The sequence below is a fragment of the Ovis aries genome, chromosome X, assembly GCF_016772045.2.
Source record: "Ovis aries strain OAR_USU_Benz2616 breed Rambouillet chromosome X, ARS-UI_Ramb_v3.0, whole genome shotgun sequence".
In the NCBI taxonomy this organism is placed as follows: Eukaryota; Metazoa; Chordata; class Mammalia; order Artiodactyla; family Bovidae; genus Ovis; species Ovis aries.
In genome coordinates, this window is record NC_056080.1 from 81,135,820 (window position 1) to 81,259,820 (window position 124,001).

Consider the following 124,001-nt stretch of genomic DNA (forward strand, 5'->3'; position numbering starts at 1 on the left):
GCCTCCTTTGTCAAAGATAAGGTGTCCATAAGTGCATAGATTTATCTCTGGGCTTTCTATTTTGTTCCATTGATCTATGCTTCTGTCTTTGTGCAAATACCACATTGTCTTGATTACGGTTTCTTTGTAATAGACCCTGAAGTCAGGCAGGTTGATTCCTCCAGTTCCAGTCTTCTTTCTCAAGATTGTTTGCTTATTCGTTTTCTTGTAATTCCATACGAATTGTGAAATTATTTGTTCTAGTTCTGTGAAAACTACCGTTGGTAGTTTGATAGGGGTTGCATTGAATCTATAGATTGTTTTGGGTAGAATGCTCATTTTCACTATTTGATTCTTCTGATCCATGTACAAAGTATATTTCTCCATCTATTAGTGTCATCTTTGATTTCTTTCATCAGCTTTTTATAATTTTCTATATATAAGTCTTTTGTTTCTTTAGGTAGATATATTCCTAAGTATTTTATTCTTTTCGTTGCAATGTTGAATGGAATTGTTTCCTTAATTTCTCTTTCTATTTTTTCATTGTTAGTGTATAGGAATGCAAGGGATTTCTGTGTGTTCATTTTATATCCTGCAACTTTACTATATTCATTGATTAGCTCTAGTAATTTTCTGGTGGAGTCTTTAGGGTTTTCTATGTAGAGGATCATGTCATCTGCAAACAGTGAGAGTTTTACTTCTTCTTTTCCAATTTGGATTCATTTTCTTTCTTTTTCTGCCCTGAATGCTGTGGCCAAAACTTCCAAAATGATGTTGAATAGCAGTGGTGAGAGTGAGAATCCTTATCTTGTTCCTGACTTCAGGGGAAATGCTTTCAATTTTTCTCCATTGAGGATAATGTTTGCTGTGGGTTTATCATATATGGCCTTTATTATGTTGAGGTATGTTCCTTCTATTCCTGCTTTCCGGCGAATTTTTATCATAAATGGATGTTGAATTTTGTCAAAGGCTTTCTCTGCATCTATTGAGATAATCATGTGGTTTTTATCTTTTAATTTGTCAATGTGGTGTATCACATTAAGTGATTTCCAAATATTGAAGAATCCTTGCATTCCTGGGATAAAGCCCACTTAGTCATGATGTCTGATCTTTTTAATATGTTGTTGGATTCTGTTTGCTAAAATTTTGTTAAAGACTTTTGCATCTATGTTCATCAGTGATATTGGTCTGTAGTTTTCTTTATTGTGGCAACCTTTCCTGGTTTTGATGTTAGGGTAATTGTGGCCTCATAGACTGAGTTTCGAAGTTTACCTTCCTCTGCAAATTTCTGGGAGAGTTTGAGTAGGAGAGGTGTTAGCTCTTCTCTAAGTTTTTGGTAGAATTCAGCTGTGAAGCCGTCTGGTCCTGGGCTTTTGTTTGTTGGAAGATTTCTAATAACAGTTTCAATTTCTGTGCTTGTGATGGGTCTGTTAAGATTTTCTATTTCTTCCTGGTTCAGTTTTGGAATGTTATACTTTTCTAAGAATTTGTCCATTTCTTCCAAGTTTTCCATTCTATTGGCATATAGATGCTGATAGTAGTCTCTTATGATCCTTTGTATTTCTGTATTGTTTGTTGTGATTTCTCCATTTTCATTTCTCATTTTGTTGATTTGATTTTTCTCCCTTTGTTTCTTGAAGAGTCTGAGTGATGGTTTGTCGATTTTATTTATCTTCTTGAAGAGCCAGCTTTTAGCTTTGTTTTTTGCTATCATCTCTTTTGTTTCTTTTGCATTTATTTCTGCCTTACATATATATAAATATATATTTATTTATTTTAATTGGAGGCTAATTACTTTACAATATTATATTGGTTTTGCCATATATTGACATGAATCCACCATGGGTGTAAATGTGTTCCCCATCCTGAACCCCCTTCCCACCTCTCTCTCCATACCATCGCTCTGGGTCATCCCAGTGCACCAGCCCCGAGCATCCTGTATCATGCATCAAACCTGGACTGGTGATTCATTTCACATATGATATTATACATGTTTCAATGCCATGCTCCCAAATCATCCCACCTTCGCTCTCTCCCACAGAGTCCAAAAGACTGTTCTATACATCTGTGTCTCTTTTGCTGCCTCGCATACAGGGTTATCATTACCATCTTTCTAAATTACATATATATACGTTAGTATACTGTATTGGTGTTTTTCTTTCTGGCTTATTTCACTCTGTATAATAGGCTCCAGTTTCATCCACCTCATTAGGACTGATTCAAATGTATTCTTTTTAATGGCTGAGTGATATTCCATTGTGTATATGTACCACAGCTTTCTTATGCATTCATCTACTGATGGACATCTAGGTTGCTTCCATGTCCTGGCTATTATAAACAGTGCTGGGTGAACATTGGGGTACACATGTCTCTCAATTCTGGTTTCCTTGGTGTTTGTGCCCAGCTGTGGGATTGCTGGGTCACATGGCACTTCTATTCCCAGTTTTTTAAGGAATCTCCACACTGTTCTCCAAAGTGGCTCTACTAGTTTGCATTCCCACAAACAGTGTAAGCAGGTTCCCTTTTCTCTACACCCTCTCCAGCATTTATTGCTTGTAGACTTTTGGCCTGAAATGGGACCTCATTGTGGTTTTCATTTGCATTTCTCTGATGATGAGTGATGTTGAGCATATTTTCATGTGTTTGTTAGCCATCTGTATGTCTTCTTTGGAGAAATGTCTCTTTAGTTCTTTGGCCCATTTTTTGATTGGGTCGTTTATTTTTCTGGAATTGAGCTGCAAGTGTTGCTTGTATATTTTTGAGATTCTTTGTCAGTTGCTTTGTTTGCTATTATTTTCTCCTACTCTGAAGTCTGTCTTTTCACCTTGCTTATAGTTTCCTTTGTGTGCAGAAGCTTTTAATTTTAATTAGGTCCCATTTGTTTATTTTTGCTTTTATTTCAAATATTCTGGGAGGTGGGTCATAGAAGACCCTGCTGTGATTTATGTCGGAGAGAGTTTTGCCTATGTTCTCTTCTAGGAGTTTTATAGTTTCTAGTCTTATGTTTAGATCTTTAATCCATTTTGAGTTTATTTTTGTGTATGATGTTAGAAAGTGTTCTAGTTTCATTCTTTTACAAGTGGTTGACCAGTTTTCCCAGCACCACTTGTTAAAGAGATTGTCTTTTCGCCATACTTGTATATTCTTGCCTACTTTCTCAAAGATAAGGTGTCCATAGGTGCGTGGATTTATCTCTGGGTTTTCTACTTTTTTCCATTGATCTATACTTCTGTCTTTGTGCCAGTACTATGCTCTCTTGACTGTGGCTTTGCAGTAGAGCCTGAAGTCAGGCAGGTTGATTCCTCCAGTTCCAGTCTTCTTTCTCAAGATTGCTTTGGCTATTGGAGCTGTTTTGTATTTCCATACAAATTTTGAAATTATTTGTTCTAGCTCTGTGAAAAATACCATTGGCAGCTCGATAGGGGTTTCATTGAATCTATAGATTGCTTTGTATAATATACTCATTTTCACTACATTGATTCTTCTGATCCATGAACACGGTTTATTTCTCCATCTGTTACTGTCCTCTTTGATTTCTTTCACCAATGTTTTATAGTTTTCTATATATAGGTCTTTAGTATTTTATTATTTTCATTGCAATGGTGAATGGAATTATTTCCTTAATTTCTCTTTCTATTTTCTCATTATTAGTGTATAGGAATGCAAAGGATTTGTGTATGTTGATTTTATATCCTGCAACTTTACTATATTCATTGATTAGCTATAGTAATTTTCTGGTGGAGTCTTTAGGGTTTTCTATGTAGAGGAGCATGTCATCTGCAAACAGTGAGAGTTTTACTTCTTCTTTTCCAATTTGGATTTCTTTCATTTCTTTTTCTGCTCTGACTGCTATGGTCAAAACTTTCAAAGCTATGCTAAATAATAGTGATGAGAGTTGGCACCCTTGTCTTGTTCCTGACTTTAGGGGAAATGCTTTCAAATTTTCACCACTGAGGATAATATTTGCTGAGCGTTTGTCATATATAGCTTTTATTATGTAGAGATATGTTCCTTCTATTTCTGCTTTCTGGAGGTTTTTATCATAGATGGATGTTGAATTTTGTCAAAGGCTTTCTCTGCCTCTACTGAGATAAATATGTGGCTTTTATTTTTCAATTTGTTAATGTGGTGTATTACATTGATTGATTTGTGGATATTGAAGAATTCTTGCACCCCTGGGGTAAAGCCCACTTGGTCATGGTGTATGATCTTTTTAATGTGTTGTTGGATTCTGATTGCTAGAATTTTGTTAAGGATTTTTGCATCTATGTTCATCAGTGATATTGGCCTGTGGTTTTCTTTTTTTGTGGCATCTTTGTCAGGTTTTGGTAGTAGGGTGATGGTGGCCTCATAGAATGAGTTTGGGAGTTTACCTTCCTCTGCAAATCTGGAAGAGTTTGAGTAGGATAGGTGTTAGCTCTTGTCTAAATTTTTGGTAGAATTCAGCTGAGAAGCCATCTCATCCTGGGCTTTTGTTTACTGGAAGATTTCTGACTACACTTTCAATTTCCGTGCTTGTGATAAGTCTGTTAAGATTTTCTATTTCTTCCTGGTTCAGTTTTGGAAAGTTGTACTTTTCTACGAATTTGTCCATTTCTTCCAAGTTGTCCATTCTATTGGCATATAGGTGCTGATAGTAGTCTTTAATGATGCTTTGTATCTGTGTGTTGTCTTTTGTGATCTCTCCATTTTCATTTCTAATTTTATTGATTTGATTTCTCTCCCTTTGTTTCTGGATGAGTCTGTCTAATGTTTTCTCAATTTTATTTATTTTCGCAACTAACCAGCCTTTGGCTTTATTGATTATTGCTATCATCTCTTTTGTTTCTTTTGCATTTATTTCTGCCCTAATTTTTAAGATTTCTTTCCTTCTACTGACCCTGGGGTTCTTCATTTCTTCCTTTTCTAGTTGCTTTAGGTGTACAGTTAGGTTATTTATTTGACATTTTTCTTGTTTCTCGAGGTATGCCTGTATTGCTATGAACCTTCCCCTTAGCACTGCTTTTACCCATAGGTTTTGGGTTGTGTTTTCATTTTCATGTGTTTCTATGCATATTTTGATTTCTTTTTAGATTTCTTCTGTGATTTGTTGGTTATTCAGCAGCATGTTGTTCAGCCTCCATATGTTTGGATTTTTAATAGTTTTTCTCCTGTAATTGAGATATAATCTTACTGCATTGTGGTCAGAAAAGATGCTTGGAATGATTTCAGTTTTTTTGAATTTACCAAAGCTAAATTTATGGCCCAGGATGTGATCTATCCTGGAGAAGGTTCTCTGTGCACTTGAGAAAAAGTTGAAATTCATTGTTTTGGGGTGAAATGTCCTATAGATATCAATTAGGTCTAACTGGTCTATTGTATCATTTAAAGTTTGTGCTTCCTTGATAATATTCCGTGTAGTTGATCTGTCCATAGGTGTGAGTGGGCTGTTGAAGTCTCCCACTATTATTGTGTTATTGCTAATTTCCCCTTTCATACTTGTTAGCATTTGTCTTACATATTGTGGTGCTCCTATGTTGGGTGCATATATATTTATAATTGTTATATATTCTTCTTGGATTGATCCTTTGATCATGATGTAGTGTCCTTCTTTGTCTCTTTTCACAATCTTTGTTTTAAAGTCTATTTTATCTGATAGGAGTATTGCTACTCCTGCTTTCTTTTGGTCTCTATTTGCATGGAATATCTATTTCCAGCCCTTCACTTTTAGTCTGTATGTGTCCCTTGTTTCAAGGTGGGTCTCGTAGACAATATATATAGGAGTCTTCTTTTTGTATCCGTTCAGCCAGTTTTTGTCTTTTCGTCGGGACATTCAACCCATTTAAGTTTAAGGGAATTATTGATAAGTATGATTCCGTTGCCATTTACTTTGTTGTTTTGGGTTCGAGTTTATAAACCCTTTCTGTGTTTTCTGTCTAGAGAAGATCCTTTAGCATTTGTTGGAGAGTTGGTTTGGTGGTGCTGAATTCTCTCAGCTTTTGCTTATCTGTAAAGCTTTTGATTTCTCCTTCTTATTTGAATGATATCCTTGTTGGGTACAGTAATCTCAGCTGTGTTATTTTCTTTCATCACTGTAAGTATGTCCTGCCATTCCTTCCTGGCCTACAGAGTTTTTATTGAATGATCAGCTGTTATCCTTATGGGAATCCCCTTGTGTGTTATTTGTTGTTTTTCCCTTGCTGCTTTTAATATTTGTTCTTTCTGTTTGATCTTCATTAATTTGATTAATATGTTTTTGGGGGGGTGTTTCCCCTTGGCTTTATCCTGTTTGGGACTCTCTGGATTTCTTGGACTTGGGTGATTATTTCCTTCCCCATTTTATGGAAGTTTTCAACTATTATCTCCTCAAGTATTTTCTCATGGCCTTTCTTTTTGTCTTCTTCTGGGAGTCCTATGATTCGAATGTTGGGGCCTTTAACATTGTCCCAGATGTTTCTGAGTTTGTCCTAATTTCTTTTAATTCATTTTTCTTTTTCCTCCTGTTTCATTTATTTCTACCATTCTATATTCTACCTCGCTTATCCTATTTTCTTCCTCCATTATTCTACTGTTGGTTCCCTCCAGAATGTTTTTTTATCTCATTTATTGCAGTATTCATTATATATTCACTCTTTTTTATTTCTTCTAGATCCTTGTTAAACCTTTCTTGCATTTTCTCAATCCTTGTCTCCAGACTATTTATCTGTAACTCCATTTTGTTTTCAAAATTTTGGATCATTTTTACTATCATTATTTGGAATTCTTTATCAGGTAGATTCCCTATCTCTTCCTCTTTGGCTTGGTTTGTTGGGCATTTATCCTGTTCCTTTACCTGCTGGGTATTTCTCTGCCTTTTCATCTTGTTTAGATTGCTGTCTTTGGGGTGGCCTTTCCATATTCTGGCACTTTGTGGTTCCTCTTTATTGTGGAGTTTCCTCACTCTGGTTGGATGGCTGGTTTGTCAAGGTTTCCTGGTTAGGGAAGCTTGTGTCGGCGTTCTGGTGGGTGGAGGTGGGTTTCTTCTTTTCGTAGTGCAATGAAGTGTCCAGTAATGAGTTATGAGATGTCAGTGGGTTTGGAGTGACTTTGGGCAGCCTGTATATTGAAGCTCATGGCTATGTTCCTGTGGTGCTGGAGAATTTGCATGGAAATTATTAGCCCTTGTGTGGTACTTGGTTTCAGTGTAGGTATGATGAGCTCCTATCAATTAATGTTCCCTGGAGTCAGGAGTTCTCTGGTGTTTTCAGAATTTGGACTTAAGCCTCCTACCTTTGGTTTTCAGTCTTAATTTTACAGTAGCCTCAGGACTTCTCCATCTATACAGCACTGATGATAAAACATCTAGGTTAAACTTGAAAAGTTACTCCACAGTGAGGGACACCCAGAAAGGTTCACAGAGTTACACAGAGATGAGAAGAGAGAGGAGGTAGATAGAGGTGACCAGGAGAAGAAGAGGAAGAATCAAAAGAGGAGAGAGAAAGCTAGCCAGTAATCACTTCCTTATGTGCTCTCCACAGTCTGGACTGCTCAGTGATGTTCATGGAGTTATACAGAGAAGAAAAGAGAAAGGAAGGAGACAGAGGTGGCCAGGAGGATAAAGGCGGGGTATCAAAAGGAGAGACACAGATCCAGCCAGTAATCAGTTCCCTAAGTGTTCCCCACAGTCTGGAACACACAAAGAGATTTACAGAGTTGGGTAGAGAAGAGAAGGGGGAGGGAGGAGATAGAGGCCACCTGGTGGAGAAAAAGGAGAGTCCAAAGGGGGAGAAAAAAAGTCAAGCCAGTAATCTCTCTCCCAAGTAACAATGGGCACTGAAGATTGAGTTCTTAAAGGTACAAAACTGGTCACAAATACAAAAAGCAAATGTTAATAATCTAGAGTAGAGGTTGGATTCTCAAAAATACAATATTAAAGAAGTCAAAAAAGTATTTTATATATATATATATATATATATATATATATATATGAAGTTTGCTTTTAAAACTAGGGTCTTTTGTTTTGCAAAGTAATAGTAGGTTATAAAAATGAAAATTAAAAGAGTAATAGAGGACTTAAAATATTTTTTTAATTTAAAAAATGAAAATAGTAAAAATATATCAGAAGTTGTTTTGTGGAATTTACTCAGCATTCAAATGTTCTTTCAATGAATTTGTGGGGGAGAAAATGGTCTCTCTGACCTATTCCTCCGCCATCTTAGGACTGCCTCCTCTGCCCTACATTTTGTGATTTCCTTCCTTCTGCTAATCCAGGGTTTCTTCATTTTTTTTTTCTTTTTCTAGTTGCTTTAGGTGTAGAGTTAGGTTATTTATTTGATTTCTCTTCTGTTTCTTGAGGTAGGCTTGTATTGCTATGAACCTTCCCGTTAGCACTGCTTTTACTGAATCCCATAGGTTTTGGGTTGTTGTGTTTTCATTTTCGTCCATTTCTAGGCATTATTAAATTTCTTTTCTGATTTCCTCTGTGATTTTTTGGTTATTCAAAAGTGTGTTGTTTATCCTCCATATGTTTGCATTTTTAATAGTTTTTTCCCCTGAAGTTGACCTCTAACCTTACCTCATTGTGATCAGAAAAGATTCTTGAGATGATTTCAATCTTTTTGAATTTACAAAGGTTAGATTTATGACCCAGGATGTGATCTATCCTGGAGAAGGTTCTGTGTGCACTTGAGAAAAAGGTGCAATTCCTTGTTTTAGGGTGAAATGACCTATGGATATCAATTAAGTCTACCTGGCCCGTTGTATCATTTAAAGTTTGTGTTTCCTTGTTAATTTTCTGTTTAGTTGATCTATCCATAGGTGTGAGTGGGGTATTAAAGTCTCCACTATTATTGTGTTAATTTCCCCTTTCATACTTGTTAGCACTTGCCTCACATATTGCGGTGCTCCTATGTTGGGTGCATATATATTTATATATATGTTATATCTTCTTCTTGGATTGATCCTTTGATCATTATGCAGTGTCCTTCTTTGTCTCTTTTCACAGCCTTTATTCAAAGTCTATTTTATCTGATAGGAGTATTGCTACTCCTACTTTCTTTTGGTCTCCATTTGCATGAAATATCTTTTTTGAGCCCTTCACTTTCAGTCTGTATGTGTCCCTAAGTTTGAGGTGGGTCTCTTGTAGACAACATATATAGGGGTCTTGTTTTTGTATCCATTCAGCCAGTCTTTGTCTTTTGGTTGGGGCATTCAACCCATTTACGTTTAAGGGAATTATTGATAAGTATGATTCCGTTGCCATTTACTTTGTTGTTTTGGGTTTGAGTTTATACACCTTTTCTGTGTTCCCTGTCTAGAGAAGATCCTTTAGCATTTGTTGGAGAGCTGGTTTGGTGGTGCTGAATTCTCTCAGCTTTTGCTTGTCTGTAAAGCTTTTGATTTCTCCTTCTTATTTGAATGATATCCTTGTTGGGTACAGTAATCTCAGCTGTAGCTTATTTTCTTTCATCACTTTAAGTATGTCCTGCCATTCCCTCCTGGCCTGAAGAGTTTCTATTGAAAGATCAGCTGTTATCCTTACGTGAATCCCCTTGTGTGTTATTTGTTGTTTTTCCCTTGCTGCTTTTAATATTTGTTCTTTCTGTTTGATCTTTGTTAATTTGATTAATATGTTTTTTTGGGTGTTTCCCCTTGGCTTTGTCCTGTTTGGGACTCTGGATTTCTTGGACTTGGGTGATTATTTCCTTCCCCATTTTATGGAAGTTTTCAACTATTATCTCCTCAAGTATCTTCTCATGGTCTCTTTTTGTCTTCTTCTTCTGGGACTCCTATGATTCGAATGGTGGGACACTTAACATTGTCTCAGAGGTCTCTGAGGTTTTCTTCATTTCTTTTCATTCTTTTTCCATTTTTCCTCTCTGCTTTGTTTATTTCCACCATTCTATCTTCCACCTCACTTATCCTATCTTGCATCAGTTATTCTACCATTGGTTCCCTTCAGAGTGCTTTTGATCTCAGTTATTGCATTATTCATTATATACTGACTCTTTTTTATTTCTTCTAGGTCCTTGTTAAACTTTTCTTGCATCTTCTCAACCCTTGTCTCCAGACTATCTGTAACTCCATTTTGTTTTCAAAATTTTGGATCATTTTTGCTATCATTGTTCTCAATTCTTTGTCAGTTAGACTCCCTATGTCTTCCTCTTTTGTTTGGATTGGTGGGCATTTATCATGTTCCTTTCCCTGCTGAATATTTCTCTGCCTTTTCATCTTGTTTAGGTTGCTGTGTTTTGCGTGGCCTTTCTGTATGCTGGAAGCTTGTGGTTCCTCTTTACTGTGGAGGATCCTCCCTGTGGATGGGATTGGAACAGTGCTTGTCAAGGTTTCCTGGTTAGGGAAACTTGCGTCGGTGTTCTGGTGGGTGGAGCTGGATCGCTTCTCTCTGGAGGGCAATGAAGTGTCCAGTAGTGAGTTTTGAGGTGTCTATGGGTTTGGTGTGACTTTTGGCCACCTGTATTTTTGTGCTCGGGTTATGTTCCTGCTTTGTTGGAGAATTAGCTTGAAATGTCTTGCTCTGAAACTTGTTGGCTCTTGGGTGGAGCTTGGTTTCAGTGTAGGTACAGAGGCTTTTGTATGAGCTTTGGTTGATTAATGGTCCCTGGAGTCAGGAGTTTTCTGGTGTTCTCGAGATTTGGATTTAGGACGCCTGCCCCTGGATTTCAGTCTTATTCTTATAGTAGACTCAAGACTTCTTCATCCATACAACTCTGGTGATAAAACATCTAGGTTAATGGCAAGATTCTCCACAGTGAGGACACCCAGGAGGTTCACAGAGTTACATGAAGAAGAGAAGAGTGAGGAGGGAGATAGAGGTGATCAGTAGGAGAAGAGAGGGAATCAAAAGGGGAGAGAGCAGTCTAGTCAGTAATCAATTCCCTATTGAGCAGTCGTCTTTTAATTTCATGGTTGCAGTCACCATCTGCAGTGATTTTGGAGCCCCCCAAAAACTAAAGTCTCTCACTGTTTCCATTGTTTCCCCATTTATTTGCCATGGAGTGATGGGAACAGATGCCACAATCTTAGTTTTCTGAATGTTGATTTTTAAGCAAAGTTTTTCACCCTCCTCTTTCACTTTCATCAAGAGGCTCTTTATTTCCACTTCACTTTCTGCCATAAGAGTGGTGTTATCTATATATCTGAGGTTATTGATACTTCTCATGGCAATCTTGATTCCAGCTTGTGTTTCACCCAGCCCAGCATTTCACATGATGTACTCTGCATATAAGTTAAACAAGCAGGGTGACAATATACAGCCTTGATGCATTCCTTTCCCCATTTGGAACCAGTCTGTTGTTCCATGTGCACTTCTAACTGTTGCTTCTTGACCGGGATACAGATTTCTCAGGAAGCAGGTCAGGTGGTCTGGTATTCCCATCTCTTGAAGAATTTTCCACAGTTTGTTGTAATCCACAGAGTCAAAAGGCTTTAGTGTGGTTAATAACGCAGAAGTAGATATTTTTCTGGAACTCTCTTGCTTTTTGGATGATCCAATGGATGTTAGCAATTTGATCTCTGGTTCCTCTGCCTTTTCTAAATGTATCTTGAACATCTGGAAGTTCCATTTCACATACTGTTGAAGCCTCGGTTGGAGAATTTGGAGCATTACTTTGCTAGCATGTGAGACAAGTGCAATTGTGGAGTAGTTTGAACATTCTTTGGCATTGCCTTTCTTTGAGATTGGAATGAAAACTGATCTTTTCCAGTCCAGTGCTCATGGCACAGTTTTCCACATTTTTGGAAAACATTTTTCTCCAAAATTTTTTGGAGATTTCCAAATTTGCTGCCATTTTGAGTGCAGCACTTTTACAGCATCACCTCTTAGGATTAGAAATAGCTCAACAGGAATTCCATCACTTCCACTAACTTTGTTCTTCGTGATGCTTCCTAAGGCCCATTTGATTTCACATTCCAGGATATCTGGCTCTAGGTGAGTGATCACACCCTCATGTTTATCTGAGTCATGATGATCTTTTCTGAATATTGCTTCTGTATATTCTTGCCACCTCTTCTTAATATCTTTTCCTTCTCTTAGAACCATACCACTTCTGTGTTTTATTGTGCCCATCTTTGCATGAAATATTGCCTTGGTATCTCTAATTTTCTTGAATAGATCTCTAGTCTTTCCCATTCTATTGTTTTCTTCTATTTCTTAGCATTGATCAGAGAGGATGGGTTTCCTTATCTCTTTTATTCTTTGGAACTCTGCATTCAAATAGGTTTATCTTTCCTTTTCACCTTTGTCTTTAGCTTCTCTTCTTTTCTTAATTATTTATAAGGCCTCCTCAGACAACCATTTTGCCTTTTAGCATTTCTTTTTCTTAGGGACGGCCTTGATCACTGCATCCTGTACAATGTCACAGTGTCTTCTGTGGAGGCAGGAGTCAGAGCCACCGGGATGTTCCACTGACTCTCCTGCTGCCCTAATGTTAGACCCTCAGGTGGGTCTGGTTAATTCATGAGTTTCCACTTGTGGGATGGACGACAGCAGAAGTCAAAATGCTAGACCCTTTGCACAGCACGTTCTTTGGGCTTTCCTCCCACATGTCTGACCAGAGTGTCCACACCAACTCTACGCACCCATGTGAATCTGGATCTGCCCTGACGCAGTTTCTCTCCAGGAATGATGGTGAAAACATATCAATATCTGCTAAACTTACAAATGAAACTGTAACAACATCTGCTTACAGCTCCTCCTTTGTAGCACCTGCAGAAAGACTGGGACAGAGAGCTCATTTAGTCATCTGTAAGCAACTGCAAGGCTTTATTTCCCACTTGATTTTCACACAGGACCCCTGGCCCAGCTCCGTACTGCCCATTACTGAGAGAAGCTGGCCTACTCTCCTCCCATCCTGTTGATTTTATTGATTTATTTTTGCATGTGTTGGGTCTTCCTTTCTGTGCCCAGGCTTTCTCTAGTTGTAGGGAGTGGGGGCTAAATTCTCGTTGCTGTGCACAGGCTTCTCATCATGGTCACTTCCCTTATTGCAGAACATGGGATCTAGAGCACAGGCTCAGTAGGTGTGGGGCATGGGATCAGTTGCTCTGTGGCATGTTGGATCTTCCCGGACCAGGCATCAAAGCAATGTCCCTTGCATTGGCAGGTGATTTCTCATCCACTGAACCCCCAGGGAAGTCCTACACATGTTTTATCTTGCTTTGTCCTGAACTGTAACCACTACTCCAACCTCTGCTTTCTCCTGGATTAAAAATATATGTACATCTGTGTGTCTGGGCTCAATCATGTCTGACTGTTTGTGACCCATGTACGGGAACTCTCCAGGCTCCCTGTCCATTGGATTTTCCAGGCAAGAATACTGGAGCGAGTTCCCATTTCCATCTCCAGGGGATCTTTCCCACCAAGGGATTGAACCTGTGTCTGTTGTGTCTCCTGCCTTGGCAGTCTGATCCTTTACCACTAGCAGCACCTTTCTTTTGAAAGTCTGAAAGAAAGTGTGTGGCTTTATAAGCTGGACCACTTGAATCATTTCCCCTACAAGGAGTTCACTGACACCACCCACTCATGCCTGCATCGTGTTCCTTACGACTCCTTTCACACAGGTCCAGCTTAGCATCTGCAGCCTTTGACACATCCCCCTTGCATGTATTTCAACCTGAATACCAGCTTTATTACTGATGAAACTGATTGGGAAGAACGTGGCTCGGTGTTCAGTCTCCCAGTCATGTCTGACTCTTTGCAACCCCATGGACTGCAGTTTGCCAGGCCTCTCTTTCCCTCACCATCCCCCAGAGTTTGCCCAAGTTCATGTTCATTGCATCTCTGATGCCATCCAGCCATCTCTTCCTCTGACATCCTCTTCTCCTTCTGCCCTCAGTCTTTCTCAGCACCAGGGACTCTGCCAATTGTTAATAATTTTTCATTACTTTGGTTAATGATTCAGTGGAATTCATGTATATAATTCTTTCATTAATGGTTATTTCCTTAGAGTATTAATATGTTCCAAAAGTTAGAAAGATTTACCTAAATATCTATTTCTCTATTTCTTTTTAAAGACTCTGGAACACAGGGAATTCCCTGTTGGTCCAGTGGTCAGGACTCCAGGCTTTCACTGCAGGAGGCATGGCTTTGGTCCCATGTTGGGGAACTAAGATCCTACAAGCCATGAGATGCAGCAAAACAAAACAAAAGACAGAAAGGAAACAGATTCTCTAAAAACAACACAAAAAAGACTCTTGATCACAGTTTCTCTCAGAAAATATGCCTGCTACCCAATTTCTGGTTTCCCAACATCATTGCCACAATTGGCTTGGTTTCCTACTAAAATTAAAACCTTAGTTTGCATGAGGAGAGAAAAAAAAAAACAAGGCACACTAAAATAAGAATTTTGTGGCTGACGACATGTATCAAGTCAGTAAAGAAAAGTGCTGGGACAATTAGTTGAGTGATTTGGGCATGGCTAGTTATTTCTCTCTTAATATATCTTTTATCCTACAATCTTGCTAATTCAATGATTAGTTCTTGTCAATATTTTGTAGATTCCATTTGATTTTCTGCATAGGCAATCATGTCTGCAGATAGTTTTACCTTTTCCTTTCCATTCGAGATGCCTTTTATCAATTGATTTCTCTCCTTGTAATGGTTTGGATGTTTCTCATTCTTGGCATACTCTTTTCCTTGGGTGCTGGGTGTATTTTTCCCTAGGTATATTCCATAACTTTTTAAAATGTAATGTTGTTTACTTAACTTAGAAACACTTTTATCCTGTTGAGTCTTGCCTTAAGGGTTGATCAGTGGGAGTTTGAGACAAGATCCCTCTAAGTACTGTATATGATGTCACCTGAATGAAGAGTTTCTGCTATAGATCCAGCGGACTCTCTGCCCACATGCAGGGTTCTGTCCTCCCTCTGCTGCCCTCTCCTCTCTGGTGCACTGCCTGCCAGTTCCAACAGCCTCTGCTCTGCAATTCCCCCTCAACACCCAGGGAGCCAGCTGGGCATGGCCTGGGCAGTCTGTTATAGACAGAAAGCTTGGGCAGCTGCACAGCTCGTCGCTTCTGTGTCTCAGCTCCCAGAGATCACTGCTGATCCTCTCTGGCCTGATGCCCAGTTTTTTCACAGCCTGAGCTTCATATATTTTGGCCACTTTTCAGAGGATCTTTGAAGTCAGTGGCAGGGAAGAGCTTTTCCTGTTCCTCCCTATGCATTAACAGTCTGCCGTGATAGAACCTGGAGAGCTCTGCCCCCGTGGGCTGGAGGGAGGCAGGTGCTGCTCCTGGGGATGGTGGCAATGGTTCTGGGGGTGACGGTATTGGAGTCTTTCACCCGCTAGCACCCAGCAGCTCTAGTGGCTACAGTGATCCTTCTTTCCAAAATATAAGTCAGAGGCGGTCCTAAGATGGCAGAGGAATAGGACGGGGAGACCACTTTCTACCCCAATGTTCATCGCAGCACTGTTTGTAATAGCCAGGACATGGAAGCAACCTAGATGTCCATCAGCAGATGAATGGATAAGAAAGCTGTGGTACATATACACAATGGAGTATCACTCAGCCATTAAAAAGAATACATTTGAATCAGTCCTAATGAGGTGGATGAAACTGGAGCCTATTATACAGAGTGAAGTAAGCCAGAAAGAAAAACACCAGTACAGTATACTAACACATATATATGGAATTTAGAAAGATGGTAATGATAACCCTGTATGCGAGGCAGCAAAAGAGACACAGATGTATAGACCAGTCTTTTGGACTCTGTGGGAGAGGGAGAGGGTGGGATGATTTGGGAGAATGGCATTGAAACATGTATAATATCATATAAGAAAGGAATGGCCAGTCTAAGTTCAATGCATGATACAGGATGCTTGGGGCTGGTGCACTGGAATGACCCAGAGGGATGGTATGGGTAGGGAGGTGGGAGGGGGGTTCAGGATTGGGAACACGTGTACACCCATGGCGGATTCATGTTGATGTATGGCAAAACTAATACAATATTGTAAAGTAAAAAATAATAATAAATAATAATAAAAATTCTAAAAAAACATTTAAATGCTGAGTAAATTCCACAAAACAATTTCTGATGCCAGCAGAGGATATCAGGCACCCAGAAAAGCAGCCCATTGTCTTCGAAAGGAGGTAGGAAAAAATATAAAAGACAAAAAGAGAGACAAAAGAGGTAGGGACAGAGCTCCATCCTGGGAAGGGAGTCTTAAAAAGAGAGGTTTCCAAACACCAGGAAACACTCTCACTGCCGAGTCTGTGGTGGAGCCTTGGAACCACAGAGGGTCACATAACTGGGAGGAAAAATAAATAAATAATTAAATCCCACAGATTATGTGCCCAACGGTAACGTCCCTAGTGGAGAAGCAGCGCAGACACCTGCACCCGCCACTAGCAAGCAGGGACTGGGCAGGGAAGTGAGGGCTGCTTTGCTTAGAGCAAAGACAAGGCCTGAATGCCCTGAGGGAAATCTGAGGGAACTAACTTGGGCTAGCAAACCAGACTGTGGGATAGCTACCATGAGAAAAGCCCTAACCTAAGACACTGCCAGGCCCACTCACAGAACAAAGGACTGACTAGAGCTACGTGAAAAGCCCTAACCTAAGACATCATCAGGCCCACTCACAGAACAAAGGACTGAACAGAGCTAGAAGGCTGCAGACCATCCCCCTCTGGTGACAAGCAGCCAGAGCCAGAAGGGGGCAATCACGGCCCCAGAGAGGCATTATCTACCAAACTGCAAGCAGGCTTTTTTGCTAACTAAGACTTCTTGGGATTCTGGATGATCAACATCTGCCTGAGAAGGTGCACCAGTTGTACACCCAGAAAACCGAGGGGCAGGGGCAAGGGAGGCGATAAGTTGCAGCGACCGCACTCACCAAACACCACATCACCTGAGCTGCTCAGACCTGGGAAGGGCACAAAACACAGACCCAACTGAGTCTGTGCCTCTGAGGACTACCCAAGTACCTGAACCTGAGCGGCTTAGACCTGGGAAGTTCATGCAGCCCAGGGCCGGCCTCAGACAGTTCCTGGTGGAGCAACCTAGAGCCTGAGCAGTGTGGGCAGGGAAAGCACATGTGCCGTGAGCAGGGGCAGGCCCAGTGTGGCTGAGACACTGCGAGCACACACCATTGTTATTTGTTTGCAGTGTTCCTCCCTCCCCACAGCACGACTGAACAAGTGAGCCTAAAAATGTGTCCACCACCTCACCCTTGTGTCAGGGCGGAAATTAGACACTGACGAGACCAGCAAACAGAAGAAGCTAAAACAGGGAACCTCCTTGGAAGTGACAGGTGCAATAGATTAAGACCCTGTAGTTAGTACCGACTACATAGGAAGGGGACTACAGATCTTGAGAAATGTAAGCCGGAACAAGGAACTATCCGAAAATGAACTGACCCCACACTGCCCACAACACCAGAGAAAGTCCTAGATATATTTTACTATCATTCTTTATTTTTAAAAATTTCTAAGTCTTCTATTAGTCCTTTAATTTTCATTTCTATAACCTACTATTACTTTGCAAAAAAAAAGGAGAGACCCTAAAGCAAAATTCATATATAAATATTTTTTATAATTTTTGCGACTTTGTTTTTTTTTCTTCTTTGCTTTAATTTTGTATTTTTGAAAATCCAATCTCTACTCTAGATTTTTAATCTTTGCTTTTTGGTATTTGTTGTCAGTTTTGTACCTTTAAGAACCCAATCTTCAGTACTCATTGTTACTTGTGAGTGAGGTTACTGGCTTGACTGCTCTCTCCCCTTTGGACTCTCCTTTTTCTCCAGCAGGTCACCTCTATCTCCTCCCTCCCCCTTCTCTTCTCTACCCAACTCTGTGAATCTCTTTGTGTGTTCCAGATGGTGGAGAACACCTAGGAACTGATTACTGGCTGGATCTGTGTCTCTCCTTTTGATTTCCACCCCTTTATCCTCCTGGCCACCTCTGTCTCCTTCCTCCCTCTTCTGTTCTTAATGTAACTCCGTGAACATCTCTGAGCAGTCCAGACTGTGGAGCACACATAAGGAAGTGATTACTGGCTAGCTTGCTCTCTCCACTTTTGATTCCACCTCATCTCATTCGAGTCACTTCTAACTCCCTTCTCCCTCTTCTCTTCTCCATGTAACTCTGTGAACCTCTCTGGGTGTCCCTCATTGTGGAGAAACTTTTCATCTTTAACCTAGATGTTTTATCAATGTTGCTGTTTAGATGGAGAAGTCTTGAGGCTACTGTAAAAATAAGACTGAAAACCAGGGCAGGAAGCTTAAGTCCAAATCCTGAGGACAGCAGAGAACTCTGACTCCAGGGAACATTAATTGACAGGAGCTCATTAAATGCCTCCATACCTACACTGAAAACAAGCACCATCTAAGGGTCAAAAACTTCCAGAGCAAGACATACCACACAAATTCTCCAGCAACACAGGAACACAGACCTGAGCTTCAATATAGAGGCTGCCCAAAGCCACTCCAAACCCACTGACATCTCATAACCCATTACTGGACACTTTATTGCACTCCAGAGAGAAGAAATCCAGCTCCACCCACCAGAACACAGACACAAACTTCCCTAACCAGGAAACCTTGACAAGCCACCCGTACAACCCCACCCACAGTGAGGAAACTATAAAGAGAACTCCACAAACTGTCAGAATACAGAAAGGCCACCCCAAACACAGCAATATAAACAAAATGGAGAGAGGAATACCGAGCAGGTGAAGGAACAGGATAAATACCCACCAAACCAAATAAAAGAGGAAGAGATAGAGAATCTATCCAAATAATGATAGTGAAAATTATCAAAAATCTTGAAATCAAATGGAATCACAAATAGCCTGGAGAAAAGGATTTAGGAGAGGCAAGAAAGGACCTAGAAGAAATGAAAAAGAGTCAATATATAATGAATAATGCAATAAATGAGATCAAAAACACTCTGAAGGGAACAAACAGTAGAATAATGGAGGCAGAAGATAGGATTAGTGAAGTAGAAGATAGAATTCTAAAAATAAATGAATCAGTGAGGAAAAAAGAATGAATTAAAAGAAATGAGGACAATCTCAGAGACATCTGGGACAATATTCACTGCTGCATCACTCGAATCATAGGAGTCCCAGAAGAAGACAAAAAGAAAGACATGAGACAATACTTGAGGAGATAATAGTTGAAAACTTCCCTAAAATGAGGAAGGAAATAATCACCCAAGTCCAAGAAATCCAGAGAGTCCCAAACAGGATAAAGCCAAGGGGAAACACCCAAAAAAAACACATTAATCAAATAAACAAAGATCAAACAGAAAGAACAAATATTAAAAGCAGCAAGGGAAAAATAACACACAAGGGGATTCACGTAAGGATAACAGCTGATCTTTCAATAGAAACTCTTCAGGCCAGGAGGGAATGGCAGGACATACTTAAAGTGATGAAAGAAAATAAGCTACAGCTGAGATTACTGTACCCAACAAGGATATCATTCAAATAAGAAGGAGAAATCAAAAGCTTTACAGACAAGCAAAAGCTGAGAGAATTCAGCACCACCAAACCAGCTCTCCAACAAATGCTAAAGGATCTTCTCTAGACAGGGAACACAGAAAAGGTGTATAAACTCAAACCCAAAACAACAAAGTAAATGGCAACGGAATCATACTTATCAATAATTCCCTTAAACTTAAATGGGTTGAATGCCCCAACCAAAAGACAAAGACTGGCTGAATGGATACAAAAACAAGACCCCTATACATTTTGCCTACAAGAGACCCACCTCAAAACAAGGGACACATACAGACTAAAAGTGAAGGGCTGGAAATAGATACTCCATGCAAATAGAGACCAAAAGAAAGCAGGAGTCGCAATACTCCTATCAGATAAAATAGACTTTAAAACAAAGGCTGTGAAAAGAGACAAAGAAGGACACTACATAATGATCAAAGGATCAATCCAAGAAGAAGATATAACATATATATAAATATATATGCACCCAACATAGGAGCACCACAATATGTAAGACAAATGCTAACAAGTATGAAAGGGGAAATTAGCAATAACACAATAATAGTGGGAAGCTTAAATATCCCCCTCACACCTATGGATAGATCAACTAAACAGAAAATTAACAAGGAAACACGAACTTTAAATGATACAATAGACCAGTTAGACCTAATTGATATCTATAGGACATTTCACCCCAAAACAATGAATTGCACCTTTTTCTCAAGTGCACACAGAACATTCACCAGGATAGATTACATCCTGGGCCATAAATTTAGCTTTGGTAAATTCAAAAAAATTGAAATAATTCCAAGCATCTTTTCTGACTACAATGCAGTAAGATTAGATCTGAATTACAGGAGAAAAACTATTAAAACTTCAAACATATGGAGGCTGAATAACATGCTGATGAATAACCAGTAAATCAGAGAAGAAATCAAAATATGCATAGAAATGAATGAAAATGAAAACACAACCACCCTAAACCTACATAACACTATAAAAGCAGTGCTAAGGGGAAGGTTCATAGCAATTCAGGCATACCTCAAGAAACAAGAAAAAAGTCAAATAAATAACTTAACTCTATACCTACAGCAACTAGAAAAGGAAGAAATGAAGAACCCCTGGGTTAGTAGAAGGAAAGAAATCTTAAAAATTAGAGCAGAAATAAATGCAAAAGAAACCAAAGAGACCATAGGAAAAATAAACAAAGTCAAAAGTTGGTTCTTTGAGAAGATAAATAAAATTGAAAAATTGACAAAACATTAGCCAGACGCATCAAGAAACAAAGGAGGAAAAATCAAATCAATAAAATTAGAAATGAAAACGGAGAGATCACAACAGACAACACAGAACTACAAAGGATCATAAGAGACTACTAGTAGCAGTTCAGTTCAGTTCAGTTCAGTCGCTTAGTCGTGTCCGACTCTTTGCGACCCAATGAATCACAGCACGCCAGACCTCCATGTCCATCACCAACTCCCGGAGTTCACTCAGACTCATGTCCATTGAGTCAGTGATGCCATCCAGCCATCTCATCCTCTGTCGTCCCCTTCTCCTCCTGTCCCCAATCCCTCCCAGCATCAAAGTATTTTCCAATGAGTCAACACTTCGCATGAGGTGGCCAAAGTACTGGAGTTTCAGCTTTAGCATCATTCCTTCCAAAGAAATCCCAGGGGTGATCTCCTTCAGAATGGACAGGTTGGATCTCCTTGCAGTCCAAGGGACTCTCAAGAGTCTTCTCCAACACCACAGTTCAAACACATCAATTCTTTGGCGCTCAGCCTTCTTCACAGTCCAACTCTCACATCCGTACATGACTACTGGAAAAACCATAGCCTTGACTAGACGGACCTTAGTCGGCAAAGTAATGTCTCTGCTTTTGAATATACTATCTAGGTTGGTAATAACTTTTCTTCCAAGGAGAAAGCATCTTTTAATTTCATGGCTGCACTCACCATCTGCAGTGATTTTGGAGCCCCCAAAAATAAAGTCTGACGCTGTTTCCACTGTTTCCCCATCTATTTCCCATGAAGTGATGGGACTGGATGCCATGATCTTCGTTTTCTGAATGTTGAGCTTTAGGCCAACTTTTTCACTCTCCACTTTCACTTTCATCAAGAGGCTTTTGAGTTCCTCTTCACTTTCTGCCATAAGGGTGGTGTCATCTGCATATCTGAGGTTATTGATATTTCTCCTGGCAATCTTGATTCCAGCTTGTGTTTCTTCCAGTCCAGCGTTTCTCATGATGTACTCTGCATATAAGTTAAATAAGCAGGGTGACAATATACAGCCTTGATGTACTCCTTTTCCTATTTGGAGCCAGTCTGTTGTTCCATGTCCAGTTCTAACTGTTGCTTCCTGACCTGCATACAGACTTCTCAGGAGGCAGGTCAGGTGGCCTGGTATTCCCATCTCTCTCAGAATTTTCCACAGTTTATTGTGATCCACACAGTCAAAGGCTTTGGCATAGTCAATAAAGCAGAAATAGATGTTTTTCTGGAACTCTCTTGGTTTCTCCATGATTCAGCAGGATGTTGGAAATTTGATCTCTGGTTCCTCTGCCTTTTCTAAAACCAGCTTGAACATGGGCCAAAGAACTAAACAGACATTTCTCCAAAGAAGACATACAGATGGCTAACAAACCCATGAAAAGAGGCTCAACATCACTCATCATCAGAGAAATGCAAATCAAAGCCACAATGAGGTACCATTTCACACCAGTCAGAATGGCTGCTATCCAAGTCTACAAGCAATAAATGCTGGAGAGGGTGTGGAGAAAAAAAGAACCCTCTTACACTGTTGGTGGGAATGAAAACTAGTATAGCCACTATGGAGAACAATGAGAAGATTCCTTAAAAAACTGGGCTTCCCTTGTAGCTCAGTTGGTAAAGAATCTGCCTGCAGGGCAGGAGACCCAGGTTCAATTTCTGGGTTGGGAAGATCCCCTGGAGAAGGAAATGGCAACCCACTCCAGTATCCTTGCCTGGAAAATCTCATGGACAGAGGGCAGCAGTCCATGGGGTTGCAAAGAGTCGGGCATGACTGAGCGACTAACACTTAGCACTTATGACCCAGCAATCCCACTGCTGAGCATACACACCAAGGAAATCAGAATTGAAAGAGACACGTGTACCCCAATGTTCACTTCAGCACTGTTTATAATAGCCAGGGCATGGAAGCAACCTAGATGTCCATCAGCAGACGAATGCATAAGAAGGCAGTGGAACATATATACAATGGAGTATTACTCAGCCATTAAAAAGAATACATTTGAATCAGTCCTAATGAGGTGGATGAAACTGGAGCCTATTATACAGAGTGAAGTAAGTCAGAAAGAAAAACACCAATACAGTATACTAACACATATATATGGAATTTAGAAAGATGGTAATGATAACCCTGTATGCGAGGCAGCAAAAGAGACACAGATGTATAGAACAGTCTTTGGACTCTGTGGGAGAGGGAGAGGGTAGGATGATATGGGAGAATGGCATTGAAACATGTATAATATCATATATGAAACGAATCACCAATCCAGGTTCGATGCAAGGTACAGGATGTTTGGGGCTGGTGCACTGGGATGACCCAGAGGGATGGTATGGGTAGGGAGGTGGGAGAGGTGTGCAGGATGGGGAACATGTGTACACCCATGGCAGATTCATGTTGATATATGTCAAAACCAATACAATATTGTAAAGTAATTAGCCTCCAATTGAAATAAATTTATATTTTAAAAATTAAAATTAAAAAAATATATATATATGTAAGCCAGATATGTCTCCCCTGTTCAGTTCCCTTCACTGATTTATTCTCACTCAGAGTATAAGCCAGAGGTCCTTATAATGCCCAGAAAGGCCCCACATGCTCATCTGTGAACCCCCATTGCCTCTGTGCCTCCTCTGCTGTGCTCACTCTTGCTCACTCCATGCCGACCACACTGGCCTCTTGGCTGCACCCTCAACATTCCAGGTTTTCTGAGGAATTAGTGCTTTTACATAGTCCGTTCTCCCTGCCTTGACTACGTTCTCAAACATAGCTCCTGGCCACCTCCATCATCTCCGAGTCTGCCCAGGTCTCATCTTCTCACCTGAAATCCTCCTGCGTCCACCCTCCCCACAGTCCGGTGGGCAGTCAATCCTCTTCACCTTGTTTTTTCCGACACTGCTCATCACCTTCTATAATACACTACAATTTACAAACAGCTTCGATCAAGCAGAAGGGATATATCCCATGGATTGGCCTGCCTTCCCCACGGAGGTCTCTCAGGAAGTGATGTCTGAGTGTGGTGCCAGAGCGGGGTCAGGTTCACAATCACAATTGTGGGGTTCCAGTGACTGGCAGCCTTGGAAAGCCCACCCTGTCCCTTAGGCCCTCCAGCGCCCCATCTGTCATCAGTGAGGTGCCCATGCAGGAGGGGTCTGTGTCCCAGCTCTGCTCTCTTCCATCAGACCCCCTGCTCCAGCCTGCACAGTGCCACTCTGTCTCAGAAAATAAAACTAAATTTATAAAACAATGGCACAATTAAAATAAAGAAATAATAATTAATGCAATTTCAGATCAAAGAAAATAAAGTAGAAAGTGAAAACTTAGGGAGATGCCTGGTGGAGTAAAGGGGCCAGAACTCAATGGGCCTGGGGCTCAGAGACCTTCAGGTTTGGTTTCCTGGCCCTTTCATCTCAGGTTAGCTGTTCACAGAATCCACCTGGTCCTTGACCAGGGAGGGTGAGGAAGTTCACATGGCTTCTCCTTTCTCTCACCACCAGGATTCCCAATGGCTGTAGGGTCTGTGCCTTTGGCCTGGTTTCCCAAACCCAAGCCCTGGCTACTCTGGTTGTCTCTGCCTTACATCATGGCCTAGAGACTCTGCTGACCCAGCACGCAGGGCACTGGGAGCATCAGCCATGGGGAAAGAGAGGTGAGGACACAAGAGACCCCTGCTGTGGGGAAGCAGGCTGGGTGCTCTTGCCTTTTAATGTCAGTACCAAAGGTCACCTTATTTGTGGTATCTGGCAGGGCCATTGATTTTACTGTCAACTACGGAAGCTAGTTTCTGACCCAGAAAAAAGACGTGGTTTGGCTGATCAGATGCAGTGCTTGTTCCAGCCACCTGCTGAACGGCTTGTAGTGAAGTAACATGGATGCGGGGCATTCCATGTGAGTCAAGTTAGGCCTGTTGTACTTGAAAACAGCAGGGAAGTCTGTTTTCAACACTCAGCCTTCAAAATGTGTTCTGAGATTTTATCAGAGGTCACTACTTAAAACAAATAAGAGGACGCTTAGGTCATGATTCTTCCTTATAACTTTTATTAATGCCAGAAATGAAATAGTAAAAATTCAGTGAATTTTTAAAAATCAGCATGACTGCAGATACAAACATGGTTTGAGGTCTTGAGAGGGAAAAGCCAGGCCTGAAGGGTACCTTCAGTCTCCCGTGGCACCGAAAGGCCATAATTCAGCTGCTGTTTACTTCATGAAGTGGCCTGGACAGTCAGTCCCCCGGATTACATGATGCCCTTGGAGTGGGCTCTGTGCTGGGAATCAAGTTCCTCCTCCCCACAGAAAGTTTAACTCCCAACATCCTGGGCTTGTGGTCTTAGGGAGTTGCAGGCATGAAAACCTTTAGTCCCCCTTTTGGCATGCCACAACCCCTGACCTGGAGGTATTTCCTAATGAAATGAGACAGAAGGAAATGAAGCAAAAGGGAACTACAGAAAACAATGGAGGATTAATTGATGCCTTTTCCCCTTTCTGTTCATGCCTAAAATTTCTAGAAAGGTGTACTATGCACAGTGCATAGACATGCCATGTGCACTTGAGTTGGTGTTGGAGATTATCTCTTAAAAAAAATCCCTCAGAGCCCATCAGAATCATAGTTCTTTATTACATGTGGATTATCTCTGCCAGAAAACAAGATCTGGCTAGCATCCATCATTGTGATTTACAGTGTCTTTCTCAGGAGCATATGCTGCAGTCAGCTCAAAAACTACCTGTATTTTGGGTCCGTGAATCATTATGTTTTTGTGTATGTTAGCATCCATTAGCAGTTTTATCAAAGCAAGACATAAACGCATACACTCTGAAAATGAGGGTGAAGTGATATTTGAAAAACCCCAAATCACTTCCAAAAAAGTCACACCACTCAAGTGTCTATTGCTTAGTGCAGTAAACATGTCCCTGGAAACGTTCTGTAGAAAAATATTTTTTGGTCAATTGGATGACATTTCACTGCTGACATCATTTCAGCTGCATTTACTTTTCCAATCTATCTTCAACGTGGTGAGGTTCTTGACTCTTGGACGTACAATTTTTTCTGCACTGGCCTTTGTCAGGCAGTGATATAAACACAGGTGGCCCACATATGAGGAAGTCACCATCTATGGGAACTGGCTGTCTGTACCCCTTAATTCTTGCCTGAGGCCCTGTGACTGTTTGCAAGTCACACACGAAGAAGGCAGCTCCTTAACAGGCTCTGGCCGAGGAGCAGGCCATGGGGTCCAGCAGCCCTCTTGTGGCTCCATCCAGACTCACTAAGGACTCAACTTAGTTAAAGAACTTGGCAATTTCCCCCATCTTGCTCTGGGAAGAAAATGATGTCACAAGATCCTGTCATTTTGAACATCTAAATTACTTCTTTTATGGTCTGAAAAACCAAGATTTTCACACTTACCTTTGGAGCAGTTTGAAACCCTGTAGCAAAGCCTACAATTGCCCTGACTAATGCTGATTGTCATAGACCTGCCTGCCTACTTCCTCTGCCCCCATGTGTAAGACACAGTGGCAGGGCAGGACACCAGTCTCTATTTATTACCCAGTTGTTCAGATTTGTCCTCCAGCTTCAGGTGCTCAGAACGATCAGGAATGGAATTAAGTAAAACCCTGTGCTCAATTGAGCCTTTTTCTGGACCTCTCCCTGGAACCCCAGTGTCTCATAAAGGAAGGGGTGACAAGGTGCCCTCGTTGCACAGTGGGAATGTTTGCCCTCTCAGGACCTAGTCACCACTAAAGCAGAAGGGGAAAGTTAGGCAAGACCCCTGATACTAGAGCTGGCTGGGTTTGGTTTTTTCAGATCATAGCCACTACGTGAAAGCTTGAGTCCAGGACAGGATGGCCAGAGATAGCCTTCCCCAGGGTGGTTCATGGGAAATGCACTGCCAAGGGGACCACGTGAACCAAGAACAGACTTCATACTGATTTTCAGGAGGTATCTCTGATGGTAACTGCTGATTATGTTCTAGTGTCCTGTTTGAACACCACACGAAGAAACCCTGGTTTGACATGCATACCTTTCCATTATAAAAAGCACCTGCTCAAAATCCTATGAAAAGGAGAGGGGACGATGAGCCATCCCGTGTTTGCATGTATTTCCCACTGGTCACCAAAATTACCCTAACTGATTGAGGCAGTGAGAGACAGCAGAAGCCTGATTGACTCTCTCAGCATGACTCATCTTGGGCAAAGTGTTCCCTCCTCCAGCTCTTAGCATCTTTTCACTCAAAGCTGGCGCAATGATCTCTGCCAAGCCTAACTTCTGAGATCTTTTAGGGGAAGAGATGAGATGATGAATGTGAAAGAACACTGGGAAAAGGCCAACATCAACGGGACAACCAGCCATGGGTGGCTGCTTAAGCACAATGTTCTTAGAGCCACCAGTGTCATGTGATCTGCTCATTGTGGAGCCCAGGACTCGATGCCTCTGTCACTTGTGTTGTCTTTCTTTGGAGGACAGAAATACTTGTCTGCCGGATTCTTTGGAGTAAGGAGTACAGATTCTATCACCATCCCTAGGCTTGGTCTCTTACACTGTGTTTTCCAGTGGGGCAAGGTGTCCAGGTGCGTGTCTCCTAGGATAATTTATGATTCCAGTGGAAGCACAGGAGAGAGATCAAAAGTTCAAGCGTTGAAGGCAAATGATGTCATCTTGTGGGCAGGATACCGGCTCTAATGTGCACTTCAAATGCTCCACTGAAGATGTTTAACCTAACTTCCGTTTTGATTGTTCCCACCCTGTCCAAATGGAGTTTTCTACATCCCAGTCCATGGCTGTGAAATCCTCTCTCTCTGCTTCTCATGACTGTGGAGGCAACACAACACTGGTCTGAGGCTCAGCAGAGGCACGTTGTGGCTGTGACCAGAAATGCTTTGATCAGTGGGGGTCGGGGCAGGGGCTGGCCCCTCTGAGAGCCCCTCTGGGAGGAGACCACTTCTGCTCTTCCTTGGTAAATATGTACAAATGTCCTCTCTCCCAAAAGGTCTCAAGACTCTCTGTGTCTTGACCTGTGTTGAGCATCAGTGGGCTTCTAGCAGAAAAACTCAAAGTGAGCCTGGCCTCCCACCTGCAGCCCGACCCTGTCACACTTTGGACTGCCTCTCATCCGTCCACTCCTGCTTTGTGCTCTGAAGAGCTTGTGTCTTCTGCTCATCCACTTGGACATAGTCCACTCTTTGCTCCTCTGATAGGAGAATTTTCTGAAGGGGGAAAACAAAAAGGTTTTCATTACACTTAATCAAAAAAATTCAGCACATCCCTGGTGGATTACAGGTTCACATGTTTGCTGCCCCTTCCTCCTGGGCCATCACCTGCAGAAGTGTTACACTCTATGTGTGTGTGTGTGTGTGTGTGTGTGTGTGTGAATCTCTCCTCAACTCTACTCCCTTCAATTTGGCTCTCGCCATCTAACTCGCCTTGACCAGTGAGCAGAGGTGACACTCTGCAATTCTGCTGTCTCTCTTTTTCCTCTGCCAGGTCAGTGGACCCTGAATTGACAATGACCTGAGACACCAAGGCCCTGGCTGTGATGGACTGTCCTGGAGGCAACAACTGAGAAGCCTTCATGGTCAAAAGCCATGGAGGTCTGGGGACTCTCTTCACAGTTTGAATTTACTGATCTCATCCTGCTCACCAGCTTTTCTGAAGTGTCATTGTAGGTTTGGGGAATGAAATGAAAGGTAAAGAAGAAAGGTAAAGCAAAAGGAAAGGGAAGTCTCCCAAACATCTTTCTCCACAAACACAAAATGAAATCATATTGTATATCCTGTTCAGTAAGTTGATTTTCTCATCAAATAAAACATTGTTAGTACAGTTTAGACTATGACCATCCTTTGCTCAAAAATATTTAGCTCTTGTCCACTGTTTGCCAGTCATTCCTGCCACATACAGTGACTGACAACAGTCAATGGCTAGGGTCTGTTACATGTATTAACTCATTTAATCCTCACAACAGGCTTCAACATAGTTGCTATTTCTGATCCCCACTTTACAGATGAGAATACTATGCAAAGGCGTCAAAACTGCCCAACCTGCCACTTGAGGCCCTTTATGGAGGGGTTCCAATTGCAACTGAGAGTTTCTGTCCCCAGTGCCTAGAGTTGAGCCAAACAAAGCTATCCCTTCTTCCTTCAGCAGACCCTTCCTGTGCCTAGTCTACCATTTACCCCACCCTCATCTCTGCCAGACATTTCCCAACAAACTCTATGGTCCAAGTTTTGAAGAGCATGAACACTACATACATTTATACATAGACATTCAAGAACACACCCCAGAGGGAAATACATCAGGATTTCTGGGAGACAGAATTAGAGCTGATTTTAAGATTCTTCACAGTATGTCTGTATGTTTAAGACTCTGCAAAGAGAACACGCATGGTGGAATCATCAAAACAAAACCAAACAGAAATGAAATATCCTGGAAATTGTGATACAGACTACTTCCTACCTGCTGTACAGGGGCTGGTGATGCTGAGTTGAAGTCCAGGGCTAAATAATCCAGGCTGAATTTCCTCGTCCATGTCACAGCTCCACTGCTCAAGGAGTTGGTAGCTCTGCGCTTCTCCTAGAAACCAATGTCCCAGGATTCGGGTTAACAGTTTCTGGCTGGGCTGCCCAAGGGAAGGTGGCTGAGCGTGTCTCCACTTGAGCAGCTGCCCGCAGAAAGTGTATGAGTCCTGTGCAGCTCAGCCTGCACATCACAAGGAGATCTTTCAAATGTGATATGGCCAATTTGGCCTTCACACGAAGCCCTGCCTTTATTCACCATGGAAACGGCTGGCCAAAATCTCCCCCAAGAAGAACTTATTTGATGTATCTGACAGGCTCATGATACCTGAGAGATTAAATCTTAAAAAGATCAGCCATACTTATGAAAGCTCTAGTAAAGGCATCCCAAGTGCTTTTGAAGATACTTTACACAATACAGTGATAACATGTGTGCAACACACACCTATGCCAGCTTCAAAGGTAGAATATACCACTGTTACAAGACACACGACACACATGAAGGAGGACCTGCCCCCTTCTACTACAGCCTTCTTGTCCACAAGGGGATGAGCACAATCTTGAATTTAGTGTTCATCACTTCTTTTCTTTTTTAATATGATTTTATGAGTGTGTGAGTGTCCTTAAGTGACATACTATTTTGTTCTGCGTGTTTTGAACTGTCATCAACAGAACCATATTGAGTGTATTTTTGGTGAGTTCTAGTTTCACTCCATTTATACATACTTCACATCCATCTGTCAATGCACTAGCCCTATTTCATTTGTTTTCATTACCATAGATGATTCCACTACATGATTTATTTAACTGTGCCACCAACAATGGTCATTTGAATTGCTTCCAGTTTGGAGGCTCTGACTAGCATGTACCCAGGGATGTGGGCACTTTCAACTTGACTATCACTCACCTGATCTGGGGGAAAACATATCCTCTTTTGGTTTGATTATCCATGCCCCTGATAATGTAATCATCTGACCATCTTTTCATCTACTTAAAACTCATTTATTTTTCTCTTCTATGAATTATCTGTTTAGATTTGGTTTGGTTTTGCTAATCTTTATACTGAATCTTTATACTTTGTATTTCTGACTTTTCTCAGTACTTCCTCACATACCTAGGAGAGTGATAATTTGTTGGTAATGTGTGTTGCTAATAGTCCATCACAGTTTATAGCTGGTTTTTCTTTCTTTTTATGGCATTTCTTAAATGAAGAATTGTTCTTACTTTTAATGTAATATATCAGTATTTTTCTGAGTAGCTTGTTCTTATATTTTATTTAAAGAATTTTTCCTATGCTGAGGTTTGTTTTCCCACACTTTCTCCTAAGTTACTAAGTTTTGTCCTGGGCTCCCATGGTGGCTCCTTTACATTTAAGTAATAACCTAGCCTGAACTAATTGTAACATATGCTGGTGAAATAAGGATACAATTAATTCTCTTCTCTTTTGTGTGTATACCATCTGGGAACCAGCCTTTCTCAGTAGTGCAGCCTCTATTCATATACCACTTCCATCTGGATGCTTATCTGTATCCTTTATTGTCTCTTTTTATAATAAACTAGTAAATGTCCATGCTTTCCTGAGTTCTGTGAGCTGCCCTAGCAAAGTAGTTAAACTGACAGAGGGGGATGTGGGAACCTCCAACTCGTATCCTGTCAGGCAGAAGCACAGATAACAACCTGGGCTTGTGACTGACATCTGAAGTTGAAGGGGGTGGGCAGTCTTGTTAAGACTGAACCCATAACTTGTGGAATCTGATGCTGTCTCTGGGTAGAAAGGGTCAGAATTGAGTTGAGGGTGTCTGAGAAATGCTTGGTGTTAGCGTGAAACCACTTCAATCAACACTCACACGTTGGAATTAGCTCCAGAAACCCAAAAGAGTGGTCTTCGTGGCTGGTTTCTTTCATTCAGCATATTGTTTTCAAGGTTCATCCTTGTCATTTCATGGATCTGATTTCATTGTATGGCTGCTTATATAACATTACACCTTGTATCCATGCTACATTTTATTTACCCATTCATCATTTGGTGAATATCTGGGTTGCTTTCATTTCTTGGCTGTTATGAAAAATGCTGCTATGAAAGTTCATGTACAAGATGTGGTTGGACTTACTCTTGATTAGGATTTTTTAACCAGCATGAATGAGTGAGGTTGGCATATAATTTCCTATTCATGTCAGTGCTATTTGTTTTGGTGTCAAGTTATTTCAGATTTACAAATAAACTTCTACTTATTTTAGACAGTTTAATTTACACAGGATAATATGTCTTCTTTTTGCCATTCCTGAAGCAGTTTATATAGTTCAGTTCAGTTCAGTTCAGTCGCTCAGTTGTGTCCGACTCTTTGCAACCCCATGAATCGCAGCACGCCAGGCCTCCCTGTCCATCACCATCTCCCAGAGTTCACTCAGACTCACGTTCATTGAGTCCGTGATGCCATCCAGCCATCTCATCCTGGGTCATCCCCTTCTCCTGCCCCCAATCGCTCCCAGCATCAGAGTCTTTTCCAATGAGTCAACTCTTCACATGAGGTGGCCAAAGTACCGGAGCTTCAGCTTTAGCATCATTCCTTCCAAAGAAATCCCAGGAGTGATCTCCTCCAGAATGGACAGGTTGGATCTCCTTGCAGTCCAAGGGACTCTCAAGAGTCTTCTCCAACACCACAGTTCAAAGGCATCAATTCTTTGGCGCTCAGCCTTCTTCACAGTCCAACTCTCACATCCATACATGATCACAGGAAAAACCATAGCCTTGACTAGACGGACCTTAGTCGGCAAAGTAATGTCTCTGCTTTTGAATATGCTATCTAGGTTGGTCATAACTTTTCTTCCAAGGAGTAAGCGTCTTTTCATTTCATGGCTGCAGTCACCATCTGCAGTGATTTTGGAGCCCCCCCAAAATAAAGTCTGACACTGTTTCCACTGTTTCCCCATCTATTTCCCATGAAGTGATGGGACTGGATGCCATGATCTTCGTTTTCTGAATGTTGAGCTTTAAGCCAACTTTTTCACTCTCCTCTTTCACTTTCATCAAGAGGCTTTTGAGTTCCTCTTCACTTTCTGCCATAAGGGTGGTGTCATCTGCATATCTGAGGTTATTGATATTTCTCCTGGCAATCTTGATTCCAGCTTGTGTTTCTTCCAGTCCAGCATTTCTCATGATGTACTCTGCACCCTTAAATAAGCAGGGTGACAATATACAGCCTTGACGTACTCCTTTTCCTATTTGGAACCAGTCTGTTGTTCCATGTCCAGTTCTAACTGTTGATTCCTGACCTGCATCTGCCTGACCTGCCTCTCAGGAGGCAGGTCAGGTGGTCTGTATTCCCATCTCTTTCAGAATTTTCCACACTTTATTGTGATCCACGCAGTCAAAGGCTGGGCGGCAGCTGGGAGGAGCCACCCACACCCGAGGCCAGGGCCGGTGGCCGGGAGGAGCAACCCGAGGAGTGGTGGCTGCATAGCACAGAAGGGCCTAGCAGAGCTATCCCACGTTGAAGGTCAGGAACAGTGGCGGTAAGGACATACCCCTCATCCAAGGTAAGGAGCAGTGGCTGTGCTTTGCTGGAGCAGCCGTGAAGAGATACCCCACACCAAGGTAAGAGAAACCCAAGTAAGATGGTAAGTGTTGCAAAAGGGCATCAGAGGGCAGATACACTGAAACCATACTCACAGAAAACTAGTCAATCTTATCACACTAGGACCACAGCCTTATCTAACTCAATGAAACCAAGTCACGCCTATGGGGCAACCCAAGACAGGTGGGTCATAGTGGAGAGGCCTGACAGAATGTGGTCCACTGGAGAAGGGAATGGCAAGCCACTTCAGTATTCTTGCCTTGAGAACCCCATGAAAAGTAGGAAAAGGCAAAATGATAGGATACCAAAAGAGGAACTCCCCAGGTCATTAGGTGCTCAATTAGCTACTGGAGATCAGTGGAGAAATAACTCCAGAAAGAATGAAGGGATGGAGCCAAAGCAAAAACAACACCCAGCTGTGGATGTGACTGGTGATAGAAGCAAGGTCCGATGCTGTAAAGAGCAATATTGCATAGGAACCTGGAATGTTAGGTCCGTGAATCAAGGCAAATTGGAAGTGGTCAAACAAGAGATGGCAAGGGTGAAAGTCGACATTCTAGGAATCACTGAACTAAAATGGACTGGAATGGGTGGATTTAACTCAGATGACGATTACATCTACTACTGCAGGCAGGAATCTCTCAGAAGAAATGGAGTAGCCATCATGGTCAACAATAGAGTCTGAAATGCAGTACTTGGATGCAATCTCAAAAATGACAGAATGATCTCTGTTCGTCTCCAAGGCAAACCATTCAATATCACAGTTATCCAAGTCTATGCCCCAACCAATAACGCTAAAGAAACTGAGGTTGAACGGTTTTATGAAGACCTACAGATCTTTTAGAACTAACACCCAAAAAAGATGTCCTTTCCATTATAGGGGACTGGAATGCAAAAGTAGGAAGTCAAGAAACACCTGGAGTAACAGGCAAATTTGGCCTTGGAATGTGGAATGAAGCAGGGCAAAGAGTTTTGCCAAGAAAATGCACTGATCATAGCAAACATCCTCTTCCAACAACACAAGAGAAGACTCTACACATGGACATCACCAGATGGTCAACACCAAAATCAGATTGATTATATTCTTTGCAGCCAAAGATGGAGAAGCTCTATACAGTCAACAAAAAACAAGACCAGGAGCTGACTGTGGTTCAGATCATGAACTCCTTATTGCCAAATTCAGACTTAAATTGAAGAAAGTAGGGAAAACCGCTAGACCATTCAGGTATGACCTAAATCAAATCCCTTATGATTCTACAGTGGAAGTGAGAAATAGATTTAAGGGTCTAGATCTGATAGATAAAGTGCCTGATGAACTATGGAATGAGGTTCATGACATTGTATAGGAGACAGGGATCAAGACCATCCCCATGGAAAAGAAATGGAAAAAAGCAAAATGGCTGTCTGGGGAGGCCTTAGAAATAACTGTGAAAAGAAGAGAAGTGAAAAGCAAAGGAGAAAAGGAAAGATATAAGCATCTGAATGCAGAGTTCCAAATAGCAAGAAGAGATAAGAAAGCCTTCTTCAGAGATCAATGTAAAGAAATAGAGGAAAACAACAGAATGGGAAAGACTAGAGATCTCTTCAAGAAAATTAGAGATACCAAGGGAACATTTCATGCAAAGATGGGCTCAGTAAAGGACAGAAATGGTCTGGACCTAACAGAAGCAGAAGATATTAAGGAGAGCTGGCAAGAATACACAACAGAAGTGTACAAAAAGATCTTCATGACCCAGATAATCATGATGATGTGATCACTAATCTAGAGCCAGACATCTTGGAATGTGAAGTCAAGTGGGCCTTAGAAAGCATCATTACGAACTAAGCTAGTGGAGGTGATGGAATTACAGTTGAGCTATTTCAAATCCTGGAAGATGATGCTGTGAAAGTGCTGCACTCAATATGCCAGCAAATTTGGAAAACTCAGCCATAGCCACAGGACTGGAAAAGGTCAGTTTTCATTCCAATTCCAAAGAAAGGCAATGCCAAAGAATGCTCAAACTACCGCACAGTTGCACTCATCTCACATGCTAGTAAAGTAATGCTCAAAATTCTCCAAGCCAGGCTTCAGCAATATGTGAACCGTGAACTCCCTGATGTTCAAGCTGGTTTTAGAAAAGGCAGAGGAACCAGAGATCAAATTGCCAACATCCGCTGGATCATGGAAAAAGCTAGAGAGTTCTAGAAAAATATCTATTTCTGCTTTATTGACTATGCCAAAGCCTTTGACTATGTGGATCACAGTTTATATAAGTCTGCAATGATCTCTTCCTTTTGATAGAAAGTGTAAAGTTTTGAGGGCCTTGTGACCTTTTGTAGTAAAAATCTCCCTACATATTCAGTTTCTCTAATGGCTATATAACCATTTGTGTTTTCTATTTCTACTTGAGTCAGTTTGTACTAATATTTTTCTGAGACCTTGCCTATTTTCACTAAAGTTTTCATATTCACTACTTTGACATTGTTCATAATATTCTCACATCTTTATCTCTGATGTATTTGCAGCTATTGCATCCTTTGCATTCTTAATATGTTTATATCCACTGCTTTTTCTTGATTGATTATGTTCAAGTTTAATCTTTCAAAAGAACAAATCAGGTTTGTGCTTATTCTCTCTAATTTTGTTCATTTTATTAATTTCTGTTCTGACTTTTATTCATTTTCCTTTAATGGGTTTTATTTATTTATTATTATGAAAATTTTCTAATAATCAGTCAAACTGAAGAAAATATGCTATGAATGCCAATATACCTGCCATCACAATTACCACTAACATTTGATGCAATAAACTGCCTGTGAGATTTTGGACTGATGACTGTGAGAAACTGCAATTATGCCTTTCCATATTGATTCTCTTGTTTTTTCCCTATCATGTCCTTCTGCAACTCTGGCTGTTTTGGTGTCTTTAACCTGACTTATTAGTGAATTCACAACTATATTCCAGTTCACTAAACTACTCTTTGGGTTCAGCCTGTTTACCTTCACCCACTGAACTTATAATTTCATCCTTATTTTTATGTCTAGCAGTTCTAAATGGTCTTTTTAATCCAACTGGTCATTTTAAAACAGTATCTTGTAACTCAGTCTAACTTTCAACCCTTCATCTTATTTTTTAAGTATGTAAAACTTATTTTATACTTAGGATCTAATATTTTCAATAATGACTTACTTCTAGACTTGATTTTATTGTTTGTAGTTCCTATTGATTCTCAGGGTTTGCAATTTCTCAGTATTTTTAGCTTAAGAGATACCCTTTCTTTTCTTGGCAGTTGAGTTTTGGATTTAAAGAATACATTTAGCGGGACTTCCCTGGTGGTCCAGTGGCTAAGACTCTGTGCTCCCAATGCAGGAAAGGCCTGGGTTCGATCCGTGGTCAAGGAACGCAATCCCACATGTTGCATCTAGGAGTTTACATGTAGCAACTAAAGATCATGTATGTTGTAACTAAGACCCAGTGCAGCCAAATAAATAGAAATAAATATTTTAAAATATATTCTCTACTATTTTAAGATTATCTTATATGGTGGTGATGTGTACCTTGGTATTTTCATGGTACCTTGCCTACTGAAGTGCTTCATCAAATTTTTAAAAAGTAAAAAAAAAAAAAGTTCCACTTCTAGCAATGTTAGATTAAATAATTTTGACTATCTTCCTGAAGAGAACAGCATTTCTTTTTTTTTTTCCATTTTTGGTAGACTTTGACTAATTTTTCTAAAATTTTTATAGGAATAGAAAGGACCATAAAATAGCCAAAGAAGTCTTGAGGAGGATAAACAAAGCAGGAGGACTTCCTTTCCTAGATATTGAGATCTGTCAAGCTACCATAACTAGCAAAGTGTGGTACTGCCCAATGATAGACATGTAGACCAACAAAACAGAATCAGGAGTCCATAAAAATGAACATACACATATGGATAATTGACTTATGGCAAAGAAGGTACTGCAGAATGGTTGTAAATGATAGTAACTTTAAATAATCAAACTTATTAGATTAGAGAAACATAGAGGAGAAATAAATCTTGACTTTTACCTCAAATCACACACAAAAGTTAATTCCAGGTAAATGTGACCTAAATGTGAAAGGTAAAATTATAAAACTTCTAGCAAATAACCAAAATTCACCCAAGATTACATAACTCATATCAATGGTCCTCCAAGTATTACAGAAATTGAATTCACCCAGATGGTTTCACTGGTGAATTATACCAAAAAAGTTAAAGAATAACGCTAATTCTATTCAATCTGTTCCAGAAAGTAGAACACTTCCAGAGGAGCCCAGCATTACTTTGATTACAAAATCACAGATCAACATCTAACATCAACATAGACACAAAATCCTCAACAAAATGTTAGTGAATCAAATCCAGCAATACATAAAAATAACAATGTACCATGACCAAATGATGTTTCTTCAGTGAATAAGAGGATGGTTCAATAAAGATAAATCAGTCTAATCTATACTATAATAGTCTGAAGAAGAAAACTAAGTGATCAGATAAATGAATGTGGAAAAGTACAAAACTCAACATCCATTCATAGTTTAAAAAAAAAAAAAACTATCAGCAAACTAGGAATTTTTGTTGTTGTTTAGTTGCTAAGTCGTGTCCAACTCTTTGCAACCCAATATGCTATAGCCTGCCAGGCTTCTCTGTCCATAGTATTTCCCAGGCAAGAATACTGGAATGGGTTGCCATTTCCTTCTCCAGGAGATCTTCCAGACGCAGGGATACAACCCACAGTTCCTGCATTCCAGGCAGATTCTTTGCCATCAGAGCCACTAGGGAAGGCCTTAAAACTAGGAATAGAAGAGAGTTTACTTAATGTGATAAAGAATGTCTGTAAAATACCTTCAGCTAACATCAGACTTAATAGTGAAAGACTGAATGCTTTCCCCCTAAGATGGAAACAGAGAGATTCATCTCATCACATATGTTCAACATTGCACTGAAGTGTTAGCCTGGTGGTAAGGCAAGCAAAAGAATATAAGAACACACATATGGGAAAGAAAGAAATAGAGCACTGTATTCACAGATGAGATGATCATGTACATTGAAAGCCCCAAGGAATCTTAAGAAAGTTCAAAATGCCTATAATTAATAAGTGAATTTAGCAAGGTTGCAGGATACAACACTAATACACACACAAAAATCAATCATATTTCTATATAACACCAATGGAAGCTGAAATTACAAAAATGCCATCTAGGACTTTCCTGGTAGTACAGTGGATAACAATCCACCTGCCAATGCAGGAGACACTGTCAAGCTACCAAGACACAAGTTACTATTTAATCCCTGAGCCAGGAAGATTCCACATGTCACAGGGCAACTAAAGCCCATGTGCCAAAACTTGCCAGGGTCCAGCCCCGGTGGATCCAGGGAATTCGAAGGGTGGACGGCGTTGGCGTGGAAAGACTTGTTTATTGATTGATATGGAAAGACTTGTTTATTGATTGATATAAGATTAGATTAAGAAACTATAGCGTAGTAGGAAGATTAAGTGGAAGAAGAGGGCTGAATAGCTTGGTTTACGCGGAAGACCAATAAAATTCCAGACAAGGAATTTGCACCATCTACGTTGGGCCACTGGCGCCCGCTTGAATATCTAAGGGTGCCTCGCCTTAAGCTCCCTTTCGCGCGGGTCTTAACAGCCAGGGCAAGTAAGTAGACCTGGCGAGCCTCCGCGCCCCAGGTGGAGATTCAGCCTGAAATTAAAGTAAAGAGCAGAGGAAGGAAAAGGGAGAGAAGAAGAGAGAGAGAGACACGGGGGGGAGCCAGATTCCCAAGAAACCAGGCCGAGAGACTAGTCTGAGAAGCTGGTCCAAGAAACTGGTCCAATCCTTTATTGTTCAGAAGGCCTTTTATACTTTTGATAAAATATGGAGATCAATGGGTAACACAGAATTATGTACCGTTTGCAGCCCAGACTCTTTCTATACATCATTTTGTATACAAAAGGTCTCAGGTGATTTACATTATCTTCTGGCCAAGAGGCTTGTTAACAGTTTTTGGCTCTCTTCCTTAATGAATGTTAATTTTGTTTCCCCTGAAGTGTTTTTCTTTAATCTACATCTCCTTAAAGCACTAAAGTTACATCTCTATAGAACAAAGGTGCAATGGGTTATAACAAAGAAGGTACTTAACTCAAAGATCTAATGTTGCTAATACAAGGTCTACTACTTGTTTTTCTGTATACCAACTATATCTACAAATAAATGATATGAAAATTTAGCAGCAAGCATTGACTCAACAAATGAAACTTTTAATCAGTCCTATTCTAAAGATTTTGACTCCTCGGAAGCTCCTACATTCCTAGGATGTTTTAAACTTCCTGTGCCTCCTGCGGTCAGGAGGCCTCAAACAATCACATGCGCAGCTGTACGAGTCCTGCAGGCAGGCTAGAAAGCCATCAGAGGGTTTTTTGGATGGAAACACTCTTTCAAATGCAGAAGACTAAAGCCCTGAATTGACTTTTTCCAGAAAATGTCAGAAGAGTGGAAAAGCAGAGCACAAAAGCCGGCAGATTTTTGTTGGGGTACATGCTTAGGAATTTCCAGAGGGGTCCCTGAAGTCTGAGCATGCCTTGCGTATGTCAGCTTCCTTCCTCATGACCTTGTCACGGGCAGGATTCCTCACACTGGCTCCCGGCAAAAACTATTGAAAACCTGTGCTCTAGAGACCATAAGCCACAACTACTGAGCCCACGTACTGCAACTACTGAAGCCCATGCACCTAGAGCCTGTGCTCCACAACAAGAGAAGCCACTGGAACAAGCAGCCCACACATTGCAACTAGAGAAAGCCCACATGCAGCAACAAAGACCCAGCACAGCCAAAATATAAATAAATTAATTAATTTTAAAAACACACAAAAAAAGCCGTTTACAATAGCTCCAAAAATAAAACACTTAGGTAAAGGTATAATAAAATACACATAAGATCTATATGTTATAAATCATAAAATTCTGAGGAAAAAAAATAAGACATCAAAATAAACAGAGTGATGTATTACATTCAAACTGAAAGATTCAGCATAATAAAGATGTTGATTCTCCTCAAATTTACTCATAGATTTAGCACAATTTCAATCAAAAATTTCATCTGGATATTTTTGTAGGTAAAGAAAAGCTCATTCAAATTTTTATGTATGGATAGATGAAGTTAAATAACAAAATTTAAAAAAACAAGAATGAGGTTGGAGGAAATATACTTCCCATTAGCAAACTGAATTCAACAATACATTACAAAGACCATACATCATGATCAAGTGGGATTTATCCCAGGAATGTAAGGATGGCTCGATATCTGATATAACACATTAACTAACTGAGGAATAAAAACTATATGATCATCTTAATAGATGAAGAAAAAGCATTTGAAAAAATTCAACACTAATTTATGATACAAACTCTTACGAAAGTGAGTACAGAATGAATATATCTTAACATAATAGAAGCCATGTATAACAAGCCTGTAGCTAACATCATACTCAACACTGAAAATCTGAAAACTTTTCCACTAAGATCAGGAACAAGGCAAGGATGTCTACTCTTGTCACTTTTACTCAAGGTAGTTGAGGTCCTAGTCTTAGCAATCAGATACAAATATATATAAACAAAAGAAATTAAAACTGGAAAGGAAAAACCGTCACTGTTTGCAAATGACATATTACTATATATAGAAAATCTTAAACACACTACCAAAAAAACCATTAGAACTCATCAATGAATTCAGTCAAGCTGTAAGATACAAAATTAACATGCAGATGTGTTGTAGTTTTATACACTAACAAGAAACTGTCTTAGAAGAAATTAAGAAAGCAATGCCATTTACAATTTCATCAAAAATAATAAGATATCTAGGAATAAAACTAATTAAAGAGGTTAAAAAACTGTACTCAGAAAACTATAAGACTCTGATGAAAGAAATTGAAGATGAGACAAACCGATGGAAAGATATCCTGTGCTCATGGATTGGAAGAATTAATATTGCAAAAATGTCCACACTCCTCAAGGCATTCTATATATTCAATGCTGCTGCTGCTGCTGCTGCTAAGTCACCTTAGTCGTGTCCAATTCTGTGCGACCCCATAGACGGCAGCCCACCAGGCTCCCCCGTCCTGGGATTCTCCAGGCAAGAACACTGGAGTGGGTTGCCATTTCCTTCTCCAATGCATGAAAGTAAAAAGTGAAAGTGGAGTGGCTCAGTTGTGTCCAACTCTTAGCAACCCCATGGACTATAGCCTACCAGGCTCCTCCATCCATGGGATTTCCCAGGCAAGAGTACTGGAGTGGGGTGCCATTGCCTTCTCCGATATATTCAATGCAATTCCTATCAAAATACCAACAGCATTTTTCACAGAACTGAAACAAAAACACTAAAATTTGTATGGAACCCATAAAGGACCCAGAATACACAAAAACATCTTGTGAAAGAGAAACAAAAACAAAGCTGGAAGAATCACACTCTCTGATTTCAAACTATAATACAGTTATAATAATCAAAGTAGCATGGTATCAGCACAAAAACAGACACATAGATAAATGAAACAGAATAAAGCGAAATAAACCCATACTTATACGGTCGATTAATCTATGTAAAAGGAGGCAAGAATATACTACAGGGGGGAAAACAGCTTCTTCAATAAATGATGTTGTGAAAACAGGACAGTTCCATTCAGCTCAGTTGCTCTGCTGTGTTCGACTCTTTGCGACCCCATGGACTGAAGCATGCCAGGCTTCCCTGTCCATCACCAACTCCCAGAGCTTGCTCAAACACATGTCCATCGAATCAGTGATGCCATCCAACCATCTGGGCAGCTACATGCAAAAGAATCAAACTGGAATATTTTCTCACACCATATATAAAAATGAAACCAAAATGGTTGAAAGACAAATGTAAGATCTGAAACCATAAAACTCCCAGAAGAAAACACACAGACTAACTCTTTGACATGGGTCTTAAAAATATTTTTTGGTTATGCTTCCTCAGGCAAGGGAAACAAACAAATATACACACACAAAAAGGAACCATATCGAACTAAAAAGCTTTTGTATAGCAAAGGAAACTATGAATAAAACAAAAAGGCAGCCCACTGAATGGGAGAAGATATTTTCAAGTCATACATCTAATAAGAGGTTCATATCCAAAATATACAAAAAACACATACAACTCAGCAACAACAACAATAAAAAAAAATAAGCTGATTAAAAAATAGAGGACATGAATAGACATTTTTCCAAAGACATACAGGTTTCTAACAGACAGATGAAATGATGCTCAACCTCACTAATCATCAAGGAAATGTAAATCAAAACCAAAATAAAATATCACCTCACACATGTTAGAATGAAAGTGAAAGTCAGTCATGTCTAACTCTTTGCAACCCCATGGAATTCTCTAGGCCAGAATACTGGAGTGGGCAGCCTTTCCTTCTCCAGTGGATCTTCCCAATCCAGGGACTGAACCCAGGTCTCCTGCACTGCAGGCAGATTCTTTACCAGCTGAGCCAGCAGGGAAGCCCAAAAACACTGGAGTGGGTAGCCTATCCCTTCTCCGGTGGATCTTCCTGACCCAGGAATCAAACCAGAGTCTCCTGCATTGAAGGTGGATTCTTTACCAACTGAGCTATCAGCAAAGCTCTGATAGAATGGCTATGTTAGAATGTCAGAATGACTAACATGATAGAATGGCTATCATCAAAAAGAACACAAATAACAAATATTGGTGAGGGTGTGGAGAAAAGACAACCCTTGTACACTGTTCGTGGGAATGTAAATTGGTACATCCACCGTGGAAAACAATATGGAAGTTCCTCAAAAATTAAAAATATGATTTACCAATTTTACTTCTGAGTATTTGCCCCCAATACAAAAACACTAATTCAAAAAGATATATACAGTCCCATTATCATTGAAGTACTATTTACAATAGCCCAGATATGGAAGCAACTTCAGTGTTCATCAATAGATGAATGGATAAAGATGTTTTATATATATATTTATATATATATATATATATATATATATATATGAGAAGGAAATGGCAACCCATTCCATTACTCTTGCCTGGACAATTCCATGGATGGAGGAGCCTGGTAGGCTACAGTCCATGGGGTCACAAAGAGCTGGACACGACTGAGCGACTTCACTTCACAGCTGATAAAAAGTTTGGGTTGTCTCAGTGGGGTGGATTTGCTCCTGGATGGATGGATGGATGGATATATATATATATAACATATACACATGCACAATGGAATATTACCGAGCAAAAGGAAGAAATGTTGCCATTATGACACCATGGGTAGATCTAGAGGGCATTATGCTAAGTGAAATAAGTCAGACAGAGAAAGACAAATACCATATGATCTTACTTAGATGTGAAATCAAAAAATAAATGCAAACAGACTCATAGACCTGGAGGACAAATGGGTGGTTGCCAGAAGGGAGGCAGATGAGGGGTAGGTGGAATAAGTGAAGGAGATTTAAAGGTATACGCCTCAATTATATAGTAAGTAATCCATGGGAATGTAATCTACAGCACAAGGAACAGGATCAACAATATTGTAGTAACTTGTAGAGGTCCATATGGTTACTAGACTTTTCATGGGGGTCACTTCATTCATGTATGCAAATGTCAGTCATTATGTAGTACATCCAAGACTAATATAATGCTGTGTATCAACTATATTTCATTAAAAAATAAAGTCACTAAAGAGGAATACAGGACTTTTATGAAACAAAACTTCTTTTTCAGACTCTAGCCTAAATTTTTAGTCAGGTAAGAACTTGTCCTTAAAAGGAAGAAATTATGCATATGATTATATACAAAATTAAAATTGAATTATATTAGTTCAGTCTACCAAATGGGTTGTTTTGTTGAACAAGTGAAATATTGTAAGTAAATGACATTTGAAAATATTGTATTACTGCAGTTAAAACACACAGGTGAAAAAGATGGGATAGTCTTCAAACACATTTCTGTGATGAGTTCCTCAGAGCTACCTTCCTTCAGCCAGCTTTCTGGGCTCTTAAGCTACTGAGTAATATTGCTTAATAATATACAGAGACAGTCATCAACCAATGATTATAAATAGGCAAGAAACCAGTCCTGAACGATCTTGTTAATGAGACACTGGGCTTTCTCACAACCTGAAAGATCAGAAATAACTGCTAGCATCTGGAATGACTCGGCATTTGCTTCTGTGAGGTTATAGATTCACTTCCTTTTTCTGTTCTCTGGAGACAAAGCACAGCTGGTCAGTATCTTTTATAAGAGTGTTTTCTTCTAGAAATTTCCCAAGGGCCATTACTAAGTGTGAAAAATATTGGGAATACCACAGCAGACTGGATATGAGTCACTTTCCACCTGCATATGATTAAGGGGACTCACAGCACAGTCCATTAAATAGAGGCAAAATGCAGCACTTAATTGCTGCTTCACTGGACATGACTGTTTTGAGAACTTTAAATGCCTGTTACTGTCATGCATATGAAGGCAGAGTTGTTTCTGCTCAAAAGCATATAGTAACAGTGCCTTGAACATTGTCTAAATTTCACAGTTCAAAAAGAAATTCTCTCAATAGTTCCCTAGATTTTAAATTCACAGAATGTGGAGAGTTCTGGCTAAAGGGCCTGATACTTGCCAGAGGTACTAAAAGGCCCTCTTTGTCCTCAGTAACCCACTGGCAATAGAATCCAAGGAAAGAGAATGTAAGAGAACAGGGCAAGAAGGAGACACCAGGACTCTAGAACCATAGATGGTTAATCAGAGGATAGACATGCTGGGTCTTTGTGAACTCAGGTTTACAGAAAGGCTCCACAAGAAATCTCCAGAAACTAATACCCACCCATGAGTTGGGAAACAAGGCTACCCTCCCAACAGGACTCTAAGTGATGCATCTTTGGTAAAGGTGCAGAGGAAGTCAGAGCAGGGCTACCAGGGGGTTTGGTGGAAGGGAGCATCCAGTGTCAGAGTTTTCCCAGCTAAATGGTACAAGGAGCTGAATGCTGCAGGAAAGAAAACCAACTTCATGTCAATCTGTTCCTAGTATGGAAAACACGGTAACCTGGCATTACAATTAAGTAATAGTTTTAAGATTTCATGGCATGTTCTGAGCAATATGTTTCCTTTACAGTGAACCCATAAGAATATAGACTGGGGTGAATAAGAAAAATGAAAAAAAGAGGATTACCATTTGAATGTAGCTTTTTTCCTCTTCTCTGGAAACAGAATTGGCAAAAAATCTTGCAGAATTAATACCATTTCTTTCTGGAGATAGAAAGCTGGTTCGATTGCTAGGAACAAAAATATAGATGAGGTCAAAGCAATGTCTTACAGCTGGTCTGAAAGCCAGCCAAGAACTGACATGGCCCTTGTGGGGTTTCACCCTCCCCTTCCAGATGCAACTTCCTTCCGGCCAAAGCAATTCCTGAAGTGACAGAGACTACCCTGCAACTCCTGTCCCACTATGGGGCAAATGGCTCCCACTTCTCAAAGCTTATTCTTTTTCCAGGCCCCCCATATGCCACAGCTCATGAGCTTTCTAGAAAGAGACCAAGGCATCATATCACTGAGAGAAAAACAAAACAGAAATGCTCCTTTGAGGCTCCATTTCATTCCTCTGAGAAGATGAAACCAAGACCACGAATCCACTTTCATCCTACTCCCATGTCAGAAGTGCAAGCTGAGGCTCTGCATTCCTGTCTGGAATGTGGCCCATTACAGATTCATCATGTGCTGTGGTATTTAGGGTGAACCAGCAGTAATCTGCCTATAGTGCGGGAGGCCTGGGTTCAATCCTTGAGTCAGGAAGATCCCCTGGAGGAGGGCACAGAACCCACTTCAGTATTCTTGCCTAGAGAACCCCATGGACAGAGGAACCTGGTGGGCCACCATTGCAAACAGTTGGACATGACTGAGTGATTAAAACAGCAGTAAAGAACCCGCAGGAGCTGCAAGAGACATGGGTTCCATCTCTGGGTCGGGAAGATCCTCTGGAGAAGGAAATGGCAATGCAATCCAGTATTCTTGCCTGGAGAATCCCATAGACAGAGGAACCGGGTGGGCTACAGTCCCATGGGGTCACAAAGAGTTGGACACAAATGAGTGACTAAACCAGCAAGAAACTACCAGGACAAGCTCAGGACTCTGAAACTCAAGCTTTTACAAGGTGAGATGAGAGAGTGCAGACACATTTGAGGGTTTGTTTACGGAGAGAACTCCATTCACAAAGTTGAGCTTCTAGAAGCCATACCAGAAGTGCCAGCCCTGCTCAGCAGGCCAGAGCTGCATCCACTGTAGCTGGGGCAAAACAATTCCCTCTCCCAACAAATGTGAATTGGAGATTGAGAAAGAACCCCTCTCTGTTGGTACTAGAATTGTAGCAGGTAAATACAGATCTACAGGATGGCTAATATAGGATGTGAGGATTGTGCAACAGAAAAAAAGAGTTCTTGAAAGAAAGAGGAATGAGTAAATGTGAAGAGAGAAGCACACATTAGAGACAGTTCCTAGCAGCACTCTCATTCTTGATTCCATTGTGCTGGGAGATTCAGTTACCGTTATACCTTGGTGACCTAAAAAACACTTCTGGTTCAAGATAATAAATCTTATTCCTCCCTTGTGTTAAGCTCTCTTTCACCACAGAGGTCTAACTAAGGCTGAAAGGGCCCCAGATGAGGCCCCTGGGAGCAGTCAGACTCACCAAGGCGCAGTGTGGGTCCTGGTTAGACATGTGTGTTCCCGGATTGTGGAGAGGTTTTTCAGGTCCAGGGTGGGTGGCCGTGCTACAAGATAACATAGAACATCCAACATAAGTTCTCAGGAGTTCAAGGCCAGAATCTGCAGACTGTAAAACTATGACAATTCCACTTACTAAGCACATCAAGCCCACATTTACTCACAAGCACTGCTAATGATGAGTGCCCGTTTTGCTATCCTATTGTTTCCTGCCTCAGCAGAAGCAGAGGGCACAAGCACTGAGCCAGTGGTCACATCAGCAGCTGGGGTTACATCCCGTCACTACACATTTATTGAGAACTCATCATAAGTCAGGCCTGGTGCTGGGTGTCAGATGAAGGTCTCTGATCTCATGCCATTCTGTTGCCTGTCTCACCCTTGACCCCTCTCATCACAGACAGAGGTGGTCACCCAAGTCCTAATCATCCCCCTCTCCAGGCCAGTCTACTTGGTCCTTCTGTGTAGAACAATCTTCCCCATCTCTCTGCCTGGTTATAGTCATCTTCAGATCTCAGCTCAACACCCCCTGCTCAGGAAGGCCTTCATGGGCTCTCACAAGTTCATGTGCTTACTGTTCATGGCACCCACTTATCTGTGATGATCCAACATTCCTGAGTTGGGTCTAGACTGACTGCACTCTGGGAAGACAGGGTTTTTTTTCCTGGTTTGTTCACTGCAGTAGCCTTTGCTAAAGAAGGACCTGGTGCCTGACCCTCACTCCACCTCAGCAACCCAACTTGCTGAGTTGGTCATGCATATATTCCCCTATCACTGCCCTGACCAGCTTGTTTTTCTAGCTCTTTCCTCCACACCGGTAGATAGTGTTTAACTCCTTCCATATCACCAGTGGCGTTCCTGTTGTTCAGTCAGCTGTGCAGCAACGTGTGTCAGAATCACCCCCTCCCAGGAGTTCACCTTCCCAGCCACCCAGTGAATCCCCAACCCTGTGTCCGTCCAAAATCTCTGCACCTTTCTCCATCACCAGGTCTTTCAGACTGGTGATGTCCAAAACGGTAGCCACTAGCTACATGTGACTCTTGATATTTAAGTGCATTGAAATTAAATCAAATCTTAAAATTCACTTCTTCAGTTGCACTAGCCACATTTCACACGTTTAACAGCCCCATTTTCTTCATTACAGAAACTTCTGTTGCACAGGATTGCTACAGAAAAGTAATCAAGCAAAACAATAATATATACCTCAAAGTTACAGGTGCCTGTGAAATGGTTTCTCACCAGAATGAATGGTTATTTCCTCCAAACCTGAGACAGGGCTTGTTCTCCTATTTAGTACCTATTGCATAATTATTCTTCCAGGTGGTTTTGACATATCTTTTCTCTCCCTCAACCTGGGGAACCCTGCTTGTTTCATCATCTCTGTCTCTCCCTAGTGTTAGGCAAACACAGGGGAAATGGGATTTGACTCAAAGCGAAGAGGGCGGGGCTGGAGCAGAGCAGGCATAAGCAAGCTGCTTAGTTATAGCTCTGAGAGTGGCTAAGTGAAGTAGTAGTTTTTCCAAAGAGCAAAGATGGGTGGTGGTGGAGCTGATGGAGTTTCAGGAGTCATGGTTGTGGTACCAAGTATTTCCTCAGAATCACCCAGCCCTACTGGGCAGGGGACGGCAAGCAAGAATGAAGTTATCAAGTTACTCTGACCTACTTTTGCTTGAACTCTCTTCGCCTTCCTCCCTGCCTGTTCCTGTCACTCAGCAGATGGGAAGAACTTCCTGGAGCCCTGTGCCCACAGGAGCCACACTTCTCACCTCCACATCCTCCATGTTCCCCCTCCCCCCAAAGACACGTCTTCGGGCTGGGTACACATAGGGCACTGAACCATGGGGCCTGTGACCGGGTCTGCATTCAGGAATCAGTGTCAAAGGGCATTCTTGGCTGCCTTACATAACGGGGAAGGTATGACTACATTTAAGTGCTGTTTAAACAAAGAGAGACCAAGGGGCTTCCATTTACACCCAACTCACTCGTTTCTGGGACTTTGTTAGGGAAGCAGCCAAAGATGAGCCAGCTGGAGTGGATTTGACTTTGGAGACCACGTTTGCCACGACTGCAAGTCTCCAGGTTCCTGTTACCCTGACGATCTGGAGCAACAGTGCTCCTCAGCCCTTCCCACTGGATCCCAGCCACTTCTTTCTCCCAGGCCCCTAGGGTGGAGGGTTTCTGTAGTGCTTCCTTCGCAGAGAGGCTTAGGAGGGAAGCTTTTCCACACGGTTATCACACCTTGTCCCTCCCCCATCCCACACAGGAGTGGCTTACTCTTCCTCTGAGGCTTGAGATCTCTATTCACCGGGGGAGGCTCCAGGTCTACGGGGAGCTCGGGCAAGGGGCTGGAGATGCTCCCTGAGTTCATTGGAATGTAATCATCAGAGCTGTCATGGGGTCCGAGAGCAAAGGCGGCAGTCTGGGGACTCATGGGCACATAGCCGTCCTCAGTGCTGGTGGAACTTGGCGGGGACATTGGGAAGAACCTGCATGGCTGCAAGGGAATGAAAACCAGTTGGAAAGCACAGAATAGCATGGAAACTGCTTCCGGTGGGCAAACTTGGCTGCATGTGGGATTTCAGTTGCAAATTATCTAGGAATAACTCTGAACTTCCTTAGTAAAGTTAAACAAGCCTCTAACTCAAGCTCTGCCTCTGGACTTATCATGGGAGGTAGGAGATGACTCGCCTAGGACTCATGCTGGAAGACAGAAGTCAATGAAATTTATGCAAATACTTTAAGAATAATGGGATGACCTCAATAGCTACCTCAGGTCTGAGATGTGTCCAGACCATTAGAACCAGTAAGGTCCTTACAGAGCATGAAGTCCAATAGTTCCCAGACAATTTCAAGCTTTAATGGGAGACTGGAAGGGTCCTTGGAGATTCAGAGTGGTGAATCTCAAAAGATATCAAGGGAACATATATAGGGTAGACTATATTTTTTAAAAATTAAGGCTTAAAGAAACTCAAGTACTAAACTTACCAAATTTAAACTTAGCCGTTTGTCTCGGTGTCTTAAAGATTGGCCTTCGACATCTGCTGCAAGAAACAAGCCAGGGTGGTGAAAAATGCAGGACACCAGTTGAAACTAAGCTCAGGGCCCTGTGCTCAGCTCCAGAGGGAGAGAGGCTTGCTACTCAGCCTAGCTGGACAGCCAGAACATTCCCCCACAGGTGGAAAGCAGACCAGATTTTGAAGAGGTTTCTGTATGATGCTTCAGTTCTGTGAATTGGGGGGAGTCATGGGAAGCAATTAAGAAATGCTTGCTGCATTTGTCACATGAATTTTCTGCACTTAGAAATGGCAGAAACAGAGCTGGAGGTTTGAGAAGAGGAGAGGAGGCATGAAATAGCCCCTGCAAAGAACAGAGGAATGGGGTGAACAAAGGAGCAATAGCCTTGCAGAGCATCAACACGAATTGGTGACCATGAATTTCTGCAGCCAGAGTCAGCGCTTCAGTACAGATCCAGAGAGAGAGAAGAGCTGGATGAATCTAAGATTAGACATTTCTGAGATGGATTTGACCCATATAGAGTGTGATGTAAAAATTCAGAATAACTGTTGAATTAAAATAGATATCCAGAAGGTAGCAAGATATATGTGTGCAGAGTCAAATGAGACTTACTTAGAGATGGAGTCAAAACCTAAGAGTAGAGGAGATAATCTAGAGGTTTTAAATGTTGAGAAAAGTTTAAGTATAAAATCTTGGAAACTTTGGGCTTCCCTGGTGGCTCAGAGGTAAAGAATCCAACTGCCAATGCAAGAAATATGGGTTCAATCCCTGATCCAGGAAGATCCCACATGCTGTGGGCAGCTAGAGTCTGTGTGCCAGTACTAGTGAGCCTGTGCTTTAGATCCTGGGAGCCACAACTGCCAAAGTTCAAGCATCTTAGAACCTGTGCTTCGCAACAATAGAAGCCACTACAATGATAAGCCAGCACACCCCAACTACAGAGTAGCCCCTGCTCAGTTCAACTAGAGAAGGTGCACAAAGCAACAAAGGCTCAGCACAGCCATAAATAAATAAATTAATAAAAGTATGTTTAAAAAATCCTAGAGATTCTCACTATTCAAAGAGCAGGAAGATGAGGACTGGCTCATGTTGAGAGAGAGAGCAGTTGAAGAGTAAGGAGGAAAGCCAGGGGCTAGAACCACAAGAGCCCACAGGAGGAGATGGAGGCTGGTGGCAGTGAGCATCGCTGGGAAGGGCCCTCAGCATGCGAGACTGGAGCAAACTGTCTCCCTAGAACCTGGAGATGTGAAAAGCCAAGCTTCCTCTGAGAAATTAACTTTAGTCAACATCATCTTCAAGCAAGAGAATAACTCCCAACTTAGAAAGATGTGATGGAGACTGGAAATTGATTAAGAATGTCTTTTACATATACACAGATATGTGTGTCTCTCTATGTTTATATTTCTTGAAGGGGGAAGTTAAAAGATGCTCTGGAATCACACTGGTTTTAAATCCCTAATCTGCCACATATTAGCTCTGTGACACTAGACAAGTTACTTTCTCTGTGTCTTAGTTTCCTAATCTGTAAAGTGAGACCAATAATAGAACCTATTTCACAGGACTTCTGGAAAGATTAGATGTGTTAGGGCATCCAGGGGACTTAGAACAGTGCTTGGAACACAAAGTATTTAATAAATCCTACCAATTATTATGGACATTGTAAACAAAGAATGTGGTGATCCAGTGGTTAAGATTCTGTGCTCCTGCTACAGGGGGTACAGGTTCTACCCCTGATCAGGGAACTAGATCCCACATGCCACAAAGAGTGGTCAAAAAAAAAATTAAGAATGTGGGACTTGCATATGTGTACACAGTCCCTAACTTCCTCTCTATTACAAAATTCCTATTGAAATCATTAAATAACACAATTACAGAGAAACCTCTGCATCAACATCAGCTAGTTTAAGGAATTTGTGATAGAGGAAAGATAAGATTCAAGAGTGGATGCACATTCCTATGAAACAGATATCTGTCACATTCACCCTTTTTCATATTATTCCATTGCCCCCACCTGCTCTACTAATCTCCTTGACCCTGTTCTACTTTTTCTCTTTCCAAAGTACTATCACCTTCTAATGAATCAAATAGTTTTTGTTTTACCCAGCCTTACTGAGAATGTGACTACATGTGTGTAAAAACACTGTGTCAATTAAAGGTGTACAATATGCTGATTTTTCATACATATATGGCAAAATGATTACCACCATAGCATTAGCTAACACCTCCATACCATTACACAACTACCATTTCTTTTTTTCTGCCAGTTTCATTGAGATGTAATTGACACATAGCACTGTGTAAGTTTGGGGCTTCCCTGCTGGCTCAGTGGTAATGTAGAGGATGTGTGTTCAATCCCTAGGTCAGGAAGATCCCCTGGAAAAGGAAGTGGCAACTCACTCCAGTATTTTTCCTTGGAAATCCCATGGACAGAGGAGCCTGGCAGTCTACAGTCCATGGGGTTGCAAAGTGTCAGCCATGACTGAAGTGACAAGGCATAGCATTAATATTAGATATCAAAAGTTTATTTCCAACATTTTGCTTTAAAGTAAAGGGGAGAAATGGGTGGAAATGGGGGAAAATGAAATAACAATTGATTAATAATACTCAAGAAAGAAATTAAAGAAAAAGAGAAAACCATCTCAGAAATGAAGTCTAAGTTACAAAATCCCAAGGGAAGAAGATATTCAACTGAAAATGCAATAAATGGAATTGAAGAAAGGCCACAACAACTAACAGAATAAAAAATAAAGTAAAAAAGAATCACAGAAGAAAGAGATTGAAATAGAAGATAGGCAATGAAGATACAATATATGTATTATTAGATTTCCCCCAAAGAAAAACAAAAGAATAGTATGTTACTAATATTGAAATCATAATCCAAGAAAAGTTTCACAAATAAAGTAACACTTGAATCTACATATTGAAAGACCCATCAAGTAACTGGAATAAATAGTCAATTCTACCCAGAATGTAAAATTTATTAAAACAGCTGTATCAATCACAATGACAAAATGAAAACAAGTGAATTAAATACCGAGTTCAAAGCTAGAAAAGGAACAATAGAAAAAACCAAAAGAAATCATAAAGTAAAGATAAAAGCAAAAACTAATAAAGTCCAGAGGGAGTGGATTTACTTTTTTAAAAGTCAAAATCTTGGTTTCCTGGGGAAAAAATTTAACCTGAGGGAAACCCACTAGCCAATCTAATCAATAGAGGTGGCACAAATATACAAAATAAGAACTGATAAGGAGAAAGCAATCAGTGAAACAGAGGAGTTTTTTTAAAGAGATACTTCTGCATGCCTCTACACAAATAAACTTTAAAATCTAGATGAAATGGATGATTTCTAGAGAAATATACTACACCAAAATTGACACAAAAAGGAATAGAAATCTTACACATTTAAGTTTCCATATAATAAAATAGACAAAGTTACCTCCCAAAGCTACCTCCCAAGACCACCCCCCAAAAGTGAAGTCATTCAGTCATGTCCAACTCTTTGTGACCCCATGAACCGTATAGCCTGCCAGGCTCCTCTATCCATGGGATTCTCCAGGCAAGAATACTGGAGTGGATTGCCATTTCCTTCTCCAGGGGATCTTCCCAACCCAGAGACTGAACCTGGGTCTCCTGCATTGCAGGCAGACTCTTTACCATATGAGCCAGGGTACCTTCCCAAAATCACCTCCCAAAGCTACCACCCAAAGTCACCTCCCAAAACTACCTCTCAAAACCACTGAGATCAGATGGTTCCAACAGACAATTTTACCAAACCTTCAAATACCAGGCAGTCTCAATGCTTCAAAAATTTGTTAGTTTAGAAAACTAAGGACTATTTCTAATTCTTTTTATGAAGCAAGTATAACTTTGGAAGCTAAACCTGATAAAGGTAAAATATATCAGAAAAGTATAAACTAATATCATTTATGATTATTAACACAAAAATTCTAACTAAAATATTAGCAAGCATCATGCCCTCTTTGAACCATTACTATTAAACCTCTCACTATCCTCGCCAAGTTGGGACACATTGTTTTGAGGGCATTAGCCCGCTCTGGACTCAGCCTAGCAAAGCAACAAAGCTACTTTTTTTTTACTTCACCACTACCCCCAAATATTAGAAAACAGAAGAAAGTGGTATTACTAGAATGGCTGAATGAGGAGCTCAGAGAAGCTATTCCCCCAAAAGCAATGATAAAACTGTACAAAATTATTTTTGTATGCAACTATTAAGGGACTTTGAAAATTTACCAAAAGCATACAACAAAACTATGGCATATTGTATTTGAAAGCTTTTATTGAAGAAAAAAAAAAAAACTACTGAACATCACATAAGAACAGTGAGAATTTGTGGCATTTTAGCTTGGGGTGCTCCCATACCCCTCAGCAGTTCACTCAGCAGTAGTTCTACCAGGGCAAGGCAAGTCATAAAAACTGGTAGCTTTTTTGCCAAAGGGGTCTCATTTGATTAGGATCAAAGCATATAAAAAACTCCATTCCTCTATGTACTATCAAAAGCATACCAACATTCACTTTATAGGGGTTCCAGAAGGAGAAAAGAGAGAGAAAAGAATAAAAAATTGTATTTACAGAACTTATGGTTGAAAACTTTCTACATGGAAACATACATCCAAGGACAGGAAGCACAGAGGGTCCCTAAAAAAAAAAATGAACCCAAACAGACTTATAAGACATGCCATAATTAAAATGGCAAAAATTAAAGATAAAGAGAGAATTCTGAAGAGTCATTTACAAGGAAATCCCCATAAGGCTATCAGCTGATTTCTCTGAAGAAACTTTTCAGGCCAGAAGAGAGGGGCATGATAGATTCAAAGGCTCAAAAGGGAAAAACCTGTGACCTAGGATAACCTACACAGCAAGATTACCATTTAGAATCAAAAGAGATATAAAGAGATTCTCAGACAAGCAAAAATGAAGAGTTCATCAATACTAAACCTACCCTAAAAGAAATGTTAGAAGATCTTCTCTAAGTAGAAAAGAAGGAAAAAGTATTTAAGAAAAGGAAAATCCCACTAGGAAAGCCAAATATATAGCAATAACTGAGGAAAACCACTTAAATAGCCAATACAAAGATTAAAATATAATAAATTATAAAACCAACTATAACTACAATAAAGAATTAAGGGACAGACATGAAGATGTAAAATATGACATCAAAAACAAAAAATGTGAGGGAGGAGAGTAAAAATATAGATTTTTTAAGAGTTTGTTTGAACTTAAATGACTATCAGTTTCAAACAAGTAGATATAAGTAGATATAGGTCAACATATATGAAAACGATGGTAACCACAAACGAAAAAGCTACAATAGATACACAAAGACTAAAAAGAAAGGAACACAAACATGATACTGAAGAAAATAATCAAACCACAAGGGAAAACACGGAAAGAAGAAATTAACAGAGAATAATAATAACTATTATTAAAATAAAAATAAGGACATATCTATCAATAATTACTTTAAATGTCAATGGGTTAAATGCTAAAATCAAAAGACGTAGTCTGGCTGATCAGATCAAAAACAAAATTCTTCAATATGTTGCCTACAAGAGACTCACATCAGGGCTAATGACAAATAGAAGCTGAATGTGAAGGGATCGAAAAAATATTTCATGCAAACAGAAATGACAAAAAACTGGAAGTAGCAATACTCATATCAGACAAAACAGACTTTATAACAAAAGACAAAGAAGGACACTATATAATGATAAAGAGATCAATAAGAAGAGGATATTATACTTATTAACAAATATGCACTCAATACAGGAGCATCTAAATACATAAAGCAAATACTAACAAACTTAAAGGAAGAAATTGACAATAACAAAATAATATTAGGGGACTTATACACGCCACTGACATCAATGGACAGACCATCCAGACAGAAAATCAGTAGGGCAACAGTAATCTTAAATGACACAATAGACTGGTTGAACTTAATAGATATCTACAGGACATTCAATCAAAAAAACAGAATACATATTCTGTTCAAGTTCACAAGGCAAGAATATACAATGCAGAAAAGACAGTCCGTTCAACAGGTGATGCTCAGAAACCTGGACAGCTACATGTAAAATAATGAAACTAGAATACTTCCTAACACCATATACAAAAATAAACTCAAAATGGATTAAAGATCTAACTATAAGACCTGAAATCATAAAAGTCCTAGAAGAGAACATAGGTAGAACACTCTTTGACATGATTGTAGCAATATTTTTTGAATCTATCTCCACTTTATGGAAAATAGAAGGGGAAAAAAGTGGAAACAGTGACAGATTTTATTTTATTGGGCTCCAAAATCACCATGGATGATGACTGCAGCCATGATGTTAAAAGACACTTGCTCCTTGGAAGGAAAGTTATGACAAACCTAGACAGTGTGTTAAAAAGCAGACACATCACTTAGCCAAAAATGATCTGTATAGTCAAATCTATGGTTTTTCCAGTAGTCATGTATGGATGTGAGAGTTGGACCTTAAATAAGGCTGAGTGCCAAAGGATTGATGCTTTCAAGTTGTGGTGCTGCAGAAGACTCTTGAGAGTCCTTTGGATAGCAAGGAGATCAAACCAGTCAATCCTAAAGAAAATCAACCCTGAATATTCATTGGAAGGACTGAGGCTGAAGCTGAAGTTCCAATACTCTGGCCACCTGATGTGAAGAACTGACTCACTGGAAGAGACCCTGATGCTGGGAAAGATTGAAGGCAAAAGGAGAAGCAGTGGCAGAGGATGATATGGTTATATAGTGTCACTGACTCAATGAACATGACTTTGAACAAACCCCAGGAGATAGTGGAGGGCAGGGGAGCCTGGCATGCTTCAGTTCATAGGGTCACATAGTCAAACACGATTTAGCAACTGAACAACAACAATAAGCAAACAAAAGAAATAAAGCAAAACAAACAACTGGGACCTGATTACACTTGAAAGCTTTTGGACAGCAAAGGACACCACCAACAAAACAAAAAACCAACCTATGTAATGAGAGAAAATATTTGCAAATGATATGACCAATAAGATTTTAATATTCAAAATACATAAACAGCTCATAAAACTCAATATCAAAACAAACAAACAAACAAAGTACATGATTTGAAAATGGGCAAGAGAGAGGAACTGTGACTCCTGAGGCATGCTGGATTCAGAGAAACTGAAGATGTAGTGGACCAGATTTTGGAAATAACTACAACAGGAGGTCTGAAAAGCAAAGAGGTCGTTTTCATCTCATCAGGCCTAGATGAAGAGATCAAGCCCTGAGCCTTTGGAGTGGGAGTAATGACTCCAAGACCCTAGACTACCAGAGAATTAACCCAAGGAAGTATCAAATAGTGAGAACTCACACAAAGGAAACCACTTCAATACAAGACCTGGCATCACCCAACCACCAGTAGCACCCTGTGCAGGATGCCTCATCTAAACAATAAACAAAACAAACACAAACTCAATCATCAGCAGACAAGATTACCATCTCACTCAGCCTTGCCCATCAGAGGAAAAAAAAAAGACTCAGCACAAATCTCACCCTATATGAAGCTTACACAAACCACTGGACCAACCTTAGGAGGGCAGAAACCAAAAGGAAGAAAGAATTCAACCTTTAAGCCGGGAAAAGGAGACCTCAAACATAATAAGTTAAAAAAAAAATGAATAAGGCAGAGAAATACTACATAAATGAAGAAACAAACTAGAAATAGAGAAGTCCAAATAAATGAAGAGGAAATAGGCAAACTACCTGAAAAAAATTCAGAATAATGATAGTAAAGATGATCAAAAACCTTGAAAACAAAATGGAGAGAATGCAAGAATCAACTAACAAAGACCTAGAAGAATTAAAGAATAAACATACAAAAACAACACAATTACTGAAATTAAAAATACTCTAGAAGGAATCAATAGCAGAATATCTGAAACAGAAGTGAGCTGGAAGTTAAAATGGTGGAAATAATTTCTGAAGAGTAGAATAAAGTAAAAAGAATGAAAAGAACTGAGGCTACTCTGGGACAGTATCAAATGCATGAACATTTGAATTAGAGGGATTCCAGAAGAAGAAGAGAAAAAGAAAGGATATGAGAAAATTTTTGAAGAGATTATAGTTGAAAATTTCCCCAACATGGAAAAGGAAATAGTCAACCAAATCTAAGAGGTGCAAAGATTCCCATACAGGATAAACCCAAGGAGAAACACACCAAGACACATACTAATAAAACTAACAAAGACTACACACAAAGAAAGAATATTAAAAGCAGCAAGGGAAAAGCAACAAGTAACATACAAGGGAACCCCATACATTTAACAGCTTATCTTTCAGCAGGAACTCTGCAGGTCAGAAGGGAATGGCAGGATATATTTAGAGTACTGAAAGGGAAAAATCTACAACCAAGATTACTGTACCCAGCAAGGATCTCATTCAGAATTGATGTAGAAATAAAAAGCTTTTCAGACAAGCAAAAGTTAAGAGAATTCAGTACCACCAAAACAGCTTTACAACAAATGCTAAGAAATACAAGAAAAAGATCTAAAAAATCCACCCCAAACAATTAAAAAAATGGCAATAGGAACATATATATCAATAATTACTTTAAATGTAAATGGATTAAATGCTCCAACCAGAAAGACACAGACTGGCTGAACAGATACAAAAACAAGACCCATATATATATATATATATATATATATATATATATATTGTCTACAAGAAACCCACTTCAGACCAAAAGGCACATATAGACTGAAAGTGAGAGGATGGAAAAATACATTCCATGCAAATGGGAACCAAAAGAAAGCAGGAGTAGCAATCCCCATATCAGACAAAATAGACCTTAAAATAAAGAAGATTACAAGAAATAAGGAAGGACACTACATAATGATGAAGGGATCAATGCAAGAGGAAGACATAACAATTGTAAATATCTATGCACCCAACATAGGAGCACCTCAATACATAAGACAAACACTAACAGACATAAAATGAGAAATTGACAGTAACACAATAATAGGAAACCTTAACACCCCACTCACACCAATGGACAGTTCATCAAAACAAAAAATTAAGAAGGAAACACATCTTAAATCATTAGATGAGATGGACCTCATTGGTGTCTTCAGGACATTCCATCCAAATGCAGAAAACACTTTCTTCTCAAATGCATATGGAACATTCTCCAGGATAGATCACATCTTGGGTCACAAATCAAACTTCAGTAAATTTAAGAAAATTGAAATCATATCAAGCCTCTTCTCAGACCACAATGCTATGGGACTACATATCAATTACAAGAAGAAAAAAAAAAAACTGTACGAAATGCAAGCATATGGAGGTTAAACAATATGTTTCTAAATAACAAAGAGGTTACAGAAGAAATCAAAAGGGAAATCAAAGAATTTCTAGAAACAAATGACAAGGAAAACATGACAACTCAAAACCTATGGGATGCAGCAAAAGTTCTGAGAGGGAAGTTTATAGCAACACAATCCTACCTCGAGAAAAAGAAAAACATCAAATAGACATCCCAAATTTATACCTAAAACAACTGGAAAAAAAGAAAAAAAAGCCTCAAAATCAGTAGAAGGAAAGAAATCATAAAGATCCAAGCAGAAATAAATGAAAAAGAAACGAAACAAACAATAGTAACAATTAATACAACTAAAAGCTGTCTTCAAGAAGATGTTTATCTTTGTTTAAATTGACAAACCTTTAGCCATACTCATCAAGAAAAAAGGAGAGAAGAATCAAATCAACAAAATTAGAAATGCAAAAGGAGAGGTTACAACAGACAATGCAGAAATACAGGGGATTATAAGAGACTATCATGAACAATAAAATGCAATACTATGGCAACAAAATGAATAACCTGGAAGAAATGGACAGATTCTTAGAAAAGTTCAATCTAACAAGACTGAACCAGGAAGATATAGAAATTATGAACAACCCAAATACAAGCACTGGAAGTGAAGCTGTGATCAAAATCTACAAAAAACAAAATCCCAGGATCAGATGGTTTCATAGGAGAACTCTATCAAACATTTAGAGAAGAGCTAATACCTATCCTCAAAACCTTTCAAAAACTTCCAGAGGAAGGAACACTTCCAAACTCATTCTACAAGGCCACCATCACCCTGATACCAAAACTAGACAAAGATAACACAAAAAAAGAAAGCTACAGCTTTCTTATCCATTCATCTGCTGATGGACATCTAGGTTGTTTCCATGTCCTGGCTATTATAAACAGTGCTGCGATGAACATTGGGGTACATGTGTCTCTTTCAATTCTGGTTTCCTCAGTGTGTATGCCCAGAAGTGGGATTGCTGGGTCATAAGGTAATTCTATTTGCAATTTTTTAAGGAATCTCCACACTGTTCTCCATAGTGGCTGTACTAGTTTGCATTCCCACCAACAGTGTAGGAGGGTTCCCTTTTCTCCACACCCTCTCCAGCATTTATTGCTTGCAGATTTTTGGATCGCAGCCATTCTGACTGGTGTGAAGTGGTACCTCATTGTGGTTTTGATTTGCATTTCTCTAATAATGAGTGATGTTGAGCATCTTTTCATGTGTTTGTTAGCCATCCGTATGTCTTCTTTGGAGAAATTTCTGTTTAGTTCTTTGGCCCATTTTTTGATTGGGTCGTTTATTTTTTTGGAATTGAGCTGCATAAGTTGCTTGTATATTTTTGAGATTCGTTGGATAAGAAAGCTGTGGTACATATACACAATGGAGTATTACTCAGCCGTTAAAAAGAATTCATTTGAATCAGTTCTGATGAGATGGATGAAACTGGAGCCGATTATACAGAGTGAAGTAAGCCAGAAAGAAAAACACCAATACAGTATACTAACACATATATATGGAATTTAGGAAGATGGCAATGATGACCCTGTATGCAAGACAGGGAAAGAGACACAGATGTGTATAACGGACTTTTGGATTCAGAGGGAGAGGGAGGGGGTGGGATGATTTGGGAGAATGACATTCTAACATGCATACTATCATGTGAATTGAATCGCCAGTCTATGTCTGACGCAGGATGCAGCATGCTTGGGGATGGTGCATGGGGATGACCCAGAGAGATGTTTTGGGGAGGGAGGTGGGAGGGGGGTTCATGTTTGGGAATGCATGTAAGAATTAAAGATTTTAAAATTTAAAAATAATAATAAAAAAAAGATGAAAAAAAAATAACTGTTATGTATCATAACTATTCACAGTATGTCAAGAACAGTTTGGCACAAAGAGCTGTGAAATAAACAACTTAATCTGCTGGTTAAAAAAAAAAAAAAAAGAAAGCTACAGGCCAAAATCACTGATGAACATAAATGCAAAAATCCTCAACAAAATTTCAGCAAACAGAATTCAGCAACACATTGAAAAGGTCGTACACCATGATCAAGTTGGATTTATTCCAGGGATGCAAGGATTCTTCAATATATGCAAATCAAACAATGTGATATACCACATTAACGAATTGAAAGATAAAAACTATACGATAATTTCATTAGATGCACAAAAAGCCTTTGACAAGATTCAGCACACATTTATGATTCAGTTCAGTTCAGTTCAGTTCAATCACTCAGTCGTGTCTGACTCTGTGTGACCCCATGAATCGCAGCATGCCAGGCCTCCCTCTACCAACGCCCGGAATTCACCCAAACACATGTCCATCAAGTCAGTGATGCCACCCAGCCATCTCATCCTCTGTTGTCCCCTTCTCCTCTTGCCCCCAATCCCTCCCAGCATCAGGGTCTTTTCCAATGAGTCAACTCTTCACATCAGGTGGCCAAAGTACTGGAGCTTCAGCTTTAGCATCAGTCCTTCCAAAGAACACCCACGGCTGATCTCCTTTAGAATGGACTGGTTGGATCTCCTTGCAGTCCAAGGGACTCTCAAGAGTCTTCTCCAACACCACACTTCAAAAACATCAATTCTTCAGAGCTCAGCTTTCTTTACAGTCTAACTCTCATATCCATACATGACCACTGGGAAAACCATAGCCTTCACTAGACAGACATTTGTTGGCAAAGTAATGTCTCTGCATTTCAATATGCTATCTAGGTTGGTCATAACTTTTCTTCCAAGGAGTAAGCGTCTTTTAATTTCATGGCTGCAATCACCATCTGCAGTGATTTTGGAGCCCCCAAAAATAAAGTCTGACACTGTTTCTACTGTTTCCCCATCTATTTCCCATGAAGTGATGGGACCAGATGCCATGATCTTCGTTTTCTGAATGTTGAGCTTTAGGCCAACGTTTTCACTCTCCTCTTTCACTCTCATCAAGAGGCTTTTAGTTCCTCTTCACTTTCTGCCATAAGGGTGGTATCATCTGCATATCTCAGGTTATTGATATTTCTCCTAGCAATCTTGTTTCCAGCTTGTGCTTCTTCTAGCCCAGCGTTTCTCATGATGTAGTCTGCATATAAGTTAAATAAGCAAGGTGACAGTATACAGCCTTGACATACTCCTTTTCCTATTTGGAACAAGTCTGTTGGCCCACGTCCAGTTCTAACTGTTGCTTCCTGACGTGCATATACGTTTTTCAAGAGGCAGGTCAAGTGGTCTGGTATTCCCATCTCTTCCAGAATCTTCCATAGTTTATTGTGATCCACAGAGTCAAAGGCTTCAGCATAGTCAATAAAGCAGAAATAGATGTTTTCCTAGAACTCTCTTGATTTTTCGATGATCCAGCAGGTGTTGGCAATTTGATCTCTGGTTCCTCTGCCTTTTCTAAAACCAGCTTGAACATCTGGATGTTCACGGTTCACGTATTGCTGAAGCCTGGCTTGGAGAATTTTGAGCACTACTTTACTAGTGTGTGAGATGAGTGCAATTGTGCAGTAGTTTGAGCATTCTTTTTTAGGACTTCCCTGGTGGCTCAGATGGTAAAGCGTCTGCCTACAATGTGGGAGACCCAGATTCAATTCCTGGGTTGGGAAGATGTACTGGAGAAGGAAATGGCAACCTACTCCAGTATTCTTGCCTAGAGAATCCCATGGATGGTGGAACCTGGTAGGCTACAGTCCATGGGTCGCAAAGAGTCAGACATGACTGAGCAACTTCACTTGAGAATTCTTTGGCATTGCCTTCTTTGAGATGGGAACGAAAACTGACATTTTCTGGTCCTGTGGCCACTGCTGAGTCTTCCAAATTTGCTGGCATATTGAGTGCAGCACTTTCACAGTATATCTTTCAGGATTTGAAATAGCTAAACTGGAATGCCATCACCTCCATTAGCTTTGTTTGTAGTGATTGCTTTCCATGGCCCACTTGACTTCATATTCCAGGATGTCTGGCTCTAGGTGAGTGATCACACCATCGTGATTATCTGGGTCGTGAAGCTCTTTTTTGTACAGTTCTCCTGTGTATTCTTGCCACCTCTTCTTAATATCTTCTATTTCTGTTAGGTCCATACCATTTCTGTCCTTTATTGATCCCATCTTTGCATGAAATGTTCCCTTGGTATCTCTAATTTTCCTGAAGAGATCTCTAGTCTTTCCCATTCTGGGTTTGTTGTTTTTTTTTTCCGCCTCTATTTCTTTGCATTGATCTCTGAGGAAGGCTTAATCTCTCCTTGCTATTCTTTGAAACTCTGCATTCAGATGCTTATATCTTTCCTTTTCTCCTTTGTTTTTTGCTTCTGTTCTTTTCATAGCTATTTGTAAGGCCTCCCCAGACAGCCATTTTGCTTTTTGCCATTTCTTTTCCATGGGGATGGTCTTGATCCCTGTCTCCTGTACAATGTCACGAACCTCCGTCCATAGTTCATCAGATACTCTGTCCATCAGATCTAGGCCCTTAAATCTATTTCTCACTTCCACTGTAGAATCATAAGGGATTTGATTTATGTCGTACCTGAATGGTCTAGTGGTTTTCCTTACTTTCAATTTAAGTCTGAATTTGGCAATAAGGAGTTCATGATCTGAGCCACAGCCAGCTCCTGGTCTTGTTTTTGTTGACTGTATAGCACTTCTCTATCTTTGGCTGAAAAGAATATAATCAATCTGATTTTGGTGTTGACCATCTGGTGATGTCCATGTGTAGAGTCTTCTCTTGTGTTGTTGGAAGAGGGTGTTTGCTATGACCAGTGTGTTCTCTTGGCAAAACTCTAGTAGCCTTTGCCCTGCTTCATTCTGCATTCCAAGGCTAAATTTGCCTGTTACTCCAGGTGTTTCTTGACTTCCTACTTTTGCATTCCAGTCCCCTATAATGAAAAGTACATCTTTTTGGGGTGTTAGTTCTAAAAGGTCTTGGAGGTCTTCATAGAACCATTCAACGTCAGCTTCTTCAGCATTACTGGTTGGGGCATAGGCTTAGATTACTGAATGGTTTGCCTTGGAAACAAACAGAGATCATTCTGTCATTTTTGAGACTGCATCCAAGTACTGCATTTCGGACTCTTTTGTTGACCATAATGGCTACTCCATTTCTTCTGAGGGATTCCTGCCCACAGTAGTAGATATAATGGTCATCTGAGTTAAATTCACCCATTCCAGTCCATTTCAGTTCGCTGATTCCTAGAATTTTGACGTTCACTCATGCCATCTCCTGTTTGACCACTTCCAATTTGCCTTGACTCATGGACCTAACACTCCAGATTCCTATGCAATATTGTTCTTTACAGCATCAGACATTGCTTCTATCACCAGTCACATCCACAACTGGGTATTGTTTTTGGTTTGGCTCCATCCCTTCATTCTTTCTGGAGTTATTTCTCCACTGATCTCCAGTAGCATATTGGGCACCTACCGACCTGGGGAGTTCCTCTTTCAGTATCCTATCATTTTGCCTTTTCCTACTGTTCATGAGGTTCTCAAGGCAAGAATACTGAAGTGGTTTGCCATTCCCTTCTCCAGCGGGCCACATTCTGTCAGACCTCTCCACCATAACCCACCCATTCTGGGTGGCCCCACACAGCATGGCTTAGTTTCATTGAGTTAGACAAGGCTGTGGTCCATGTGATCAGATTGGCTAGTTTTCTGTGATTATGGTTTCAGTGTGTCTGCCCTCTGATGCCCTCTTGCAATACCTACCATCTTATTTACAGCCCATGGGGTTGCAAAGAGTCAGACATGACTGAGTGACTTCACTTTCAATTTCATTTCTTCTAGGTTGTCCATTTATGATTAAAACTCTTCAAAAAGTGGGCATAGAAGGAACCTACCTCAACACAGTAAAGGCCATATATGATAAGCCTACAGCAAACATTATTCTCAATGGTAAAAAACTGAAAGCATTCTTCCTAAGATCATGAACAAGACAAGGGTGTCCATTTTCACCACTATTATTCAACATAGTTCTGGAAGTCTTAGCTACAGCAATCAGAGAAGAAAAAGAAATAAAAGGAATCCAGATTGGAAAAGAAGAAGTAAAGCTCTCACTGTTTGCTGATGACATGATATTGTACATAGAAAACACTAAAGATAGTATCAGAAAATTACTAGAGCTAATCAGTGAATTTGGCAAAGTAGCAGGATACAAAGTCAATACACAGAAATCACTTGCATTTTATATGCTAACAATTAAAAATCAGAAAGGGAAATTAAGGGATCAATCCCATTCCCCACTGCAACAAAAAGAATTAAATATCTAGGAATAAACCTATCTCATTAGACAAAAGAAATGCACACAGAAAATTATAAGGCACTAATGAAAGAAATCAAAGACAACATAAATAGATGGAGAGATATTCCATGATTTGGGTAGGAAGAATCAATATCATGAAAATGGCTATACTACCAAATACAGTCTACAGATTCAACTCGGTCCCTATCAAATTACGAATGACATTTTCACAGAACTAGAACAAAAAATTTCACCATTCATATGGAAACACAAAAGACCCCAAATAGCCAGAGCAGTCTTGAGAAAGAAGAATGGAGCTGGAGGAATCAACCTTCCTGACTTCAGATTATACTACAAAGGTACAGTCATCAAGACAGTATGTTACTGGCACAAAAACAGAAATATAGACCAATGGAACAAGACAGAAAGCCCATAAATAAACCCATGCACCTATAGGTACCTTATTTTTGACAAAGGAGGCAAGAATATACAATGGGACAAAGCCAGCCTCTTCAAAAAATGGTCCTGGGAAAACTGGATAGCTACATGTAAAAGAATGAAATTAGAATGCTTCCTAACACCATACACAAATTTAAACTCAAAATGGATTAAAAACCTAAATGGAAGACCAGAAACTATAAAATTCTTAGGGGACAACATGGGCAGAACACTCGATGACATAAATCAGAGCAATATTCTCAATGATCCACCTCCTAGAGTCATGGAAATAAAAACAAAAGTGAACAAGTGGGACCTGATTAATCTTAAAAGCTTTTGCAAAGCAGAGGAAACACTAAGCAAAGTGAAAAGACAACTCTCAGAATAGGAGAAAATAATAGCAAGTGAACTGACAAAGGATTAATTTCCAAAATATACAAGCAGCTCATACAACTCAATACCAGAAAAACAAACAACCTAGTCAAAAAATGAGAAAAAGACCTAAACAGACATTTCTCCAAAGAAGACATACAGATGGCTAACAAACACATGAAAAGATGTTCAACATTGCTCATTAATAGAGAAATGCAAATCAAAACTACAACTACCTCACACCAGTCAGCATGGCCATCATGAAAAAGTCTGTAAACAATAAATGTTGGAGAGGGTGTGGAGAAAAGGAAACACTCTTGCACTGTTGGTGGGAATGGAAGACGGTATGGAGATTCCTTTAAAAACTAGGAATAAAACCACCATATGACCCAGCAATCCCACTCTTAGGCATATACCCTGAGGAAACCAAAACTGAAAAAGACACATGTATCCCATTGTTCATTGCAGCACTATTTACAATAGCTAGAGCATGGAAGGAACCGAGATGTCCATCAACAGATGAATGGATAAAGAATGGAATATTACACAACCATAAAAAGGAACACATTTGAGTCAGTTCTTATGAGGTGTATGAACCTAGAGCCTATTATACAGAGTGAAGTAAATCAGAAAGAGAAAGATAAATATCATATTCTAACACATATTTAAGGAATCTAGAAAAATGGTACTGAAGAATTCATTTACAGGGCAGCAATGGGGAAACAGACAGACAATAGACTTATGGACATGGGGAGAGGGGAGGAGAGGATGAGATTATGGAAAGAGCAACATGGAAACTTACACTACCATATGCAAAATAGATAGCCAATGGGAATTTGCTGTATGGCTCAGGAAACTCAAAGGCTCTGTATAAATCTAGAGGGGTGGGATGGGGAGGGAGATGGGAGGGAGGTTCAAATAGGAGGGGATATATGTATACCTATGGCTTATTCATGTTGAGGTTTGACAGAAAACATCAAAATTCTGTAAAACAATTGTCCTTCAATTAAAAAATAAATTGATTTTTTAAAATTGGGAGGAAAATGAATGGACATTTTTACAAAAAAAAATCATAAGATAGCCAACAGGAACAAGAAAAGATGTTCAATATCAGTAATTATTAGAGAAATCTAAATCAAAACTACAAGGAGATATCACCTCACACGTGTGAGAATGGCTATCATCAAAAAGACAACAAATAACAAGTGTTGGTGAGGATGTGGAAAAAAAGGGAACCCTAACGTAAGCTGGTACAGTCACCATGGGAATATATGAAGGTTCCTCAAAAAACTTAAAATAGAGCTACCATGTGATCCAGAAATTCCATTCCTGAGCATTTATCAGGAAAAAAAAAAAGAAAACTCTAATTCAAAAAGACACATGCACTCCAATGTTCATAGTAGCACTATTCACAATAGCCAAGACAGGGAGGCAACTTAAGTGTCCATCAACAGATGAATGGATAAAGAAGAAGTGACACATATATACAGTGAAACATTGTTGTTTTTCAGTCACTAAGTTGTGTCCAACTCTTTTTACCCAGTTCCTCACTCAAAACATAAAAGACAGTGCATCACTCAAGGAGGAAAAAAATGTGTACAGAAACTATGGTGTAAAATACAAAAGATACTATGATAAAGGGTCAGACACAACTGAGCGACTAAACAACAAAAACAATCTGTAAAAATACTGAATTACTGTGTTATACACTTGAAAGGGAAACTAATATATTATAAATAACCAACTATACTTCAAAAAGAAATTGGCCAGTGAAGTTCTTCATGTTAACAGGATAAAGGAGAAAAATCACATGGTCATAAAATGTTTCAACAATTTCAATACTCCTTGATGATTAAAAAAAAATAATATTTAGCAAGGTAGGAATATCAGAGAATGTACTTAATCTAATGAACAGTATCTACAAAAGTTTCCTGCAAACCACATTACAACAGTGAAACACAGAAGTTTTCCAGGTGAAACCAGGAATATGACAAGGATCCCAGTTATTAACAGTACTATTCAAAGATATCCTGGCCTTCCTAGGCCAAGCAGTGACATGAAAAAAGAAAATGAAAGATACAGATATTAGAAAAAAAGTTTTTAGTATTTGCATGTTATATGATTGTATACAAAGAAAATGTAAATAAATATATATTTAGAAAAGATAGGGGACTTCCCTGGTGGCCCAGTGGCTAAGACTCCCAATGCAGGGTGCCTGGGTTTAGATCCCAGTAGGGGAACCAGATACCACATGCCACAACTAAGACCTAGCACTTCCAAATAAATAAATAGTAAAAAAGAAAGAAAGAAAGAAAGAAAAGGCAGATATAAAAATCAAAATGAAAAGCTAATTTATTTTTATGCAATAGCAAAAAATTTTTAAAGTAAAATACCATTGACAATAACATAAAAAAATAACAAATACATGGGAATATATTAATGAAATATGCAAGACTTCACCAAAAGACATAAAAAATTATAGACACAAAATAATAAGGAGAATTCCCTGGTGGCTCAGTGGTTAGGACTCTGTGATTTCACTGCTCGGGATGCAAGTTCAATCCCTGATCAGAGAACTAAGATCCGGGGAACAAGCCTGTGAGATGAGGCCAAAAATAGGTAGTAGTGGGAAATGTGGAATGGGGAGAAAAAGAACTGAATGAAGGCAGTCAAAAAGTACAGAATTCCAGTTGTAAGATAAATACATATTTGGGAGGTAATGCATGACAAGATAAATAGAAATAACAGTGCTGCATGTTATACATGACAGTTGTTACAAGAGTAAATCCTAAGAGTTCTCATCAGAAGGAAGATTTACTTCTATTTTTGTAATGTTATATCTATATGAGATGATAGATGCTCACAAAACTTGTGGTCATTTCATGATGTATATAAGTCAAATCACGCTGTGTTCCTTAAACTTACAGTGCTATATGTCAATTACATCTCAATAAAAGCAGAAGAAAAATAAAAGAAAGATAAAGGATATAGGCAAAGCAGATCACCGTGGGCCTTGCACACTATGGTAAGAAATTTAGGTTTTATTCCTAGTGCACAAAGAAGTCATTAGATTGGTTTTTTAGCAAGGAACTGACTATCTGATTTACATTTTTTAAGAGATCACTTGACTGCAGTGTGGAAAACAGATTAGAGGCAGACAAGCATAGTGGTGGCATGATATCAGGATAATGAGTTGCATTACAGTAAATTTTTTCAGATTTCATTTATGCTTTAAAAAGAAGATGTAGTATGTACTTCTGTATTGTTTAACTTTTTCAGAGTACAGTAAGAATTCATGCACTTTAACAATAAAAAAAATTAATAGAAATTTAAACTGAGGAATGTGTTTTGTTTAAGAGGTTGCTGATTAATCACTTGAAATTGAAAACTTAAAGGAACAGAAACACTATAGACATGTCATATTTTATAATTAAGCAGAAAAGTCAGTCAGGAAGCAAAACTTAATAACTGTTAAACCTGGCGCATGAGATAAGAAAGCCTTCTTAAGTGATCAAGGCAAAGAAATAGAGGAAAACACAGAATGGAAAGGCTAGCGATCTCAAGAAAATTAGAGATACCAAGAGAACATTTCATGCAAAGATGAGCACAATAAAGAACAGAAATGGTATGGACCTAACAGAAGCAGAAGATACTAAGAAGAGGTGGCAAGAATACACACAAGAACTACACCAAAAAGATCTTCATGACCCAGATAACCACAATGATGTGATCACAAACCTAGAACCAGACATCCTGGAGTGCAAAGTCAAGTGGGCCTTAGGAAGCATCACTACGAACAAAGCTAGTGGAGGTGATGGGATTCCAGGTAAACTATTTCCAATCCTAAAATATGATGCTGTGAAAGTGCTGCACTCAATATGCCAGCAAATTTAGAAAACTCAGCAGTGGCCACAGGCCTGGAAAAGCTCAGTTTTCATTCCAATCACAAAGAAAGGCAATGCAAAAGAATGTTCAAACTAATGCACAATTGCACTCATTTCACACACTAGTAAAGTAATGCTAAAAATTCTCCAAGCCAGCCTTCAACAGTATGTGAACTGAGAACTTCCAGATGAACAAGTTGGATTTAGAAAAGGCAGAGGAACCAATTTTGCAACCAAATTACCAACAGCCATTGGATCATAGAAAAAGCAAGAGAATTCCAGAAAAACAACTACTTCTGCTTCACTGACTATGCTAAAGCCTTTGAGTGTGTAGATCACAACAAACTGTGGAAAATTCTTCAAGAAATGAGAATACCAGATCACCTGACCTGCCTCTTGAGAAATCTGTATGTAGATCAAGAAGCAACAGTTAGGGACTTCCAAGGTGGTCCAGTGGCTAAGACTCCATGCTCCAAAGGCAGTGGGGCATGGGTTCAATTCCTGGTCAGGAAACTAGATCCCACATACCACAAGTAAGAGTTTGTATGCCACAACTAAGACCTGGCACAACCAAATAAATAAATATTAAAAAAAAATTTTTTTAAGACAGGTGACAGAGGAATAGGACAGGGAGACCAATTTCTCCCCCATAAATTCATCAAAAGAACATTTGAACGCTGAGTAAATTTCACAAAACAACTTCTGAATGCTGGCAGAGGACATCAGGCACCCAGAAAAGCAGTCCATTGTCTTCGAAAGGAGGTAGGAAAAAAATATAAAAGATACAAAGAGAGACAAAAGAGGTAGGGATGGAGATCCATCCTGGGAAGGGAGTCTTAAAAAAGAGAGAAATTTTCAAACACCAGGAAACACTCTCACTGGCGAGTCTGTGGTGAGCCTTGGAAACATAGAGGGCAACATAACCAGGAGGAAAAATAAATAAATAATTAAAACCCACAGATTTACATGCCCAACGGTAACTCCCTGTGGTGAAGCAGCGCAGAGGCCTGCATCCACCACTAGCAAGCAGGGGCTGGGCAGGGAGGCATGGGCTGCATTGCTTAGGCTAAGGACCAGCCCTGAATGCCCCAAGGGCAATCTGAGGGAACTAACTTGAGATAGAAAACCAGATTGTGGGATAGCTACCCTGCAAAAAGCCCTAACCTAAGACACCACCAGGCCCTCTCACAGAACAAAGGACTGAGCAGAGCTAGCCAGCTGCAGACTGGCCCATCCCCCTCCAGAGACAGGCAGGCGAGGGCAGCCAGAGCCGGAAGGGGGCAATTGCGGCCCCAGAGAGGCATTATCTACCAAACTGCAAGCAGGCTTGTTGCTAACCAAGACTTCTTGGGATTCTGGACAGTCAACATCCACCTGAGAAGGTGCGCCAGTTGTACACCCAGAAAACTGAGCAGCAGGGACGGGGGAGGCGATGAGTCACAGAGACCACGCTCACCAAACACCTGGTCACCTGAGCTGCTCGGACCTGGGAAGGGCACAAAACGGAGGCACAAAATGCAGGCCCAACCGAGTCTGCACCTCTGAGGAGTACCCGAGTACCTGAACCTGAGTGGCTTAGACCTGGGAAGTGCATATAACCCAGGGCCAGCCTCAGACAGTTCCTGGCAGAGCAACCTAGAGCCTAAGCAGTGTAGACAGGGAAAGCATACACACCATTAGTGGGGGCAAACCCAGTGTGGCTGAGACACTGTGAGCACACACCAGTGTTATTTGTTTGAAGTGTTCCTCCCTCCCCACAGCATGACTGAACAAGTGAGCCTAAAGAAGTGTCCACCACCACCACCTTGTGTCAGGGAGGAAATTAGACACTGAAGAGGCTGGCAAACAGAAGCTAAAAAGAGGGAACTGCCTTGGAAGTGACAGATGCAATAGATTAAAACCCTGTAGTTAGTATCGACTACATAGGAAGGGGCCTATAGATCTTGAGAAGTATAAGCCGGATCAACAAAATACCTGAAAATGAACTGACACCACACTATCCACAACAACACCAAAGAAAGTCCTAGATATATCTTGACTATTATCATTCTTTAATTTTTATTTAATTTTTGAGTCCTCTATTACTCCTTTAATTTTCATTTTTATAACCTACTTTTAATTTGCAAAAAAAGACCTTATTTTTTAAAGCAAACTTCATATATATATATAATAATTTTTGTGACTTTTTTTCTTTAATATTGTATTTTTGAAAATCCAACCTCTAGATTTTTAATGTTTCTTTTTGGTATTTGTTATCTATTTTGTACCTTTAAGAACCCAATCTTTAGTACCCATTTTTACTTGGAGCGAGATTACTGGCTTGACTGCTTTCTCCCTCTTTGGGCTCTCCTTTTTCTCCAGCAGGTCGCTTCTATCTCCTCCCTCTCCCTTCTCTTCTCTATCCAACTCTGTGAATCTCTTTGTGTGTTCCGGATGGTGGAGACCACTTAGGGAACTGATAACTGACTGGATCTGTCTCTCTCCTTTTGATTCTCCTATTTATACTCCTGGCCACCTCTGTCCCCTTTCTCCCTCCCTCTTCTCTTCTCAGTATAATTCTGTGAACATTTCTGAGAGGTCCAGACTGTGGAGCACACATAAGGAAGTGATTACTGGCTAGCTTGCTCTCTTCTCTCTTGATTCCACCTCATCTCATCCTGGTCACCTCTATCTCCCTCCTCCCTCTTCTCTTCTCCATGTAACTCTGTGAACCTCTCTGGGTGTCCCTCACTGTGGAGAAACTTTTCATCTTTAACCTAGATGTTTTATCAATGGTGCTGTGTAGATGGATGAGTCTTGAGGCTACAGTAAAAATAATACTGAAAACCAGAAGCATGAGGTTTAAGTCCAAATCTTGAGAACACAAGAGAACTCCTGACTCCAGGGAATATTAATTGATAGGAGCTCATCAAATGCATCCATACCTATACTGAAACCAAGCACCACCCAAAGGCCAACAAGTTCCAGAGCAAGACATACCATGCAAATTCTCCATCAATACAGGAAAATAGCCCTGAGCTTCAATATACAGTCTGCCCAAAGTCATTCCAAACCCACTGACATCTCATAACTCATTACTAGCAACTTCATTGCACTCCAGAGAGAATAAATCCAGCTCCACCCACCAGAACACTGACACAAGCTTCCCTGACCAGGAAACCTTGACAAGGCACCTGTCCAAACCCACCCACAGAGAGGAAACTCCACAATAAAGATAACTCCACAAAATGCCAGAATACGGAAAGGCCACTCCAAACACAGCAATATAAACAAGATGAAAAGGCAGAGGAACACCCAGCAGGTAAAGGAACAGGATAAATGCCCATCAAACCAAACAAAAGAGGAAGAGATAGGTAATCAACCTGATAAAGAATTCCAAATAATGACAGTGAAAATGATCCAAAATCTTGAAAACAAAATGGAGTTACAGATAACTAGCCTAGAGACAAGGACTGAGAAGATGCAAGAAAGGTTTAACAAAACCTAGAAGAAATAAAAAGAGTCAATATATAATGAATAATGCAATAAATGAGATCAAAAACACATGGAGGGAGCCAACAGTAGAATAATGGAGTCAGAAGATAGGATAAGCGAGGTAGAATATAGAATGGTAGAAATAAATGAAAGAGAGAGGAAAAAGGAAAAACAAATTAAAAGAAATGAGAACAGTCTAAGAGACCTCTGGGACAAAGTTAAACGCACCAACATTTGAATCATAGGAATCCCCAAAGAAGAAGACAAAAAGAAAGACCATGAGAAAATACTTGAGGAGATAATAGTTGAAAACTTCCCTAAAATGGGGAAGGAAATAATCACCCAAGTCCAAGAAACCCAGAGAGTCCCAAACAGGATAAACCCAAGGGGAAACACTCCAAGATACATATTAATCAAATTAACAATGATCAAACAGAAAGAACAAATATTAAAAACAGCAAGGGAAAAACAACAAATAACACACTTTAAATGATACAATAGATCAGTTAGACCTAATTGATATCTATAGGACATTTCACGCCAAAACAATGAATTTCACCTTTTTATCAAGCACAAACGGAACCTTCTCCAGGATAGACCACATCCTGGGCCATAAATCTAGCTTTGGTAAATTCAAAAAAATTTAAATCATTTCAAGCATCTTTTCTGACCACAATGCAGTGAGATTAGATCGCAATTAAAGGAGAAAAACTATTAAAAATTCCAACATGTGGAGGGTGAACAACACGCTGCTAAATAACCAAAAAATCACAGAAGAAATCAAAAGAGAAATCAAAATATGCATAGAAATGAATGAGAATGAAAAAACAACAACCCAAAACCTGTGGGACACTGTAAAAGCAGTGCTAAGGGGAAGGTTCATAGCAATACAGGCATACCTCAAGAAACAAGAAAAAAGTCAAATAAATAACCTAATTCTACACCTAAAGCAACTAGAAAAGGAAGAAATGAAGAACCCCTCAGTTAGTAGAAGAAAAGAAATCTTAAAAATTAGAGCAGAAACAAATGCAAAAGAAACAAAAGAGACCATAGCAAAAATCAATAAAGCCAAAAGCTGGTTCTTTAAAAGGATAAATAAAACTGACAAACGATTAACCAAACTCATCAAGAAACAAAGGAAGAAAAATCAAATCAATAAAATTAGAAATGAAAATGGAGAGATCACAACAGACAACACAGAAATGAAAAGGATCATAAGAGACTACTATTAGAGACTAACGAACAATACAGATGGCTAAAGGTGATCCCAAGAAACCAAAGGGCAAGATGTCTGCTTATGCCTTCTTTGTGCAGACGTGCAGAGAGGAACATAAGAAGAAAAACCCAGAGGTCCCTGTCAATTGAGAGGTGGAAGACCATGTCCAGGAAAGAGAAGTCGAAGTTCGATGAAATGGCAAAGGTGGATAAAGCGCGCCATGATTGGGAAATGAAGGATTACGGACCAGCTAAGGGAGGCAAGAAGAAGGACCCTAATGCCCCCAAGAGACCACCGTCTGGATTTTTCCTATTCTGCTCTGAATTCCGCCCCAAGATCAAGTCTGCAAACCCTGGCATCTCTATTGGAGATGTGGCGAAGAAGCTAGGTGAGATGTAGAATAACTTAAGTGACAGTGAGAAGCAGCCATACATCAACAAGGCAGCGAAGCTGAAAGAGAAGTATGAGAAGGGTGTCACAGACTATAAGTCTAAAGGGAAGTTTGATGGTGTCAAGGGTGCTGCTAAAGTTGCCCGGAAAAAGGTGGAAGAGGAAGACGAAGAGGAGGAGGAGGAGGAGGAAGAGGATGAATTTTAAAAAAAAACTGTTGATCTGTTTCCTTCTGAATACATTAGAGTAGGGAGCACCTTGATTGACACACCTCTCACCCAAGATGTGTCTGTTGCCCTCATTAGGTTTAATTACCCAATTGGATCATGATCATATCTTAGTGCTCTAGCAATTGTCAGTGGTTTACATTAAGTGGCCATGGGTGTCTGGAGCACCTGGAAACTGTATCAAAGTTGTACATATTTCCAAACGTTTTTAAAATGAAAGGCTCTCGTGTTCTCCTCACTCTGTGCACTTTGCTGTTGGTGTGACAAGGCATTTAAAGATGTTTCTGGCATTTTTTTTTAAATTTGTAAGGTGGTGTGTTAATTCTATGGTCATGGGCTAGAAATCCCGTGTTCTCAACTATACATATCTATAGTTTGTAAAAAGAACAAAGCAACTGAGACACACTCTTGATGCTCCTTGCTTGGTGTGGAGGCTGTGGGGGCAATGCCTTTCGGAGGGGCTGTAGCTCAGGGCGTGCACTGTGGGGCTGGACTTGTGGACACTGCAGTGGGCATCCATTTAGCTTCAGGTTGTCTTGTTTTTGTATATAGTGACATAGCATCCCACTGCCATTCTCAGCTGTGGAAGAGTTGGGGGGGGGTCAGCAGGCATGACAAGTGTTTTGGATCCTTTTTAGTTGAAGTGTGGTAGTTTTTAACTGTTTTTTTTTTTTTTTAACAAACTGTAGAACTGTTCATTGTCAGCAAAGCCAAGAGCCACTGCACCAGTGAAAGTTCAAGAACTTTCTGTACTAAACACGATCTGCAATGTTATGTTATTTTTTTTGTATGTTTAGAATGTTGAAATGTTTTTGAAGTTAAATAAACAGTATTACATTAAAAAAAAAAAAACAAGAGACTACTATCAGCAACTATAGGCAAATAAAATGGACAACTTGGAAGAAATGGACAAATTCTTAGAAAAGTACAACTTTCCAAAACTGAACCAGGAAGAAATAGAAAAACTTAACAGACCCATCACAAGCACAGAAATTGAAACTGTAATCAGAAATCTTCCAGCAAACAAAAGCCCAGGTCCAGACAGCTTCAAAGCTGAATTCTACCAAAAACTTCTAACACCTATCCTATTTAAACTCTTGCAGAAACTTGCAGAGGAAGATAAACTTCCAAACTCATTCTATGAGGCCACCATCACCCTAATATCAAAACCTAACAAAAATGCCACAAAAAAAGAAAACTACAGGCCAATATCACTGATGAACATAGATATAAAAACCCTTAACAAAATTCTAGCAATCAGAATCCAACAACACATTTAAAAGATCATACATCATGACCAAGTGGGCTTTATCCCAGGGATGCAAGGATTCTTCAATATCCACAAATCAATCAATGTAATACACCACATTAACAAATTGAAAAATAAAAGCCATGTGATTATCTCAATAGATGCAGAGAAAGCCTTTGACAAAATTCAACATCCATTTATGATAAAAACCTTCCAGAATGCAGGAAGAGAAGGAACATATCTCAACATAATAAAAGCTATATATGACAAACCCACATCAAACATTATCCTCAATGATGAAAAAATGAAAGCATTTCCCCTAAAGTCAGGAACAAGACAAGAGTGCCCACTCTCACCACTACTATTCAACATAGGTTTGGAAGTTTTGGCCACAGCAATCAGAGCAGAAAAAGAAAGAAAAGGAATCCAAATTGGAAAAGAAGTAAAACTCTCACTCTTTGCAGATGACATGATCCTCTACATAGAAAACCCTAAAGACTCCACCAGAAAATTACTAGAGCTAATCAATGAATATAGTAAAGTTGCAGGATATAAAATGAACACACAGAAATTCCTTGCATTCCTATACACTAATAATAAGAAAATAGAAAGAGAAATTAATGAAACAATTCCATTCACCATTGCAATGAAAAGAATAAAATACTTAGGAATATATTTACCTAAAGAAACTAAAGACCTATATATAGAAAACTATAAAACAAAACACTGGTGAAAGAAATCAAAGAGGACACTAATAGATGGAGAAATACACCTTGTTCATGGATTGGAAAAATCAATATAGTGAAAATCAGTATACTGCCCAAAGCAATCTATAGATTCAATGCAATCCCTATCAAGCTACCAATGGTATTTTTCACAGAGCTGGAACAAATAATTTCTAATTTCTATGGAAATACAAAAAACTTCGAATAGCCATAGCAATCTTGAGAAAGAAGAATGGAATAGGAGGAATCAACCTGCCTGACTGCAGGCTCTACTACAAAGCCACAGTCATCATCAAGACAGTATGGTACTGGCACAAAGACAGAAATATAGATCAATGGAACAAAATAGAAGCCAAGATAAATCCACACACCTATGGACACCTTATCTTTGACAAAGGAGGCAAGAATATGCAATGGAGAAAAGACAATCTCTTTAACAAGTGATGCCGGTAAAACTGGTCAACCACTTGTAAAAGAATGAAACTAGAACACTTTCTAACATCATACACAAAAATAAACTCAAAATGGATTAAAGACTTAAACTAAGACTTAAACTAAGACTTAAACTAAGACTTCTATAAAACTCCTCGAGAAGAACATAGGCAAAACACTCTCCAACATAAACCACAGCAGGGTTCTCTATGACCCACCTCCCAGAATATTGGAAATAAAAGCAAAAATAAACAAATGGGACCTAATTAAAGTTAAAAGCTTTTGCACAATAAAGGAAACTATAAGCAAGGTGAAAAGACAGCTTTAGGAATGGGAGAAAATAATGGCAAATGAAGCAACTGACAAAGAATTAATCTCAAAAATATACAAGCAACTCCTACAGCTCAATTCCAGAAAAATAAACCACCCAGTCAAAAAATGGGCCAAAGAACGAAACAGACATTTCTCCAAAGAAGACATACAGATGGCTAACAAACACATGAAAAGAGGCTCAATATCACTCATTATCAGAGAAATGCAAATCAAAACCACAATGAGGTACCATTTCATGCCAGTCAGAATGGCTGCTATCCAAAAGTCTACAAGCAATAAATGCTGGAGAGGGTGTGGAGAAAAGGGAACCCGCTTACACTGTTGGTGGGAATGCAAACTAGTACAGCCACTTTGGAGAACAGTGTGGAGATTCCTTAAAAACTGGAAATAGAACTGCCATACGATGCAGCAATCCCACTGCTGGGCATACACAGTGAGGAAACCAGAATGGAAAGAGTCATGTGTACCCCAATGTTCATCGCAGCACTGTTTATAACAGCCAGGCCATGGAAGCAACCTAGATGTCCATCAGCAGATGAATGGATAAGAAAGCCATGGTATATATACACAATGGAGTATTACTCAGCCATTAAAAAGAATACATTTGAATCAGTTCTAATGAGGTGGATGAAACCGGAGCATATTATACAGAGTGAAGTAAGCCAGAAAGAAAAACACCAATACAGTATACTAAAGCATATATACGGAATTTAGAAAGATGGTAACCATAACCCTATATGCTAGACAGCAAAAGAGATACAGATGTATAGAACAGTCTTTTGGACTCTGTGAAGAGGGAGAGGGTGGGATGATTTGGGCGAATGGCTTTGAAACATGTATAATATCATATGTGGAACGAATCACCAGTCCAGGTTCGATGCATGATACAGGATGCTTGGGGCTGGTGCACTTGGATGACCCAGAGGGATGGGATGGGGAAGGAGGTGGAAGGAGGGGGGGTTCAGGATGGGGAACAAGTGTACACCCATGGTGGATTCATGTCGATGTACAGCAAAACCAATACAATAGTGTAAAGTAATTAGCCTCCAATTTAAATAAATAAAAATAAAAAAAAGAAGCAACAGTTAGAAAAGGACATGGAACAATGGATCGGTTCCAAATTGAGAAAGGAGTATGTCAAGGCTGTATATTGTCACCCTGCTTATTTAACTTATATGCAGAGTAGATCATGAGAAATGCCAAGCTGGATGAAGCACAAGCTGGAATCAAGATTGTCAGGAGAAATATCAATAATCTCAGATATGCAGATGACACCACCTTTATGGTGGAAAGTGAAGAGGAACTAAAGAGCCTCTTGATGAAAGTGAAAAGAAGAGAGTGAAAAAGTTGGGTTAAAACTCAATATTCAAAAAACTAAGATCATGGCATCTGGTCCCATCACTTCATGGCAAATAGATGGGGAAACAACGGAAATAGTGAGACTTTATTTTCTTGGGTTCCAAAATCACTGAAGCCACGAAATTAAAAGACACTTGCTCATTGGAAGAAAAGCTATGACAAACCTAGGTAGCATATTAAAAAACAGAGACATTACTTTGCTAACAAAGGTCTGCATAGTCAAAACTATGTTTTTTCTAGTAGCCATGTGTGGATGTGAGACTTGGGCCATAAAGAAAGCTTATTGCTCAATAATTGATGCTTTTGAACTGTGGTGTTGGAGAAGACTCCTGAGAGTACCTTGGACTAGAAGGAGATCAAACCAATCAATCCTAAAGGAAATCAACCCTGAATATTCCTTGGAAGGACTGATGCTGAAGCTGACGCTGAAGCTCCAATACTTTGGCCACCTGATGTGAAGAAATGACTCATCAGAAAAGACCCTGATACTGGGAAAGATTGAAGGCAGGAGAAGGGGATGAGAGAGGATGAGATAGTTGGATGGCATCACCAACTCGATCGACATGAGTTTGAGCAAACTCTGGGAGATAGTGGGGGACAGGGAAGCCTGGCATGCTGCAGTCAATGGAGTCACAAAGAGTCTGACATGACTGAGTGACTGAACTGAACTGGGGGATGGATACATGGGAGTTCATCATACCATCTCCTACTTTTGTAAAAGTGTGAAATTTTCAATAATACAGTTGTATTTTAAATCTTTTTATGGGATTTGGAGTGGGAAAATTAAGAGAGTTAAAGATAGTTTATTTAGATTTTTAAAAGATAATTACTTTAAAAAATTTATTTTAATTGGAGGCTAATTACTTTACAATATTGTATTGGTTTCTAATATAACCTTTAAAGCCATAAACACAGTTCCTCATGTGAAATATAAAAGATAGTGCATCATTCAAGTAAGAAAAATATGTAAAGAAACTATAGTAAAATACTAGATAATGAAGTAGGGATCAAATAAACATGGAGATAAAGTGCTAGGTAGAGGCTCTGAGAACCAGTCGGCCTAATACAGGAGGTATAATTCATTACAGGTGTGTGTTGACAGGTATGTATGTTTTTTCCACATTTGGGGGAGAGAAGGAGTCATTTTCAAAATCGCATGAAGATTTCACACATTTACATATTCAGTCAGTTCAGTTCAGTTCAGTCGCTCGGTCATGTCCGACTCTGCAACCCCATGAACTGCAGCACGCCAGGCCTCCCTGTTCATCACCAACTCCCAGAGTTCACTCAAACTCATGTCCATAGAGTCAGTGATGCCATCCAGCCATCTCATCCTCTGTCATCCCCTTCTCCTCCTGCCCCCAATCCCTCCCAGCATCAGAGTCTTTTCCAATGAGTCAACTCTTCACATCAGGTGGCCAAAGTACTGGAGTTTCAGCTTTAGCATCATTCCTTCCAAAGAACACCCACGGCTGATCTCCTTTAGAATGGACTGGTTGGATCTTGCAGTCCAAGGGACTCTCAAGAGTCTTCTCCAACACCACAGTTCAAAAGCATCAATTCTCCAGCGCTCAGCTTTCTTCACAGTTCAACTTTCACATCCATACATGACCACTGGAAAAACCATAGCCTTCACTAGATGGACCTTTGTTGGCAAAGTAATGTCTCTGCTTTTGAATATGCTATTTAGGTTGGTCGTAACTTTCCTTCCAAGGAGTAAGCGTCTTTTAATTTCATGGCTGCACTCACCATCTGCAGTGATTTTGGAGCCCCAAAAAACAAAGTATGACACTGTTTCCACTGTTTCCACATCTATTTCCCATGAAGTGATGGGACCAGATGCCATAATCTTAGTTTTCTGAATGTTGAGCTTTAAGCCAACTTTTTCACTCTCCTCTTTCACTTTCATCAAGAGGCTTTTTAGTTCCTCTTCACTTTCTGCCATAAAGGTGGTGTCATCTGCATATCTCAGGTTATTGATATTTCTCCTGACAATCATGATTCCAGCTTGTGTTTCTTCCAGCCCAGTGTTTCTCATGATGTACTCTGCGTATAAGTTAAATAAGCAAGGTGACAATATACAGCCTTGTATATTGTGGTCCAGTGGAGAAGGGAATGGCAAACCACTTCAGTATTCTTGCCTTGAGAACCTCATGAACAGTAGGAAAAGGCAAAATGATAGGATACTGAAAGAGGAACTCCCCAGGTCAGTAGATGCCCAATATGCTACTGGAGATCAGTGGAGAAATAACTCCAGAAAGAATGAAGGGATGGAGCCAAACCAAAAACAATATCCAGTTGTGGATGTGACTGATGATAGAAGCCAGGTCCGATGCTGTAAAGAGCAATATTGCATAGGAACCTCGAATGTTAGGTCCATGAATCAAGGCAAATTGGAAGTGGTCAAACAGGAGATGGCAAGAGTGAACATCGACATTCTAGGAATCAGCGAACTAAAATGGACTGGAATGAGTGAATTGAACTCAGATCACCATTATATCTACTACTGTGGGCAGGAATCCCTCAGAAGAAATGGAGTAGCCATCATGGTCAACAAAAGAGTCCAAAATGCAGTACTTGGATGCAGTCTCAAAAACGACAGAATGATCTCTGTTCGTTTCCAAGGCAAACCATTCAATATCACAGTAATCCAAGTCTATGCTCCAATCAGTAATGCTGAAGAAGCTGACGTTGAACGGTTCTATGAAAACCTACAAGACCTTCTAGAACTAACACCCAAAAAAGATGTCCTTTTCATTATAGGGGACTGGAATGCAAAAGTAGGAAGTCAAGAAACACATGGGATAACAGGCAAATTTGGCCTTGGAATACAGAATGAAGCAGGGCAAAGGCTACTAGAGTTTTGCCAAGAGAACACACTGGTCATAGCAAACACCCTCTTCCAACAACACAAGAGAAGACTCTACACATGGACATCACCAGATGGTCAACACCAAAATCAGATTGATTATATTCTTTGCAGCCAGAGATGGAGAAGCTCTATACATTCAGCAAAAACAAGACTGGGAGCTGACTCTGGCTCAGATTTACATATTACATTTCCTCAAAGTAAAGATCAGATCAATGTACTGAATACAAGATTCCACATTACTTGAGGAAGACATTTGGGTTGAGATAAACCATTAGTCATAATGATTTCCTTATCCAGTCATGAAAATATTTAACAGGAAAAATATGACACAGAAAAAATATTAAACACCTATTATATGCTGGAACCAACAATGTGGTGGATACTCATTCCAACTGATTTTCAAAACAAACCTCCCAGTTAGCCAGACACCCTTCACCGAGAGCCGTGGTGGCTTTCTGTTCAACACTGTTTGCGAAGAACCAACAAGGTGGCTGAATCCCAAAATCCTCATGACATCAAGAAATTAAACCATAATGACTCAGAGAGCAAGAGGCAGAATGCAACAGAATCTGTGCTACACCTTTGAAAAAAAGGGTGCATCAGTCCCTACTGGAACCATGCCAACTGACCACTGACAACATACTTCTGCTTGCATCATTTCACCAAGACTCATAACCTGAATAAGAGGGGAGATCCATCAACAAACTTGGTGACCATGACACCAATCTGCCCAAGATGGGGTCTCTCAGTCTGGCATTTCAGTCTCTCTTTGACGAGCACACCTTGGAACACAGTGACAATGAGAGCCAGCCTCAGGAAGGGTGACTTCCCTGGCCACCAAGGCAAGACGTGAATGTCTTTACCTTTATCTTTACCTTTTCTATAAGGTAATGATCTTTACCTTTCCAATAAGTTGCAGCAAAAGATCCACTTAAGTGCTTTCGTTTCCACTCTTCCTTCCAATAAAATAAGTTGGCTTAAGCTCCACATTTAGAAAACTAACATCATGGCATCTGGTCCCATAACTTCATGGCAAAGAGTTTTAGCCTCTGTTTACTTTCATGCAAAATAACACATTTGGATGGAGATGCAGCAGGAGAGAAGGAGAGAGAAAGTGTGCACAGAAACCCCTGGGAATCAACAGATTTCCAGAAAAAGGCCAAAAGGGGCTCCAGGAGGGCATGCCAATGGACCAAGCTGAGATGGCTAGGTTTGCATCACCTCGATGGTGATAGCTTGGACAAAAGCACTTCAGCTTAGCCAGGGAGAAGTTGGAAAGAATACATTAGGTGGCATGAAGGATGAGGCTGATGCAATTGTTGACAACTAGAAATGGAGTAGCCATCACGGTCAACAAAAGAGTCTGAAATGCAGTACTTGGATGCAATCTCAAAAATGACAGAATGATCTCTGTTCATCTCCAAGGCAAACCATTCAATATCACAGTTATCCAAGTCTATGCCCCAACCAGTAATGCCGAAGAAGCTGACGTTGAACGGTTTTATGAAGACCTACAAGATCTTTTAGAACTAACACCCAAAAAAGATGTCCTTTTCATTATAGGGGACTAGAATGCAAAAGTAGGAAGTCAAGAAACACCTGGAGTAACAGGCAAATTTGGCCTTGGAATATGGAATGAAGCAGGGCAAAGACTAATAGAGTTTTGCCAAGAGAACACACTGGTCATAGCAAACACCCTCTTCCAACAACACAAGAGAAGACTCTACACATGGACATCACCAGATGGTCAACACCGAAATCAGATTGATTATATTCTTTGCAGCCAGAGATGGAGAAGCTCTATACAGTCAACAAAAACAAGACCAGGAGCTGACTGTGGCTCAGATCATGAACTCCTTATTGCCAAATTCAGACTCAAATTGAAGAAAGTAGGGAAAACCACTAGATCATTCTGGTATGACCTAAATCAAATACCTTATGATTCTACAGTGGAAGTGAGAAATAGATTTAAGGGCCTAGATCTGATAGATAGAGTGCCTGATGAACTATGGAATGAAGTTTGTGACACTGTACAGGAGACAGGGATCAAGACCATCCCCATGGAAAAGAAATGCAAAAAGCAAAATGGCTGTCTGGGAGACCTTACAAATAGCTGTGAAAAGAAGAGAGGCAAAAAGCAAAGGAGAAAAGGAAAGATATAAGCATCTGAATGCAGAGTTCCAGAGAATAGCAAGAAGAGATAAGAAAACCTTCTTCAGAGATCAATGCAAAGAAATAGAGGAAAACAACAGAATGGGAAAGACTAGAGACCTCTTCAAGAAAATTAGAGATACCAAGGGAACATTTCATGCAAAGATGGGCTCAGTAAAGGACAGAAATGGTCTGGACCTAACAGAAGCAGAAGATATTAAGAAGAGGTGGCAAGAATACACAACAGAAGTATACAAAAAAGATCTTCACAACCCAGATAATCATGATGGCGTGATCACTAATCTAGAGCCAGACATCTTGGAATGTGAAGTCAAGTGGGCCTTGGAAAGCATCGCTATGAACAAAGCTAGTGGAGGTGATGGAATTCCAGTTGAGCTATTTCAAATCCTGAAAGATGATGCTGTGAAAGTGCTGCACTCAATATGCCAACAAATTTGGAAAACTCAGCAGTGGCCACAGGACTGGAAAAGGTCAGTTTTCACTCCAAGCCCAAAGAAAGGCAATGCTAAAGAATGCTCAAACTACCGCACAATTGTGCTTATCTCACATGCTAGTAAAGTAATGCTCAAAAATTCTCCAAGCCAGGCTTCAGCATATGTGAACCGTGAACTCCCTGATGTTCAAGCTGGTTTTAGAAAAGGCAGAGGAAGCAGAGATCAAATTGCCAGCATCCGCTGCATCATGGAGAAAGCAAGAAAGTTCCAGAAAAACATCTATTTCTGCTTTATTGACTATGCCAAATCCTTTGACTGTGTGGATCACAATAAACCGGAAAATTCTGAAAGAGATGGGAATACCAGACCACCTGACCTGCCTCTTGAGAAATCTGTATGCAGGTCAGGAAGCAACAGTTAGAACTGGACATGGAACAACAGACTGGTTCCAAATAGGAAAAGGAGTACATCAAGGCTGTATATTGTCACCCTGCTTATTTAACTTATATGCAGAGTACATCATGAGAAATGCTGGACTGGAAGAAACACAAGCTGGAATCAAGACTGCTGGGAGAAATATAAATAACCTCAGATATGCAGATGACACCACCCTATGGCAGAAAGTGAAGAGGAACTCAAAAGCCTCTTGATGAAAATGAAAGTGGAAAGTGGAAAAAGTTGGCCTAAAGCTCAAAATTCAGAAAACGAAGATCATGGCATCCAGTCCCATCACTTCATGGGAAATGGATGGGGAAACAGTGGAAATAGTGTCAGGCTTTATTTTTGGGGGCTCCATAATCACTGCAGATGGTGATTGCAGCCATGAAATTAAAAGATGCTTACTCCTTGGAAGAAAAGTTATGACCAACCTAGATAGTATATTCAAAAGCAGAGACATTACTTTGCTGACTAAGACCCGTCTAGTCAAGGCTATGGTTTTTCCTGTGGTCATGTATGGATGTGAGAGTTGGACTGTGAAGATGGCTGAGCGCCGTAGAATTGATGCTTTTGAACTGTGGTGTTGGAGAAGACTCTTGAGAGTCCTTTGGACTGCAAGGAGATCCAATCAGTCCATTCTGAAGGAGATCAGCCCTGGGATTTCTTTGGAAGGAATGATGCTAAAGCTGAAATTCCAGTACTTTGGCCACCTCATGTGAAGAGCTGACTCATTGGAAAAGACTCTGATGCTGGGAGGGATTGGGGGCAGGAGGAGAAGGGGATGACAGAGGATGAGATGGCTGGATGGCATCACTGACTCGATGGACATGATTCTGAGTGAACTCCGGGAGTTGGCGATGGACAGGGAGGCCTGGCGTGCTGCGATTCATGGGGTCGCAAAGAGTCGGACACGACTGAGCGACTGAACTGAACTGAGAAGACAAGAGCTCCACTCTACCCCCTCGGCAGAAGCCAAAGACACCACCTTCTGTACCAAGTGGGTCCCTGAGTGGCTCCAAATGAACACCAGGAGCCTGGTCTCACGAGGGGAGGCCATCATGTGGGCAGGGGCACGGCTACGGCACCAGGAGTCTGAGTTCTTTCAGCATCTACAGGGACCAAGGATATCTCCCAGTCTGCAGACGGGGATGAGCAGGGGGACGCTGGGATCGGAGCGGGGGGTTTCCAGATGTGCACTTCCACCCAGGGCCTGACCCCGCTGGGACACTGGAATGGCCTGAGGAAATTGGCTGAACAATGCCCTGACATGGAAACACAGAGGAAAGAGGAGCCGGCTGCTGTCAGTACCTGAAGTTTAGCATCATCCAGTACTTACCTTTCCAGGTCCTCATGTTGTCTAAACCGGAAAGGGAAATTCTTCTAGGCACCACAGTGCCTTCCGGCTTCTTGAGGCTACTGGGCCCTCTGCACAGGAACTGCTCCTTGTGCCACCATTCAGAGAGATGGCTTGGCTTAGGGGGGCGAGGAGGGGGTGTGTTAGACATCATGTCTAGTTCTTTTACCCAATAGGGCAAGGAAGCTTGGTTTTGATCTACCTGGATGGCAGAATTTAAGGAAGTTTCCCCCAGTGGTAAAGAAAAGTGGTCCCTGGATGGGCCATTGACATCTTTCATCCAGATCAGGGTGGCCTGGGGCCTCATGGAGGGGGCCTCCTGAGACCCGTTCCTGGGGTGCGAAGGGCAGGCCAGGCTCCCAGAGGGTGGCAGCTGTGGGCAGTCCACAAAGACGTCATCAAAGGAAGCCTGCTCCAGTGAGCGCTCTGAGTTTGACCAACTATCACATCTGGTGGGGAGACTGAGGGAAGAAAAGCACAGACATTTGACTGAAAGGTCACAAGTCCCCACAGCGGCTGTTGGTACTGCTATACCTTTGGCAGAAGTTTGAAGGAGAAAGCCACCCACCCACTGCAAAGCCATGCTGTGGGGGAAAAGAGGCCATGCTGCCATCACTCCCCCTACTCGAATGTCGCTGTTTTTTTTTTTTTTTTTAACTTTTATAGTGACATTCCCTCCACACCCCTCAGTGACAGCAACCCCTTGATGCAGGGGGAAAAAAAAAGTTTGTTGATTTTTCTCATCATCTAAGTGGAAGATACAAATGAAAATACAAGGTTAGAAATGAAAGCCACAACACCAAAATGCCTGAGTCATTCTGTTTGGTGTACCACATGCTTCAGCCTTGATAGTGGTTGATAGGGATCTGGCCCCACCCTGGCGGCAGCAGGAAGTGAGGGGAGCAGAGATACAGCCACTAGAAGATGCTACAGCTAAACGGCCTGATTCGCAGCGAGGGCATGACAGTCACAGAGGCTGCAAGAGGAAGCAATGTGGGTTCTGCCAATGGAGGGGCGTGCGCTAGGAGGCCTGGCGCAGAGGCGTACCTGGTGTGGTGCAGTCTTCCCGTCTCGCAGTTGGATAGAATCAGATAATCAGGAAGGAAGGGCAACTCTGACTCACTTCTGGTTTCCTCAGTGGCTACAGTACTAGTGCTCGGGTCATCTCTTGGCAGGGAGCAGACAGCAGGGTTGGTGAGAAGGGAGCTGGAGGGTGAGGGCTGTGCGGAGGAGGGGGCGCGACAGCCACTCTCCATGGAATCTGCAGGACAAATCATTTCCCAGCAGAATGTTTAGGAATGGCTAGAACACAGTTTCTCAGATGGCATCTAAGAGGCCAAACAGAAGATGAAAATCACAGCTGGTGTTTGTACTGATGTAGAAGACCATTTCCCCAAGCTATAAACAACGTCTGGGGAACAAGGCCAATGTTCCAAGAGTGAAGTGTTGAATCAATTAAGGGCAAAATAAAGCAATCATTCTTGGCCTAAAAATCTGCAGATAGTCTACACACAGCTTCTTCATGGCTCTTAGCCACAACTCTGCATTCATCACTGTTTATTCACTCAACATATATATTCATAACATATTCACATATATATGCATAACAAATATATATACATATACTTACATATGCATTTGGGCACATGTGCAGGCATGCAGATATAGACATATATGTCTACCTATGTCTATATAGATACCTTCTCTTGCACTTACTATGTGCACGAGACTGTTCTAACTTTGCCAGCCAAGACAAAGACTCTGCCCCCATTGGCATTTACAGCCCACCAGAGGAGAGACAAGTAACACATAAAGAGCAGTGTGAATGATTGACCACTAGCGATGTCTAAGGAAAAGGAATGAAAGAAATAAAGTGTGATGGCTGGTAAAGCCCACATTCAGAAACTCCCAATGAAAAGCCTGCTTTGATTTCCCTTTTGAACCAACTTGGCAGGAATTTAGGATTCTTGAGTCAGAGTGGCCCAGAACTGCCTGGATTCAAGTGCAGACTCTAGTATCTAGCTGTCATGACCTCGGCCAAGTTACCTTCTTGGTCCAAGTTTTCTTCTCTATGAAGTGGTTATGCTCAGAATACCTCTGCCACACAGTTGGTCTGGGGAGGAGAAGAGCTAATACACAAAAGCATTTAATGGAGTTACTGGCCAGGGTACACATGATGTGCTGCCTACCTGTGGTTACCAGAGACAGAACCAAACACTCTATGTAAGAAGCCACAATACAGCCCCTTCAGGCTTGGTTGTCAGACGAAGAGGAATCAACCCCTACAGTTCAGTTCAGTTCAGTTCAGTCACTCAGTCATGTCTGACTCTTTGCAACCCCATGAATCGCAGCACGCCAAGCCTCCCTGTCCATCACTATCTCCCAGAGTTCACTCAAACTCATGTCCATCGAGTCGGTGATGCTATCCAGCCATCTCATCCTCTGTCATCCCCTTCTCCTCCTGTCCCCAATCCCTCCCAGCATCAGAGTCTTTTCCAATGAGTCAACTCTTCACATGAGGTGGCCAAAGTACTGGAGTTTCAGCTTTAGCATCATTTCTTCCAAAGAACACCCAGGGCTGATCTCCTTTAGAATGGACTGGTTGGATCTCCTTGCAGTCCAAGGGACTCTCAAGAGTCTTCTCCAACACCACAGTTCAAAAGCATCAATTCTTCGGCACTCAGCCTTCTTCACAGTCCAACTTTCACATCCATACATAACTACTGGAAAAACCATTGCCTTGACTAGATGGACCTTTGTTGGCAAAGTAATGTCTCTGCTTTTGAATATGCTATTTAGGTTGGTCATAACTTTCCTTCTAAGGAGTAAGCATCTTTTAATTTCATGGCTGCAATCATCATCTGCAGTGATTTTGGAGCCCCCCCAAAATAAAGTCTGACGCTGTCTCCACTGTTTCCCCATCTATTCCTCCTCCAAACGAAGGTAGGGGGAGGCTACAGGGAACAAAAGAGGTGATGGGGGATTTGCCCACCCTTCAACTTCAGGCCAGAGCTTTCTGTTTTGTGGCTGGTGCCTTACTCATTTCTGCTCCCCTTGGCATATTGGGAAACATGTTACGTATCTACGTTTTAGCATCACTGCCAAATGAGGAAACAGAAGTCACATACGACATGAAACACAAATATGCATCTAATTACACTGAAGGTAGGGACTAGGCGTGAAGAACGAGCAGCAAGGCTCTGCTGGGTTGCACAGTGTCTTGACAAATTCAGTGCAACTTTGCAAAGAAACTGTTGTAGCAAGGGCAACAGACTGCCATTATTTCATTTCCTCTTACTCGAGTGCTCTCAAAGTTCAACAGTGTAACTGAGTAGCTTCACCTAGCAAGCTTGCCTGCGTCGTGAAAAGAAAAGGACTTCGTTGGCAGGAAGCACACACAGCCTCACATCTGTCTAGAGAGGGATGCAACTCTGACTCTTCCCCGCCACCTAGTGTTAGAATGTGGTTATTTCCATGGAAGACGATAAAGCACCCAGTTAAGGAGGGAAAGGGTGAAGCAACTGTAGGCCGCGGGATTTAAGGGTAAGGTTGGCCTGCTAGGCTAAGAGGCTAAAAGAAACCAACATTCGAAGTCCATAGTTTGAGGATCAAGGCATGGTGCCAGGGACTCAACAGCAACATCCACGAAGGGGAGGGCTCAACAGCAACATCCACGAAGGGGAGTTAATTGTAACCTAAAGTGCATTATAGCCAGTATATCACATAGAAACGGCAGTGTGTATGTGTGTGTGTGTCTGTGTGTGTCTCTGTGTGTGTATGTGTGTCCGTGTGTGTGTGTGTAAAAGAGAGAGCAAGAGTGGCAGACAAAGAGCCACATGGGTCATTTGCTCCCAGTGCCCCAAAATGGTTCAGAGCAAACTTAGAACTCATTTCCGTTGCAGAGACCTTGAGCCACTTGGACATAAGCGGAAACCTTCCCTGCGTATGACAGGCAGCCTACTTCTGCCTTCTAAAATTTAGCACAGAAAACCTGGAGTTCCTAGAATTTTTTTAAAGACAGCAATATTTTATATTTCTAGAAAAACCAGAAGCAGCAGTGTGGGGAAAATCAGAGCTGTACAGAACGTCCCCACCCACATTGTGCTTTCAATGCCTGCATGTTCTGATGATGGCAAAGCCACTGGGCGGCTTTGAAGGGACCAAAGTGGCTCGTCATGCTCTGCGGGCAGTGCCCGGGTTTGGCCACCCAGTTCCCCCACCCCCCTGGCACACTTGGGGCCAACACCTTTGCCTCAGCCCCCCAACCCCCCACCCCGAGTTGGCTCTTACTTGTGCTGTCCTCCAGGTGGCTGAGGTTGCAGACCTGACTGATGCTGTGCACCCACACCTGCATCTCTTCCTCCGTCTTGGCCACCAGATAGAATGTGCGAGACGTGGTCTTGACAATAAACACGAAGTGGTTCTGGAATTCCTTGCGAACGAAGCCTGGGCCCGTATGCTTCCAGACGGCGCACTCGCTGAGGTCGATGGCACGGATGGGCTTGCTGGCACGCTGGCTGCGGTAGTACTCCAGCACGTCGCGGTCGCCACTCAGCCGGCCCCGCCGCAGCACGAACCAGCGCCGGCGCCAGGCCTGCGGGAGAGGCAAGCGGACGTCGGCCTCCATGACAGGAAGCCCCAGAGCCCACTCAGCCTCTTCCACTTTTCCCGTCGGCCATCGTGACGCGGGGTAGCCATGGGAGTCACGCCCCCAGGTCGAGTAGAAATATGCACTCATCACAAAGGCATGCAACACAAATTTACGGGCACCCATGCTTAAAAAAAAAAATTAGAGACTTCCTTGGTGGTCCAGTGGATAAGACTCTGAGTTCCCAATGTAGGGGACCCAAGTTTGGTCCTTACTCTGGGAACTAGATCCCACAAGCCACAACCAAGTGTTCTCACCCCACAACTAAGACTCAGCACAGCCAAATAAGAAAAAAGAAAACTTTAATAGTGAAGGGCAGGAAGGAAGCTTTCTTACCCCTATATACCTCAATCCAGTGCGACCTAACGTAGTCGTTGAACTTATAGAGGATTGCTCAACAAGAAAGGGAAAATCATACTCATTGGTGAGGAGAGCAGGTTATCATTATCTTAAGCTAATGATTGTCTAAATTGTAGCAATGGATGTGAACTCGAGGGAGGGTGGAAGGATCAGAAAATGTGAAGTAAAAGAAAATCAGTACTGTGAAGTAGAGAGATGGGTATTGCCAGCAATTCTTTACAGATGTTTTATCATAAAGCGGGAGACACTTCTTCAACCACTTCCTAGGTCAGTATTCCTCCATCAAGGAACTGAGATGCCCTCGGGGACATCTGAAGATAGCCCTGTGATGCCAGTCAAGAAGGCTGGGGGCATGGAGGGTGCACACTGTCTGGCCTAAAGCGATCCCCTGTGCCCTCTTGAGAAACACCATAATAGGAAGGAACTTCGCTTAGTGCTATAGGAATCTGGGAAACAGCCAAATCTTGAGGTCAGATGATTAGGCAAAGTTGAGTCCAGGCTCAAAAAAGAAAAGAAACCAGAGCTAAAATATGACAGCCTGCTCTGCAGGCTGCTGCAGTGTCATCTGGGCCTGACACATTGAGAAGGCTACCAGCTTTGGCTTTGACTAGGGTGGCAGGGCAGGGGGGAGAGAAGCCCCGTGTGGGGTGTTCTCAGCTCCCTCCCTGCCCAGGGGCTGCAAGATCTGAGGCAACAGAGGTGCTGAAGGGTGGATATGACCTGCAATCAGGGCTCAGAATGGAAAGCCCCTTTGACGCTGGGCAAGAGGCAGAATCAGAAGGGCGGGGGGCAGAGGCGAGAGGTTACCCCATGTGAGGTTGGGACAGGGAAAAGGAAACAGAACCTGGCAGGTGAGGCCTGGCTAGGGTCTGCCTTTAGGGATGGTGTAAAGAGCTTAGGAGGAAAAGGGGATGACAGAGGATGAGATGACTGGATGGCATCACCAACTCGATGGATGTGAGTTTGAGTGAACTTTGGGAGTTGGTGATGGACAGGGAGGCCTTGCATGCTATGATTCATGGGGTTGCAAAGAGTCGGACACAACTGAGTGACTGAACTGAACTTAACTGAACTGAAAGGGCTCAGGAGACATCTGGCCCCTTGGAAGAAGGACGAAGCAGTGTAATTAAGTGCTTGTTTTTAAGATGACAGAAATAACAGCATTTGTGTAGGCTTATGGGAGTGATGGAAGAAGAAGCATTAATGATTAGAGAACTTTCTGTCACAAAAACCTGGGACTGGATAGCGTGGAGCCCCTGACCATGAGAGGAAGCTCCAGCGTCACTGTCAGGATGAGAGAATGCCCTGGGGCACCAGGGGTACCCCAAACTTTCCAAAGGCCACTTTGGTAGGGAAATGTGAAGAGGAACTTTGTTGTACTTCCCAAAAAATGTTTCTAAAAGAGGAAGTCAAAGTGGAGGCTGAAACAAGTTTCAAGTTAATTGCTCTTTGCTTTGTAGAAACCCATTTCTTAGCCTTGAATAACAGTGTTGGTGGGCTGGGGCTGGAGAACACTATTAGGGCTCACCAAGTAGCTGGGGTGCTGAGAGAGGGGGAAGAGATGAAACAGGAAGATTTCAATCCCACGAAGGAGCACTCTGCTAGGAGAAGGATACAAACATTCGTTCAGCAATTATCTGTTGACATTCTAACAGGCTGGCCAGTGGGCAGACACGGGGGGAATGGAGGTGAACCAGCCATTGAACAGGCCCTGCCACTCAGTCTCATGGGCAACAGAGGAAATGGGCACATGGATAAACAGACAATTGCTGTCAGCAAGATCAGTGCTATGATAAGGGAGAGCTAAGATGCTATGGGCATACCCAAGAGACCTCCTTCAGGAAGATGTGGTGGCCAAGCTGAAAGTAAAGAAGGGCCAAGGATGCAGCTGCATCCAGCACAGTCTGTGTGCGAAACTTACCAGCACACATTCCCTCGAGTTGTTAAATCTCTGCCCAAGACCTGTGATAATACAAAAGCTGAAATGAAGCTTTCTTGGAGCATTTTACTAAGTAGGTGGGACCAGGCTTCTAGAAGTGAAAGACGCATGACAAAGACCTTTAAAAAGCAGTCAGCCAGCACTGAAGTGAAGCTCTTCACAGGGACACTGTTCTGCAAGGAACTTATCGAAAGAACTCAGGGGTCAAGGTGAAGACACTCCCACTGGACAAAGATGGAGCAATTCAAGCTTTAATAAATTGTAATAATCACAGTGGCTTGAAATCCATCACATATATTTAAACCTGAAAGTTCATCGTGATATTAAAAAAGAAAAAGAATGTGTCATCCTCAGAGCAGGTGAGGGAACCACTTCATGATCTTTTTCACAAATGTATGCTGACTAATAAAGGAAAACCAACGATACAATTAGAATCTCACCATTTTGCTTGCCGCAGTGCATTCACAAGCAGTGGTGTTCACCCTCAACAGTTGCTAACTTACAAAGAGGAATAAGCAAATGTGAAAGTTCCACCCACGAAGCTAGACTGTGGGAAATTCTGTGGTCAAAGGCCCAGGTTCTTCATCAGATAAATGACAAGAAAAAGAAGGGCCGAGAGGATCTATGGAGTAAATGAATCTTAAAAGATAAATCAAAAATTTTCTGTGGGCTTATTTTTTATTGAAGTGTAGTTTATTTCTGGTTTTCTGTTAATTTCAGGTGTATGCCACACAGATTCAGTTACATATCTATATATATATATAGATATATATATTCTTTTTCAGATTTGTTTACATTATAGATTATTAATATAAGATATTGAATATAGTTCCCTATGCTATACAGTAGATCTTTGTTTCTTTTATGTATAGTAGTCCGGATCTGCTAATCTCAAACTCCTAATTTATCCCTCTCCTGCCCTATCCCCTTTGGTAACCATAAGTTTGTTTTTTATGTCTCTGAGCCTGTTTGTTTAGTAAATAAGTTCATTTGTATCATTTGTTTAGATTCCACATATAAGTGAGGTCTTATTATATTTGTCTGTCTTTTTCTGACTTCCTTCACTTACCATGATAATCACTAGGTCCATTCATGTTGCCGCAAATTGCATTTTGGCACTCTTTTTTATGCCTGAGTAGTATTCCTTTGCATTATTGTGTCTAGGGGATGCCCTTTTGAGTAATAAAAAAAATTAAAAGAATGCAAAGAGATGTGTCTACATGTCAGGATAGTAGTCACATATGGGGAACAGGAGAAGGTTGTGGTTCAGATGGGGTACATGATGAGGCTCCAGCAGTGGGTGGCAAAGTTATGTTTCAAGCAGTTGGTGGTTACAAGGGGAGGGTGCGGTCATCTAAGAAAAATTCTTAAAGCTATATATTTGCCCTATGTGGTTTGCTATATTTGTGTTTTCTTTGACAATAAAAAGGATTTTAAAACAATTCCTCTGGACAGGGCATGTTCATGGATGTGTTCACTGTGTGCCAGGCATGGGAGCAGCTGCTAGCTCTTCCCGTGGGGAGAGGTTCACATTCACAAGGGCAGGATTGCAAACTCCACAGCAAAACTTTGTCACCTTGAAAGTAACTTGTAAAATGACATGGGATTGTTGGCCCCCGGGGCACCAGGCATCACATCCCCGCACTGTACCCCACTGGGCCCTGAGGGCTCCTCTAGCTCTGGCCACGAAGGATCTATTGCCCATCAGCCTTTCCTGCCACAGCCACTAAGGTGACTCATTACCACCCTACCAGCATTATCTCCACAACAAAAGCCTGCAACATCCTGTAACATTGTGGAAAAGTGTTTGTGCTCATTTCTCAGATGTGAAGGAGGTGAAACTAAACTCCTCTAGAAAGCTGTGATGGAGATCACAGACCTGTTGATTTGCCTGGAATTGGTTGGGGAATAACCAGATCTAATCCCTCTGATAATGAAAGCTATGTACTGTCTTCAACCATCTTCAATACAACTTGCTGATTCTGTTTACAAACACCTCCTGGTTGGTTTCCTGATAGAAAGGGACCCCCAGGTTAAACAAAGGTGCAAGTGATTGCAAGGCTGAGGCAGGCATTGTGCAGTGGCAGCCTTGGTTATCCAGGGAAGAAGGACTGAGACTTGAATCTGAATTTCCCTGTTATGGACTGAAGTGTCCCCTGCCTCAGAATTCTAGTGTTGAAGTCCTAGTGCTCAGCACCTCAGAAGGTAACCTTATTTGGAGACAGGGTCTTTACAGAGGTAATCCAGTTAAAATAAGGTCTTTGGTGTATCCCTAATGTAATATGACAGGCACATTTATAACAGGGGACACTTGAAGACACAGACATGCATGGAGGAAAGATGATGTGAAGACTCAGGGCACTGACAGCCTCTCCAATCCGAGGAGAAAGGCCAGAAACACACCCTCCCTCATGGCCATCAGGAGGAACCAACTCTCCCCATGCCTGGATCGTGGACTTCTGGCCTCCATGACTGGGAGATGACACATTTCTGTGGCTTAAAACTACCCAGTTTGTGGTACTCTTACAGCAGCCCCTGGAACCTAAGACATTCCCCTACTTTTATTCTACATCTGAACCACGTGGGAGAACTTCCACTTCCAGCCACACTGGTGTACTTAGCCCTGAACTTGCCCCCACCCACAAAACCAACTAGAAAACTAGCCCAAATATATGAATCCAATGACTTCTGACATTGAGCAACAGTCAGCTGTGGTGTGTAGGAGAAGAGAACAATGTGACTAAGTCTCAGACTCTAGCTTTCTGGCTCACAGCCTGTAAGCCTGTTTCTAACTGATGGTATAGGGAAGGGGCTCCCAACAGACTACAGCAATCTGGCCAAGTTGAGAAAGACAGTTCAGCATTCTGGAGGGTTGAGGTAGCTGGGAATCAGTAGGGAAAGGCACCAAAGACAAGGGTATTGGGTAAAGAGCTCCTGAAATCCACATGGGAATTCCTTTATGGGACTGTGGCTGAATACTAACACCCCATGTTAAGTTCAGTCATTCAGTTGTGTCCGACTCTTTGTGACCCCATGGACTGCAGCACAGCAGGCCTCCCTGTCCTTCACTATCTCCTAGAGCTTGCTCACTTTCCCCATCTATTTGTCATGAAATGATGGGCCCTGATGCCACGATCTTTGTTTTTTTAGTGTTGAGTTTTAAGCCAGCTTTTTCACTCTCCTCTTTCACTTCCATCAAGAGGCTCTTTAGTTCCTCTTCGCTTTCTGCCATAAGGGTGGTGTCATCTGTGTTTCTGAGGTTATTGATATTTCTCCTCACAATTTTGATTCCAGCTTGTGCTTCATCCAGCCCTGGCATTTCGCATGATGTACTCTGCATATAAGTTAAATAAACAGGGTGACAGTATCAGCCTCCTTTCCCAATTTGGAACTAGTCCATTGTTCCATGTCTGGTTCTAACTGTTGCTTCTTAACCTGCATATAGATTTCTCAGGAGGCAGGTAAGGTAGTCTGGTATTCCCATCTCCTGAGGAATTTTCCACAGTTTGTTGTGATCCACACAGTCAAAGGCTTTGGCGTAGTCAATAAAGCAGGAGTAGATGTTTTTCTGGAATTCTCTTACTTTTTCAATGATCCCATGGCTGTTGGCAATTTGATCTCTGGTTCCTCTGCCTTTTCTAAATCCAGCTTGAATATCTGGAAGTTCTCAGTTCATGACCTGTTGAAACCTGGCTTGGAGAACTTTGAGCATTACTTTGCTAGCATGTGAGATGAGTGCAACATGTACATTCTTTGGCATTGCCTTTCTTTACGATTGGAATGAAAACTGAGCTTTTCCAATCCTGTGGCCACTGCTGAGTTTTCTAAATTTGCTGGCATACTGAGTGCAGCACTTTCACAGCATCATCTTTTAGGATTTGAAACAACTCAGCTGGAATTCCATCACCTCCACTAGCTTTGTTCATAGTGATGCTTCCTATGGCCCAGATGACTTCTCACTCCAGGATGTCTTGCTCTAGGTGAGTGTGAGTGATCACACCATCATGATTATCTGGGTCGTGAAGCTTTTTTTGTACAGTTCTTCTGTGTATTTTTGCCACCTCTTCTTAATATCTTCTACTTCTGTTCGGTCCATACTGTTCCTGTCCTTTATTGTGCCAATCTTTGCATGAAATGTTCCCTTGGTATCTCTGATTTTCTTGAAGAGATCTCTAGATTTTCCAGTTCTATTGTTTTCCTCTATTTCTTTGCATTGATCACTGAGGAAGGCTTTTTTTTAATCTCTCTATGCTATGTTTTGGAACTCTGCATTCAGATGGGTATATCTTTCCTTTTCTCCTTTGCCTTTAGCTTCTCTTCTTTTCTCAGCTATTTGTAAGGCCTCCTCAGACAACCATTTTGCCTTTTTGCATTTCTTTTTCTTGAGATGGTCTTGATCACTGCCTCCTGTATAATATCACGAACCTCCATCCATAGTTCTTCAAATACTCTTGTCTATCAAATCTAATCTCTTGAATCTCATTGTCACTTCCACTGAAGGGATTTCATTTAGGTCGGATTTCATTTAGGTCATACCTGAATGGACTAGTGATTTTCCCTACTTTCTTCAACTTAAGCCTGAATTTTGTTATAAGGTGTTGATGATCTGAGTCACAGCTTCCAGTCTTGTTTTTACTGACTCTATAGAGCTTCATCTTTGGCTGCAAAGAATATAATCAGTCTGATTTCGGTATTGACCATGTGGTCATGTTCATGTGTAGAGTCTTCTCTTGTGTTGTTGAAAGAGTGTTTGCTATGACTAGTGGATTCTCTTGGCAAACTCTGTTAGCTTTTGCTCTGCTTCATTTTGTACTCCAAGGCCAAACTTGCCTGTTACTCCAGATATCGCTTGAATTCCTATCTTTGCATTCAAATCCCTGATGATGAAAAGGACATCTTTTTTGGTGTTAGTTCTAGGAGGTCTTGTATGTCTTCATAGAACCATTCAATTTCAGCTTTTTCAGCATTAGTGGTTGGGGCATAGACTAGGATTACTGGGATATTTAAAGATTTGCCTTGGAAATGAAGAGAGATCATTCTGTCATTTTGAGATTGTATCCAAGTACTACATTTCAGACTCTTTTGTTGACTATGAGGGCTACTCCATTTCTTCTAAGGGATTCCTGCCTACAGCAGTAGATATAATGGTCATCTGAGTTAAATTCACCCATCCCAATCCATTTTAGTTCACCGATTCTTAAAATGTCGGTTCACTGTTGCCATCTCCTGTTTGACCACTTCCAATTTACCTTGATTCATGGACCTAACATTCCAGGTTGCTGTGCAATATTGTTCTTTACAGCATCAGACTTTACTTCCATCACCAGTGACACCCATAACTGGGCATTGTTTTCACTTTGGCCCCATCTATTCATTCTTTCTGGAGTTATTTCTCCACTCTTCTCCAGTTGCATATTGGGCACCTACCAACCTAGGGATTTCATCTTTCAGTGTCCTATCTTTTGCCTTTTCATACTCTTCATGGGGTTCTCAAGGCAGGAATACTGAAGTGGTTTGCCTTTCCCTTCTCCAGTGGACCACATTTTGTCAGAACTCTCCACCATGACCCATCTCTCTTGTATTGCCCTACATGTCATGGCTCATAGTTTCATTGAGTTAGACAAGGTTGTTGGACTGCAAGGAGATCCAACCAGTCCATTCTGAAGGAGATCAGCCCTGGGATTTCTTTGGAAGGAATGATGCTAAAGCTGAAACTCCAGTACTTTGGCCACCTCATGCGAAGAGTTGACTCATTGGAAAAGACTCTGATGCTGGGAGGGATTGGGGACAGGAGGAGAAGGGGATGATAGAGGATGAGACGGCTGGATGCCATCACGGACTTGATGGACGTGAGTCTGAGTGAACTCTGGGAGATGGTGATGGACAGGGAGGCTTGGTGTGCTGCGATTCATGGGGTCACAAAGACTTGGACACGACTGAGCGACTGAACTGAACTGAACTGTGGTCCCTGTGATCAGTATGGTTAGTTTTCTGTGATTATGATTTTCATTCTATTTGCCCTCTGATGGATAAGGATAAGAGGCTTATGGAAGCTTCCTGATGGGAGAGACTAACTGTGGGGGAAACTGGGTCTTATTCTCATGGGTGGAGCCATGCTCAGTAAATCTTTAATCCAATTTTCTGTTGATAGGCAGGGCTGTGTTCCCTCCCTGTTGTTTGGCCTGAGGTCAAACTATGATGGGGTAATGAAGGTAATTTTGACTTCCTTAAAAAGGACTTGTGCGTGCATTGTTGTATTCAATGCTGCTGACCCTGCAGCAGGCCACTGTCGACCCATGCCTCCACCAGAGACTCCTGGAAACTCACAGGCTAGTCTGGTTCAGTGTTTTGTGGGGACACTGCTCCTTTCTCCTGGCTCCCGGTGAACACAAGGTTTTATTTGTGCCCTCCAAGCGTCTCCCAGTCCTGTGGAAGTTATGTGATCAAATCCCACTGGCTTCCAAAGTCAAATTCCCTGCAGGTTCTCAGTCCCTTTGCTGGATACCCAGGTTGGGAAATCTGTTGTAGATCCTAGAACTTTCTTAACAGTGCCAGAATTTCATTGGTATAATTATTCAATCCATGAGGTGAATCCAAAAACAGTTACTGGACACCCAGAAACTGATCAACTACCAGAGCTCACACAGGGCTGGGACAGGTTCAGACCAGCTAGGATGGAGAAACCTGAAACATTCAGGAGAGACTTAGAGTCAGGCCTCAGTATAGGTTCATCTCAACCTGCCCTGAGCAAGTTTAAGAAGAAGACTTAGAGTGACGAAACCAATGTTTATGTTACTGAATTGACTGCCAAACAAAACTCAAAACTTTTTAAAGGCAGACAAGAAAACCCAGACACTCAACAATATAATATTTATGATGTAAAGCCTCCTCCAAATTACTAGAGCTGCAAAAAAAGCTGGAAACTGTGTCTCATATTAGGTGAAAATCAGTCAATAGAGAACTAAAAATGACAGGGATGATGGAATAAGCAGACAATATTTTTAAAACAGCTCTTACAGTGTTTGACATTTAAAGGAAAACATGTACATATGAGAAGAGAGATAGAAGATACAGACAAGAACAAAATGGAACTTGTAAAGGTACAAATACAATATCTGAAATGAAAAATACACTGGATGTACAGAACAATATCTTAGACCTAAGAGAAGTGCTCAGTGAACTGGAAGCACATTTTTAGCACTTTCCTGGGAAGAAGTGAATAGACTCCCAAGTTCAGTTCAGTTCAGTTCAGTCGCTCAGTCATGTCCAACTCTTTGTGACCCCATGAATCGCAGCACACCAGGCCTCCCTGTCCATCACCATCTCCCGGAGTTCACTCAGACTCACGTCCATCAAGTTAGTGATGCCATCCAGCCATCTCATCCTCTGTCATCCCCTTCTCCTCCTGCCCCCAACCCCTCCCAGCATCAGAGTCTTTTCCAATGAGTCAACTCTTCGCATCAGGTGGCCAAAGTACTGGAGTTCCAGCTTTAGCATCATTCCTTCCAAAGAAATCCCAGGGCTGATCTCCTTCAGAATGGACTGGTTGGATCTCCTTGCAGTCCAAGGGACTCTCAAGAGTCTTCTCCAACACCACAGTTCAAAAGCATCAGTTCTTTGGCGCTCAGCTTTCTTCACAGTCCAACTTTCACATCCATACGTGACCACAAGAAAAACCATAGCCTTAACTAGACGGACCTTTGTTGACAAAGTAATGTCTCTGCTTTTGAATATACTATCTAGGTTGGTCATAACTTTTCTTCCAAGGAGTAAGCGTCTTTTAATTTCATGGCTGCAGTCACCATCTGCAGTGATTTTGGAGCCCCCCAAAATTAAGTCTGATACTGTTTCCACTGTTTCCCCATCTATTTGCCATGAAGTGATGGGACCAGATGCCATGATCTTTGTTTTCTGAATGTTGAGCTTTAAGCCAACTTTTTCACTCTCCTCTTTCACTTTCATCAAGAGGCTTTTTAGTTCCTCTTCACTTTCTGCCATAAGGGTGGTATCATCTGCATGATGTTATGCATGATCTGAGGTTATTGATATTTCTCCTGGCAATCTTGATTCCAGCTTGTGCTTCTTCCAGCCCAGCGTTTCTCATGATGTACTCTGCATATAAGTTAAATAAGCAGGGTGACAATATACAGCCTTGACGTACTCCTTTTCCTATTTGGAACCAGTCTGTTGTTCCATGTCTAGGATCTGCTAAAAACACACATTCCCGGATCTCACATCCAGGGTGGTTAGGAGTCCAAGGCCATCTCATGAAACTCCTCAAAGTCACCTGCTTCTAGCTCAGAGAACGTGTATTACCAACCGAACAGAATAAATCAATCTCTGAACCACAGTCTCAAGATGCACTGTTTCAACACTGAATGTCTATCCTTTTATCAGTTGTGAACCCTTTAGAGAACATGATGAAATTCGTGCACCTTCTCTCATCAGAAACATGCATGTGTGCATACTTGCAAATGCACACAGACACAGAGACACACATTCACGCACTGTTCTGGATGGCCTTCCTTCATTTAATTGCCATGCTTTCCCTCACTGGCCTCACCTAGTAGTATTTCTCAGAGTGACCCTTGCTTCACTCTTCACATCCAAACTGTGTGCATGGCCTGCTGACTGTACTTTCACCTCTCCATGTTACCCTGCTACAGCTGCCCTGGTCCTAGGCCCCCCAGAAATTCATTCTCGACATAGAACTCAACGGTCTTTAAAAAAACATCAATCCACTCATGTGGCTCCTTCAATTTGCCCCTTCCAAAGGCCTTGTAAACCTTATAATAATATCCACCCCCTTGAACCTGGCCCAGAGCCTCCCCCTGGACCTAGCCCTACCCTCCTCTTCCTCTTTAGCTCCACCACTCTCAGGTTCTTTCACACTGTTCTTTCTGCTGTTTCTGAACAGGTCAAATCTCATTCCCACCTTGGGGCCTTTGCCCTCCCTGGTCCTCCTTCTCAATATAGTCTTTCACCAGATTATCTGCATGCCTGTCATTCAGATCTCAGTTTCCCATTGCTGAAACCATAACTTAATTGTCATCATCTCAGAGCAACCTTCTCTGATCATTCAAGGCCAAATGGCTGCACATCACTTTACACCTTAGTTCCAAACACACTACTTTCAATACCTACGATTTCTCTTTCCTATCTGTTTGAGGATGGGTGTCTGGCTCCCATGTCAATCCCCAGTCCCCTACAGAGGCCTTGTTGTCTTGATTACTGCGTTAACCTCTGCTACGTGTCACAGAAGAGTTGCTCATACTTGCTGAGTTAATGAATTTCATACATGATTTCAGGGTGCCCTGGACCTAGGTTTAAAACACTAGTCTTGAGAAACATGACTAGCTTTGTGGTTTCATAACAAACCTCATCGCCAGGATTCATTCATCACATATTTATGTGCAAGGAACTGGAGTTGTGATGGGGAATCATACAGACAAGGTCTCAGCAGTCAGGCAAGGTGCGGTCAGAGCCTTTTAACTCAAATACAGCAAATGCTCCACATTTGGAGCATTTGCAAATGCAACACACAGATATGGCAGTGTGTTGTTCAAGAGTAAATTGGGGTGTCAGCTATACATGCCTAACATGAGCTTTTCTCAGCTAATAAAAGAAGCTCTGGAGGCTGAGATTACCATAGACAAAAGTTCAAAGTCTGAGCACTTTATTCCTGCACTCGATTCTATTTGCACAATGAAATAAACCTGGCTGAGTTAGAGCAAGCTTCACTTCTGAAACTCCAGAATTCACTCCAATAAAATTGAAGTGGCCTGTCTGGATTGTATCCATTGTTGAAAGACACTGAAATGAACGGAGAAACATCCTGCGAGTCTCTGAGGCTGTAAAGAGACACCTTTGATTTAAACTGCTTTTCTGGCCAAAGTGATTACTGTCCCTTTGTTTCAGCGGAATTGGCCCCCTGCCCCCTCTGCAGCGGTGAAATCCCAAAGCTATGAAATCATTTCCTCTGCATGTGCACAGGACCGGTCAGCAAGCTGCCTGCATCGCCTGGCTTTCCAACCCAGGCTGAAGGAATGAAACCTCCATCGACCTGCACTTTGAGCTGTGGGTTTGTATCCTCCACTATCCCTGCCATCTGAGCCAGAGCAATTTTCAGCTCCAGCTGCTCAAGGAACTGCTTGGGCTTCCCCCCCCCGCCTTGGACCCGTGGATGGGCTCCATGCTGCCTGCCCTGACCCGAAGTGTCCAGAGCTCCGGGATCTGGGACTCAGACTCCAAAATCTGAATCTGTTTTGATTACTTATATGTGTTGGGCTTCTGAGCTGCTCTCACACGGGCCTTATCTGTCATGCTGCAGGAGGTACCTCGATTAGAGGGGGACACACAGAAAGATGCTGCCAAGGATCTGTGGGTGGCAAGGCCCTGTTCTAGTGGGTAGAGTTCAACATTTCTCACCACTACACGTAAAGAGAGGTACACAGTTGGAAGGGGAACTCATTTGAGGTGCACGAGAAGTTATGTGCAAAAGAAAGGAACTCTAGGAACCAAGACCTGGCCAATGACCATCAGCTGGTCTCCAACTCACCCTGGGACTCTGGCTTATGCCCATTCTAGCCCATGTGCTCTGTGATGGCAGGACCCTCCTCTGTCTCAGTCCCTGAAGTACTTCCAGCATCTTTAATAGTCTTAGTCTACAACACACAATCAGTGCATCATGCTGGACCAGGTGATGACTCAGGAGATGGCTGGCTGGAAAAGCTTAACATGAGGAATCCTTGTGTTGGAAGAGATCTTTCTGTTTCTTGCAGTTGTGGTCACTGGAATCTATGTGTTATGATGAAACCACAGTGAAACACACAGACATGTATACACACACAGATGCACCCAGGTCTGTGAAGTGAAACCTACAGCAGCTCCTGTTTCTTTACAGTCTCCTGGGGATGGAGGTTTCTAAATCAGTTGACAAAAAGATGTTCAACGCAAAAGAAGTCAAGAATGTACAGAAAAGGAAACCTACAAGAAGTGGGGCACATCAAAAGCACAAAATAAGATGCTTGATTTCAATCATTGCATCCAGGGGAACCATACTCAATGGGCTGGTGAAAACACATTTATGCAATGGGCTGGGTACAGGGGAGGCAGAGAAGAGCAGGTGCTCAAAGTCCCCTGAGTGGAACAAGGGCCAACAAGCTTTCAGTGATGGCATTTCCTTCTAAGTTTGTCAGCTTGTATGTATAATCCTGTGAAGTGGTCAAGGCAGCTAATTTTCCAGAAAAAAGAAGCTGGTCCTCAGAGAGATGGAGGGTCTTGTTCATAGCCCTCCCTTTCAAGGACACGGCTCTATGTAATCGAAGAGACTGAATTCCAGTTAGTTGAAATTAAAGAGAGAAAATAGAGCCACAGTTGGAGGAGGGTACATGCCTACTTGCATTGGTTGGTGACCCAGGAATGCATCTATTCCAACATGAAGATTCCTCCTACTAACCCTTCACCAGCTGCTCCTGGTCCCCTGGCACTTCAGTGGGAGGGATTTGGGTGGAACCAGGGTGATGGAGCACATTACCCTCAAGGTCACATGTTAGACTGCTTTCCGCAGACTGTCCTGTCATGTGGAACCGTCAAAGCCATTTCCCTTGATCTAGCTCTGGAGTGGACTCTTCTCTGGAGTCCAGAAGAGGAAACAGGACTAAGACATGCTTTTGACTGCCTTTTCATTTCTTTCTTCTCCATTTTCATTTCCTTCATTTCTATCTTTCCTCATCCCCATTTTTCTGACTGGAACAAGTTTCTCTTTGCATTGTGTGACTATTTACAGAGACTTAGTAAATGTTAGTGAGTGTTTTCCAAACCTAACAACTGTATCCCTGACTGCTCTGTGTAAGGCCCTGGGAATCTTGGAAATGCTCCCAGACCCCTAGATGAAAGAAAGCTTTTGGTAACAGCTTGGAGGCTTTCAGTAGCTTCCCAAGCCCGGCTCCTTTAAGCCCAGCTCCCAGTTTCTTCCCAGTGGTTTCACCTTGAAAACATTCAGGAAGTTTGGGGTGCGGTTATGTGTTGCAGAAGGTGAACATCATCGAAGAAACAAAGTCCTGGTTAATGTTCTATTTTCTGCCGTGCTTTACTCAAGGGGGCCCCAGTCTCCGCCTTCTACTTCCTCGCCAAGGGGGCCCACAAAAGCCAGGGAACCCGAGGGCGGGGGGTCGGGAATTTCCAGGAGCAGGTTAAGGCTCCTCTCAGCCCTGGCTCAGTACCACCAGCCCAGGGATTACTGTGACCCTTCAGCCTGATGGGCCTGTAACCTTCTGCCTGCCACTACACAGAGCCGGGACTTGTTGCAGGCGTGGAATAACTTCCTGTGATTGTCCTGGAGACGGTCTGGCCCACGAGATCCGCTTCCAGGGCTTGTCAACAGAGGCAGAGGAGTCCTGGATCTCTGCCGTGTGGACGGAGACACCCCTGCATTTAAGGAGGAAGACAGGGCAGGGCTCTTGCTAGGCTGTGAGCTCCTGAAATACATGGGATTGTGGAAAGCATTTGGAAATTTTGGTGTCTTGTGTTATTAGCTGTAAGACAGTTGAGGTCTAATGTGCAGGAAAATCTCTCTAAAATGTACCCCCCCCCCCAGGCTCCTGGTGCCGAGAGTGAGCTCAGTCCATCTTGTTGAGTCAGTTGATGAATCTCTAGCTCATTCCACCTGTAATCAAAATAAATTCTGCCTGAATTAACTATTTAAATAAGGACATATTTAAATGTAACTGTTTAAATAAGGACATATTTAAATGTAACTGTTTAAATAAGGACATACTTAAATTTAACTGTTTAAATGAGGACATATTTAAATTTAAATAATTGAATAAGGACACACTTAAATTTAAATATTTAAATAAAATATATTTAAATTTAAATATGTAAATCAGGCCATGTTTAAATTTGAGTGTGTGAATAAGGGTTTGTTTAAATGTCCATATTTAAATAAGCAACTGTTTGGATTTGAATATTGAAATAAGGAAATAACAGGACTGAAAAAATAGAGGTGGACATTGACCTAACACCAGCCTCAGAATGCTTTCTAAAAACAGGACATGACAGCCTGAGGCTACAGAGAAAAACCACGCCGCACATTCATTCCTCAAAAGTTAAGATGTTGATGCTGTGAACAGGCACGCCACCCACAACTCAGTTGCCAGAGCACAGGGGGGCAACAGAAAGAGGGTGGTAGGCAGGAGACGGGTCCTAGCTGGTAGGCTGCTAACAGCCCCAGAGGGATAGTTACAGGGCAACTCATCCACTCAAAACACTGTTTTGGCTGCAGGAAGTTGCCAAATCCACCTCCCAGCCTCTGGTCAGCACAAAACTGTGACTCAAGTTGCTCCACACAGGAACCCAGAGGATGCCACTGTTGACTGAAGGTCTTGTCTAGGCCTGGGAGGAGCTGGGCTCGCAGAGGGCACCTGCCTGCAGACTTGTCCCAGGTACCTAGAGAGGAAAGGAATAACCTGGCTTTCAACTGGGTTAAAGACTTGCTGGGTTAAAGACTTGCTGGCATATACATCGATAACAAGAAGAACCCTTCACTGTTCACAGTTCAAGGCCAATCCTCTGAGCCTCCTCCTTGCTGGAACCCAGGGTATTTCTGGATCCTGGGCACACATGTGCCAATCAAGATGTGGTCACATTTTGGGGGTGAAGTGATAAGCAGCGGTCTCAAGCGAGCACCTCAAGCTACTGCCCGCTGCCTCTGGCTTCAGTTCTGTTCCCCACAGCGTCCCTCTCAGCTCCTGACATCTGAGAGTCCAGGTGGAGCTCATGCCACTGTGAAGGATTTTTCACATGCATCCTTCAGAAATCTTTCTCCTTTTTTGTGAAAACTGTACCTTTCCAGGGGTAGATAAGAGGTCTAACTGATCTAAGGTCTATTCCATGAGTTGGTTAGATTTTCCTGCTCTATTTTAGACTCAAACAAAAAAAAAAAAACACTTTTTCTTTCATATTGGGTTTTAGCTGATTAACAATGTTGTAATAGATACGGGTGAACAGTTCAAGGACTCAGCCATCCATATACATGTATCCATTCTCCCCCAAACTCCCCTCCCATCCAGGCTGCCATAGAACATTGAGCAGATTTCCCTGTGCTGTCCAGCAGGTCTTTGTTGGTTCTCCATTTTAAAAATAGCTGTGTGTACATGGATTTTTGGACTCTGATGAGTTTCACAGAGGGGAATTATATAAACATGTGTTCAGAAATGTCACTTTCTTCCTCAGAAATTTCTTTGAACGCTCTGGCAGTCACACCAGTCCAAGGCAAAAGAGCACCTTGTTGTTTAAAAGTGTATTTGGCTGGTGTCTCACGAGGCTTTATTTCTTATGTGTCATAACCCTTTGTAGACCTTTTTTATTTGCCCATTTTCCCACTGCCATACTGATCTTTCCCTAATGACTGACAAAGATTATTCACAGAAGTCATGGGTATAAACTCATCTGCCTTATACATTTGTATTGTTTTTGAAGCATCAGTGCCTAAAATCATGCTTGGCATACAGGAGATGCTCAGTAAATATTTGTTGAAGGGCTGAAGAAATGAATGAAGAGAAATGTTTTATTCTCAAATTGCAAAAAATCTGTCTTTTCCTTCATCATTTTTCTAACATATTTAGACAGGTTTTCCCCACCTCCAGATCAGATTGAGATCTGACAACATTCTTTTGTAGAAACTGTATTTCATTGTCTTCCACTTAAATGCAACACATCTGGAATTTGTTTGCCATGTATCTATGAAGTGAGATTGATCTATATTTTTATGAATTTGTTATCAAGGTTATGAAGAAGTTTGCATCTTTTCTGTGCCTGAATAGTTTAAATAGTATGAGAGTGAGCTGTTCTTTAAAGCTCAAAAGCTCTCCAATATTAAAACATTTGAAGTCAAGCATCTGTCTCAGAAGTAATTATCTGTTTCTTTCATATTTACTTTATACTATTGACCAGAACAACATTTTAGGGTGTAACACTGTGAAGAGTGGTGCTCCTTTCCGGCAAGGCCATGTGAGAGTTCTCCTCTGCTGTGAAAATTTGGGTGGAGTTAAATTACAGTTTAAACTTCAGTTTAATTTCTAAGTTACACCACGCACAGGGCCTAAGACCCCAAACCACGGATTTCTTGTCAGCCCTGAAAGCCACAATGTAACAGACTTGCTTCTTGTGAAATAGGAACTAGCGGTGATGAACTGAAACAGCCACCGAAAAGGAGGCCTGAGACGGGACAACCAAGCAGCCCACAAGAAAACCTAGCTGGGGTGTAGCTCTAAGGTAGGCATGGTTCTGACGTGGAAAGAAGGCAGAGGAAACTGAGTTACCAGTGCTGTGGGATGCATCGTGAAACTCTTGACTGGAGGGAGACAGACAAGAACAGAGGGAGCTCCATGCCAGAAGGAACCAGACTTTGATCCCTGACAGGAAACAGCGGATTATAAAAAAAAGTATTTTTTGCCATTTTCTTTCCACCTTTTATGTTGAACTAGTACAAGAATATCATTGCCAGATGTCAAGCAAGCCAGCATCATCTGCTTCGGCTCTGTCCCTACAGTCAACAGTCAACTGGCTGCCAGACTGACCGTTACAATGCACGTCCAGTCACATGGTTTCTATGCTCAGAACCCACATAAGGTCTTCCTTCCTCACTGAGAGGAAAAGTCCCAGGCCTCTTCTTAGACCCTCTAAGACCTGACACCAGCCCCCTCACCCTCTCCCATCACCTCTCTAACCCCAACTGCTCTTTGCTCACTCCCTGGGTTCCAGCCCAGCTCATTGCTTCTGGAACATTCCAGGTGTGTTCCTGTCAGAGGGTCTCTGTGTTGAGTCCTTCATCTCCTGTGTAAGCAGTGGGGCATTTGAATTCCCCGACCCTTGCGGATGCCTAAAGTCGAAGCCAAAAGGTGTCTAGCGGCCAAGAGCAATCCCTCAAACAGGACCTGCAGGCGTTAAGTCACGAAAAGACAACCAGATATGATGCCCTTCCATGTGGAAGTAGATGAATACTGCCTCCGAAGGCCAGGAACTCTGTTGAGATTTGGGACGGATTCATGATATGAGGCTCTCAGAAAATAAAGATGTATGTGAGTATTGACCTGTTACAATCGAGAGCTAGGTGGTCCATAATCAGGGATGTGAATCAGAAACCAGCTTCGAATGAAAAAAAAAAAAAGGGGGGGGTGACAATGGCCTGATTCCTCCACTCTCACTCCAGGTTCTGAGCACAGGGGAACTTCTAATTGGAGAAGGACCTGTGCAGAGACAGTTAGCTGGGCTTTTCCTTTGAAGACATCATCCAAGCAGCTCATCAACAGCAACAAGCCAAACTCCTCGAAAGGCTCCTCTGGGCCTTATTCTGATACCATTTTGCCACTAGGCCATATCTCCTTCTCTGTTAGGCCCAGGTCTGGAGGTGGGTGTCACTTGATTCTTGCAAATCACTGAAATGCTTCCCTCTTTGTTGCCTTCAGCAACCAGGTCCTCCATCTCCCCATCCTCTTCCCTCTCAGCGGTCCTGACACATTCCCTGTGACTCTGTGACTCCAAGTGGTTGTGCTCAGTTGTGTCCAACTCTTTGTGACACCCTGGACTATAGCCTACCCGGCTCCTCGGTCCATGGGATTCTTCAGGCAAGAATCCTGGCATGGGTTGCCATTTCCTCCTTCAGGGGGATTTTCCCCACCCAGGGACCGAACCCACATACCCCACACTGGCGTGTGGACTTTTTACCACTGAGCCCACCCGGGACGCTCTCAAACTCAAAGACCTGCCCCCAAACAAAGGTCTGTGGTCCCATACTCCCTCCTGCATGGCCTCTATGATATAATCAGGACTCCAAAGATCTGGACAGATTGGCCTTAAGGCTCCACAGTGATCAGAAAGGGGAAATTTACCAGGAAGAAAGGAAAGGTCCAGTCCCTAGGACTTGACAAAGCAAAACATCAACGGCACATGTAGAGGCTAGAAGAGAGAGAGAGAGAGCTCAGCAAAAGCACAGAGGAAAATGTGGTTCCCTCGACAGGAAGCCGGCATGAGTCAGCAGTGTGGTGGCCGCCAGCCCTGAGCCAGGGGGACCTGCAGCCTCCAGCAGGGGAAGGGGCGCCTGGCTCCTCTCGGCCTGAGGCTTTGATCCCAGGAGTGCACTCTGTCCTGGGAACAGTTCAGAAGAGGCAGGTCTGTGGCCCAAGAATATGGAAGGATCAGCGGCATCCATCGGCCATACTCAGATGCCTGAGAGGAACCCAAGTCAGTGAGAGCAAGTGTGTGTTCCACGTAATCTCACCAGGTAACAACAATGGGCAGACTGTCCAGTCAGAGCTGTCACACACCTCTTTGGGAAGAGTGTTATATAACCAGTTTCCTGTTGGTAAAGTCTCCAAACAACACGTGATCACTCAAAAAACGTGGCCAGTGTGTCATGAGATCACCGCTGATACACTTGCCAGTCACTGAAGTTTACAGAACTGCACTGTGGCCCAGCTTGCCAACCACCCTGCTCAACAACCTGTCTCTCCTGAATGTTTTCATTAAGCAGTCAACACCTGACATTGGTTATTTCTCTAGAATTATTCACATATTCTTACTTTCTGCTGCACTCCTACAAATAGCCCTTCTGTTCCAGTTTCCCTTCCAGCTGGTCTCCCCTGCCAGTTCAACCTCAAGATCGCTGCTGCAGACCCCAACACAGTCTGCGAGCCCTCTAATTAAATCCTCATCGAGTAATAGTTCCCTGATCCCAATGTGCCCAGTACTTCAATGAGGTGTCTGCTTCTCAATGTGCAAAAGGCTGACCAACTCCAAGACTTAAATTGTTGGGCGAAGCAGGTCTGGGAAACTCGACTCTCTTCTAGCTTACATGCGTGGGTTGAGATCCTCCAGAACCAACCTGAGTCTAATGTTGCAAGGTGTCCAGTGATTCCACCAGGTCTTCTATGTGAAACCACGACCACATTTAGGAGAGACTGGACACAGAGCATTGGAATGGGACACTTGACGGCATTGAGCTGCTTCTAAGCACTCTGATCTCCCCAGTGCCACTGGAAGGGCCACTAAGGAGTCGAGTCCTCAAGAAAGAAGGTTCCAGTCACCTCACCAGGCAGAAGCAATTTTATCAGCTAAAGAAAGAAAGTGAAGTCACTCAGTCATGTCCAACTCTTAGTGACCCCATGGACTGTAGCCCACCAGGCTCCTCCATCCATGGAATTTTCTAGGCAAGAGTACTGGAGTGGGTGCCCATTTCCTTCTCCAGGGGATCTTCCCAACCCAGGGATCCAACCCAGGTCTCCCACATTGCAGGCAGACATTTTACCGTCTGAGCCACCATTAAAGCCCAGCTAAGGCATGGTCTTTCTCCTTTCTCCTCCCTACTATTTTCTGTAGGGTTTGCTGGTAGTGGTGAACTCCAGCTCAGTGGCCTCACTCAGCCTATCAGACACTCGCTCTCTTTGACACGAGAGGGAAGGAGCAGGTAGGCAGTAGTGACAGCGGGTTTCTCACTAGAACAAGCTCTGAGTTGTGGTTTGGGGTGTTTTTTCCTGGCTGTTTAACCTCAAAACTGGTTCTCCAGCCCTCTCAGCATGTCTGTCAGAGACCCAATATCATTCTGATAAGCTCTTTTTCTGCTGAAATCAGTCAGGATCAGCTTCTGGTGCTTGCAAAGTAAAACCTTGACTGGTACCACATCTACAAGGAGTATGTGGTCTGTCCAAGTTTCCTCATTTCTAAAATGCACTGAAATTGAATGAAGGAATAATAAATAGAAAAGGAGAAATTACAGAGCTATAAAAATTAAAAAGTAGAACTAATAGTAAGCAAGACACTGATTCAGTGCCAAAACAAAACTCAGTAAGACAGAACACATCAAGTAACCTAACCAACAGGGGAAAAAGGAACAGAGCCCAAACTCACAATGACAAGAAAGCAATACCTCTGGGAAGAGGAAAAACAAATTGTAAAAATCATAAGAATATTTTATAAAATTATATGTGATGAATTTGACGGCCAGAATGAAACAGATACTTTTCCAGGAAGAGTATAATTTACATAACTGACTCAGGGAAAGATAGACTAAACAAATCAATTTCCATAAAAGAAACAGAGTTGACAAAGATCTAAACACACCAAAAAAGCACCAGATATAGCTTAGAGGGGGATTCTGCCAAAATTGTAAAGGGCTGTTAATTCCAACTCTACTTAAAATATTCTAGAATATGGCAAACTTCCAAATTTTTGTATGAGCCAAGTATAACATTTATGCCAAAATCTGCTAAAGACTGTACAGAAATAAATAAAGCCAAATTTAAAGCCAAAGACCAGTGTCTCTCTCATGAATATTGGTACAAATATACAATATAAAATATTTGGTTGGCCAAAAAGTTTGCTCAGGGTTTCCGGCCAAACCAATATTAGTATGAATAATCCAACAACACAATAAAATTATACCTTGTCCAGCTGGTACTTTTTCCAGAAATGTAAAAGTGGTTTAATATTAGATGATCTATTAATAGAATTCATTGCTTTGCCAGATTTAATGAAAAAGTCATGTGACCATCACTAGAAAAACTGAAAAACTTCTTAATAAAATCTAAAAATGACTTTTGATGAAAGAAAAAACTGATTAATACAGGAATTGTGGAATATTTCACTAACATGAAGAAAATATATTCTCCTAGCCCCAAAGTCAATATATTCCTTTTTTTAACAAACAGCTTTATTGAAGTATAACTGACACACAAAGAACTGTACATAACTAACATGTACAATTTGATGAGTTTGGCATATGAAGACACCCGTGAAACCATCACCACAAGGTAACTGATCCATTACCTCCCAAAGTTTCCCTGTGTGCCTTTGTGTGTGTGTGTGAATGTGTGTGCACTAAGAACACGTACATGAGACCTAACCTTCTCACAACTTTTAAGTGCATAATACAGTATTGTTGGCTATAACCATTATGCTTGACCGTAACAGTCGATCTTTAGAAACAACTTATCTTGTATAATTGAGACTTTATACTCTGGTGATTCAGATGGTAAAGAATCTGCCTGCAGTGCAGGAGACCTGGGCTTGATCCCTGGGTCAGAAAGATCCCCTGGAGAAGGGCATGGCAACCCACTCCAGTATTTTTGCCTGGAGAATTCCATGGACAGAGGAGCCTGGCAGGCTACAGTATGTGGGGTCATAAAGAGTCAGACACAGCTAACACTTTATACCAAGAGGGGCCAGCAATCCCACTTCTGGATATATGTTCAAAAGAATTCAAATCAGGATCTCAAAGAGATATCTATGCTTACATGTTCATCAGAACATTGTTTACAATAGCCAAGGCACAGAAACAATCTAAGTATATTCACTGATGGATGCATGGCTAAAGAAAATGTGTTATTTCCATAAAATGGAATATTACTCAGCCTTTAAAAAGTAGGGAATCTTGCCATCTATGACAACATGGATAAACCTGGAGGACATTATGCTAAGTGAGATAAGTCAAGCACAGAAGAACAAATACTGCATGATTCCACTTTTAAGAAAAGGTCCCTAAAATAGTCAAAGTCTTAGATGCAGAGAGTATGATGGTGGCTCCCAGGGAACAGGGGTAAAAGGAAATGAGGATTTGTTGTTCAATTGGTATAAAGTTCCAGTATCTTTCTTAATAGAAAAACACTGATCTTGACTTGCTTATTTTATTTTTTTGGCTGCACTGTAGATCAAAATAGGCTTGCCCATTGTCAATACTACTTTTTCACATTGGGGTGTTACCCAACACATTTGGACAAAATGGAAAAAAATGAGATACATAAGAATTGAAAACAGAAGTGGTAAAATTCTATTTTGGATGACATGACTGTCTACATAGGACATCCTCAAAGAAAAATCAACTGAAAAACTACTACAAAAAATAAGATAAATCAAAGGTAAGAGGATAGAATATTAATATGTTGAAATTATAATGGACCAAATTTTGTGCATTTCCAGCTGAACCTGGCCCCACCTGCCTTCCAGGCCTGGCTACTCGCTTTGTGCAGAGCTGTGGCCTGTGCTGAGAGTCCTTCCCCACCATGCCCAGGTCTGATCCAATGAACCCTCAAATAGTCCAGAGCCTTCCACCACTCCGGATTCAGATTAGACACCGGGCCACAAAACATTCACTTTCCTAGTGGTTGCCCAGAAAGACACTGAGAGACAGGCACCATAACCAAACTGGGAGATACATTTATCTCCCTTCTTCGTTGCAAAAGACCATCTCAAAGACAAACTGATTCTATAGAGCCTGTCCAAGTCCATCCAACTGACCCAACTAGTGGGTGTGTTTTCTTATGAAACTGCAACCAATTCAGTAACACACTATTTTGCATTTTATTTACTTCCTTTCCTTTTTCCATCACTCTCACCACACTGAGATTACAACCCCAACAGAGCCTTGGCAAATAAGCTTTGGCTCAAGTTGTGTTTTCTAAGGAATGGAGGTGAAGATAGAATCTAATAGCCCTACAGATACAAACAACAGTTAGTAGACATAATGGAGAAAGCCCCGTCTACAGTAACAACAAAAGTGAAAAAAACAACACACACACACACACACACACACACACACACAGAAACCCCAAATAGACATAAGACTAACAAGAAGTGTGCAAAGACCTATGTGAGAAAAACCTGGAAATACTCTTCTAAGACATAAAAGCTGACTTGAACAACTGGAAAGACATATTTTGTTCTTGGATAGAAAGGCTCAACACCATAATATCAGTTCTCTCTAAGTTAATTTAAAAATCTAAAATAACCCTCCTTTCCAATAATAACAGATTTTCTTTTGAAAGTAAGCAAGCCAATTCTCAAGTTCATGTGGCAAAATAAAATCAAAACTAGCCAAACTAAACTCTAAAAATTCCAACAACAACAACAACAAAAAACCACCAACAATAAAGTCATATCAGTGGAGGCTTTTCTGGTGGCTCAGCAGTAAAGAATCTGCCTGCAATGCAGGAGACCCGGGTTCTATCCCTGGGTCTGCCTGGAGGAGGGCAAGGCAACTCACTCTAGTCCTCTTGCTTAGAGTCCCATGGACAGAGAAGCCTGGCAGGCTGCAATCCAAGGGGTCACAAAGAGTCAGATATGACTAAGCAGCAGCAGCCATATCAGTATTCAAGTCAATCGTAAAACCTCTCTAATGAAAAGAGCATAATAATGGCACATGAGTTGACAGAGATACAATAGAAGATAACAGAAAATTCAGAAATTGAACCAGAATGAAATATAGGAATTTCATCTATGATAAGGAAGGGCACCAGTAGGGATACAGACCAATTTTTTAAATAATTATGTGTTGGCAAAATTGTACAGCAACTTGGAAAACAATAACATCAGATCCGTTCTTTACATCTGCACCAAGGTAAACTCCAAAAGGATCCTGAATCGAAATATAAAAAATAAAACACAAACCAGGGCTCCTGTTTGCTTCTGCTCAGCAGCTCAGACCCAGCACCGCAGTGTCCCAAACACTGAGCTGATGACATTCCTGGGGAAGAAGGGCTGCGGGCCTTGCCTGAAGGAGGAGAAATTTACGAACTCACTGCCCCAGCACAAGGCCATGCCCAGTACAGGGGCAATCACCCCTGCTGGGCAAGCAAGTTGGAGCCCCGGGCTTTGGCAGGAGGGAGCTGAGAGTCACACTTTCAAGTCAATCTAGGTGGTGCAGATCCCACCCCTGGCCACCTGCCAGCATCATCATCCCCCCAGGCTGATGCCTGACCCGGCCTGCAAGTACCTGCATCTCCCCCATAGACCCCAATGCCTCAATAAACCCAAACACTCAGGGGAAAAATGATCAAATTCAACAAAATACAAACAAAAACAAAACCATACAAGCACCAGAAGCAGAGTCAAAATACAAGTGACAAACAAGGGAAACGTATACACATCTCTTCTCCCAAAGGACTAATCATCTCCCAAAAATTGCAGCTAAAAAGACCAACAGGGAGAAGGCACACACATGTCAAGACATGTTCAACTTCCCTCCATGTAAAAGAACTGCCAATTCAAATGACAATGAAACACCATTTCTCACCTATTGTATGGCAAAAAATGTCCAAGTTTAACATCACGTGCTGTTGGCCAAGCAGTATTGACACTGCTGGAAGGAATGCAAAATGGAACATTCGTTAATATCTATGGATTCTAGATTCACAGGCCCAGCAATCCCAGCTCTGGTAATCATCCAGGTGTACCTGCATAAAAAGGAAAGCATCACCTGGGCAATGCTATTAGTTGTGGCCATGGTTGTACACATCAAGAGGGGAAACAACTCAGGGGTCCAAAATAGGGAAGTGGCTGAATAAACGTGGTATGGCCACACATCAAGATGGTATACAGCTGTCAAAAATAATGAAGATCTCTGGTCACTGACATGGACAGAATCCTAGAGTGACATTTTTTTTTGAGAATTTTCAAGATCGACTCTCTTACCAACTTTCAAATCCACATTTCAGTATTACTAGCTACAGTCGCCATGCTGTATATTAATATACTCAGAACTATTTATTTTATAACTGCAAGTCTGTACCTTTGGAGTAGCTTCACCCATGTCACCCACCCACCCCCCTTCCCCTGCCTCTGGCAACCACCAGGCTGTTCTCTGTATCTCTGAGTTCAATTTTGAAGAGTTTACATAAAATTGAGATCACCTGGTATTTGCCTTTCTCTGTCAGACTTAATTCACTTCGTATAATGCCCTCAAGTTCCATCCATGTTGTTGCCAGTGGCAAGATGTCCTTATTTTGGATGGCTGAATAATATCCCACTGTATATATATGTGTAGGTAAAGAAGGGTCTTTATCTCCCTGGAGAAGGAAATGGCAATCCACTCCAGTGTTCTTGCCTGGAGAATCCCACGGACAGAGGAGCCTGGCTGGCTACAGTCCATGGGGTTGCAGAGTTGGACACGACTGAGCAACCAACACATCTTTATTCATATGCTGATGGGTACTTAGGTGGCTTACCTTACCTATTAGAAATAATGCCTCAGTGGATATGGCGGTGCAGATACCTTTGTGGATCAGTGATTTTGTTTCCTTTGGATAAATACCCAGAAATGGATTTGGTAGATCATATGGTAGCTCTGTTTTTATTTTTTGAGGAACCTCCGTACTGTTTTTCATTGTGTGCCGGTTTACAGTCCCACCAACAGTGTAGGAGGGTTCCCTTTTCTCCAACATCTTTGCCAGCATTTGTTAACTCTTGTCTTTCTAACAGCCATTCTGATAGGTGTGAGGGGCTAGCTCACCTGTGCTTTTGGTTTGTATTTCCCTGACAATCAGTGGTTGAGCCTATTTTCATGTGCCTGTTAGCCATCTATTTGTCTTCTTAAATCAATAGACAATGTAGAATGGAATATAGACTAAGCTACCTTTGTGAAAGAAAGGGGAAAATAAGGAGCTATGTACGTATGTCTTTGTATTTATGTAAAGAAATATTGGACAGGTGAAGGTACAAACTAAGAAAAAAAATGGTTGAGGCCTAAGGGCAATTAAGATGGATGATGACAGAGGGGAGACTGAGATTTCTCCATGTATGTCTTAAATATATTTTAAAATTTTGAAACATGTAGACATAATATCTATTCACAGACACAGAAAAGAAACATGGTTACCAAAGGGGAAAGTGGGGGATAAATTAAGAGTTGGGAATTAGACACACACTAATATGAATAAAAGAGATAAACAGCAAGGTCCTGCTGTGTAGCATCGGGAACTATATTCCATATCTTGCAATAACCTATCATGGAAAAACTCTATAGCTGTATAGCTGGAAGTAACACAATACTGTAAATCAACTACAGTTAAATTTTAAATTTAAAAGAGCAGTCACAAAACTAACTTGGCTCATGGATTCAAGAGGATGAAACACCAGCTTAGCTTGCACTGAAAGACTTACCTAAAAACAGACTCAGCTTCTGTTAGTCATTTAAGAAACATGAACAGAGTACTACTTGCTCTGGCCATGTAAGAACTGAATTATTGCCTTGTTTGTGCTAGTAGCCTGCTTTGTTATGTCGCTGTGTTACAAATGTTACGGTGTGGACTTCCGGAGGACAGGGAGCAAGTTATTTTTTCTCGATGACACAGGGCCTAGTTCAGAGTTGGTGCTCAATTAAAAAGAAAGAAGGAATGAATACCCCCTATAAGATCTGAACCAACAGTGGCTGAGTGATAGCGTCGCGTTGCCTCGCGGCCCTGACGCATGATCGCCACCTAGTGGCCACAGGAGATTCCTGCAGAGCTTAGAGAGAGAAACTTGACTTCGGCGTGTGTTCCCGAGATGGCTTTCAACCAAAAAGCATCAAAGCCTGTCTAAACGACTATGTCCCTCATTAGAAAAAATTACCCTTTCTGGTCTTGAAGTGTTGGGAGGATGCCACTGAGGCAGTCTCGCGTCCTAAGTCTCCTCCATCACCACCCGATCACACGACTCACACACTAACCGGTGCAAAGTCCACACCTGCCACACCTCCATCGGACCTCCCAAGAAGGAAACACGTGTGATAACAGGTGTAGACACTCATGGCTTTCCCCAGGTGGATGAGCGGCTAATCAACTTTCCTAAGCCAGTCTCGTCAGGACAAGATATACACCAGTCCTAGCCAACAACCTTCCACGAACTTTGGTCTGCAGGTTCGCCAGCTTCCTGCAGCGTCGGACACTCGCTCGAATGTCGAAGGGCAGAGAGTAAACCTGCCTCGAGCTGGTTTTGCAAGGCCGGCTCTGTCGCAGACCGTCACCACCACACCCCCCCCCCACCTTTGAACGTCAGTGAGTTTTCCAAGCAGCTGCACCCTTAGCAAAGCTGTTGAGTGCTTCAGAGCTCGAGAAATATTGGACCTCGTGTTTAGGGACTGGTGGACCCCAAAAGAATGATGAAGGTAAACACTGGTGGTAAATCAGGGGGGAAAAAAATCTATCTATGGCTGTAATGAGAAAATGCCTCTAAGAGACGGACACGAGTCTGCTCCTGGCTCAGCGGAGAAAGGGGTCTGAGCAAGTGTACGTTGCAAAGACCTTGTCCTGCTGACGCGGCTGGAGAGAAGAAATTTCGAGCCGGGGTCGTCCATTTAAGATGGTGATGGGATGCGTAGGAAGGGGAGGTCTCCTGAGCGCCCCGTGTCTCCTCCTACCGAAAACCCGCGGTGCCCATAAGTACCAGCAAAGAGGGGCGTCCGAAGAAAGAAAGAACGAAGAAGGAACAGCCTGGGGAAGACCGCAAGGGCGGCGGTGTCCGATGACAGTTACGCGGAAGGATGGGGCTCGCGGCCCATCGCCGCCACGGCCCCGGGGACCGGGACGCTCCTTCGGGAGGTCCCGCTCCGAGACCGGGGTCGGCGCTCGGCTCCTCGACGTACGATCTCGCTTTGCCGGCCGCCTGCCTCGCCCGCCGCCGGAGCGTCGCGGGTGGGGAGGATCCCGGGGATCCCCCGCGCGCGGAAGGGCCCCGGGACCCCCCGAGGGCGCGGGGCGACTCCCCCTACTCACATAGCGCTGCAGCTTCCTCTCAGGGGGCGACTTGACCAGCCAACCCGTGCAGACGGTGTCTCCCGTGCTCATGGTGCCTGCCTTCCCTCTGGCTCGGCCAGCGCCCGCGGCGGAGGAAGTCGGTGGGGTTGCCGGCGGGGCGGGCCCAGCGCCTCCCGCCCGATCGCCGGCCCAGCGCCGCCACCCCCCCGGCGGCCCCGCGACCCTCGGCCCGGGGTGGGGGGCAGGCGCCACCCCCCGGCTCCGGGCAGCCCAGCCCGGCGGGCCGGAGCGGGTCCCCCCGCCGCCAATCTCGCCCCCCGTCCTCCCCTCCCACCCCGATCGGCCGCGTCAGAAGGGCTGGTCTCCGGGCCTCGGGCCTCGGAGTCGCGAGAGGCGAAATCTACACCCGCACCTGCGGAGTCAAAGCTCACGGACGCAGCCTAAGCGCCCCGTGACTTCCCGCTTCCCCTGGTTCACCAAGCACTGCTTCTGCTGGAGCCCTCCCCCAAAGACTGCAGACTCCAGCGGCAGGACAGAACCCAAGTCCTCCCCGATCAAAAGGTTCACACAGGCAAGGGCTGTTTGCAGACTTGAAAAGATGGATCCCAGAAAGACAATGCAGCCGGTGACTGAGGCTGGTAAACAACAGCCACCCACACGACACTTGCTGAGTCCTGCAGGGCCCCGTAACTATGCCAAACGCTGGACAGGCGGCTAGCTCCCTAGATCCACACCCCCTATTATCACGGTCTCAATCGTGCAGGTGAGTAAGCTCAGCCACAGCGAGACATCCCCTGCCAAAGTCATCCAACGCAAGAACTGAGACGCAGCCAGGCCTGGTTGTACGCTCTTCAACGGACGCTCTGCCCTTGGTGAACACACTTGGGAAACATAAAAGCACGAATAGCAAAGTTCGGATCAGCACCCAGAGTTCTAACCTGTGTGATGCCTCTCCCTCAGAAGGGTCACTTGGAAGCAACAAAGGTCACATCATTTCGTTGATTGACAAAAAGACTTCTCAGCCTCCTACCATGTCCTTCCAGAGAGCAATGATTCTTGTACATTGATGTTCATGTGTTGTTCTATAATCAGTCAGGATTCACTGTGGGGAACAGAGTTTGCTCTAGGGGTTTCAAGCAGAAAGGGATTTAATTCAAGGAGCAAAAGAAAGTGAAGTCCCTCAGTCTTGTCCGACTCTTTGCGACCCCGTGGACTGTAGCCCACCAGGCTCCTCCATCAGTGGAATTTTCTAAGTAAGAGTACTGGAGTGGGTGGCCATTGTCTTCTCCAGGGGATCTTCCCAACCCAGGGATCTAACCCAGGTCTCCCGAATTTACCATCTGAGCCACCAGGGAAGCCCTTAGGGAGAAAGTGCTTACAAAACCATTGGAAGTGCTGTAGCGTCAGGAGTCAGTGGCAGCTAAGAGAAAACCAACTATCCACTTTACTAAACCCCCTTGCTAGCCAATATCAGTATACACCCCCTAGCAACATCCACTGGTTCTTGGCAAATTTAAAGCTGCTCTACTATTCCTGCTACAAATGAAACAGCATTCCCTAAAACAGGAGACCACAATGCCCATAAGTCACTATATCCATCTCTAGGGGATATTGATTTGTCTTCTGGTTCATATATCATCTCACCTCAACAGTCTCAAATCTAAAGGAAAACTTAAAGCTAACCTCGATCAACCTTTCTTTGACATCCATGAAATCAGTAGAGGAAGAAAATTGGAAAGTTGACATGTCCCTCCCCTTGAGAGGGTAACAGGCAGGAAGGCCGGGGGTCTCCAAACGGAGGAAACAGGCTGCAAGTGTCAGACATTTTTATCTCTCTTAAGTGGCAGGAAGAAGCAAACTAGTGATATTTTTTTCCTTCTCTATACAAATTTAAAAGGTTTCTCTTAAAATACTGTATTGCCATAATGACACCTGGTTCCACCTGAATTTAACTATTCTCAAACCTTGAGTTAACCAATGCATTTTTCTTATGGAAATGTTTGTCTTAAGCTATGTTAATGTACTATGCATTTACCCCAGGCTCTGTCTTCAAGTCGGTTCTGCCTAATGCCTCAGAAACGACTTGACAAACCAGTATGTTATACTCAGGCATTATTCCCCTAATCTATGTAAACGAAACTATTTGTATGGTAATCTGCCATTCTACAAGATTCAAGTCAATCATTTTATGGCCTGAGATGAATCATCTGGTGCCAAGATTATCCCAAAATGCATCTTATGGATGAGGGGCCTGGTGCCATTCTGAGTTTTAAGACATTTCTTTCTTTCATTAACACACTGCTGCTGCTGCTGCTAAGTCGCTTGGGTCGTGTCCGACTCTGTGCGACCCCATAGGCGGCAGCCCACCAGGCTCTTCTGTCCCTGGGATTCTCCAGGCAAGAGTACTGGAGTGGGTTGCCGTTTCCTTCTCCAATGCATGAAAGTGAAAAGTGTAAGTGAAGTCGCTCAGTCGTGCCCGACTCTTAGCGACCGCATGGACTGCAGCCTACCAGGCTCCTCCGTCCATGGGATTTTCCAGGCAAGAGTACTGGAGTGGGGTGCCATTGCCTTCTCCAACAGACTGCTAGAGACTATATAACATCCAGCTGAAGACTAGCAGGGGGGTACTCTTTCTGCCCCCTTCTGATGCCTATGTCAGAAGCGTTCTGTATCTCCTTTATGCTTTAATAAAACTTTATTACACAAAGCTCTGAGTGATCAAGCCTCATCTCTGGCCCCGGATTGAATTCTTCTCCTCCGGAGGCCAAGAATCCCAGCGTCTTTTCGTTCAGCAACAACCTTTCACCCTTCAACAGCTACTACCATTCTCCTTTCTGTAACTGATCTTGAGACCATCGTTGGTCTTTTTAAGTTCCTTCTTCACTACCCTCCCTGTCTTCCTTTTGCTCTCCAACTTCAGCTGGTCAGAATCCATTACCTGGTAAGTGACTCAAACCTTTCTTCCTGCTGAGCCTGAAGCCTCCATGGTCTGCCTGGATGCGGCAGGAGTCAGAGGTACCCCAGAGGATCCCTTGGATTCAAGTTATCCTTCTCAATCCCATGGGTGAACAGTGACACTATTTCCAGGTGATAACATCCTAAGAAACCTGTATGCATGACAAAAAGCAACAGTTAGAACCTTACATGGAACAACAGACTGGTTCCAAATTGGAAATGGAGTACTTTAAGGCTGTATATTGTCACCCTGCTTATTTAACTTGTATACAAAGTACATCATGCAAAATGCTAGACTGGATGAAGCACAAGCTGGAATCAAGATTGCCTGGAGAAATATCAGTAACCTCAGATATGCGGAGGACGCCACCCTTATGGCAGAAAGTGAAGAGGAACTGAAGAGCCTCTTGATGAAAGTGAAAGAGGAGAGTGAAATAGCTGGCTTAAAACTCAACATTCAAAAAGCGAAGGTCATGACATCCGGTCCCATCACTTCATGGCAAATAGATGGGGGGGGGGAATGGAAACAGTGACAGACTTTATTTTCCTGAGCTCCAAAATCACTGGGGATGGTGATTGCAGCCATGAATTTACAAGACACTTGCTCTTTGGAAGAAAAGCTATGACAAACCTAGACAGTGTATTAAAAAGCAGAGATATCACTTTGCCAACAAAGGTCCGTATCATCAAAGCTATAGTTTTTCTAGTAGTCATGAGCGGATGTGAGAGTTGGACCATAAAGAAGGCTAAGCACCAATGAATTGATGCTTTTGGATTATTGTGCTAGAGAAGACTCTTGGGAGTCCTTTGGACTTCAAGGAGATCAAACCAGTTAATCCTAAAGGAAATTAACCCTGAATATTCATTGGAACAACTGATGCTGAAGCTGAAGCTCTCATACTTTGGCCACCCAATCAATGCAGAGTCAACTCATTGGAAAAGACCCTGATGCTGGGAAAGATTGAAGGCAGAAGAAGGGGGCAACAGAGGAGGAGATGGTTGGATGGCATCACCAACTCAATAGACATGAATTTGAGCAAACTCCAGGAGATAGTGAAGGATAGGGAAGCTTGGCGTGCTGCAGTTCCTGGGGTTGCAAAGAGTCGGACACGACTGAGCAACTAAAAAACAGCAACATCAACCATCCAAGCCTACTCAGTAG

General features: G+C 41.8%; 1 protein-coding gene and 1 pseudogene across 7 annotated transcripts; one reads left to right on the forward strand and one right to left on the reverse strand.

Annotated features, from left to right (window-relative positions):
• Nucleotides 1–24,676: 24,676 nt before the first annotated feature.
• GAB3 (GRB2 associated binding protein 3) lies at nucleotides 24,677–119,992 on the reverse strand. 7 transcript variants are annotated; one of them, XM_060407837.1, is made up of 11 exons: nucleotides 119,903–119,992; nucleotides 90,724–91,027; nucleotides 87,481–87,694; nucleotides 86,636–86,894; nucleotides 86,416–86,551; nucleotides 49,462–49,514; nucleotides 48,751–48,970; nucleotides 46,445–46,526; nucleotides 44,933–45,035; nucleotides 29,108–29,224; nucleotides 24,677–27,861 (listed from the first exon to the last, which is right to left on the reverse strand). In XM_060407837.1, the coding sequence occupies exons 1-11, from the start codon at nucleotides 119,972–119,974 to the stop codon at nucleotides 27,745–27,747; spliced, it is 1,677 nt and encodes a 558-aa protein (XP_060263820.1). In that variant the 5' UTR covers nucleotides 119,975–119,992; the 3' UTR covers nucleotides 24,677–27,744. The 7 variants fall into 7 exon arrangements, with proteins under 7 accessions (XP_060263820.1, XP_042097538.1, XP_042097537.1 ...); XM_042241604.1 differs by having other exon boundaries at nucleotides 49,462–49,517; XM_042241603.1 differs by having other exon boundaries at nucleotides 86,416–86,894.
• Nucleotides 74,374–75,033, forward strand: LOC105605524 (high mobility group protein B3-like; annotated as a pseudogene).
• Nucleotides 119,993–124,001: the final 4,009 nt, after the last annotated feature.

Excerpts from the sequence above, each read along its gene's own strand:
- GAB3 (XM_027962851.2), bottom strand. The coding sequence starts at position 119,974 with ATGAGCACGGGAGACACCGTCTGCACGGGTTGGCTGGTCAAGTCGCCC. Across the intron at positions 48,971-49,461 it reads AACGGCTAAGTTTAAATTTG|CCATGCAGGTTCTTCCCAAT; the intron begins GTAAGTTTAGTA and ends ATTCCCTTGCAG. Across the intron at positions 29,225-44,932 it reads AAAAAAGCTACATTCAAATG|GAGAAGCGCAGAGCTACCAA; the intron begins GTAATCCTCTTT and ends ATTGGTTTCTAG.